Genomic DNA, 144,179 nt, shown 5'->3' with positions numbered 1-144,179 from the left:
CAATCACCCCCCGTGCTCCGATCCAACCCCCCGTGCATCATCCACCCCCCGTGCTCCGATCCACCCCCCCGTGCTCCGTTCCACCAAACCGTGCTCCGTTCCACCCCCGCGCTCCGATCCCTCCCCCCATGCTCCGATCCCCCCCCCGTGCTCCCGCCCACCCCATCATACTTACCGATCCTGCTGGGGTCCGTCCGTCTTCTCCCTGGGCGCCGCCATCTTCCAAAATGGCGGGCGCATGCGCAGTGCGCCCGCCGAATCTGCCGGCCGGCAGATTCGTTCCAAAGTGCATTTTGATCACTGAGATATAATCTATCACAGTGATCAAAATAAAAAAAATAATAAATAACCCCCCCTTTGTCACCCCCATAGGTAGGGACAATAAAAAAATAAAGAATTTTTTTTTCTCACTAAGGTTAGAATAGATTTAGGGTTAGGGCTAGGGCTAGGGTTAGGGTTAGGGATAGGGCTAGGGTTAGGGTTAGGGTTAGGGCTAGGGCTAGGGTTAGGGTTAGGGTTAGGGCTAGGGTTAGGGTTAGGGCTAGGGCTAGGGTTAGGGCTAGGGCTAGGGTATGTGCACACGTATTCTGTTCCTCTGCGGATTTTTCCGCTGCGGATTTGATAAATCCACAGTGCTAAACCGTTGCGGATTTATGGCGGATTTACAGCGGTTTTTCTGCGCATTTCACTGCGGTTTTACAACTGCGATTTTCTATTGGAGCAGTTGTAAAACCGCTGCGGAATCCGCAGAAACAAGTGACATGCTGCAGAATCTAAACCGCTGCGTTTCCGTACAGTTTTTCTGCAGCATGTGTACAGCGATTTTTGTTTCCCATAGGTTTACATTGAACTGTAAACTCATGGGAAACTGCTGCGGATCCGCAGTGTTTTCCGCAGTGTGTGCACATACCTTTAGAATTAGGCTATGTGCACACGGTGTGGATTTGGCTGCCGATCCGCAGCGGATTGGCCGCTGCAGATTCGCAGCAGTGTTCCATCAGGTTTACAGTACCATGTAAACATATGGAAAACCAAATCCGCTGTGCCCATGGTGCAGAAAATACCGCGCGGAAACGCTGCATTGTATTTTCCGCAGCATGTCAATTCTTTGTGCGGATTCCGCAGCGTTTTACACCTGTTCCTCAATAGGAATCCACAGGTGAAATCCGCACAAAAAACACTGGAAATCTGTGGTAAATCCGCAGGTAAAACGCAGTGCCTTTTACCCGCGGATTTTTCAAAAATGATGCTGAAAAATCTCACACGAATCCGCAACGTGGGCACATAGCCTTAGGGTTCGAGTTGGAATTAGGGTTGTGGTTAGGGTTGTGATTAGGGTTATGGCTACAGTTCGGATTAGGCTTAGGGGTGTTGGGGGGCATAGTGTTGGAGGTAGAATTGAGGGGTTTCCACTGTTTAGGCACATCAGGGGTCTCCAAACGCAACATGGCGCCACCATTGATTCCAGCCAATCTTGTATTCAAAAAGTCAAATTGTGCTCCCTCACTTCCGAGCCCCGACGTGCGCCCAAACAGTGGTTTACCCCCTCATATGGGGTACCAGCGTACGCAGGACAAACTGCACAACAAATACTGCGGTCAAATTTCTCCTGTTACCCCTGTGAAAATAAAAAAATGCTTGCTAAAACATCATTTTTGAGGAAAGAAAAATGATTTTTTATTTTCACGGCTCTGCGTTGTAAACGTCTGTGAAGCACTTGGGGGTTCAAAGTGCTCACCACACATCTAGATAAGTTCCTTTTGGGGTCTAGTTTCCAAAATGGGGTCACTTGTGGGGGGTTTCTACTGTTTAGCCACATCAGGAGCTCTGCAAACGCAACGTAACGCCCGCAGAGCATTCCATCAAAGTCTGCATTTCAAAACGTCACTACTTCACTTCCGAGCCCCGGAATGTGCCCAAACAGTGGTTTACCCCCACATATGGGGTATTAGCGTACTCAGGAGAAACTGGACAACAACTTTTGCGGTCCAATTTCTCCTGTAACCCTTGGGAAAATAAAAAATTCTGGGCTAAATAATTATTTTTGAGGAAAGAAAACGTATTTATTATTTTCACGGCTCTGCATTATAAACTTCTGTGAAGCACTTGGGGGTTCAAAGTGCTCACCACACATCTAGATAAGTTCCTTTTGGGGTCTAGTTTCCAAAATGGGGTCACTTGTGGGGGGTTTCTACTGTTTAGCCACATCAGGGGCTCTGCAAACGCAACGTAACGCCCGCAGAGCATTCCATCAAAGTCTGCATTTCAAAACGTCACTACTTCACTTCCGAGCCCCGGCATGTGCCCAAACAGTGGTTTACCCCCACATATGGGGTATTAGCGTACTCAGGAGAAACTGGACAACAACTTTTGGGGTCAAATTTCTCCTGTTACCCTTGGGAAAATAAAAATTTGCAGGCTAAAAGATCATTTTTGAGAAAATAATTTTTTATTTTTATTTTCATAGCTCTGCGTTATAAACTTCTGTGAAGCACTTGGGGGTTCAAAGTCCTCACCACACATCTAGATTAGTTCCTTTGGGGGTCTAGTTTCCAAAATTGGGTCATTTGTGGGGGATCTCCAATGTTTAGGCACACAGGGGCTCTCCAAACGTGACTTGGTGTCCGCTAATGATTGGAGCTAATTTTCCATTTAAAAAGCCAAATGGCGTGCCTTCCCTTCCGAGCCCTGCCGTGCGCCCAAACAGTGGTTTACCCCCACATATGGGGTATCAGCGTACTCAGGACAAACTGGACAACAACATTTGGGGTCTAATTTCTCCTATTACCCTTGGCAAAATAGGAAATTCCAGGCTAAAAAATAATTTTTGAGGAAAGAAAAATTATTTTTTATTTTCATGGCTCTGCGTTATAAACTTCTGTGAAGCACCTGGGGTTTTAAAGTGCTCAATATGCATCTAGATAAGTTCCTTGGGGGGTCTAGTTTCCAAAATGGGGTCACTTGTGGGGGAGCTCCAATGTTAAGGCACACAGGGGCTCTCCAAACGCGACATGGTGTCCGCTAACAATTGGAGCTAATTTTCCATTCAAAAAGTCAAATGGCGCGCCTTCCCTTCCGAGCCCTGCCGTGTGCCCAAACAGTGGTTTACCCCCACATATGAGGTATTGGCGTACTCGGGAGAAATTGCCCAACAAATTTTAGGATCCATTTTATCCTATTGCCCATGTAAAAATGAAAAAATTGAGGCAAAAAGAATTTTTTTGTGAAAAAAAAGTACTTTTTCATTTTTACAGATCAATTTGTGAAGCACCTGAGGGTTTAAAGTGCTCACTATGCATCTAGATAAGTTCCTTGGGGGGTCTAGTTTCCAAAATGGGGTCACTTGTGGGGGAGCTCCAATGCTTAGGCACACAGGGGCTCTCCAAACGCGACATGGTGTCCGCTAACGATGGAGATAATTTTTCATTCAAAAAGTCAAATGGCGCTCCTTCCCTTCCGAGCCTTACCATGTGCCCAAACAGTGGTTTACCCCCACATGTGAGGTATTGGTATACTCAGGAGAAATTGCCCAAAAAATTTTAGGATCCATTTTATCCTGTTGCCCATGTGAAAATGAAAAAATTGAGGCTAAAATAATTTTTTTGTGAAAAAAAAGTACTTTTTCATTGTTATGGATCAATTTGTGAAGCACCTGGGGGTTCAAAGTGCTCATTATGCATCTAGATAAGTTCCTTGGGGCGTCTAGTTTCCAAAATGGGGTCACTTGTGGGGGAGCTCCAATTTTTAGGCACACGGGGGCTCTCCAAACGTGACATGGTGTCCGCTAAAGAGTGGAGACAATTTTTCATTCAAAAAGTCAAATGGCGCTCCTTCCCTTCCAAGCCCTGCCGTGCGCCCAAACAGTGGTTTACCCCCACATATGAGGTATCAGCGTACTCAGGACAAATTGGACAACAACTTTCGTGGTTCAGTTTCTCCTTTTACCATGTTGCTTCTGCTGCTGTGAAGTACCTGAAGGGTTATTAAACTTCTTGAATGTGGTTTTGAGTACCTTGAGGGGTGCATTTTTTAGAATGGTGTCACTTTTGGGTATTTTCAGCCATATAGACCCCTCAAACTGACTTCAAATGTGAGGTGGTCCCTAAAAAAAATGGTTTCGTAAATTTCGTTGTAAAAATGAGAAATCGCTGGTCAAATTTTAACCCTTATAACTTCCTAGCAAAAAAAAAATTTGTTTCCAAAATTGTGCTGATGTAAAGTATACATGTGGGAAATGTTATTTATTAACTATTTTGTGTCACATAACTCTCTGGTTTAACAGAATAAAAATTCAAAATGTGAAAATTGCGAAATTTTCAAAATTTTCGCCAAATTTCTGTTTTTATCACAAATAAACGCAGAATTTATTGACCTAAATTTACCACTAACATGAAGCCCAATATGTCACGAAAAAATAATCTCAGAACCGCTAGGATCCGTTGAAGCGTTCCTGAGTTATTACCTCATAAAGGGACACTGGTCAGAATTGCAAAAAACGGCAAGGTCTTTAAGGTCAAAATAGGCTGGGTCATGAAGGGGTTAATTTAATACTCTGTTCACACAACTATTTCTCTTCTCAAAACAGCCAGCACCACAGCAGAACATAGCAGTCCCACACTGCAAGTCAACAGAGTCCACTGGATGTCATTGGTATCCATCTGTTCATAATGGAAGTTATGACATTATAAACAGAAGCCATAGCCTTATATCTTTCTTCTTATTATGAGTTTTGGAAAGTTCCTTGTACAAAAAACAAACACCAAAACAACAAACAACATTTTTCATACTGCTTTGCTTCTGTTCACCACCTTACTAACTGGTTTTTTTCATCAGACTTTCACCTGATATGTTGAATTTGCACCAAGGACATTCAGTGACCAGAAGTTTATCAGACCTCCATATTATTTTACTGTCACTGAATTATCGTATAAGTAGGCATTACGGCATGTATTGGTGCACACTGATTATTATGGGGGACACTATATGTATTGTACGCTGATTTAATGTATCCATAAGTATTATGTTATTTTACAGATATAATAATTGTCTGTTAGTCATGAATATGGATACAAAGTACTAGTCTGTGCTGTAAAATGCACAGGACAACTACAAGTCCTAGCAGAGCCCTCCTGAATATAGGGAGCTGGCAGCCATTTTGAGAAAGAGAGCTAGCAGCCATTTTGAAACATGGAACGGGCAGCCATTTTGATACAAGGAACAAGCTGCCATTTTGATACAGGGAGCTAGCAGCCATTTCCCGAGAGAAAGCTACTCTGTAGATACTTTAGGGCTCATAGTTAAGAACCAGTGGACATAGTAACAGTGGAGTTGTCAATGACAGCCAATCAGAAAGCAAATCACCTCAGGCTGACTTGAAAGCACATTGTTGATTGGCTGACATCACCAACACCACAATTTTTCCTTCATGAGCCCTATTGCTCAATGGGGCAGATATATTAATATATTCTGATCTTATTTTTCTGTCAGAAAACACCACATTCGGTCAAAGCGCCATATTTGTAACGTCTCTGCACCAAATATGGTTAGCGCTTCAAGTTTATGCCAAACAGCACTCATGTATGAAAGCTTTATACATCACCCCTACAGATACAAGATGGCTGCCGTTACCTCCTGTTGTTTACAATGAATATAAATGATGGAAGCCACGACGTGCTACACAACAGCCATGTTTAACCCCTTAGTGACAGAGCCAATTTGGTACTTAATGACCGAGCCAATTTTTACAATTCTGACCACTGTCACTTTATGAGGTTATAACTCTGGAACGCTTTAACAGATTCCGCTGATTCAGAGATTGTTTTTTCGTGACTTATTGTACTTCATGTTAGTGGTAACATTTCTTCAATATTACTTGCGATTATTTATTAAAAAAACGGAAATATGATGAAAATTTTTATAATTTAGCGATTTTGAAACTTTTTATTTTTATGCCTTTAAATCAGAGAGATATGTCCCCAAAAATAGTTAATAAATAACATTTGCCACATATCTACTTTACATCAGCACAATTTTGGAAACAAAATTTTTTTGTTGGGGAGTTATAAGGGTTAAAAGTTGACCAGCAATTTCTCATTTTTACAACATTATTTTTTAGGGACCACATCACATTTGAAGTCATTTTGATGGGTCTATATGATAGAAAATAACCAAGTGTGACACCATTCTAAAAACTGCACCCCTCAAGGTGCTCAAAACCACATTCAAGAAGTTTATTAACCCTTTACATGCTTCACAGGAACTGAAACAATGTGGAAGGAAAAAATTAACATTTTACTTTTTTTGCAAGCATTTTACTTCAGAACCATTCTTTTTATTTGCACAAGTGTAAAAACAGAAATTTTACAATAAATTTTGTAGTGCAATTTCTCCTGAATACACCGATACCCCATATGTGGGGGTAAACCACTGTTTGGGCGCACCGCAGAGCTTGGAAGAGAAGGAGCGCCGTTTGACTTTTTCAATGCAGAATTGGCTGTAATTGAGATCGGATGCCATGTCACGTTTAGAAAGCCCCTGATGTGCCTAAACAGTGGAAACGCTCCACAAGTGACACCATTTTGGAAACTAGACCACTTAAGGAACTTATCTAGATGTGTGGCGAACACTTTAACCCCCAAGTGCTTCACAGAAGTTTATAACGTAGAGCCGTGAAATAAAAAATCGCATTTGTTTACACAAAAATGATTTTTCGCCCACAAATTCTTATTTTCACAAGGGTAACAGGAGAAATTAGACCACAAAAGTTGTTGTGCAATTTCTCCTGAGTACGTCGATACCCCATATGTGGGGGTAAACCACTGTTTTGGCGCATCGCAGAGCTTGGAAGAGAAGGAGTGCCATTTTACTTTATCAATGTAGAATTGACTGGAATTGAGATCGGACGCCATGTCGCGTTTGGAGAGCCCCTGATGTACCTAAACAGTGGAAACCCCTCACAAGTGACACCATTTTGGAAACTAGACCCCTTAAGGAACTTATCTAGATGTGTGGTGAGCACTTTAAACCCCCAAGTGCTTCACAGAAATTTTTAAAGTAGAGCCGTGAAAATAAAAAATCCTTTTTTTTTCCTCAAAAATTATTTTTTAGCCTGCAATTTTTTATTTTCTCAAGGGTAACAGGAGACATTGGACCGCAAAATCTGTTGAGCAGTTTGTCCTGAGTATGCTGATACCCCATATGTGGGGGGGGGCACTGTTTGGGCACCCATCGGGGCTCGGAAGGGAAGGAGCGCCGCTTGGAATGCAGACTTTGATGGGATGGTTTGCGGGCATCATGTTGCATTTGCAGAGGTCCTGATGTACCTAAACAGTAGAAACCCCCCCACAAGTGACCCCATTTTAGAAACAAGACCCTCCAAAGAGCTTATATAGATGTGTGGTGAGCACTATGAACCCCCAACTGCTTCACAGAAGTTTATAATGTAGAGCCATGAAAATAAAAAAAATAATATTTTTTCCACAAAAATGATATTTTCACCCCCAAATTTTTACTTTCACAAGGGTAACAGGAGAAATTGGACCCCAAAATTTATTGTGCAATTTATGCTGAGTAGGCTGATACCCCTTATTTGGGGGGACCACTAATTGGGCGCATGGCAGAGCTCGGAAGGGAAGGAGCGCCGTTTTGGAATGCAGAATTTGATAGAATGGTCTGCGGGCGTCATGTCACATTTGGAGATGTGCCTAACAAGGGAAACAGTGGAAACCCCTCACAAGTGACCACATTTTGGAAATTAGATCCCCCAAGGTATTTATCGAAATGTGTGGTGAATACCTTGAAGTCCCAGGTGCTTCACAGAAAATTATAATGTTTAGTTGCAAAAATATAAAAATTACATTTTTCTACAAAAATGATCATTTAGACACAAATGTTTTATTTTCATTAAGAGTAATGGCGCGCCCCCAGACGCAGGGCCACGGGGTACTCGATCCGGGGTGGTCACGGTGGCTAGACCCGGTCCGTGACCCTGCTAAGGGGCGTCCAATAAAAGGTGATAGTGCGTGGTGCGGAACGCGAGGAATAACGAGGACACAGGGTTGCAGTCTCTTTACCTTTTACTGAAGGCTTCGGTATCCACAATCCAGAGCACTGCTAACAGGGCTGGCTGAGACCGGCCGGTCCGAAGGCACATCCAGAGTTCCCTTTGCAGGTAGAAATCAGTGTTTACCTTCTGGCGCCTGTGTGTTGTAGTCCTTCCCTGCTGAGCACCACGGGATAGTCCTCACAACTGTTGTATCTGTTCTTTCTCTCTCCATCCCCCAGTTTATCTGGCTAGGACGCACCCGTATGACAGGTGGGCCTGGAGTTATTCTGGGACCCTAGTGTTGCCCCTCTCCCACGATTGCCTCTGATGTCTGCTTAGGTGATTTTAGAGAGAAAGACAGCAAACCTGTAATCAACTGTCCTGCCGCTGTTTGAAGTAATGCGTAGAGTCTGTTACTTCCTCGGTGCTCCGGCCACCGGCTACACGCCTCAGAAGGATGTTGCCATGGTCTTAGGGGAACGACTCCTTCTGGTTCTATCTCCTTCTCACTCCTCCACAATATACTTCGCTTCGTGTCCTTTCTTTGGATACCGCCGCAAGGTAGTGCAAACGCGGCTCCACAACGATCTGTCCTTTCTGCTAGGCCCCCGTCAGGAACCCACTTCTGACAGGTCCTCCCTGGAGCTCTCCCAGGCTGCTTTCTGTTCTAACTTCCTATCCAACCCCCAGTTTTACCAGAGTGTGAGGAGTGGCCTAATACATAGTGCCTGTTGTGAATTCTGCTTTTGGGTTCCCTCCAGTGGTTGTAGGTGGGAATGCAGTTGTCTCTGAGTCGCAGTTCTGGCCAGGTGTATCTGCTGATTGCAGTTCTGACTGGGATATTTAGGTGTGCAGGATTCATTAGTCCTTGCCAGTTGTCAATGTTTCTTGTGAAGTGTTGGATCTCTGTCTGGCTTCTCCTGCTTAGCTGCCAATTCAGCAAAGATAAGTGTCTGTTTCTTTTTCTGTGGCACACATGCGGTGTGCTTATATTCTATGCTATTCATTTGTTTCCTCTTGTCCAGCTTAGACTGTGTCAGTGTTTTCTCAGTCTTGTTGGATTCTCTGGAGTTGCAGATATACGCTCCACATCTTTAGTTAGATGGTGGAGTTTTTGTATTTTCTGCTGTGGATATTTTTGGAAGGATTTTAATACTGACCGCTTAGTATCCTGTCCTATCCTTTCCTATTTTAGCTAGTGTGGCCTCTTTTGCTAAATCCTGTTTCCTGACTGCGTGTGTCTTTTCCTCTACTACTCACAGTCATTATTTGTGGGGGGCTGCCTATTCTTTGGGGTTCTGCTCTGAGGCAAGGTAGAATTTCTATTTTCATCTATAGGGGTATTTAGTCCTTCGGCTGTGTCGAGGTGTCTAGGTTTTGTTAGGCACACCCCACGGCTACTTCTAGTTGCGGTGTTAAGATCAGGGTTTGCGGTCAGTATAGTTACCACCTACTCCAGTGAAAGTTTTCATGCTGCTCCATGGTCACCTGATCATAACAAGTGCCTTTTGCTCCCCCTGGTGGCTGGAGTGTGAAGTGTAATGTGTGACTGTGATACCTGGTCAGGTGAACTCCTTTAGTGCAATCAGACATAACATTACTCCCCTTAGTGCCAGAGCGACATTACTGCAACCACCAGACTCTGGGGCGCTGCAGTAACAGGAGAAAATGAACCCTTAAATCTGTTGTGCAATTTCTCCTGAGTGTGCTGATGCCCCATATGTGGAGGAAAACCACTGTTTGGGAGCACGGCAGGGCTCATAAGGGAAGGAGTGACATTTTGGAATGCAGACATTAGAGACAGCCCCTGATGTGCCTAAGCAGTGGAAACCCCAACTAGAAATCCCCACCATGTATTGGAACTGATTGAGTATTTTCCTGGTATGTGAATATTGTGGTGCCATACATGAGTTATGTAGTGCACGGAGGGACGGTTATAGGCAAAGTGGGGCCTTGGGCAAAAATGTTTTAAGTAGGGCTCCATATGCTCACATATTGCCACATCACACAGAAACATTTTGGTTGTATTTTTATGCACTGAGTTTATGCCATTAAATGAGTGTGATTGACAATATTGAAGTAGTTTGATGCTTGTGTCCTGGCCTCTTTACACCGGCTGAGGAACAATGATTTGGCAGAACGATTACATATCTGCAGTTTTCACCAGGCGATGTGCTGCCGAGAACAAGGATCTCTATTCCGGCACAAGCAATCCAATCACTTGATGAATAGGCAGTATTTTGCATGTTTAGTATAATACAGCCCATAGTCCTCCACATAGCCTAATGCACCCCATAGGCCTCCACATAGCATTATGCAGCCCACAGTCCTCCATAAAGTATAATGTGCACCACAGTCCTCCATATTGTATAATGCACACCTCATAGTCTTCCATATAATATAATGTGCCCCATAGTCCTCCATATAGTATAATACACTCTCCATAGTCCTGAATATAGTATAATACACTCCCCATAGTCCTCAATATAGTATAATACACTCCCCATAGTCCTCCATATAGTATAATGTGCCCCATAGTCCTCCATATAGTATAATACACTCCCCATAGTCCTCAATATAGTATAATACACTCCCCATAGTCCTCAATATAGTATAATACACTCCTCATAGTCCTCCATATAGTATAATGCACCTCGATAGTGGCTTTTCATGCGGCCAGCGGGAAGGTCCCTGGAGTCCTTAATGTCCAGGCGGCAGCCACATCCTGCCAGCGCTTTAACTCCAAGTGCATGGCCCCGGTATGCTCTCCCATCCTTCTGTCCCGGAAGAGCAGCTGCTGCCAGCCAGAGAGTCGAGAGCAATTTCTGTGCTGGCATCTCTGTGTCTGCAGGTGATCTGTGTCCCTCAGCTATGTGCCCCCTGTGATCTCTTTGCCTCTCTGCTATGTGCCCCAGTATGCTGGCACCCCATGTGTGGGGGGACCACTGTTTGGGCGCACGGCAGAGCTCGGAAGGGAAGGAGCGCCGTTTTGGAATGCAGCCCTTGATAGAATCGTCTGTGGGTGTTATGTTGCGTTTGCAGAGCCCTGATGTACCGTAACAGTAGAAACCCCCACAAGTGACCCCATTTTGGAAACTAGACCCCCCATGGAACTTATCTAGATGTGTGGTGAGAACTTTGAATGCCCAAGTGCTTCACAGAAGTTTATAATGCAGAGTCATGAAAATAAAAAATATTTTTTTTTCCACAAAAAAGATTTTTTAGCCCCCAAGTTTTTATTTTCACAAGGGTAACAGGAGAAATTGGACCCCAAAAGTTGTTGTCTAATTTATTCCAAGTACGCTGATGCCCCATATGTGGGGGTAAACCACTGTTTGAGCGCACGGCAGAGCTCAGAAGGGAGGGAGCACCATTTGACTTTTTGAGCGCAAAATTGGCTGTCGTGTTTGGAGACCCCCTGATGTACCTAAACAGTGGAAACCCCCCAATTCTAACTCCAACCCTAACCCCAACACACCCCTAACCCTAATCCCAACCCGATCCATAATCCTAATCACAACCCTAACGATAATCACAACCCTAACCCCAAAACAACCCTAATCTCAACCCTAACCATAACCCTAATCAAAACCCTAAATCCAACACACCCCTAATCCTAACCTCAACCCTAACCTCAGACCTAACCCTAATCCCAATACACCCCTAACCCTAATCCCAACCCTAACCTTAACCCTAATCCCAAACCTAACCCTAATCCCAAGCGTAACCCTAATGCCAACCCTAACCCTAATACCAACCCTAATCCAAACCCTAACCCTAATCTCAACTCTAACCCTAACTTTAGCCGCAATCCTAGCCCCAACCCTAACCCTAGCCCTAACCCTAGCCCCAACCCTAGCCCTAACTTTAGCCCCAACCCTAACCCAAGCCCTAACCCTAGCCCAACCCTAACCCTAGCCCTAACTTTAGCTCTAACCCTAAGGCTACTTTCACACTTGCGTCGTGTGGCATCCGTTGCAATCCGTCGTTTTGGACAAAAAACGGATCCTGCAAATGTGCCCGCAGGATGCGTTTTTTGCCCATAAACTTGTATTGCCGATGGATCGCGACGTATGGCCACACATCGCTTCCATCGTGCACTGGATCCGTTGTGTTTTGGCGGACCGTTCAATGTAACTTTTTTTTGTACGTCGCGTCCACCATTTCCGACCGCGCATGCGTGGCCGTAACTCTGCCCCCTCCTCCCCAGGACATAGACCGGGCAGCAGATGCGTTGAAAAAGTGCATCCGCTGCCCACGTTGTGCACAATTTTCACAACGTGCATCGGTACGTTGGGCCGACACATTGCGACAGCCCCGTACTGACGCAAGTGTGAAAGAAGCCTAACCCTAACCCTAACTCTAGCCCTAACCCTAAATTTAGCCCCAACCCTAACCCTAAATTTAGCCCCAACCCTAACCCTAAATTTAGCCCCAACTACTCTAGCTGCCGGCCGGCAGATCATGGCAGGCGCATTGTGCATGCGCCCGCCATTTTCTTACTGGATGAAGAAGCCGGCGGGCAGGAGGGGATGGAGGAGGACCCAGGGACACCGGTAAGTATAACAGGGTCCCCGAATCCCCCGATTTCAGAGGACAGAGAATGACACATAGCTTTTTTTTTTTGCGGCCGCCGGTAAACAGTTAATTACCGGCGATCGCAAAAAAGGGGTCGGTAAAACCGACCACTATCATGTTCTTTGGGGTCTCGGCTACCCCTGGCAGCCGAGACCCCAAAGATCTTCCCGCTGCCGGCCGACGGGCACACTGCGCATGCGCCCGACATTTTTTCCCCGGAACAAGATGGCGGCGCCCATCGGGAGCCACGAGGAGCACCGGGGAGACAGGTAGGTATCAGGGGGCTATCGGGGACCCCATTTCTCTGTCCTCTGATGGGCGATCACATCGGAGGACAGAGAAATTAAATGTGAAATCGCGTTTTTTGGGGTTTTTTTGCCACCGTAAACTGTTAATTACCGGCGATCGCAACCCAGGGGTTGGTAAAAAAAAACCCTGAATCATGTTCTCTGGGGTCTCGGCTACCCCCGGCAACCAAGACCCAAGAGAAAATCCAACTCTGGGGGGCGCTATTCACTTTTTCCACAGTGCCATTAATCAACGGCGCTGTGGTTTAAGTACCCTTTAAGGTACCGTCACACTAGACGATATCGCTAGCGATCCGTGACGTTGCAGCGTCCTCGCTAGCGATATCGTCCAGTGTGACAGGCAGCAGCGATCAGGCCCCTGCTGTGCTGTCGCTGGTCGGGGAAGAAAGTCCAAAACTTTATTTGGTCGCTGGACTCCCCGCAGACATCGCTGAATCGGCGTGTGTGACACCGATTCAGCGATGTCTTCACTGGTAACCAGGGTAAACATCGGGTAACTAAGCGCAGGGCCGCGCTTAGTAACCCGATGTTTACCCTGGTTACCATCCTAAAAGTAAAAAAAAACAAACACTACATACTTACCTAACGCTGTCTGTCCTCCAGCGCTGTGCTCTGCACTCCTCCTGTACTGGCTGTGAACGTCGGTCAGCCGGAAAGCAGAGCGGTGACGTCACCGCTCTGCTTTCCGGCCGCTGTGGTCACACAGACAGTACAGGAGGAGTGCAGAGCACAGCGCTGGAGGACAGACAGCGTTAGGTAAGTATGTAGTGTTTGTTTTTTTTACTTTTAGGATGGTAACCAGGGTAAACATCGGGTTACTAAGCGCGGCCCTGCGCTTAGTTACTCGATGTTTACCCTGGTTACCGGCATTGTTGGTCGCTGGAGAGCTGTCTGTGTGACAGCTCTCCAGCGACCAAACAGCGACGCTGCAGCGATCCGGATCGTTGTCGGTATCGCTGCAGCGTCGCTAAGTGTGATGGTACCTTAACTGAAAGGACTAAGGTGGCGGCCATGGTGGCCTTGAACAGGATCCTGGCTGCTATGCTAACCCATCAGCTATCTTCAGTCATGTTGCGGGGAACACAGAGAGCTTGTAGGAGCACACATCACCAAAGATGTTAAGGGGTTAAGATGTATTAACCCTTTGAAGACCGAGCGATTTTTATTTTTTTGCACTTTTTTTTCCTGTTTTTTTCCTCCCCTTCTCTTTAGGCCCATAACAATTTTATTTTTCCACCACATTTTTTTTTTCCAGTCCATGTGATTATGTGAGGAGGTGTTTTTTGCATACTGAGCTGACGTTCTTATTGATACCATTGTGTGGTAAATACATTTGGATCGCTTATTGCATTTTTTTCGGTGATAATACATTGACATAATAGCAATTTTTTAATTTTCTTTTTGGCAATTATTTTGCAGTTTCAATAATTTAACATTTTGATAAGATCGGACTCTTATGAACACAATGATACCAAATATATTTATATGAGGGGCAGGGCCAGGGCTGTAGTCATGGCTGAGAATATCTGATATCTGACTTTACACGTGCTGTGCCGATTCTTTGGAATGCACTACCTAGGTTAATACGATTAATCCCCAATCCCCACAGTTTTAAGCGTGCCCTAAAAACTCATTTGTTCAGACTGGCCTACCGCCTCAATGCATTAACCTAACGATCCCTGTGTAGCCTATTTATAATAAAAAAAAAAAAAAAGGTTCCTCGCATCATGTTCTCATACACTTTATGCAGTATTAGCCCTCTGTGTCTGTACTGCTACATACTTAGGCAGGTAACTGGTTCATGCAGCTTTACATGAACACCTGAGCCTTACACTATAGCTGGTCCGAATAACTAAAGCAATTGTTACCATCCACCTCTCGGGTCTCCCCTTTTCCCCATAGTTTGTAAGCTTGCGAGCAGGGCCCTCACTCCTCCTGGTATCTGTTTTGAACTGTATTTCTGTTATGCTGTAATGTCTATTGTCTGTACAAGTCCCCTCTATAATTTGTAAAGCGCTGCGGAATATGTTGGCGCTATATAAATAAAATTATTATTATCTGATTAAGCACGCCCTGGCCTCCCGCCACATGTAAACAATGTCCCTTTTCTTGCATACCTTCTGCTGCACCCTCAGCACCGTCAGGGTCCCATTGGGGCTGCTGAAGCTTGGCTGCTGATGTTGTTGAGCACAAAGAGACAGAGTCCATTTCAACTTTAAACAAAGAACTTTACTTGGTTCCAATTGTAGCACATCCACATCAGTTACAGCATCAGCACAGAGTATGACATAGTTCACATCCTTTTCTTTCCCTGTATCTTCACTTATTCCTCCCAGAGTATCCTGGGACATACCGACCCGTTCGGTACTGCAGCGTCCTCCCTGTTCAGCATGACTACTCCTAGGATTCCCTCGTCTGTTTAGACCCAGACAGAAGGGCATCTACCCACGTAGAAAGCTGCCACATTTACGAGCGACCTGCATCTATATCCTGCTGCAATTCTTTAGCTGTAACTTGCTGACCCACTGGCACTGGATGGCTGGGCCCTTTTCTTCAAATGTTACGGAGCTGCTGCGCTGTCCAGGGCTCTTAAGCCCTTCAGGATGCCTGGGGCTCCCTGGCCCCCTCTGAGCTGTACCAGCTCCCTGTCTTCACTGAACTCTAACAAAGAAGTCCTCCTATCTTATCCCATAGTGGCCCCTCCTATGAGTTAACTATATACATTATTGTTCCCAATCTAGTGTCCCAACTGAGGTACTACACTTTCGCTATAGTAAAGTAATATACACTGCTAAAAAAAAGGGAACACTTAAACAACAGAATATAAATCCAAGTAAATCAAACTTCTGTGAAACCAAACTGTCCACTTAGGAAGCAACACTGTTTGACTATCAATTTCACATGCTGTTGTGCAAATGGAATTGACAACAGATGGAAATTATTGGCAATTATCAAGACACACTCAATAAAGAAGTGGTTTTGCAGGTGTGGACCACAGACCACATCTCAGTACCAATGCTTTCTGGCTGATGTTTTGGTCAATTTTGAATGTTGGTTGTGCTTTCACACTCGTGGTAGCATGAGATGGACTCTACAACCCACACAAGTGGCTCAGGTAGTGCAGCTCATCCAGAATGGCACATCAATGCGAGATTTGGCAAGAAGGTTTGCTGTGTCTGTCAGCGTAGTGTCCAGAGGCTGGAGGTGCTACCAGGAGACAGGCCAGTACACCAGCAGGAGATGTGGAGGGGGCCGTAGGAGGGCAACAATCCAGCAGCAGAACCGCTACCTCAGCCTTTGTGCAAGGAAGAACAGGAGGAGCTCTGCCAGAGCCCTGCAAAATGACCTCCAGCAGGCCACAAATTTGCATGTGTCTGCACAAATGGTTAGAAACCAACTCCATGAGGATGGTCTGAGTGCCCGACGTCCACAGATGGGGGTTGTGCTCACAGCCTAACAACATGCAGGATGCTTGGCATTTGCCACAGAACACCAGAATTGGCAAATTTGCCACTGGCACCCTGTGCTCTTCACAGATGAAAGCAGGTTCACACTGTGCACATATGACAAAGTCTGGAGACGCCATGGAGAGCGATCTGCTGCCTGCAACATCCTTCAGCATGACCAGTTTGGCAGTGGGTCATTAATGGTGTGGGGTGGCATTTCTTTGGAGGGCTGCACAGCCCTCCATGTGCTCGCCAGAGGTAGCCTCATTGCCATTAGGTACCAAGATGAGATCCTCAGACCCCTTGTGAGACCATATGCTGGTGAGGTTGGCCCAGGGTTCCTCCTAATGCAGGACGATGCCAGACCTCATGTTGCGGGAGTGTGTCAGCGGTTCCTGCAAGATGAAAGCATTGAAACTATGGACTGGCCCATCTGTTCCCCAGACCTGAATCCGATTGAACACATCTGGGACATCATGTCTCACACCATCCACCAACATCATGTTGCACCACAGACTGTCCAGGAGTAGGTGGATGCTTTAGTCCAGGTCTGGGAGGAGATCCCGCAGGAGACCATCCGCCGCCTCATCATGAGCATGCCCAGGTGGTGTATGGAGGTCATACAGGCACGTGGAGGCCACACACACTACTGAGCATCATTTCCTTGTCTTGAGGCATTTCCACTGAAGTTGGATCAGCCTGTAACTTCATTTTCCACTTTGATATTGAGCATCATTCCAACTCCAGACCTCCGTGGGATATTAGTTGTGATTTACGTTGATAGGTTTTAGGTTTTATTGTTCTCAACACATTCCACTATGTAATGAATAAAGATTTACAACTGGAATATTTCATTCAGTCATATCTAGGATGTGGGATTTTAGTGTTCCCTTTATTTTTTTGAGCAGTGTACAGCAGCAGAACATGAACATATCTGCAATTACAATCATATAAAACACCCACATATTACAATTATGAACTTGGTCAGTTCTTAAAGGGGTAGGGGTGAGTACCAGTCCTTAGAGCCCCTTACATTTATGTTTTACTTTTTTTTTTTTAACAGGGAAAATGGGTGATTTAACTTGTTATAATATTTTTTTTAGATGTTTACTTCATTTATTTAATCTTCCTAGAGGACTTCAACCTACAATCATTTGACCACTCATACTATTTACTGCGATACTATGGTATTGTAGTGTACAGTCTAAAGGTACCGTCACACTAGACGATATCGCTAGCGATCCGTGACGTTGCAGCGTCCTCGCTAGCGATATCGTCCAGTGTGACAGGCAGCAGCGATCAGGCCCCTGCTGTGCTGTCGCTGGTCGGGGAAGAAAGTCCAGAACTTTGTTTGGTCGCTGGACTCCCCGCAGACATCGCTGAATCAGCGTGTGTGACACCGATTCAGCGATGTCTTCACTGGTAACCAGGGTAAACATCGGGTAACTAAGCGCAGGGCCGCGCTTAGTAACCCGATGTTTACCCTGGTTACCATCCTAAAAGTAAAAAAAAACAAACACTACATACTTACCTACAGCCGTCTGTCCTCCAGCGCTGTGCTCTGCACTCCTCCTGCTCTGGCTGTGAGCGTCGGTCAGCCGGAAAGCAGAGCGGTGACGTCACCGCTCTGCTTTCCGGCCGCTGTGCTCACAGCCAGTACAGGAGGAGTGCAGAGCACAGCGCTGGAGGACAGACGGCTGTAGGTAAGTATGTAGTGTTTGTTTTTTTTTACTTTTAGGATGGTAACCAGGGTAAACATCGGGTTACTAAGCGCGGCCCTGCGCTTAGTTACCCGATGTTTACCCTGGTTACCAGCATCGTTGGTCGCTGGAGAGCTGTCTGTGTGACAGCTCTCCAGCGACCAAACAGCGACGCTGCAGCGATCCGGATCGTTGTCGGTATCGCTGCAGCGTCGCTAAGTGTGACGGTACCTTAACTGAAAGGACTAAGGTGGCGGCCATGGTGGCCTTGAACAGGATCCTGGCTGCTATGCTAACCCATCAGCTATCTTCAGTCATGTTGCGGGGAACACAGAGAGCTTGTAGGAGCACACATCACCAAAGAAACCACTTAAAAGCTGCTGACAGTGATTGATAGCATCATTTGAAAAGTTAAACAGCATTGGAGCTAGGTTGCTGCTTTTACAGGCAGATGATGGCTGTGTAACATAATCAGTATCTCACATTATGGGGCAGTGTTAGCAATTAAGCTCACTCCTTAAACTCTGAAAAACGTGACCCAGAGGCACAGCTAAGGCTACTTTCACACTTCCGTTTATTTATATCCGTCACAATGCTTCGTTTTGGGAAAAAAACGCATCCTGCAAATTTGCCCGCAGGATGTGTTTTTCCCCTAGACTTGTATTGCCGACGGATCGCGACGTATGGCCACACATTGCGTCCGTCGTGCACTGGATGCGTCGGGTATTGGCGGCCTGTCGTCTCGGAAAAACGTTGAAGGGAGCGTTTTTCTGTACGTCGCATCCAGTTTTGCCGTCTGCGCATGCCCGGCAGAAAATGTCTCTCTCCTCTCTGACTCTTTCCTGCCCACCAACGCAGATGGAAATGTGAAAGCAAACACTTCCGTCGGTACGTCGCGCCGACGCTTTGTAACGGGCGACTACCGACAAAAGTGTGAAAGAAGACTAGGCCTCTTTCACACTTCCGTCCTTGAGCTCCCGTCAAAATCTGTTGATTTTTGAAAAAACAGGATCCAGCAATATTGTATTAGGGACAGATTGTGACGGATGGCCATCTATTTCATCTGTTGTGCACTGGATCTGTCGGAAAATCGCTGTCTGTCGGGCGAAGAAAACGTACAGAGGAACGTTTTATCTGCACGTCGGAAAATCGCTCAGCGACAGATCCTGAGCTGACCGTCGTTGGCTATAATGGAAGCCTATGGGTGCAGGATCAGTCACTGACTGTAAAAAGCAGGAATCCAGCGACAGGTTCTGTCTTTTGAAACTGAGCATGCGTCCAGTCAGGGAATATCTCTCTCGCTTGCTCTCTTTTTACTATTGATGCTGCCTATGCAGCATCAATAGTAACAAGATATAATGATTAAAAAAAAATAAATCACAATATTCTTACTCCATCTGCGCTAGCAGTGATGGACCCGGAAATGCTGCAGCCCGCGTCTCGGGTCCGTCACTCAAATGATGGCACATCGCTAGCGCACGCCCATTGTGGGCGTGTGCTAGCGATGCGTCCGACATTGCATTCAATGGCGGCGTTAACGGACTACGTTACACCGCGTTATGCCGCGGTGTAACGTAGTCCGTTTAACGGTGTCACTGAACGCAATGTGAACCCAGCCTAATAGTGGAGGAGAACCTCAGCAGATGACCGCACTGTTACTGAAGATAATCTCTATATAAAGACCAACATGGATATTACCGCCATATGGTCAGTGGCAGATACCAGCCCTACAGAACATATAAGAGATCACCGCACAGTTACAGATAATGAATTACCCTGACATTCTTTCTGACGGAATCATTCATTTTTCCCATCAGGACCAGACTGATATGACAACTTCCAGCCAGTACTCGTCTGCAGAGAATACAACAAAGACACGTTTCACTTCTCACATTCCAGCCATCACCATCTATTCCCAACCTGCACAAACTCCTCATCCTGCTGATATCCCAATACTGAGCCACTGCTGCCATATGTGTCCCTATTACTGCACCTGCTGTGTGGTTCTCTGTGCCTTCTAAATTCTAAAGCAACCCTCTATAATATAGTAATGCCGGGCGCAAGTGCCCTAGAAAACAGTGCCTATATTTTGCCCCCTAGAAAGTAATAATGCCCTGTGTGCCCCTTTGATAGTCACAGTAACCTGAGTTCCCCTATAACAATAAGTGCCCACTTTACATTGAATACTATCCCGAGTCTGCCCCCTGTACAGCTCCCCTATACACAGCATGATGCTCTCTATTACACAGTATAATGGCCCCTCAATGTATAGTACCACCCACACAGCATACTGACCCCTTAGTAGCCCCCAAACTGTTTGATGGCTCCAACACTGTATGATGGCCTCGTCTTCACTGTAATCCCCACACTGTATGATGGCCCCCTCACTGTAATCTCCACACTGTATGATGCCCCCTTAGATAGCCTCCATATAGTATAATGCACCAGATAGTCCTACATGTAGTATAATGCACTCCCCATAAGCCTCCATATAGTATAATGCACTCCCCATAAGCCTCCATATAGTATAATGCACTCCCCATCAGCCTCCATATAGTATAATGTACGCCCCATAGGAAAACTCTATATTGTATAATGCACTCCCCATAGGCAGACTCTATTGCACAAGGCAGCACCCATAGGCAGACTCTATAGCACAAGGCAGCACCCATAGGCAGACTGTGTTACGGCTGGCGGAACGCACCAAGTATACAGTTAGGTCCATATATATTTGGACAGAGACAACATTTTTCTAATTTTGGTTGTAGACATTACCACAATGAATTTTAAACAAAACAATTCAGATGCAGTTGAAGTTCAGACTTTCAGCTTTTATTAGAGGGTATCCACATTAAAATTGGATGAAGGGTTTAGGAGTTTAAGCTCCTTAACATGTGCCACCCTGTTTTTAAAGGGACCAAAAGTAATTGGACAATTGACTCCAAGGCTATTTCATGGACAGGTGTGGGCAATCCCTTCGTTATGTCATTCTCAATTAAGCAGGTCAAAGGCCTGGAGTTGATTTGAGGTGTGGTGCTTGCATTTGGAAGGTTTTGCTGTGAAGTAAACATGCGGTCAAAGGAGCTCATCCATACAAGCCATCCTTAAGCTGCGAAAACAGAAAAAACCCATCCGAGAAATTGCTACAATATTAGGAGTGGCAAAATCTACAGTTTGGTACATCCTGAGAAAGAAAGAAATCACTGGTGAACTCATCAATGCAAAAAGACCTGGGCGCCCATGGAAGACAACAGTGGTGGATGATCGGAGAATAATCTCCATGGTGAAGAGAAACCCCTTCACAACAGCCAACCAAGTGACCAACACTCTCCAGGAGGTCGGCGTATCAATATCCAAATCTACCATAAAGAGAAGACTGCATGAAAGTAAATACAGAGGGTTCACTGCACAGTGCAAGCCACTCATAAGCATCAAGAAGAAAAAGGCTAGACTGGACTTGGCTAAAAACATCTTAAAAAGCCAGCACAGTCCTGGAAGAACATTCTTTGGACAGATGAAACCAAGATCAACCTCTACCAGAATGATGGAAAGAGAAAAGTATGGGGAAGGCGTGGTCCAGCTCATGATACAAAGCATACCACATCATCTGTAAAACACGGCGGAGGCAGTGTGATGGCTTGGGCATGCATGGCTGCCAGTGGCACTGGGTCACTAGTGTTAATTTATGATGTGTCACAGGACAGAAGCAGCCGAATGAATTCTGAGGTATTCAGAGCCATACTGTGTGCTCAGATCCAGCCAAATGCAGCCAAACTGATTGGTCGTCGTTTCAAACTACAGATGGACAATGACCCAAAGCATAAAGCCAAAGCAACCCAGGAGTTTATTAAAGCAAAGAAGTGGAATATTCTTGAATGGCCAAGTCACCTGATCTCAACCCAATTGAGCAGCATTTCACTTGTTAAAGACTAAACTTCAGACAGAAAGGCCCACAAACAAACAGCAACTGAAAACCACCGCAGTGAAGGCCTGGCAGAGCATCAAAAAGGAGGAAACCCAGGGTCTGGTGATGTCCATGAGTTCAAGACTTCAGGAAGTCATTGTCAACAAAGTGTTTTCAACCAAGTACTAAAAATGAACATTTTATTTAAAATTATTGAATCTGTCCAATTACTTTTGGTCCCTTTAAAAACAGGGTGGCACATGTTAAGGAGCTGAAACGCCTAAACCCTTCATCCAATTTTAATGTGGATACCCTCAAATGAAAGCTGAAAGTCTGAACTTCAACTGCATCTGAATTGTTTTGTTTAAAATTCATTGTGGTAACGTCTATAACCAAAATTAGGAAAATGTTGTCTCTGTCCAAATATATATGGACCTAACTGTATATATATATGAGTTGTTATAGGTGCATTCGCAGCCCTGGGTCTACCGTGCAGGAGAAGAACCTGCTGCTAGTAGTTGGTGGCATTATATGGCAATATAAGCGAACTCTGTTACTTCACAGAGTCGCCGAGAAGGAAAACGCTGTGCCCTGTTAACCGAGGATCACAGCTAACTAACTGAGCAGGTAGCAGTCAGCGGTCATGCAGTCAGCATAGCACACAACAACTCCTCTCCGGTGGAGCCAGAAATCTAGTGGCTATACGCCAGCTCTGAATTCATACACACAACTCTTCACCGGAGGTGCCGGTATTCTAGGGGCTTATTTCAGCCAACCCTAACCACAAGCAAGCATGACCACAATACAGCAAAGCTCAGACATAGGTTGATACTAGCGCATGGCCGTGCGGCCATGCGAACCTTTTATAGCTGCAGCAGACAAGGACCTTCCTATTGGTCCAATAGGAGCTGCTACAGGACCTGAGCGTGTGACCCCAGACCTCCAATGAGAGGTCTTCCCTTGGCCATGCTGGGACCGACGTTTCTACTGAGCAGGCTCCACTGCGGCTGGAGAAGAATGGGAGACCGCAGCGGATGTGGTTCGAGATTCCCCCTGTGCAGCGGGAACTCGAGACCTAACACTCTGTTTCTACAGCACCCCATAGGCAGACCCTGTAGTATAAAGCAGTACCCCATAAGCAGACCCTGTAGTATAAGGCAGCACACCCATAGGCAGACCCTGTAGTATAAGGCAGCACCCCCATAGGCAGACCCTGTAGTATAAGGCAGCACCCCATAGGCAGACCCCATAGTATAAGGCAGCATCCCCATAGGCAGATCCTGTAGTATAAGGCAGCACCCCAAATGCAGGCCCTGTAGTATAAGTCAGCACCCCCATAGGCAGACCCTGTAGGATAAGGCAGCACCCCATAGGCAGACCATGTAGTATAAGACAGCACCCCCATAGGCAGACCCTGTAGTATAAGACAGCACCCCTATAGGCAGACCCTGTAGTATAAGACAGCACCCCCATAGGCACACCCTGTAATATAAGGAAGCACCCCACAGGCAGACCCTGTAGTATAAGCCAGCACCCCACAGGCAGACCCTGTAGTATAAGACAGCACCCCCATAGGCAGACCCTGTAGTATAAGGCAGCACCCCATAGGCAGACCCTGTAGTATAAGGCAGCACCCAACAGGCAGACCCTGTAGTATAAGACAGCACCCCCATAGGCAGACCCTATAGTATAAGGCAGCACCCCCATAGGCAGACCCTGTAGTGTAAGGCAGCACCCCACAGGCAGACCTTTTAGTAAAAGACAGCACCCCATAGGCAGACCCTGCAGTAAAAGGCAGCCCCATAAAAACTAAATACCTCTCTTCTTCCTGGTTCCTCCGCAGCTCTGAGCTCCTGCTCATCTCTTGACAGTGGGAGCCGGGCAGTGATGTCATAGTCCTCCATATAGTATAATGCACCCCATAGCTCTCCATATAGTATACTACTCTCCCCATAGTCCTCCAAATAGTATAATGTACTCCCCATACTGCTCCAAATAGTATAATGCACTCCCCATTGTCCTCCATACAGTATACTGCACTTCCCACTTCTACAGAGCTATTCACTTAAATGGGTCGTCTACTTTATTTTTTTTCATAAAAATGTATTGGGGTTATGATTTTGTGTCACTTACTAATATACAAGTATTAGGCTGTGTGCACACGTTGCGTTTTTTTGGCATTTTTTCCCGATAAAAACGCTATAAAACCGCAAAAAAACGCATACAATAAGCATCCCATCATTTAGAATGAATTCCGCATGTTTTGTGCACATGACGCATTTTTTTCCGTGAAAAAAAACGCATCGCGGTAAAAACCGCAGCATGTTAATTAATTTAGCGTTTTTTTTGTGGATTTCCCACTACAAAATGCATTGGGAAGTGTCCGGAAAAAAACGCGGAACAAACGCGTCACAACCGCGGCAAAAACGTGTCAAAAACGCGGCAAAATCGTGGAAAAAACGCATGCGGTTTTCTTGTGGATTTCTTGCAGAAAATGTCCGGTTTTTCTCAGGAATTTTCTACGAGAAATCCTGAACGTGTGCACATAGCCTTACAGATTCTCTTCCTTTGTCTTGTTAGTGACGCCATCTTTGCAGACTACACAGCTCTCTTGTCCACAAAATGGCTGCCGATAGAAGAGCTTGTGACCAGACCTGACCATTTGCCTCCTCCAATGGAAAAACATTTCCATGTGCAGAGCTATTCCATTGGAGGATGCTGATAGTAAGGTCCGGTCACATGTTCCTTCATCACCTGCCATTTTGAAGGTAGGAGAGCTGTGCAGTCTGTGTGGAAAGCTGCATTAAGTAGAGAAGGAAGGAAAATTTGAAATAATGATATATTAGTAGGTGTCATAAAATCATGTCCCCGACACATCTGCTGAGATAAGGATAAAATAGACGACCCCTTTTAAGATTGGCATTGGCCATTTCCAAGTTGATAGTCACACACCAGCCACTGAATGGGCCAAGAAATGTCAGTTTATGAGGTGTAGAGCAGTCGACAAAGAATTTATGGTCCATTTCAGCCATTAAAACAGACCTTTTAAAATTATTTTCTGCCTGATCCGGGTTACAAACTCAGCATCTGCAGTGGGCACTGATTATTTTGGAGTGTCAGATAACCGAATTGGAAGTAAGCTAAAAAAAAAATAAAAAAATATCCAAAGGATGTATAACGTGTCCTATCACCGAGTCCCTATGGATTTGGGGACTGTGCGACAGTAATTGAATAGTTCAGGTGTGATCGGCCTCTTACTGCAATTCTCATAGTGGACACTAGAGGGAGCACTTTCATTCCAACTTACTGAACCATCCCTGGTTTTTACTGCCAGCCATGTTTCCCGCCTTTTTCGTTACCTCAGAGGAATCAGCACCCAGTTTATCCTCCACATCTGTGTAAATATGAAGTAACAAAAAAAACTGGCAGCCTGCATAATACACACAGTGAAGAGATTATTGGTTATGATGAGGTCGATATGGCAATATTATGGGGCCACCATCTTTTTTTTTTTTTTTGGAGGGTGGGAACATCGAAAAGGGACATAATGAAATAACATATGCCCCCCCATATTGTTTATTGGCGTGTGCCACTTTTTATTTCCTCTTACAGACTGGCATACTGCACTCTGCTGCACCAGTCTTAAAGGGGTTGTCCCCATCTGACTTTGGGAGCAAAGAGATGTGACTACTGGCTGAGGGATATAGATGCCAATCTAATTAATGGTACCAGTGCACAATACTCCCTAGGCGTTGCTTGATTGCCTCGATAACTGTACTGACCAGTGTGCAGTTATGTTGGTCAACATGGCGTTCTTATTTGCTGGCCAGGTGAGTATATATTGGATATGTAGTACAGGAGTCCAGTGGCGGTCCTATCACCATCCTTTAAAATGGGGACTGCGTTTCCATTATTTTGGGTGCTCTATGGTCAGAACAGCACAGCTAGCCCTCTACAACTTGTGTTGTGAAACTACAAGTGATGGCATGTTCTGTTTATCTCAAGCATGCTGGGAACTGTAGTTCTGCTGTGTGTATTACAATTATAATTAAAACACACTAGATCTATAAGGGTATAGTATATATAAAATCTACCAAATAAAATCTACCAACTAAAAATTTTTTTATATAAAAAATATATATACTATATAAATAAATAAGATAGTATAAAATCAAACTACCATATACCAATATATACCATATACCAATGTGTCAAAAGTGTAGTATAACACTACTAGACACTAAAGAGAAAAACGTGCTTGTACAGCTATAGATATAAAATATATATATATATATATATATTTTATATATATGTGCAAAACCTGTATGTGCAAAAATATATAGCAATACGCTTATAAAGGGTGCACTAATTAAAGTGCTATAGTGAAAAAGGTGCTAGTGCAATAAGTGCAAAAAAAGCTAAAGATATATAAGGTGCTACTAGTTAGAATCAATACATCCAGTCACTTACTATAGCACTTTAATTAGTGCGCCCTTTATAAGCGTATTGCTATATATTTTTGCACATACAGGTCTTTTTTGCACATGTTTTTAGATATACCCCCCGCTTTTTTAGTACTATTTTTCCATATATTCAGTCTCTACAGCTATATATATTTTCTCTTTTGTGTGTATTACAAGACAAACTGGATGCATACATACAGTGTGTATATATATATATATATATATATATATATATATATATATATATATATACACACAAGCTATTGAACCCGTTCTACGCGCGGGTGGCGAGCATTTATATTGGTATATGGTCTCCATCCTGGTATGTGCTGCTCCATCCTGCGCCCTAATCTTGTCATGTGCTGCTCCCATCCTGTGTCCCCGTTCTGACATGTGCTGCTCCCATCCTGCACCCCCATTCTGACATGTGCTGCTCCCATCCTGCGCCCCCATTCTGACATGTGCTGCTCCCATCCTGCGTCCCCATCCTGTCATGTGCTGCTCCCATCCTGCGTCCCCATTCTGACATGTGCTGCTCCCATCCTGCGTCCCCATCCTGTCATGTGCTGCTCCCATCCTGCGCCCCCGTTCTGTCATGTGCTGCTCCCATCCTGTGCCCCCGTTCTGTCATGTGCTGCTCCCATCCTGCGCCACCGTTCTTTAATTTGCTTCTCCCATCCATATGCCCCATACGCTGCTCCATAAAGGTTTATGGCCCCCATATTATATATATATATATATATATATATATATTAGAAATAGGCCCGATGCTATTGCATCGGGAGTGAAATGAACATCTGTGTATCCTTAGTGGTGCTAACAGGAGCAGTGGACATGTGTCACACCTTCACATCAGCTGCTAGCAGCTGTTTGGTTGCCAGCCTTGGCGGGGGATTCAAATCCCACGCTGCAACACTCATTGGCTCAGCCGGCGGGGGATTTGAATGAGCTAATGTGCCGTGCCAAGGGCTTGTCTCACTTTCTATGTTCAGGGAGCACCATTCTTCAGGCCCCCCACCCCCTGGCTTCCTGAAGTTTGCCAGGTGGGCCCTGCTGCATGGCTTTGCTGTCAGTCTGAACTGTGCACTCTCGGGGGCTGTGAGCACAGACCCCTTTGCCTCTGTTTTTGTGAACGGAGAGTTTGAATAAAAAGTAGCTTTTTTTATTTTGGGCGGTTTTATCCACTTAATAAGACAAAATAACATCTATAATAAAAAGTTGGAGACCACTCCCTGGACACTTACTCCTCTCTGCCCACTGTCTGTCCGCAGCATCTTGCCTTGTGAGACCCCAAAAAATAGGGTGATAGTTGTATCTCTCAGGGTGACCGGGTAACAGGCTGACAACAGGGTGCTTCCTGTAACACCAGGTAAGATAGCACATCTGTTATTACGGAGCACAATGCATTTTATAACAAAGGTCTTCACCAATACATACGCTGGTAAATAGGCCGTAATAAAAACCTGGTAAAATATGACAAATTTGATGCGTTTTTGACTATTGGGTGGGTAAAAAAGATGCACATTATTACGCACAACTGGCGTGCACCAAATTTCATCTTTTTTATGGCAGCATTCTCTGGCGTTATGTCAATAATTGATTCCCACACAGTCTTTTTTGCATAACCCTTGTTTTGTTTGACATACCGGTTTGGAAATTCTGCTCTAAGTTTGAGAATTTAGACCAGTTATTTTGGTTCATTGATTAAGCTGCAAGACTTTTTCTTTTAAGCACATTGCTAAGGGACTTGTCTACAACATGGACAATTCTTTTATGAATCAGCAGATGATGTTATTTAATGCCCGAGTTACTCTGAGCAAGGTAAATGGTGATCCCAACCCTTATAGTAAGCATTAATCACCGGAGGTTTTCGAAGATACTTCATTGTTGCATTTACCCTTAAGCGCTGCAAACAAACACTGCAAATACTCTGACACATTTTATATGAATATGTATATGATTATATTTTATTTTTCAATTGAAACCATTTTTTTCTGTTGCCCATTGACCCTTTTCATATTTTTGCAGGTTTCTTGATGTAATTTAATGGTTCATTCTGTCCAAAATGAATGAAGTGGACTTCAGCGATTTTGACAAGTTTCTGTTAGAACTAGGTATGCGCTTTATGTGACACCTTTGCACATCTCAATTTTCTTCTGTTCTAATACCTGTCCTTAGTCTTTCAGAATGAGCAAGAATCTGAGAATAAGAGAACAACCAAGGAACTAATTCAACGTAAGTGTCAATAATTGCGAATAACTAGTACTAGCAACATTCATCTTGGTGCGATTTGCAAACTCACCTATCTATGTACGCCATTAGCTGTATTTGCTCCTTTACTACTACTGCAAAAAAATCAGAAAATGACCCGATTAATAAGAAATATAAATAAATGTCTCGGGAGACTATTGGAAGAATTATTCCTTGACACTATTTATATTTAGTAAAAGTTTGCCCAATCTTCCGGAAAATAATTAGCATTGTTAGGTTGGATTCATATTGACAGTTGGTGTATTCACCACTTAAATACCCACAGCTAAAAGTCTTGCTTGCAAATTTGCCACCAAATGCTACAGAATTAACAAGGATGAAATCCACTGCAATTCTGCAGCATTTCCATATCAAATCCACATGGACTTTCAATTTTGGTCCAGAAAAGTGGGACAAGTGTGATGTGTTTTTCATTCGAGTACATTCTTATTTTTAAAGGCCCCTTCACATTAAGCGACGCTGCAGCGATACCGACAACGATCCGGATCGCTGCAGCGTCGCTGTTTGGTCGCTGGAGAGCTGTCACACAGACCGCTCTCCAGCGACCAACGATGCCGGTAACCAGGGTAAACATCGGGTAACTAAGCGCAGGGCCGCGCTTAGTAACCCGATGTTTACCCTGGTTACCATCCTAAAAGTTAAAAAAACAAACAGTACATACTTACCTACCGCTGTCTGTCCCCGGCGCTCTGCTCTGCACTCCTCCTGTACTGTCTGTGTGAGCACAGCGGCCGGAAAGCAGAGCGGTGACGTCACCGCTCTGCTTTCTGGCTGACCGACGCTCACAGCCAGTGCAGGAGGAGAGCAGAGCTCAGCGCCGGGGACAGACAGCGGTAGGTAAGTATGTACTGTTTGTTTTTTTACTTTTAGGATGGTAACCAGGGTAAACATCGGGTTACTAAGCGCGGCCCTGCGCTTAGATACCCGATGTTTACCCTGGTTACCAGTGAAGACATCGCTGGATCGGTGTCACACACGCCGATCCAGCGATGTCCGCGGGAGATCCAGCGACGAAATAAAGTTCTGGACTTTGTTCAGCGACCAACGATCTCCCAGCAGGGGCCTGATCGTTGGTCGCTGTCACACATTTCATTAACGATATCGTTGCTACGGCACAAAATGCAACGATATCGTTAACAATATCGTTATGTGTGAAGGTACCTTAACACCTAGCATCAGATTTACACGTGACTGAGATCCGATTGCAATGCAATTTTTACATTAGCGTTTACATGGAGCAATTCTCTATGTCCCGTAATTTACACATAGTTTTCCAAGGAAATATTCTTCAAGATTATATATATATATATATTGAAGAATATTTCCTTGGAAAACTATGTGTAAATTACGGTACATAGAGAATTGCTCTATGTAAAAGCTAAAGTTAAAATTGCATATTTATAGAGAGATAGATAGATAGATAGGTAGATAGATAGATAGGTAGATAGATAGGTAGATACAGAAAGATAGCTATAAGTATATGAGTGAGATATATAATGAGTGCTTTGCACGTCTAGTTTACTGTTCATGTATTATCACCAAATAAATTATTTTCTGAAAAAAATGGTGTGGGGTCCCCCAACATTTAATTAACCAGCAGATGGAAAGTGGACAGCTGGAGGCAGATGTTTATCACCTGGGAAGGGGGTAATACCCATGGAGCTTCTCAGGCTATTAATATGAGCTCACAGCTGTATACTTAGTTTTTACTGGTTATTAAAATAGGGGACTCCCCCAAAAAAATTACATAGGGTGCCCCATTTCTAGGGTGGCTGAGAGCTGATGTTTTTAGTCTTGGGGGGGCACTATTCATGGCCCCTTCATAGGCTATTAATATCAGCCTGCAGCTGTCTGGCTAGCCTTTACTGGTTATTATAAGAGTACCCTACATCATTTTTTGGGGGGGTCCCACATTTTAATTACCAGGAAAACCTAAGTATACAGCTGTGAGCTGATATTAATAGCCTGTGAAGCTCCATGGGTATTACCCACTTCCCAGGATATAAACATCTGCCCCCAGCTGTCCACTTTCTCTCTGCTGGTTAATAAAATATCGGGGGAATCCCACATCATTTTTTTCAGAAAATAGTTTATTTATTAAAAAAAATACAAGTACAGTAAGCTTCACAAGCACTGTACTAATTATATGTGTGACTAACATCTTTATATTTATCTATCCTATGTGTATACAGTTTATCTATTCTATCTATTCTATTTTGTCGGGTCACACTGATTTTACTGTACATGGCTCCGGGTTTTCAAGGACATGGGTGGGTAAAAATCAGGCTGCACTCACATAGTCCAAGTGCCATGTGATTTTTTTTTTCTCACACTCATTGACATGCATTGATGAGTCTCATCCGAGATTCAAGGACAATCGCAGCATGCTGCAATTTTTTTCTCAGTCCTATATCAGCTGAGAAAAAAACAAAAATCACAGATGAGCAGAGAATCATAGATTTTTTAATTGGATTGCACTCGCCTGTTTTACTCGCAGATGATTATGAGCTCTCAAAGAGAATCTTTCACCGAGTTTTTGCTACACCTTCAGAGAGCAGCATGAGTTCAGGACAGAGACCCTGATTCCAGCAATGTAGATCTTGCTGGGCTGCTTGCTGCAGTTTTATCTGCTGCAGATCTAGCGGTTCTCCGAATGCTGAGCTCTGTATAACCCCGTCCACACCACTGATTGGCTACTGACTATGTACCCTGTGCATAGACTGAAAGCTGCCAATCATTGGTTGGTGTGGGGTTTACAGACCTCATGAATATGGAGGACTACATGGCAGCCAGTTTTCTAGTCCTCTAGTGATAATCTCCTGCTGATAAAACAGTGATTTTATCAAATTTACAGCAAGCAGCTCAGAAATTCATACATTACTGGGTCTGCAGGGTCTCTTGATAATAGGGGATAATATACTGATCGTTGGGGTCTGACTGCTGGGACCACAACTGATCCTCAGAATGGGGCTCCTTTCAGTAGAATGGTGTTTCAGCAGGCACACCGCCAGATCTTCCTGAGATAACTAAGCACTGCGCTTATCTTAGCAAAAGAATCTGTTCTCAACATTGGTGGGGATCCTAATAGTGAAAACCCCAGCAATCAATACATTTTCCCATATTCTATCGAGAGGGGATAACTTTGTCCCAATGGTCAGAGCCCCGTGATCAGTAAATTACACATTATCCTGTGACTAGTTGAAAACTTACCAGTTAGGTACAAAGTTAAAACCCTTTCATTATCAGTTAAACGCTTCTTAGTGTAGATGCTACATTTCCAAAATTCACCCTTATTACTGTATTTTTTTCTTACAGGATATAGAGCTAAAATTTTACATGAAAAAGAACAAGTTCTAGTCTTGAAAAAGGAAATAAGTTTAAGCGATGAAGTTATTTTGGATTTACAAAGATATGAAAGAAACAGTGACAGCCTTATGATGTAAGTACAGCAAAATATATTTCACTGCATAAAAAGGACTCTAACATACCCTCAGCTCGGTATATGGCTACTGTAGGGATTGTACTCACTTAGGTGCATCAGGAGAAAGACAGGAGGCAAGTTCCTTTCAAAGTCCATATGGGTTTATTTGCTTCATAACCCCGGAAGCACCAACAGAAAGGAAAACCAGCCTTTAGGGCAGGCAAAAACAAAGCATCAGTGTCCATAGCACAGTCCTCTAGCTCCTCCGAGAGCTATGTGGGAGTTCCTGCTCTCCCAAGACACCAACAGCCACTAACAACACACATGGTCAGGTCACATGATCCTGACCTCACACAGGTCCTGGCAGGATCCTGCTCCCTCATTCCTGTGAGCACACAGGCTGGGGTAATGTCCAGCACTCAGGCTAGGTCTGGAGCCACATACACAGAAAGACTTCTCCCTCTCTGCACACAGACCATTGAGGTCTCCACGCCTCCAGCCACAGCCCCTGTGCTAAACAGTCTCCAATACATAATAATAATAATCTTTATTTTTATATAGCGCTAACATATTCCGCAGCGCTTTACAGTTTGCACACATTATCATCACTGTCCCTGATGGGGCTCACAATCTAGAATCCCTATCAGTATGTCTTTGGAATGTGGGAGGAAACCGGAGTGCCCGGAGGAAACCCACGCAAACACGGAGAGAACATACAAACTCTTTGCAGATGTTGTCCTGGGTGGGATTAGAACCCAGGACCCCAGCGCTGCAAGGCTGCAGTGCTAACTACTGCGCCACCGTGCTGTAACCACACCCAAAGAGGAATTATATGGGTAGCCAGAACGGCCCATCTGTCATAGCTACCCGCAACCTGGACCTAGGTGCACTAAACGACATTTTAGTGCTCTTGTGCACTAAAACAAAATACTGAGGGTTGCATCGCAGGGAGCAGCCATCTCTGCGACACATACCTCCCATCGATTATACGGCCATTAGCCTCCTTAAACTACCCATACCACTGGGTTTCCATCATTACGTCTTCACTGGTCGCATCTCTGTGTTGTAGGTTTTGTCCCCCACAATCTGGGTTATCCTCCTTAATGTGCGCTACCTTCACTGAGGTTACATTGCACACACTATTAGAAGGGTTTCTTGATAATAAGCCGTTTACAAAATGCATCCCTTCTGGGACCTGAGCAAGACAGAACAGGTCCTCCAAAGCAAGAAATGTTTTTGGTTACCTGTCTTCATACAAGCCAAGAGATGAGGATCTTAAATAGAGAATTTCCCATAACCCCTTTAATTAGTGATGAGCAAACTGTTTTACACTACCCAGGTTCTGTGTCCAGAACTCCATGAGAGTCTGCTCAGGGCACTGTAAACTCCCATATCCGGCCCTCATGATGTCATGATGTCACAGGGGCTTTATAAATGCAAGAGACACATAGGATGTCGGCATTGGAGTGCCAGCCGAGGTAGTTCGCTCTGCTCTGGTCCAAATGCCATGGAAGACTGAAGTGAACATTGGATCAGTGTAATGAGAATCTTTTTGTTCATCTCTAATTTTAAAACATCAATATTTTTTTTTCCGCATGTTGCAGGAAATAAGAGAAAACCCTTCAAACAATAGAAGAGCATACAAACTGCATCTGCAGATGAATTCTTAGATTGGATATAGACCAAAGAACCCAATTCTGCAAAACAACAGTGCTAATTTAAAATCGTTAAAAATTTAAATTCTGCTTTTTGTCTTATTGTCTCAGATGCACATCAACATCTGCAATGCTTAAACGAGAGGAAGAATGTCTGAAAATCCAGTTGGAAAATGCTTTAAAAATATCTGAAAATGATAAGTATGGAGATTCAATGTATAATCTTATTGTACATTCACATCACATTTATTCGTAGAATATGAATGGCAGGTCAAGGTCCATCTACTGTATGCTTCACATGCCTTTTTTCATACACACGCATGTGACAGAGATCTTGGGATTTTTTTCTCTTGCACATCCATGCGGTCCCACAAATTGCTATATTAAAGGGGTTGTCTAGGACTATGCACATCCTACTTTGTATGGACTTCCTGCTCAGTCTGGAATGAGCAGTCACTGCTGCTGCTAGTACTTGGCTGCAATGATCGCTCATCTGTCACTGTCAGCATGCAACAGAAAGTATAGAACCAGTCACTGTGCTTCCTGCTGGATACTGAAGGACATGTGATAATTGCAACCAATCACATATTGGAAGTACAGAGAAACCCAGGCAACACTGGAATGGGAGCAGAAGGGGGTCGGTATTTTAATACTTTTCAAGATTTTGAAAAGTTTTTTTTTATATTTTGTAAAAACTGGAAACTGGAAAGAAAGGAGTTTTTTGGTCTTTTTTTACATTGAAGTTAATATAGCGGATATAAAGGGAATGTCTTACATTAGCATCTATTATCTATTCTGTTTAAAGGAAATGGACACCTTTGTGGACAATATTTTTTTAAATCTAAATCGCATATAATTGGAGCTAAAAATAATTTCTGCATTTGGATTTCGTTAAAAAATTTGCACCGCTGGCTTTTAAAAGCCCTTTATTTCCTTGCTCGTAGCTGTCTGCAGAAAGAATTCACTCAGAGTCTCACAGTTAGCTCATTTTGTCATGAGAGTATGTCTTTTTTTTAGCTCCTCTTTGCTAATTTATGATCACATTAAAGGGAATCTGTCACCCCAAAACTCGTATATGAGCTAAGGCCACCGGCATCAGAGGCTTATGGAGCGCCCACAAGGGCTAGGGGGCACTCGGTACCGGGCCCTTCGGTTCTCAGGTTGATGTCACGGTGGCTGACCCGGTCCGTGGCCCTTGGGACGTCCATTGTAAAAAGGGAAAGGTCTTTTAAGGTATATGTTCATGACGCCACCTGTGGTATTCGGTCAGGGTGACCGACGCTGCTTTAAGGGGTCCGCTGGGGTGATGTTATGGCAGCTAGATGGTGTACCTTCCCACAGGTGAAGTATGTCCCCAGGGCTTCCCAGTGTGTAGATGGTGGATGGTGAGAGGCGCAGTGAAGAACGAGAACACAAGGTTGCAGTCTCTTTACCTTTAACTGAAGACTTCAGCATCCACAGTCCAGGGCACCAGATCACAGGGCAGGCAGAGTCCGGCCGGTTTGGAGGCAAATCCAGAGTCCCCTTGTCCAGGTAGAAATCAGTAGCCTTCCTCTAGCGCCGTGGTGTTGTAGTACCTTACTGCTAAGCTTCTCATAAGGTCCTCAGAACTGTTGAAGATGTTACAGATGTTATGTCTCTCTCTCTCTCTCTGTCCCCCGGATAGGATAGGACAAACCCGTATGGCCGGTGGCTTGAGGCTTTTTACAGGGACTCTATCATGCCCCGGCCTCTAAGCGGTGCCACCTTGCCTCCTGGGTGTAGGGGTGGACAGGTAACGTGAAATTAGCTGTCCTGCCGGTCAATGGAGCCAGGCATAAAGGTCTGTTGCTCCCTCGGTGTTCCAGCTACCGGGATCTTGCGCATTAGAAGGAGGCAGCCTGTGCAGGGCAGAACTCCTCTGATATCCACTCCTTTGCTACGACTTCTTCACCCTCTCTACAATACAGTTCTCTTTCCGTGTCTCGTTCTAGGAAGCTGCCGCACTTAGGGCAGGCACAGCTCCTTTTTCTTCTGTCTCAGCCTCTGGCAGGATCCCACCCCTGTCAGGGACCAACAAACTGAGCGAAGCTCAGCCAGCAACTGCCTAACTTCCTCCCCAGGCAACCACTTTTACCTAAGTGTGAAGAGTGCCCTAATAAATAGGAGCATAGCTCCCCCTGGTTGCCCGGAGTGCTAAATGTGTTGTATGTTTGTGTTACCTGGATTCGGTTGTCCTTCTTTGCCTCCAAATGCAACATCACTCCCCCCTAGAGGAGAACGATATTACTGCAACGACCAGGACCCTGAGGCACTGCACTTATCTTACAGCATTCTGTAATGCTGTAGATAAGCCCCCGATGTAACCTGAAAGAGAAGAAAAACAAGTTAGATTATACTCCCCCAGGGGCAGTCCGCTGCGGTCCGGTCCGATGGGCATCGCGGTCTAGGTCCGGCTCCTCCTATCTTCATACGATGACATCCTCTTCTTGTCTTTCTGCCGCGGCTCCGGCGCAGGCGTACTTTTGAGGGCAGAGCAAACTACTGCAGTGTGCAGGCGCCGGGCCTCTCTGACCTTTACCGGCGCCTGCGCACTGCAGTACTTTGCTCTGCCCTCAATAGGGCAGATAAAGTACACCTGCGCAGGAGCCGTGGCAAGAAGAGAAGAAGAGGATGTCATCGTATGAAGATAGGAGGCGCTAGACCCGGACCGCAATGCCCATCGGACCCGAATCAAACTAGGACCGCCCCTGGGTGAGTATAATATAACCTGTTTTTCTTACCTTTTAGGTTACACCAGGGCTTTTCTGCAGCATTACAGAATGCTGTAGATAAGCCCCTGTGTTATGATCCGGTGACCTTGGAGCTGCATGAGAACTTTCACTGGAGAAAGTGGCCACTATACTGACCGCAACCCTGAACTTAACACCGCAGCTAGAAGTAGCCGTGGAGTGTACCTAACACACCTAGACACCTCGTCACAGCCTGAGGACTAAATACCCCTAAAGATGGAAATCGGAATACTATCTTGCCTCAAAGAAAATCCCCAAAGGATAGACAGCCCCCCACAAATATTGGTGGTGAGTCGGAGAGGAAAAAACATACACAGGCAGAAAAAACAGGATTTAGCACAGGAGGCCACTCTAGCTAGATAGGACAGAATAGGACAGAGTTCTGTGCGGTCAGTATTAAAACCCTTCAAAAAATCCACAGCAGAATATACAAAAAACTTCCTACATCCAACTAAAGATGTAGGAGCGTATATCTGCAACTCCAGTGAAACCAACCAGACTGAGAAAACACAGACAAAGTCTAATCTGGACAAGAGAAAAACAAACGAACAGTACTGAAAATAAGCACACTGCATGTGTGCCACAGGAAAAGAAACAGACACTTATCTTTGCTGACCTGGCAGATAAGTAGGAGAGGCCAGGCAGAGATCCAACACTTCCAAAGAAACATTGACAACTGGCAAGGGCTAAAGGATTCAGTACACCTAAATATCCCAGTCAGAATTGTAATTATCCGATACACCTGGCCAGGACTGCGAGTCAGAGACAACTGCATTCCCACCAACAACCACTGGAGGGAACCCAAGAGCAGAATTCACAACACCCCTGATGCCGGTGGCCTTAGCTCATATACGATTTTTGGGGTGACAGATCCCCTTCAAAGTTCATAAAATCTATCATTAGGTCTATGGACATAAATCAGCACAGGAGAACTTAAGGAAAAGAGTTAGGTCAGTTTCACATATTCGACTGTCAAGTTCAATGTATGGATCACAATGTAAGGTCCTGGCCGCAAGTCTCGTGACTCAAACACCCCAGCCTAAAGGAAAGGTCACACGGATGTATACAGGGGTGGATTAAGGGTAGCCAGGGCCCCGGGCTGTTCAGACACTGTGGGCCCCCCGGTCATGTGACCGGGTCATGTGACGGGGTCATGTGATGGGGTCATGACGGGGTCATCATATACCTGAACCAGATTATTCCAGATAAATAGTTGCTGTGTGAAACTATAACATGTCAAACATCCATTGATCTAGTCAATTTACCCTTCAGTTCAGTATATAGTATACAGTGTATAGTGTCAGTGTATAGGTAACACTAACTCACCAGTGACATCTCTAGGTGAAGTCCTTCATCTTTCATCCAGCACAGACCGCCATCACTTCATCCAGCCAGGACTCGTCTCTGCAGGAAATAACAGTTATCTCGAGCTCCGCTTGTAGAATACATTACTTAATTTTTCCCAACTTCTACGTGACACCACATGAAGAAAAAGAGGCGAAATAGTGTCACTCTACACAGTAAAAGGACCAGCCCCCATTTAAAACAGTTTCCTCAAAAAATAAAATAAATACATCACTGCAGTAATAATATCCCTTAATTAGCCCCTATGGAAATAATAATATCCCCCATCCTGGCCCCATGTATCTCATTCCTGGCTCCAGCCATATGTTCTCCCATCCTGCCCTCATGAGTATCCATCCTGCTCCATATTATCTCCCCATCCTGCCCCATCAGTCTCCATCGTATCCATCCGGCTCCATGATCCTGCATGATCTGTCTCCAATCCTGCCCCATGTCTTTCATTCTGCCCCGTGTCTCCAATCATGCCCCGTATCTACATTCTGCCAATGTCTCCAGTCCTGCCCCCAGTGTGTCCAGCATCTCTGCCCCCAGTGTCCAGCATCTCTGCCCCCAGTGTCCAACATCTCTGCCCCCAGTGTCCAGCATCTCTGCCCCAATGTGTCCAGCATCCTGCCCCCCGATGTGTTTAGCATCCTGCCCCCAATGTGTCCAGCATCCTGCCCCCAATGTGTCCAGCATCCTTCCCCCAGTGTGTCCAGCATCCTGCCCCCAGTGTGTCCAGCATTTTTCCCCCAAAATGTCCAGCATGTTGCCCCCAGTGTCTCCAGCATATTGCCCCAGTGTCTCCAGCTTATTGCCCCCAGTGTGTCCAGCATTCTGCCCCAGTATGTCCAGCATATTGCCCCCAGTCTGTCCAGCAATCTGGCCCAATGTGTCCAGCATTTTGCCCCCAAAATGTCCAGCATGTTGCCCCCAGTGTCTCCAGCATATTGCCCCAGTGTCTCCAGCTTATTGCCCCCAGTGTGTCCAGCATTCTGCCCCAGTGTGTCCAGCATATTTCCCCCAGTGTGTCCAGCAATCTAGCCCAGTGTGTCCAGCAATCTGCCCTAGTGTGTCCAGCACATTGCCCTAGTGTGTCCAGCAATCTGCCCCAGTATCTGACTCCAGCATATTGCCCCCAGTGTGTCCAGCAATCTTCCCCAGTGTCTCCAGCATTGCCCCCAGTGTGTCCAGCATTCTGCCCCAGTGTCTCCAATATTGCCCCAGTGTGTCCAGCAACCTGCCCCAGTGTCTCCAGCATTGCCCCCAGTGTGTCCAGCAATCTGCCCCAGTGTCTCCAATATTGCCCCAGTGTGCCCAGCAATGTGCCCCGGTGTGTCCAGCTTTGCACCCAGTGTGTCCAGCAATCTGCCCCACTGTCTCCAGCATTTCCCCCAGTGTGTCCAGCAATCTGCCCCAGTGTCTCCAACATTGCCTCCAGTGTGTCCAGCAATCTGCCCCAGTGTGTCCAGGCTCATATTTCCCCGGGCCCCCCGGATTGCCATTCGCAAAAAAAACAAAAAAAAAACGAGTTCTCCTCACCTGACCGCCGCTCCAGCGGTGAGCTCCCTCCAGCACCGCGGACTCGCCGGCGACTGACAATGACGGCAGACGCCGGTGACCTGTGCGCTGCGCCTGCGGCCGACTTCAGCTGCCAGCCCCCAATTGGCTGGCGGCTGTTGTTAACTATTGACGTGCGGGCACGCGCCCGCACATCAATAGGTGAAACTGCCGCAGCGCCGGTAGGGGCCCGGTGAGCAGATGAGACGGGGCCTGATGTGGGCCCCCTCTGCCCACCGGGCCAATACGCCAGTCAGGGCAGTAATGCCCTGATGGCGGCGGGCAGTCTGAGCGGTAGCCCAGGGCCCCCCCACACCACTGGACCCTGGGCTACCGCCCAAATTGACCCTATTATAATCCGCCCCTGGATGTATAACTCGGACAAGGATCGCCACGCAATGCTCAGACTGGCCGTTGGCTCAACTGACCCAAGCATGGTAGCATGTATATCTATGCAGTTTTCATGCTCGGGTCGGTAAAGCCAATAGCAAGGCCATGCATGGACCATAAAAATAAAATGTGTGAAATCCCCCCTACAAACTTACCATCTTAATGAGCTGACTGACATATTCTACAGTCAGTATTGTGCAGTGAGACCTGTAAAAGCTAATTGGTGTAATATTTTTAATTAAATCAGTTTGTAAAAAACATTTTCAGCCCCAAATATATGGATTTAAGTTAAAAAAAAATTGCCCCGAAGGTGTCCATATATTTTAATGTATCGATGTTAACTACTGTGCACTTAATTAAATGGATCTATTAAGACCAGAAAGGAATTTCTGATGTTAACATAGACTAATGGATAATTATGATTGTTAGTTTGGAAATATTTGTGACATGAACATACACAATTTGACATATATATGCGCTGATGAGCAAGAGGATATATATTTCCCTAAAAATCAATTTTTATTTTAATGAAAACTGTAAAAAAAACAAAACTATTCCCAGTTGTATGTAACATACAATAGTATAAAAAGGAGGGTCATCACCTAAGGAACAATTGTGTCCTTATACAAGTTGGGAAAGACCACTCAAATAGATAATATATCAAAGAAATAGGAATTAGTGGATGGTTTCCGCGCGGCTGAAAGTATTGAGATGAATATCCCGGTAAAAGTTGAAAAGGTGGTGGTTTATTCGACACGTATCAAAGTACAGAGTTACTTCTTCCTCAGGAATGACCGCATCCTCGATACATGTGGTCATTCGTGAGGTAGAAATAACTCTGTACTTTGAAACACGTCGAATAAACAACCACCATTTCAACTTTTAAAGGGATAAACGTCTCAATACTTTCAGCAGCGCGCAAACCGTCCACTAATTTTTTTTTTCTTTCATTGTCTAATGGTCACTTGCTGACCTGTACAGTAGATATGCTGCAGCTGACGTCTAACATTACATGACTTCCTAGCGGATTAATAAGGTTAGTTTAATCTGAGCTAAAGCTTATTGTATCTCTCCGATAAGACCCTATTTTTGTGCTGATTTCTCCTGCATCACGTTTAAAAAGATGATATAGACAGATATCATACTTAGCTTACCAATCTAGATAAGAATTAGTCCTAGTACTCCCTAACTTATAACCTAATGTAGTAATACCTGACAGCGGAGGCACACGTTTCAGATTTGTCTGCAGAATTTTCTGCACAGAATCTGCATCACTTGGCAGAAAATGCAGATAAAAATCTGCAAATTTTTGATGCGTTTTTGGTGCGTGTTTGTAATGCGGATTTTCATGCGGATTTGTATGCGTTTTTTGTTGGCCAAATTTAAAATCTAATATTTAACAAAAAAAAAATATTGTGATGTCATTTCTTGTCCAACCTCTTCATTTACATACTTCATTGAAGAATAATGTTTACATACACACACACACACAGCTAGATAGATGATAGATAGATAGATGATAGATACAGTAGATCTATAGATAGATCGACAGATCTATCTATAGATAGATCTATCTATCATCTATCTATTATCTATCTATCTATAGATCTATCAATCTATCTATAGATCTACAGTACAGACTAAAAGTTTGGACACACCTGTAAAAGAACCTAGAATATAAGACATAATTTCAGTTGTTTCACACTTTTTTGTTAAGTATATAATTCCACATGTGTTAATTCATAGTTTTGATGCCTTCAGTGTGAATGTACAATTTTCATAGTCATGAAAATATAGAAAAATCTTTAAATGAGAAAGTGTGTCCAAACTTTAAGCCTGTACTGTATCTATAGATAGATATATCTATAGATAGATGGATAGATATATCTAGAGATAGATAATAGCAAGACCGATGCTTAGTAATAAAATTAAATAAATAAGGCAGCACACTGCAGCGCTAGAACATACAAACTTGAAATATGAAATTTGAACTGCATTACTGCACTAGAAATATGAAAAATGAGAGCGTTTAGCGCATAAAAATGGCCAATTTTATGTGTACCTGGTAGCCACTTTACGGCATCTCTCTTATACCAGGTCCTACGCTTGCCTTACCTCGCTGAGAATAAACGTCTCCATCTGAATGGGTACATGTGAAACCTCTTCCTAGACTAAAATTCTCTCTCTCTATGGAGGGGTATTGGACCTGCTGTAATTAAAACTACTGTGGCTAGAAGGCGGAGTGCACGATCAGAAGGCTAGAGAATACATTTCAAAAACCTGACCTGCACATCCAAACATAGACTAAGTGTGAACAGGTGCTGAACCTAGAGTCGCCAACTCGTATATAATTAAATAAATAAGGCAGCACACTGCAGCGCTAGAACATACAAACTTGAAATATGAAATTTGAACTGCATTACTGCACTAGAAATATGAAAAATGAGAGCGTTTAGCGCATAAAAATGGCCAATTTTATGTGTACCTGGTAGCCACTTTACGGCATCTCTCTTATACCAGGTCCTACGCTTGCCTTACCTCGCTGAGAATAAACGTCTCCATCTGAATGGGTACATGTGAAACCTCTTCCTAGACTAAAATTCTCTCTCTCTATGGAGGGGTATTGGACCTGCTGTAATTAAAACTACTGTGGCTAGAAGGCGGAGTGCACGATCAGAAGGCTAGAGAATACATTTCAAAAACCTGACCTGCACATCCAAACATAGACTAAGTGTGAACAGGTGCTGAACCTAGAGTCGCCAACTCGTATATAATTAAATAAATAAGGCAGCACACTGCAGCGCTAGAACATACAAACTTGAAATATGAAATTTGAACTGCATTACTGCACTAGAAATATGAAAAATGAGAGCGTTTAGCGCATAAAAATGGCCAATTTTATGTGTACCTGGTAGTCACTTTACGGCATCTCTCTTATACCAGGTCCTACGCTTGCCTTACCTCGCTGAGAATAAACGTCTCCATCTGAATGGGTACATGTGAAACCTCTTCCTAGACTAAAATTAATAATAATAATAATAATTTTTATTTATATAGCGCCAACATATTCCGCAGCGCTTTACAAATTATAGAGGGGACTTGTACATACAATAGACATTACAGCATAACAGAAATACAGTTCAAAACAGATACCAAGAGGAGTGAGGGCCCTGCTCGTAAGCTTACAAACTATGAGGAAAAGGGGAGACACGAGAGGTGGATGGTAACAATTGCTATAGTTATTCGGACCAGCCATAGTGTAAGGCTTGGGTGTTCAAAATTCTCTCTCTCTATGGAGGGGTATTGGACCTGCTGTAATTAAAACACCTGTGGCTAGAAGGCGGAGTGCACGATCAGAAGGCTAGAGAATACATTTCAAAAACCTGACCTGCACATCCAAACATAGACTAAGTGTGAACAGGTGCTGAACCTAGAGTCGCCAACTCGTATATAATTAAATAAATAAGGCAGCACACTGCAGCGCTAGAACATACAAACTTGAAATATGAAATTTGAACTGCATTACTGCACTAGAAATATGAAAAATGAGAGCGTTTAGCGCATAAAAATGGCCAATTTTATGTGTACCTGGTAGCCACTTTACGGCATCTCTCTTATACCAGGTCCTACGCTTGCCTTACCTCGCTGAGAATAAACGTCTCCATCTGAATGGGTACATGTGAAACCTCTTCCTAGACTAAAATTCTCTCTCTCTATGGAGGGGTATTGGACCTGCTGTAATTAAAACACCTGTGGCTAGAAGGCGGAGTGCACGATCAGAAGGCTAGAGAATACATTTCAAAAACCTGACCTGCACATCCAAACATAGACTAAGTGTGAACAGGTGCTGAACCTAGAGTCGCCAACTCGTATATAATTAAATAAATAAGGCAGCACACTGCAGCGCTAGAACATACAAACTTGAAATACGAAATTTGAACTGCATTACTGCACTAGAAATATGAAAAATGAGAGCGTTTAGCGCATAAAAATGGCCAATTTTATGTGTACCTGATAGCCACTTTACGGCATCTCTCTTATACCAGGTCCTACGCTTGCCTTACCTCGCTGAGAATAAACGTCTCCATCTGAATGGGTACATGTGAAACCTCTTCCTAGACTAAAATTCTCTCTCTCTATGGAGGGGTATTGGACCTGCTGTAATTAAAACTACTGTGGCTAGAAGGCGGAGTGCACGATCAGAAGGCTAGAGAATACATTTCAAAAACCTGACCTGCACATCCAAACATAGACTAAGTGTGAACAGGTGCTGAACCTAGAGTCGCCAACTCGTATATAATTAAATAAATAAGGCAGCACACTGCAGCGCTAGAACATACAAACTTGAAATACGAAATTTGAACTGCATTACTGCACTAGAAATATGAAAAATGAGAGCGTTTAGCGCATAAAAATGGCCAATTTTATGTGTACCTGGTAGTCACTTTACGGCATCTCTCTTATACCAGGTCCTACGCTTGCCTTACCTCGCTGAGAATAAACGTCTCCATCTGAATGGGTACATGTGAAACCTCTTCCTAGACTAAAATTCTCTCTCTCTATGGAGGGGTATTGGACCTGCTGTAATTAAAACTACTGTGGCTAGAAGGCGGAGTGCACGATCAGAAGGCTAGAGAATACATTTCAAAAACCTGACCTGCACATCCAAACATAGACTAAGTGTGAACAGGTGCTGAACCTAGAGTCGCCAACTCGTATATAATTAAATAAATAAGGCAGCACACTGCAGCGCTAGAACATACAAACTTGAAATACGAAATTTGAACTGCATTACTGCACTAGAAATATGAAAAATGAGAGCGTTTAGCGCATAAAAATGGCCAATTTTATGTGTACCTGGTAGCCACTTTACGGCATCTCTCTTATACCAGGTCCTACGCTTGCCTTACCTCGCTGAGAATAAACGTCTCCATCTGAATGGGTACATGTGAAACCTCTTCCTAGACTAAAATTCTCTCTCTCTATGGAGGGGTATTGGACCTGCTGTAATTAAAACACCTGTGGCTAGAAGGCGGAGTGCACGATCAGAAGGCTAGAGAATACATTTCAAAAACCTGACCTGCACATCCAAACATAGACTAAGTGTGAACAGGTGCTGAACCTAGAGTCGCCAACTCGTATATAATTAAATAAATAAGGCAGCACACTGCAGCGCTAGAACATACAAACTTGAAATACGAAATTTGAACTGCATTACTGCATTAGAAATATGAAAAATGAGAGCGTTTAGCGCATAAAAATGGCCAATTTTATGTGTACCTGGTAGCCACTTTACGGCATCTCTCTTATACCAGGTCCTACGCTTGCCTTACCTCGCTGAGAATAAACGTCTCCATCTGAATGGGTACATGTGAAACCTCTTCCTAGACTAAAATTCTGCAGGTCCAATACCCCTCCATAGAGAGAGAGAATTTTAGTCTAGGAAGAGGTTTCACATGTACCCATTCAGATGGAGATGTTTATTCTCAGCGAGGTAAGGCAAGCGTAGGACCTGGTATAAGAGAGATGCCGTAAAGTGGCTACCAGGTACACATAAAATTGGCCATTTTTATGCGCTAAACGCTCTCATTTTTCATATTTCTAGTGCAGTAATGCAGTTCAAATTTCGTATTTCAAGTTTGTATGTTCTAGCGCTGCAGTGTGCTGCCTTATTTATTTAATTATATACGAGTTGGCGACTCTAGGTTCAGCACCTGTTCACACTTAGTCTATGTTTGGATGTGCAGGTCAGGTTTTTGAAATGTTTGCGATGTTTAGTAATAAACATAATAAAATGTACTAAAGAGTTAAATAAAGACACACACACAAAATCTGCGTTAGGCCGGGGTCACACTTGGGAGAAACTCCACGAATCTCGCACCTCAGACCGGAGCTTTCAGCTACATAGAAATACATACAACCACATGCTCCGGTCCTGAGTGCTGGCGGCAGTGCCCGGTATTGATGCGAGATGGATATTGGCCCCCCTGGCTACAAACACCAGCTCACAGCTGCCCCTGAAATGGAGTATCTGTAAAAGATGTGCCAATTCCGGCACTTAGCCTCTCTCTTCCCACTGCCCTGTAGCAGTGGCATATGGGGTAATAAGAGGTTAATATCACCTTTGATTGTAAGGTGACATTAAGTCTGGTTAGCAATGGAGAAGTGTCAATAAGTCACCTATCCATTACTAATCCTATACCTATCCATTACTAATCCTATAGTAGTGAAAGGGTTAAATATAGACACAGTCAGAAAAAAAGTATTTTAATATTATTAATTTCACCATACTTACAACCACAGCTAATTTCCTGAAGCCATCGATCACCTGCAAAAAATAAAAAATAATAAACCAACACAAATACTCCCTTGGTCCGACACAGTCCATTTAATAACAAGTGTCCCACGACGATCTCCCCTATAGAGATGTCACATCAGGAGATGTGACAGGTCTATAGGCCTCCAATGACCCACTGACAGGGGACAATGGCTCCTGCAGTGTTATCACTGAGAGTTCAATGGCCTCTCACTTTGTGGCACAGCTGCGTGAGAATTTTCCCACGCAACGGTGACGCAAGTGACAGTATGAACTATACTGTACTCCCAGCGTCGGAGGGATACAGTGCAGAAGGATACCTTCTGTCATTGTATCCTGGAGCCCCTGGAGAGCGGTCGCATTTGCCGATGTGACAGCTCTCCACGGGAGATCGTCGTGGGACACTCGTTATTACATGGATTACATCGGATCATGGAGTATACTGTTGGTTTATTATTTTTATTTTTTTACAGGGGATCAAGGGCTTCGGGGATTAGCTGTATGGTGAGTATATACTGTATGTTGTATGTACTGTATGTCTATATTTGTGTATGTGTTTTTCTTTTTTTACACTTGAACACAGTAGCCGGATAATGGGACTACTATTGTCCCATCATCCGGTTACCTGTCACTGTAGCAGGCATAGCCGGATGGGACAGGTAGACCTATCTGATGATGCCTGACACACACCCACGCACACACACACACCCCTGCACACACACACATACAGCCCCGCACACCCACACAGATACACACAGACATACACAAACATCCGCACACAGCCCCGCACATCTTCTCCGCACACACACAGTATTCCGCCCACACACACAGTCTCTGCCCACACTCTGCCCACACACTCTTCCCCCTCCCAATCTGCAGTATTTCTTGCAGGCACATCCGCAGCAAAATCGCAAACCTTTTTCGAACCTGCGGCTTTGCTGCGGATTTCCCTGACACAATGGAAGACAGTGGGTGCAGAAACGCTGCAGATCTGCAAAAAGAATTGACATGCTGCGGGAAAAAAATTCTGCGATTCTGCGCGTTTTTTTCCACAACATGTGCACACCAAATGTCAATTTCACATAGACTAACATTGCTTGTGCACTACACTGCGGATGTAATGCAGTTCCGCGCATCCAAAAAACGCTGCGGATCTGCATCAAAATCTTCAACTTGTGCACATACCCTAAGAGATACGAGACTGGCACCCCTGCTTAACGACAGCTCTACCTCTCCCTACAAGGTCCAAATGTGGCTTAAGGGCAGGTGGGAGTATAGGTGAAGTGAAAGATTAAAAAATAATGATATTCATATAATTCAGCATGTTTTATAAAATATATATATATATAAATAAGAAAAACTGGTACCGGGACCAGTAGATACAAAAAACTGACCCCAATTATGGTAATACATACATTACTGGATTAGTAATAAAGATGTAAATAGTGTAGACAGTATGGGTTTATGAAAAAGTTTTAACCTCTTCCGGACATTTGCAGTACATGTACGTCATGATCGGAAAGGACTTCCCGACTGATGCAGTACATGTACGTCATGTCAATTGTGACCACCGCAACTAATCGCACGGTGATCACTTGATTGTCCCTGCAGTTTTTCACAGCAGGGAACATGGCGCCTTCATTCCTGGGGGGATGGTGATGACCCCCTGCAACTACGATCGCTATGATAGGCTATTAAATCCTGAACAGAGCAGCCAATCACAGCGTTTCACAGCAATCAGATTGCCTGAAACACGGATGTCCAGCCTAGGATTGGTACTGAAAGAGCACAGATCATAGGTTGGTGCCTGTCAACTATGGCAGGGGTGTCAAACTGCATTCCTTGAGGGCTGCAAACAGGTCATGTTTTCAGGATTTCCTTGCATTGCAAAGGTGATAATTTAATCACCTGCAGAGAATGATTCCAGCACCTTGTGCAATGCTAAGGAAATCTTGAAAATACGCATGGTTTGAGGCCCTCGAGGAATGCAGTTTGACACCCCTGAACTATGGCGTCATCAGGGCCAGCTCTGATTGGTGCTGTGATCTACAAAGTGACCGCCCTGTACATCCTCAGCCTAGCTCCGGATTTGCATTGTGCAGTCACACTGTCTGTCTGTGCGCCATGCTGGGCCTTGTGGTGCCATGAAAGTCTGTGCCATCACTGAGATTGCTGCTGCTTGCCTGTGCCCCTGGTGATCCTGCTGAGAGAGAAAAAAGAAAGAAGAGTCCATTCCTTCCTCCTTTGCACCACCTCCGTGCGTGCATCCTGCAGCTTCCGAGAGTGAAGCTTCCGAGAGTTGATCATTGACGCAAATCAATGATCCTCACTCGTGTTCTATATTTTCCAGAACTTTTTTTTTCACTAACTATTTGCCCCCTCTCAGTCTCTACCCCATTCAACACTCCGTGTCTGCGTCCTATAGCTGCTCAGCCACTAATCAGACTTGCACCAATGATTAGCATCCGTGCTCATTTTTGCAAAGACTTTTTTTTCCCTCTCTATTTTTTGTATCACCTTTTGCACCACATGTGGTCTACAGCCATCGAGTGCTGGTTGGTGACAAACATCCCTGACCCGACCTCCGGTTGTTGGCATGGACACACTTTGAGGCCATCTGTCACAGGGTCCTTCTCCGATACCACACAATCAACAGAGCAAGAGAACAATTCCAAAAGCTTTATTTAGGCAAAAACACGAAAGGTCCATATACGATCCACCACACAAAGGATAAGATAGTCCAGAAGCTGAATGCAGTTCAGTAACCGGGTAAATGTCCAAGGCGATGAGAGTCCAATAATCCAGCAGACAGAGGATAAAAAATGGTCCATATGCTTCCCCTTCTCTCTGACATGCTGTGTTCACATCATCATTCCACACAAGACTGATCTGTGTCTCACCTCCCTGATATTTACAAGTCCCCCTCCTCTTCACAGGTCAGGAGGGGGAAGGTCTCAGGGGCTCATTGTTTCAACAAGCTAGGTCAACATGTCATTAGCATATTAGCAAACAGTACTGTGGGGGCTGATATCAGATGGCAGCAACAGCCATTCATCAATTAGCAAATAACTCCTTCTACAAGAGAACACCATGAAAATAAAGAAAATAGAAATATACACACAAATGATACCCACAGAGCATATCACACCATCACAACCTCTCCCCCCTAATAATAAGTGAGCATGCTATGAGGTCTACACAGACCTCTGGCCTGCTCAATTTAGTCCACATTGCTCAATAGTTTATAGTTCCTTGTACAGTGGCAGGGGTTGTAATAATCATGAGCACTTGTCCATAAATTCCCGAGTCGTGGCTTTATGGTCATACCAGGCTTTTTGACTGGACTGGGCCATTCGCTGATGTTCATTAGCCAGTGGCTGAACTCTAGAACGTAGGGAATGATTGGCATTCCAGTATCTGCAATATCTCCCTCCAATTGTTCTTTCAGAAGAGTGAGAGGCCCATGGACCTTCTGCTCCCACAAAATGACTTTGTAACTCACCAATGTCATTTCCAAGGAGGATATCTGCAGGAGGTCCTCTCATATCTCAAATCCAACACAGTTTTTCTCCAAAACCATAATCCAAACGTACCAAAGCTTGCTGTATATATTTGCGGACACCCCACGCCAGGACAATGGGAATTCACGGGCCCTGGTGAATTGCCTCGGGTCGAACCACACGGGGGTCAGCGATAGTCAGGAATGCCCTCTTGTCTCTAAATCCTGACACTTTGTATCCATCAATTAAGACATCCAGCAGGTGGCAATGCCGTGGCAATGCCGTTGCTCTGTATTTCTGATGGACAAAGGCCGGAGTCCGTACACTCCAGGAGGGGTATCTATGGTGCCGTGGTCGGTGGTCCACTCTGGTGAGGGTGGTGGTAGCTCTTCCTCAGGTGGGATGGAGTGCACAAGATGTACTGGTCGAGGTGGGGCTGCATGGGGTTCCCTCCGAATCCTTGAGGGACAGCCAGACTGCAAATGTCCAGGTTGCCCACACCCATAATATATCCTCTTTGTGATACCCCCAGGTCATGGTCACAACTGTTGGGGCCCAGGATTGTGAGGTGTGATTGTCATCGGCTTGCGACTAGGTGGAAGGACAGATATAATCGTAGGGGGGCAGGGTGCAGGAGAAGGCCGTGGTTCATTGTCCAGAAGCCTCATCCATTGCGGTCAGATGGTAAGGGCTTTATCGGCCAGGGCTGCAGCTCTATCCACAGTACACCACGTGCGCTCCCAGACCCATTCCCGTACCTCTGCGGGGAACTTAGCAAGAAATTGTTTTATAAGGAACACCTGTATAACATCTTCCACAGTAAAGGCGTTTTCTGCTTCCAGCCATCTCCGACATACTTTGGACATCTTATGTGTATACATCCTAAACGATCCCCCCGTGGTGCATGGAAGGTCTCGGAACTTGGCCCTATAGGAGTCTGGGGTGATAGCATGGTAATCCAGGATAGTCCGCTTTACAATGTTATAATCCCGGTTCCGCTGACAGTCAATGGTTCGGTAAGCCTCTGCCATGCTACCGTTCAGGAGTCCCACTAACAAACGCATCCAGCCAGAGTGGGGCACCTCCATCACAGCACACTGCTGCTCAACGTACTTGAAGAAGCCCTCCACATCTCCGGAAACCTCATCAAATGGCTTAAAGTGTGTCAAGGTGATCCATACAGGCTCCCGGATCGTGGGGTTTACACTGCACATTGCATTACTCCCTATTTCGATCTCCATTGCTTCTTGTCTCCGCTGCGCCCAGCGGGCAGCCTCCTCCTTGTACTCCTGAGAGACGCCTGGGCCCAGAACCGCCATCTCTTCTTCGTACCACACCACCCACTGGCTTTTTGGGATGGGGATCCCTGTCTCCTGCGCTTGTCCTTCAGACATATGGGAGGAGGTGGTCTGGTTAGCACCCACCACAAGATCAATTAAGGCTTCTTTAGTCAGTCCCTGGTAGTTCAGGCCCAGGTCTCCGGCTCTCTCATGTAAACTGCATACAGTCCAATTTCTGTACTCACTCTGTGTGTGGTTCTCCATTAGGTTACACTCAGTTGATCCCTCTGCTTGCCACCAGTTGTCACAGGGTCCTTCTCCGATACCACACAATCAACAGAGCAAGAGAATAGTGAACAATTCCAAAAGCTTTATTTAGGCAAAAACACAAAAGGTCCATATACAATCCACCACACAAAGGATAAGATAATCCAGAAGCCGAATGCAGTTCAGTAACTGGATAAATGTCCAAGGAGATGAGAGTCCAGCAGACAGAGGATAAAAAATGGTCCATATGCTTCCCCTTCTCTCTGACTTGCTGTGCTCACATCATCATTCCACACAAGACTGATCTGTTTCTCACCTCCCTGATATTTACAAGTCCCCCTCCTCTTCACAGGTCAGGAGGGGGAAGGTCTCAGGGGCTCATTGTTTCAACAAGCTAGGTCAACATGTCATTAGCATATTAGCAAACAGTACTGTGGGGGCTGATATCAGATGGCAGCAACAGCCATTCATCAATTAGCAAATAACTCCTTCTACAAGAGAACACCATGAAAATAAGTAAAATAGAAATATACACAAAAATGTTAGGGTACCATCACACAGTGCCATTTCGATCGCTACGACGGTACAATTCGTGACGTTCCAGCGATATCATTACGATATCGCTGTGTCTGACACGCAGCAGCGATCAGGGATCCTGCTGAGAATCGTACGTCGTAGCAGATCGTTTGGAACTTTCTTTCGTCGCTGGATCTCCCACTGTCATCGCTAGATCGGTGTGTGTGACACCGATCTAGCGATGCGATCTAGCGATGCGTTCGCTTGTAACCAGGGTAAACATCGGGTTACTAAGCGTGGTCCTGCGCTTAGTAACCCGATATTTACCCTGGTTACCCGGGGACCTCGGCATCGTTGGTCGCTGGAGAGCTGTCTGTGTGACAGCTCCCCAGCGACCACACTACGATTTACCTACGATCACGGCCAGGTCATATCGCTGGTCGTGATCGTAGGTAAATCGTATAGTGTGACGGTACCCTTACCCACATAGCATATCACACCATCACACCATCTACAAATTCTTGAATTACAGTGATAATGCGCAATGTCCTCCCTGAGATGACTCCCACTTTGGCAGACTTTTCTAAGTTTAGCCGGTCATTATTATTTATTATTATTATTATTATTTATTTATTTATATAGCACCATTAATTTCATGGTGCTGTAAATGAGAAAGGGGTTACATACAGGGCTATAGATATCGTTTACAGTAAACAGGTTTACAGTGACAGACTGGTACAGAGGGGAGAAGACCCTGTCCTTGCAGACTTACATTCTATGGGATATTAGGGAAGAGACAAAAGGTAGGGGTGAGGCGGCGGCTCTGGCGGAGGTGAGGCGGCGGCTCTGGCAGCGGTGAGGCGGCAGCTCTGGCGACGGCTCTGGTGGGGGTGAGGCGGCGGCTCTAGCGGCAGTGAGGCTCTGGCGGCGGTCATTGAGCACTTCAGCAACAAGTTTGCTGAAGTGTACAACCCCAAAGGGACATCTGTGTGGATGAGTCCCTAATCCATTTCCATTTCAAGGGGGTGCTCACATTCTGGCAATACCTACCAAGTAAGAGGGCCAGGTATGGAATTAAGCTGTGCAAACTGTGCGAGAGTACATCACGGTACACCCATAAGTTTAAGGTTCATGAAAGGAAGGACACCCGGATTCAAATCCTTGAATGCGTCCCTGTCCTGGGAGTGAATGGGAAAATTGTGTGGAATTTGGTGCACCCACTGCTGGATCAAGGTTTTTACCTCTATGTAGATAACTTATACCAACATCCCAATGTTCAAGTCCCTCTCTGCGCGAGCTACCGCAGCCTGCGGTACGGTCCATAAAAATCAGAGTCCTCCCTAGGATGCATATTGGGCAGCTGCTGAGAAAGGACGAGAGCAGAGCCAAATGTAGCAAAAACATACTGGTGGACAAGTACAAGAACAAGAGGAATGTCCTTTTCTTGACCACAAAACATGGTGATGGAAGCACCCCCAGCACTATACGAGGTACCTCTACACAGGTCCACAAACCACATTGTGTACTGGGGTACAACAATAAAATGGGGTGAGTTGATCTCTTTGATCAAGTCCTCCAGCCATACAGTACCATGAGAAAAGCCAAGGTTTGGTACAAGAAGCTGACCATGCCAGACATGGATTTTCCTTCAATTCCAGGAACTACTGATCAAGACCCTAATATTTGGCAGTCAAGAAGAAGTGAGCCACAGTACTTCCGGAACTGAAAGCGCCCGTGTCATACCAGGCCAACATTTTCCCGGTGAGGTCCCTCAAACTGCAAAGAGAGGAAGGATGCAAAAAAGGTGCAAACTGTGTTACAGCAGGGGAATATGAAAGGACACCACTTATCAGTGTGACACCAGCCCTGACAAGTCTGGTATGTGTACTAAAGACAGTTTCAGAGACTACTCATCCACAGACTAATAAATCTATTTCTGATTTTCACAACTCACATATGCCAACCTGACGTAAACCACACCACTCATATGTCAATTTGATGCACTCTACACTACTCACACATGCCAACCTGATGTACATTCAGGGCTGGCATTAGGGGCAGCCAGACTAGGCAGCTGCCTAGGGCCCCCACTCACCCAAGGGCCCCCAGCTAGTGGAGTGCCACTAATAGCGGCACACCATGCGGCTTCTTTTAGGCCTGTGAATCGGGGGTTAGGTGCCAGCGCCGCCCCCACACGCTCTGCATTCAACTGTATTGGCATCATAAATGCCAATACATTTGAAAGCAATAATGGAGGAGATAGCATCAGATGATACTCCCTCCTCATCATTGCCCTCTTGCGTCTGACACGGCTGGAGCACAATGATGTCACTTCATCGCGCACCCGCTGTGTGCCAGGCAGCTGCTGAGACCAGAGCGAAGCTGGGATCAGCGGGGGAACGAGAATAGGTGAATATTGTGTATATATATATATATATATATATATATATATATATATATATACATGGTATATATCGGTGAGTGATTGTGGAGCGCCCCCAGGCACAGGGCCACGAGTTCTCGGTACCGGGCCTTTCTGGTTCGGTTCTGAGGCTGTCACGGTGGCTATACCCGGTCCGTGACCCTGCTAAGGGGCGTCCAATAAAGGTGGTGCAGTCTGTCAGGGGTTCGTGACGCCACCTGTGGTGTTCGGTCAGGGTGACCGACGCTGCTGTGGGATCCGCTGGGGTGATGGAATGGCAGCTGGATGGTATACCTTCCCACAGGTGAAGTATGTCCCCAGGGCTTCCCAGTAAGGTGGATGGTGATGGTGTGAGGTGCAGTCAATAACAAGGACACAAGGTTGCAGTCTCTTTACCTCTTTACTGAAGACTTCAGGATCCTCAATCCAGAGCACGTTTAACAGGGCTATCTGAGACCGGCTGGTCCGATGGGCACTTCCAGAGTTTCTTTCGCAGATGGAAATCGTTGCCTACCACTAGCACCTGTGTGTTGTAGTCCTACCCTGCTGAGCATTCGGAATAGTCTTCACAACTGCTGTTCTCGTTCGTCGTTCTCTACAGCTCTCTCTCTCTTTAGTTCCAGATGTTGCTAGTTTCTCGTCCCCCAGATATGTTATGGCTAGGACGCACCCGTATGACGGGAAGGCTTGGAGGTCTTCCGGGACCCTAGAGACGCCCCTCTCCCACTGTTGCCCCCTATGTCTTCATAGGAAATTTAATGTAGACAGCCAACCTATAATTAACTGTCCTGCGGAATTCAAAGTAAGGCCTAGAGTCAGTTACTCCCGCGGTGTTCCGGCCACCGGCTACGCGCCTCAATAGGATGTTGCCTCGGTCTCACGGCACGACTCCTACTGGTACTCCTTTGTGCTTGATCTCGTTTACACTGTTCCACAATATCCTTCCCTTCGTGTCTCTTTCTTAGGATACCGCCGCAAGGTAGTGCAGGCGCGGTTCCGTTACGTTCTGTTCTGTTCGCTAGGCACCTGCCAGGTTCCCACACCTGACAGGGACCCCCCTGTGTCTTCTCCCTGCAACACCCCCTGCCATGGGATGTTGCCTGAATCCAACCCAGTCAGCTTCTGACTAATTTCCTCCCCAACCCCTAGTTTTACCAGTGTGAGGAGTGGCCCAATAAATAAAGCCTTTTTCTCCCCCTAGTGGCCGGAGTGTGAAGTGTAAAGTGTTCTGGTGATACCTGGTCAGGAGAACTCCTTTAGTGCCATCAGACGTACCATCACTCCCCTTAGTGGCAGAGCGTCATACTGCAACGACCAGGTCTCTGGGGCGCTGCAATTGAGTATGTGGTAGCCATAATACTGTAGGACTGTGGGCTGGATTATAATCTATGGGGGGCTACATTATAATCTATGGTGGAGGCTGCATTATACCCTATGAGGGGGCTAAATTATACTCTCCCTTTGGGGGCTGCATTATACACTATGAGGGGGCTTCATTACATTCTATGGGGGCTGTATTATATTCTATGGTGTGGCTGTATTATACCCTATGAGAGGGCTACATTCAGCATTGGACTGGAGCACCTTGGGTCCACCAGAGAAAATCGTTCCTGGGGCCTACTATGTAGCTGCATAGAAATAAATTCAAGACCATCAATTCTGTGGTAAAACATGCTAATATCAGGGTATAATATAAGGTAGTATACATCTTAATTATGTAGTAGTCCAGAAAGATGAAGGCAGCACTCCAGTAGAAAAAATAAGAGTATTTTATTGGCCCATGTGCACATGGGCCAATAAAATACTCTTATTTTTTCTACTGGAGTGCTGCCTTCATCTTTCTGGACAATAGCATGAGGTTTGGTATATACCTGGAAGGATTTTTTGCACCCTCTGTCTTCTTTTGGTGCTGCTTTTTGTTTTCTTTTTCTTTAATTATGTAGTAGGGATTGGGGAAGACTAGCTCCCTCATGGAATATAAAGTAGCCCCCTCATAGAATATAATGTAGCCTCCCTCATGAAATATACAGCCCCTATCATAGGGTATAATACAGCACCCCACAAAATATAATGCAACCCCCTCATAAGGTATAATGCAGCCCCCCATAGAATATAATGTAGCACCCCATAAGGAAGTTGGGGGTGGCGGTGGCATGTGGTGTGGGGTTAGAACAATTAATAATTTAAGAAAGAATAGACGTACAGAGAGATACATAAAGTGCATGTATACTAATGCCAGAAGCCTCGCCTACAAAATGGCCGAATTAGAATTAATGTTGTTGGAGCATAATTATGACATGGTGGGGATATCTGAAACATGGCTGGAAGAGAGCCATGACTGGGCTGTTAACTTACAGGGCTATAGTCTGTTCAGAAATGACCAAATAGATAAGCGAGGGGGAGGTGTGTGTCTATATGTAAAATCATCCTTAAAACCCATCCTGCGTGATAGTATAGGTGAATCTAATGAAAATGTAGAGTCCCTGTGGGTGGAGATAAGGGGTGGGGAAAAAATAGTAAATTACTGATAGGGGTTTGCTATAAGTCTCCAAAGATAATGTAAGCAACGGAGAATATCCTCATAAAGCAAATAGATAAAGCTGCGACTCAAGGAGAAGTCATTATTATGGGGGACTTCAACTACCCTGAAATAGATTGGGGGACAGAAACCTACAGTTCCAGCAAAGGTAATCGGTTTTTGACAACTATGAGAGACAATTACCTTTCACAACTGGTTCAGGACCCAACAAGAAGGGGGGCACTGGGGGGCGTGGCCTAACTGCTGATGGAGTAGGTCACACAGAGTGGGAGCTCCGTGTCCAGGAATCCTAAAGCGGCTCTTATCTACCTCTCCGGCGCCCTTCTGCTCCTCCTCGATCTTGATTCCGGTCCCTGGTACGGTGGTGAGTGTATGGGGAAATCCAAAACGCGCTCCCGTGACCCCACCAGGAGAATTCCTGACTTCTTTGCGGCCTCCTCACAGCTACCGCCGGAGTCCAAGATGGCGCCGCCCTCCCCCAGATCTTCCCGCTCTTCACAACGCAACGCTCAGGCGTCGCAATCGAGCGCTGCAGCGTCGCATTCAAGCGGAGCAGCGTCGCATTTAGGCGGAGAGGCGTTGCATTCAAGTGGTACAGCGTCTGATTCGGCTGATGGCCCGGTGACTGCTTCTCTCCTCAAGGGTTTGCTGGGAGACCTTAGGACCTCCATCCAGGAAGATATACGCACTATGCTGGCTGAACTGAGAGGGGAGGTGGTTGAGCTGGGTAACCGCACTGACCGTTTGGAACGCAAAATGGCGGAGCTGGTCTCTTCTCATAATGAACTTTGGGACGCTCATGAGACCCTGCAAATCATGGCCACTAAAACCCATGCTAAAGCCTTGGACCTGGAAGATAGGTCCAGGAGAAACAACGTCAAACTGAGAGGCATTGAGGAATCTGTCCTGGCGGCAGATTTGAAGATATTTCTGCAGGAATTTATGGCCGCAGCTCTCCCGCAGTTGGCCCCAAAGGACATTATAATTGACCGCGTGCACAGGATCCCTAAACCGTCTGGCCTGGGGCCCTCCATCCCGAGAGATGTCCTGGCACGCATACACTTCTTCGAGATGAAGGAGGATTTTCTCCAGGCCCTAAGGAAGGGTCCAGCTCTTCCTGAAAAGATTTGCAAGCATCTCCGTCTTTCCAGATCTCTCCCCGGGCACGTTGGCTCTACGGAGGGCCTTTGCCCCCTACACTACCATCCTCAGAGAGAAAGGCATCCTGTACCGCTGGGGGTTTCCACCAAGCTCCTCATCTGTAAAGATGGATCAATCACCACCTGCCTGACTCCGGCACACGCAGCTACTGCTTTCACCAAATGGGGATTCTCAACTCCGGACTCTCCGACCGCCGTGACCCTTCCTAAGCGTGGAGCTGGTGGAGGTCTCAGGGCCCGCATCACACCGGACTGGGAGGTGGCCTGAGCCCACTGCAACTTTGGTTCCTGGCCATTTTCCCGCACGGATTCATTTGGTTTTCTTTTTTCTTTTTTTAAGCTGCGTTGGTTCCTCTCTCGAGAGTATCCGCAGCATTTGTTTGCCCCATAGGTGAATTGTTTTCCTGATTCTCACCTCTTGGACTCAGGGTATCCCTGATGGACCTCGGTCCACTGGTTGACTTGTTGTATGTCTTGTTTGCTCCCCTTTTTCCCCTTCTCTCCTTCTGGTCCCCCCTTACTTACTTTTTTGCCACAAGTACTAGACTTTTTTACACAGGTTATTGGTGTCCTGAAGTTGCAAAACTGTTTACATGTTCTCATTATGAGTATATCGCTGTATTCAATTAATGTTAATGGTCTCAATTCGCCGGGCAAGAGGTCTGTGGTATGGCGTCAGTTGGGTAAATCCCGTCACGACATTCTGTGTCTTCAGGAAACACACCTACTGGAATGTGATAATCTCAGAATGCAGTCAGGCTTATACCCGCATCAATTTTTTGCCAACGGCCCGTCAAAAAAGGCGGGAGTAGCCATTTTTTTCAGTAGGTCCAACGCCTTCCAGCTGGTTCGCTCCATAGCGGATCCGTTGGGTAGGTTTATTGTGGTCCTATGCCTCATTAATAACGCCCCCTATACCATCGCCTCGATCTACGCCCCCAATGTAGGGCAGCTTAGGTTCCTGGAGGGGGTCTTTGAAACTTTGCGTGATATCCAACATGGTCATAAACTGATTGCTGGTGATTTCAATGCTCCAATGTTTAGAGACTTGGACTGCTCTGCCTCTTCCCTGTCAAGATGCGAAGCAGGTCCTCTGACTAACTCTTTTAACCTGCATGATATCTGGAGATATTTGCATTGCGGCGAGAGAGACTACACGTTCCTGTCTCCCAGGCACGGTTCCTATAGCAGGATTGATTTTGTGCTGGTAAATGACGTGGCTCTCCCTCACTGCATTTCAGCAGATATAGGCAGTATCACATGGTCAGACCATGCCCCGGTGTCCCTTACACTGAGAGATCCCTTGGCTATTAGACCCCCCTTGCACTGGCGTCTCAACCCCCATCTCCTCGCTGACCATTCCAACTCTCGGTGTATTGAGGAGGCTTTGGGGGAATTTTTCACCTCCAATGATACTCCTGACATAGGCGACGACACCCTTTGGTTTGCCCACAAGGCGGTAATTAGGGGTCACTTTATTAAACTGGCGGCAAGGGCCAAAGGAAAGTATAATGCAGCTCTCCAGTCTTCCCTAGATGAATTAAGGCGCCTGGAGTCCGCGCACAAATTATCTCCTACCCCGGCGCTTCTCTCCGACCTCTCCAAAGCACGCATGCATGTTCGCAATTTGCTTCTCCATAAGGCTGAGAGGGCCCTGAGGAAAACTAGGGCTAAATTTTACACAATGGGCGATCGAGCGGGTGCTGTTCTGGCCAGACGTGTTAGGAAGAGAGAGGCTCAATCCAAGATTCCATTTTTGCTCAAGCCTGACGGCTCCCGGGTGTATAATCCGATTCATATCGCGGAGGAATTTGCATCTTATTACTCCTCGCTCTATGACCTCGGGTCTGACCTTGGGATTCCTCAGCCTTCGCGGGAGTCAATTTTGGCGTTCTTGGAGAAGGCTAATCTCCCCTCGGTCACCCAGGAACAGCTCTCCTTCCTAAACTCTCCCATTGTTGAGTCTGAACTCTCGCAGATTGTCAGAGAGGCCAACAAGGGTTCTTCCCCGGGGCCTGATGGTTTTTCTTTTCTCTACTATGCTCAGTTCTTCCCTGCCCTCTCCCCCTACCTCTTGCGCCTTTTTAATAATTGGCTGTCGACGGGCAGTATTAGGGCTGAGGGGTTGGAGGCATCCATAGCGACTCTCCCCAAACAGGGGAAACCCCCAACATCCCCGGGGAACTTTCGTCCGATAGCACTTTTAAACTGCGACGTTAAGATTTATGCAAAAATATGGGCCAACAGACTGTTCTCGGTTCTCCCTGGTCTCTTCCACCCCGACCAAGTTGGGTTTGTTCCTGGCAGACAGACCAGGGATGGCACCAGGCGCCTGATAGATCTTTTAGATGTGGTCGAGAGGGGGAGCCTTCCCAGTGTATTTCTCTCGCTTGATGCCGAAAAGGCGTTCGACAGGGTACACTGGAGTTATATTGAACTCACGCTGGAAAAATTTGGGCTCACCGGGCAAATTAGTAGAGCGGTTATGGCATTATACTCCAATCCCTGCGCGTCGGTTCGTTCGGCAGGATTTAGATCTCTGACATTTTCTATTCGGAATGGCACTCGTCAGGGCTGCCCCCTCTCGCCTATCATTTTTGCTCTGGTCATGGAGCCTTTGGCTTCCATGGTCAGACAGAGTGCGGACATTGAGGGAATCCGGGTGGGGGGAATCGAACCCAAAATTGGCCTCTATGCCGACGACGTGGTCCTGACTTGTGCCTCACCGTTAGCATCGTTGAACGCGATTACCTCTATTTTAACTGAGTTTTCGGCGGTTTCGTATTATAAACTTAATCTGACCAAATCCACAATTTTCCCCCTTTTTCTCCCGGCCCCCCTTCAAATCCAAATTCAATCCCAATACGAGTTCATTTGGGCTCCCCTGGGCTTTACGTACTTAGGCATCAGGATAACTAGGCTGGATAATATAGTTCGTGTAAATTGTGAGGAAACTCTTGCGGAAGTCAGGAAGAGCATGGATCATCTGTCGGGTGCACTGCTCTCCTGGATGGCCCGCATACAAACGGCGAAAATGCTATTCCTACCCAAAATAATGTATCTCTTCCGATGCCTCCCCCTTTTTATCCCTTCGAAGTTTATTTCAGCTTTTCAATCTCTTATAGATCGGTTTATTTGGAATGGGAAACCTCACAGGATTAAGCGTCGGATTATGTCCCTACCGTATTCTATGGGTGGGTTGGGCGCACCTGCAGTGCTTTCATACTATAGGGCGGCGATCCTTGAGCCCCTTAAAATATGGTGGGAGGGGAACTCATGTTTACCCTGGTTTCTGATTGAATCGCATTTTGCCCCCAAAAACTCGCTTAGATTGCTCTTGGAGTTTCAGCTGCTTAAGGTACCTCTAGTTGGCCCTTGTCTCCGTTCTATTAGGAATGCTTCTAAATTGTGGGCGCTACTCAGCACTTCCCATCTAATATTTATGCTTGACTATGTTTCTTTGCAGGCTTTGGAGTATGCTATCGGGCACATTTCTCTTTCCTCCTGGACGGACCGCGGGGTGCTCCGGGTGGCAGACCTTTTCGGCTCAAATGGCCTTCTGTCGTTTGAGGACCTCTCAGGGAGATTCTCCCTTACTGGGTCTGACTTCTATCAATACCTGCAGCTCCGTAGCTTTCTCAGGTCACGTCGGTCATTCGGAGTGCCCCCGCCTCTGACAGAGGACCCGGCTCATAGATATTTCAGACCGGCCACCATATTGCCCCATGGCATCTCCATAATCTATAAAGCTCTCACCTCCTATGGTTCTGCTGACAAGCTCCCTTTCATGACCGCCTGGGAGTCCTCGCTGGGTTTTCGAGGCCTCCCTGGAGGACTGGCAATTTGCTATGGTGCACCCTTCCAGGTTCTCCACATGTCTTGGCCACTTGGAGCAGGTGAAAAAAATTCAACTGCATTGGTACTTTACCCCTGTCCGCCTGGCGAAGGTTTTCCCGTCTTCCTCCCCTCTGTGTTGGAAGAAGTGCGGCGCCTTGGGGTCCTCCTCTCATGTATGGTGGTCGTGCCCGCAGATCCGGGTTTTCTGGCGTTAGGTGGAGGCTTTGATTGTCGATCTGACACGTCTCCCCCTTGCGCTGAGTGGTCAACTAGCTGTCCTGGGTATTTCCCTCATGGGTCTCCCTTCCCCTCTCTGGCCCATAATTTCAAATATCCTAGTTGCCGCTAGACAATGTATAGCGAAACATTGGAAATCCTCGAGTCTTCCCTCCAGAGCCGAACTGATCGCCAGAATTGACTTACACTTCTGCTATGAGGCTATCATGGCACAGGATCTATCGAGGAGAACTAGGGTCCTCTCGTGGTGGGATCCCTGGGTGTCCTCGGCACATATATCTCAGTCTGCTCTTGCCCTCATTTAAATCGTTTGCTTCTCAAGTTTTGACACTGTATCTGTGTGTATTATACTGTTCATATTGTGGTCTTTAACTTGGGCGCTGGTCCTTTTTTTCCCACATCCCCCTTCCCCCCCCCCTGTTTACCCTTGTCTCCCTCCCCCTCTGAAGTTTACTGATGTGTTGTTTAATATGCAAAATTTCAATAAATATCTATTGGTTAAAAAGAAGGGGGGCACTGCTAGACCTAATATTAACCAACAGGCCAGACCGCATAGCAAATATAAGGGTTGGGGGTCACTTGGGGAATAGTGATCACAAAAAAATAATTTTTAATGTATCCTTTAATAAGCTGTGTAGTAGAGGGGTTACAAGGACACTAAACTTCAGGAGGGCAAATTTCCAACGGATGAGAGATGATCTTGGTGCAATTAACTGGGACGATATCCTGAGACATAAAAATACACAAAGAAAATGGGAGACGTTTATTAGCATCCTGGATAGGACCGGTGCACAGTATATACCGTATGGGAATAAACATACTAGAAATAGGAGGAAACCACTATGGCTAAATAGAGCTGTAATAAGTGACAAAAAGGAAGCATTTAGAGGATTAAAGGAAGTAGGTAGTGATGAGGCATTAAATAAATACAGAAAATGAAATCAATTCTGTAAAAAGCAAATCAAGGCAGCAAAGATTGAGACAGAGAGACTCATTGCCAGAGAGAGTAAAAATAATCCCAAAATATTCTTTAAAGGGACACTGTCACCTGAATTTGGAGGGAACAATCTTCAGCCATGGAGGCGGGGTTTTTGGGTGTTTGATTCACCCTTTCCTTACCCGCTGGCTGCATGCTGGCTGCAATATTGGATTGAAGTTCATTCTCTGTCCTCCATAGGACATGCCTGTGCAAGGCAAGATTGCCTTGTGCAGGCATGTACTACGGAGGACAGAGAATGAACTTCAATCCAATATTGCAGCCAGCATGCAGCCAGCGGGTAAGGAAAGGGTGAATCAAACACCCAAAAACCCCGCCTCCATGGCTGAAGATTGTTCCCTCCAAATTCAGGTGACAGTGTCCCTTTAACTACGTAAACAGTAAGAAGCTAAAAAATGATAGTGTTGGCCCCCTTAAAAATAGTCTAGGTGAAATGGTGGATGAGGATGAGGAAAAAGCTAAATGACTTTTTTTTCATCAGTATTTACACAAGAAAATTCCATGGCAGACAATATGATCAGTGATAACAAAAATTCCCCATTAAATGTCACCTGCTTAACCCAGCAGGAAGTACGGCGGCGTCTAAAAATCACTAAAATTGACAAATCTCCGGGCCCGGATGGAATCCACTCCCGAGTACTGCAGGAATTAAGTACATTCATTGATAGACCATTATTTTTAATCTTTAAAGACTCCATAATAACAGGGTCTGTACCACAAGGACTGGCGTATAGCAAATGTGGTGCCAATATTTAAAAAAGGGGACAAAAACTGAACTCGGAAATTATAGGCCAGTAAGCTTAACCTCTACTGTGGGTAAAATCCTGGAGGGTATTCTAAGAGATGCTATGCTGGAGTATCTGAAGAGGAATAACCTCGTGACCCAATATCAACATGGGTTTACTAGGAACCGTTCCTGTCAGACAAATCTGATCAATTTCTATGAAGAGGTAAGTTCCGGACTGGACCAAGGGAACCCAGTGGACGTACTGTATATGGACTTTTCAAAAGCTTTTGATATGGTGCCACACAAAAAGTTGATACATAAAATGAGAATAATGGAGGTAGAGGAAAACATGTGTGAGTGGGTTAAGAGCTGGCTCAGGAATAGGAAACAAAAGATGGTCATTAGTGGAGCACACTCGGACTGGGTCACGGTTAGCAGTGGGATACCACAGGGGTCAGTATTGGGCCCTCTTCTTTTTAACATATTAATGACCTTGTAGGGGACATACAGAGCAGAATTTCAATATTTGCAGATTACACTAAACTCTGCAGGGTAATCAATACAGAGGAGGACAATTTTATATTACAGGATGATTTATGTAAACTAGAAGCTTGGGCTGATAAATGGCAAATGAGGTTTAATGGGGATAAATGTAAGGTCATGCACTTGGGTAGAAGTAATAAGATGTATAACTATGTGCTTAATGCTAAACCTCTGGGCAAAACCGTCAATGAAAAAGACCTGGGAGTATGGGTGGATGACAAACTCACATTTAGTGACCAGTGTCAGGCAGCTGCCACAAAGGCAAATAAAATAATGAGATGCATTAAAAGAGGCATAGATGCTCATGAGGAGAACATCATTTTACCTCTATACAAGTCACTAGTTTGACCACACTTAGAATACTGTGCACAGTTCTGGTCTCCGGTGTATAAGAAAGACATAGCTGAACTAGAGCGGGTGCAAAGAAGAGTGACCAAGGTTATTAGAGGACTGGGGGGGGGGGGGGGGTCTGCAATACCAAGATAGATTATTACACTTGGGGCTATTTAGTTTGGTAAAACGAAGGCTAAGGAGTGATCTTATTTTAATGTATAAATATATGAGGGGACAGTACAAAAACCTTTCTGGTGATCTTTTTAATCATAGACCTGAGACAGGGACAAGGGGGCATCCTCTACGTCTGGAGGATAGAAGGTTTAAGCATAATCACAGATGCGGATTCTTTACTGTAAGAGCAGTGAGACTATGGAACTCTCTGTGAGTGGAGCTGCTGCTTCTGAGGTTCCTTACACAGGTGACGTGGTTTATCCTTTGGTTGGCTTCCCTATTTAACTCCACTCAGATCATTTCTCCATGCCAGCTGTCAATGTTTTAGCATTGGTTCAGTTCGCTCCTGGATCTGTCTGGTGTCCTGTCTTCTCCTGCAGAAGCTAAGTTCCTGATTGTTATTATTGTTCTTGTTTCTTGTCCAGCTGGTTATCTTGATTTTGTCTTGCTAGCTGGAAGCTCTGGGATGCAGGGTGGCACCCCCGCACCGTGAGTCGGTGCGGAGGACCCTTTTGCACACTCTGCGTGGTCTTTTGTAGGTTTTTGTGCTGACCGCAAAGATTCCTTTCCTATCCTCTGTCTATTTAGTAAGTCGTGCCTCCCTTTGCTGAAACCTATCTCATTTCTGCGTTTGTGACTTTCATCTTTACTCACAGTCATTACATGTGGGGGGCTGCCTATTCCTTTGGGGAATTTCTCTGAGGCAAGGTAGGCTTTATTTTCTTCTCTAGGGCTAGCTAGCTCTTAGGCTGTGACGAGGCGCATAGGGAGCGTCAGGAGCGCTCCACGGCTATTTCTAGTGTGTGCGATAGGATTAGGGCTTGCGGTCAGCAGAGCTCCCACATCCCAGAGCTCGTCCTGTATGAGTTTAACTATCAGGTCTGGTGCTCCTAACCACCAGGTCATAACAGTACAGCTGGCCCAAAGTATTAATGCATCTCAATAGAGGGATAAGAGAAGTTCTGAGACCATTTTTTTTTCTTTGCACTGTGTTTTGTCTTTCTTTTCCCTTAGACCTTTGGGTGGTTCAGGACACAGGTGTAGAGATGGACATTCAAGGTCTGTCCTCTTGTGTGGATCATCTCACTGCAAGGGTACAAAACATTCAAGATTTTGTGGTTCAGAATCCGATGTTAGAGCCTAGAATTCCTACTCCTGATTTATTTTCTGGAAATAGATCTAAGTTTCTGAATTTCAAAAATAATTGTAAACTGTTTCTAGCTTTGAAACCACGCTCCTCTGGTGACCCCGCTCAACAAGTAAAAATCATTTTTTCTTTATTACGTGGTGACCCTCAAGACTGGGCATTTTCCCTTGCGCCAGGAGATCCTGCATTGCGTGATGTTGATGCGTTTTTTCTGGCGCTAGGATTGCTTTATGATGAACCAAATTCCGTGGATCAGGCAGAGAAAATCTTGCTGGCTTTGTGTCAGGGTCAGGATGAGGCGGAGGTGTACTGTCAGAAGTTTAGAAAGTGGTCTGTGCTTACTCAGTGGAATGAATGTGCCCTGGCGGCAATTTTCAGAAAGGGTCTTTCTGAAGCCCTTAAGGATGTCATGGTGGGATTTCCCACGCCTGCTGGTCTGAGTGAGTCTATGTCATTGGCCATTCAGATCGATCGGCGCTTGCGTGAGCGCAAAGCTGTGCACCATTTGGCGGTGTTCTCTGAGAATAGGCCTGAGCCTATGCAGTGTGATAGAACTTTGACCAGAGCTGAACGGCAAGAACACAGACGTCGGAATGGACTGTGTTTTTACTGTGGTGACTCCACTCATGCTATCTCCGATTGTCCTAAGCGCACTAAGCGGTTCACTAGGTCTGCCACCATTGGTACGGTACAGTCAAAAATTCTTTTGTCCGTTACTCTGATTTGCTCTCTGTCGTCATATTCTGTTATGGCATTTGTGGATTCAGGTGCTGCCCTGAATTTGATGGACTTGGAGTTTGCCAGGCGCTGTGGTTTTTCCTTGGAGCCCTTGCAGAATCCTATTCCATTGAGAGGAATTGATGCTACGCCAAGAATAAACCTCAATACTGGACGCAATTGACCATGTGCATGGCTCCTGCACATCAGGAGGATATTCGCTTTTTGGTGTTGCATAATCTGCATGATGTGGTCGTTTTGGGGTTGCCATGGCTACAGGTCCATAATCCAGTGTTGGATTGGAAATCTATGTCTGTGTCCAGCTGGGGTTGTCAAGGGGTACATGGTGATGTTCCATTGTTGTCAATTTCGCCTTCCACTCCTTCTGAAGTCCCTGAGTTTTTATCAGATTACTGGGATGTATTTGAGGAGCCCAAATCCGGTGCCCTACCTCCTCATAGGGATTGCGATTGTGCTATTAATTTGATTCCTGGTAGTAAGTTTCCTAAGGGCCGTCTGTTTAATTTATCTGTGCCAGAGCACGCTGCTATGCGGAGTTATATAAAGGAATCCCTGGAGAAGGGTCATATTTGCCCGTCGTCGTCACCATTGGGAGCAGGGTTCTTTTTTGTGGCCAAGAAGGATGGATCTCTAAGACCTTGTATTGATTACCGCCTTCTTAATAAGATCACAGTCAAATTTCAGTATCCTTTGCCGCTGATGTCTGATCTGTTTGCTCGAATTAAGGGGGCTAGTTGGTTCACCAAGATAGATCTTCGAGGGGCGTATAATCTGGTGCGAATTAAACAGGGCGATGAATGGAAAACAGCATTTAATACGCCCGAGGGCCATTTTGAGTACCTGGTTATGCCATTCGGGCTTTCTAATGCTCCATCTGTGTTTCAGTCCTTGATGCATGACATCTTCCGAGAGTACCTGGATAGATTCATGATTGTATATTTGGATGACATTTTGGTCTTTTCGGATGATTGGGAGTCTCATGTGAAGCAGGTCAGAATGGTGTTCCAGGTTCTTCGTGCTAATTCCTTGTTTGTGAAGGAGTCTAAGTGTCTCTTTGGAGTTCAGAAGGTTTCATTTTTGGGTTTCATTTTTTCCCCTTCTACTATCGAGATGGACCCTGTTAAGGTCCAGGCCATTTATGATTGGACTCAGCCGACATCTGTAAAGAGTCTACAGAAGTTCCTGGGCTTTGCTAATTTTTACCGTCGCTTCATCGCTAATTTTTCTAGTGTTGCTAAACCGTTGACTGATTTGACCAAGAAAGGTGCTGATGTGGTCAATTGGTCCTCTGCGGCTGTAGAGGCTTTTCAGGAGTTGAAGCGTCGTTTTTCTTCTGCACCTGTGCTGTGCCAGCCAGATGTATCGCTTCCGTTTCAGGTCGAGGTTGATGCTTCTGAGATTGGAGCAGGGGCTGTTTTGTCGCAAAGAAGTTCTGATGGCTCGGTGATGAAACCATGTGCCTTCTTTTCTAGAAAATTCTCGCCTGCTGAGCGCAATTATGATGTTGGCAATCGGGATTTGTTGGCCATGAAATGGGCATTCGAGGAGTGGCGACATTGGCTTGAAGGAGCTAAACATCCCGTGGTGGTCTTGACGGATCACAAGAATTTGACTTATCTCGAGTCTGCCAAGCGGTTGAATCCTAGACAGGCTCGATGGTCGCTCTTTTTCTCCCGTTTTGATTTTGTGATTTCATACCTTCCGGGATCTAAGAATATGAAGGCTGATGCCCTGTCAAGGAGTTTTGTGCCTGACTCTCCGGGTGTTCCGGAGCCGGCGGGTATTCTTAAGGAGGGGGTAATTTTGTTTGCCATCTCCCCTGATTTACGGCGCGTGCTGCAGAGGTTTCAGGCTGATAGACCTGACCGTTGTCCTACGGAGAAACTGTTTGTCCCTGATAGATGGACTAGTAGAGTTATCTCTGAGGTTCATTGTTCGGTGTTGGCTGGTCATCCTGGAATCTTTGGTACCAGAGATTTGGTGGCTAGCTCCTTTTGGTGGCCTTCTTTGTCACGGGATGTGCGTTCTTTTGTGCAGTCCTGTGGGACTTGTGCTCGGGCTAAGCCCTGCTGTTCTCGTGCCAGAGGGTTGCTTTTGCCCTTGCCGGTCCCGAAGAGGCCCTGGACGCATATTTCCATGGATTTTATTTCTGATCTCCCTGTTTCTCAAAGGATGTCGGTCATTTGGGTGGTTTGTGATCGCTTCTCTAAGATGGTCCATTTGGTACCCTTGTCTAAATTGCCTTCCTCCTCTGATTTGGTGCCATTGTTTTTCCAGCATGTGGTTCGTTTGCATGGTATTCCGGAGAACATCGTCTCGGACAGGGGTTCCCAGTTTGTTTCAAGGTTTTGGCGGTCCTTTTGTGCTAAGATGGGCATTGATTTGTCTTTTTCTTCGGCTTTCCATCCTCAGACTAATGGCCAAACCGAACGAACTAATCAGACTTTGGAGACATATCTGAGATGCTTTGTTTCTGCTGATCAGGATGATTGGGTGTCCTTTTTGCCTTTGGCTGAGTTCGCCCTTAATAATCGGGCCAGCTCGGCTACTTTGGTTTCTCCTTTTTTCTGCAATTCTGGTTTCCATCCTCATTTCTCTTCAGGGCAGGTTGAGCCTTCGTACTGTCCTGGTGTGGATACTGTGATGGACAGGTTGCAGCAGATTTGGACTCATGTGGTGGACAATTTGACATTGCCCCAGGAGAAGGCTCAACGTTTCGCTAACCGCCGGCGCTGTGTTGGTCCCCGACTTCGGGTTGGGGATTAGGTTTGGTTGTCATCTCGTCATGTTCCTATGAAGGTTTCCTCTCCTAAGTTTAAGCCTCGTTTCATTGGGCCATATAAGATTTCTGAAATTCTTAATCCTGTGTCATTTCGTTTGAACCTTCCAGCTTCTTTTGCCATCCATAATGTGTTCCATAGGTCGTTGTTGCGGAGATACGTGGCGCCTATGGTTCCCTCCGTTGATCCTCCTGCCCCAGTGTTGGTCGAGGGGGAGTTGGAGTATGTGGTGGAAAAGATCTTGGATTCTCGTGTTTCGAGACGGAAACTCCAGTACCTGGTCAAGTGGAAGGGTTATGGTCAGGAGGATAATTCCTGGGTTTTTGCCTCTGATGTTCATGCTGCCGATCTAGTTCGTGCCTTTCATTTGGCTCATCCTGATCGGCCTGGGGGCTCTGGTGAGGGTTCGGTGACCCCTCCTCAAGGGGGGGGTACTGTTGTGAATTCTGTTGTCGAGGTTCCTCCTGTGGTCATGAATGGTACTTCGGTGAGTTCGGTCCGTAGGTTCCCTCTGGTGGCTGTGAGTGGAGCTGCTGCTTCTGAGGTTCCTTACACAGGTGACGTGGTTTATCCTTTGGTTGGCTTCCCTATTTAACTCCACTCAGATCGTTTCTCCATGCCAGCTGTCAATGTTTTAGCATTGGTTCAGTTCGCTCCTGGATCTGTCTGGTGTCCTGTCTTCTCCTGCAGAAGCTAAGTTCCTGATTGTTATTATTGTTCTTGTTTCTTGTCCAGCTGGTTATCTTGATTTTGTCTTGCTAGCTGGAAGCTCTGGGATGCAGGGTGGCACCCCCGCACCATGAGTCGGTGCGGAGGACCCTTTTGCACACTCTGCATGGTCTTTTGTAGGTTTTTGTGCTGACCGCAAAGATTCCTTTCCTATCCTCTGTCTATTTAGTAAGTTGTGCCTCCCTTTGCTGAAACCTATCTCATTTCTGCGTTTGTGACTTTCATCTTTACTCACAGTCATTACATGTGGGGGGCTGCCTATTCCTTTGGGGAATTTCTCTGAGGCAAGGTAGGCTTTATTTTCTTCTCTAGGGCTAGCTAGCTCTTAGGCTGTGACGAGGTGCATAGGGAGCGTCAGGAGCGCTCCACGGCTATTTCTAGTGTGTGCGATAGGATTAGGGCTTGCGGTCAGCAGAGCTCCCACATCCCAGAGCTCATCCTGTATGAGTTTAACTATCAGGTCGGGTGCTCCTAACCACCAGGTCATAACACAATAGTCTCGGGAAATGATTCCATTATGCAGAAGTGTGGCATTTACATTGATAAAGTGCTCAGGGAGTTCGTGACAGCCCTACCTTCGTACATACGAGACACCTCTGATCTTTTGTTAAAAATAGAGGACATCATAGTCGGAGAGGACACTTTTTTAGCGTCAATAGATGTGGAGGCGTTGTACAGCAGTATCCCTCATGATGTGGGTTTACGGGCTATTGAATTTTTTCTGAAATCCAGAGGGGTCCAGTTTGCCAGGCACAATAATTTTATAGGTCGTCTCCTTCGGTTCATTCTTACCCACAATTATTTCCTCTTTGACGGTAAGTTCTACCACCAACTCAGGGGCACGGCTATGGGTAGCCCCTGTGCGCCCACCTACGCCAATCTGCTCCTGGGTTGGTGGGAGGACACCGTGGTATTTGGTGAGGAGAGGCCGTCTTGGTGGTGTCCCCAGATTTTATTCTGGGGACGATATATTGATGACGTCCTGATTCTGTGGACAGGTGATGTTGGTTCTTTCAACACCTTCATTCAAGATCTAAATAAAAATGACATTGGACTTAGATTCACATCAGAGATCGACACAAGAACAATTAACTTCTTGGACGTCACAATTAGTAAAGACAATGAGGGGCGTCTAGGGACTACTATATACAGAAAGCCCACCTCGACAAGCAATTTGCTAAAGTGGAGCAGTCATCATCCCTATGGGCTCAGGAGGGGAATGCCCAAAGGACAATATCTGAGGGCAAGGAGGAATTGCTCTTCAGAATCGTCATTCTATACTGAGGCACGTGATTTGAGACACAGGTTTTTGGAGAGAGGGTATCCGAACAATGTCCTCCAGGACACTTTTAAGTATGTTGAATCAATACCAAGAGTTAGTCTCCTACAACCTAAATCCAAAGAGATACAGGATCCCCTTGTGAGGCTCATCGGGAATTCCCTTTAGCCATATCGCCACAGGGAACCGCTTTGCTAGTGCGAGTACGGGTCAAATATTTCTGAGTAGGCACTTCGCAAACTGTAAGACAAGTGGTCTGGTATATCTGTTTACGTGTACCTGCCCCATGAATTATGTGGGGAAGACTAGAATGGAACTGAGGAGAAGGATAGGGGATCACCTGGGGGACATCAGGCATGCCAGGGATACCCCTATATCGAGGCATGTTCGTGGGGTCCACCATGGAGACCTCAGTTCCTTCTCTTTCTGCGCAATTGAAGTGGTGGCTCCGTCAATTCGAGGTGGAAACCTGGATAAGAGAATTTTGCAGAAGGAACTCAAATGGATCCATAGACTGGACACTGTCTCTCCAAGAGGGCTAAATGAGCAGATGAATTTTGGTTGTTACCTATGATGTCTCTGTTGATGAAGTTGGCAATAAGTAAACCTGCGATATTGACCGAAATGGGTCACACGAATGTTAATATGGTTCCTTATAAAAGGGTTTTATATATCTTGAAATATCTGTCAAAATTATCTGTTGACAGTAATTAGGTCCTGCACACATATATATCCCGTTATTTGATGTATTATATATAGTTTTTGATATTATTGTTGTTCGTCTAAATCTTTAGGTCATAATAATTGTATAGTATTAGTATGCAGACACTATCTTCTTTATAATTTTTCTATATTAGCAATCTAGTTGGCATCAGCATAATTTACTCATGCTGGGTTTAATGCAAAATCAAGTAGGCGTGGGTTGCATCTTCGGACGGCAATATAGGCGCAATTAAGGAGAAATAAATGTGTATTTGCGCTAGCGTATTGTATCGCATAAGCACAGCAGATAAACCTTGCTAAATTAACTATGTGCGCATAGGCGCAGTGATGATGCGATTCATGGAGAATCGGTGACCTCCGTGTATAGCGCAGGCGCAGTGGCTGACATGCATAGGTGGAACGCAGGAGATACTGCGCAGGCGCAGCCGTTCACGTATGCGCGTGATGGTCATTCGATTTATGGCGTCTTTTAAATCTAAGGACTTGATGGAGTGTTAGCGCATGCGTACAAGGAATGTAGGCGGGGCTCATGGGTCTGCGTAATCCCTTGGCGCGACACTTGTGTAATGGCTGAGGCGCAGGGATTACACACAGTGAGCTGGCGCTTGCGCTGTCGTCCTCATGTGCGCCCTTGGAGCGGCGTGTGGAACGCAATATGGAAGCCGGTGATGGCGCTGACACGCACGCCGATGAAACAGGTGTTCTGATTGTGTTCATGATGATCGGGATATATAAGGTGTGTAGGTGGGCACTTACTCCAAGGCATTGTATCAATAGGGTATCCACCCTGTGGTGCTGAGGATTATATCATGAAACCGGCCATCTATGAATAAGATAAGTAGTCCTGTGGCACGTATGTTTGTTACTCCTGATGAACCTCATATACTTTCAGAGGGGAAACGCGTCGAGTTAGTTGTGTAAAGGACATGCCTATCAGTGATATTTGTGAAAGGGGTATTCAGAGTGTGTCTTAGGGTTATTATTGCGAGAACACATGCAGTTGCTAAAAACATTGATATCATCTATTTTGAGTAGTGTTGTTTGCTATATGGTCCATGATTCAACTGGTACTTTGTTCCTGTCGTATAGATGATTTATGAATGACTGGTATACGAAGGTAACCCACTTATATATATATGTACAGGACACCCTGATATTCCTTTCTGTAAGCACTTTAAAGCACTTATGCACCTTGCCTAAGGATCTCTCTGCCTTTTTCTGCCTATCTAGGGATACAAGAGGTTATCAGCCGCCGAGGAGTGGGGGCGCCAATCACGCATGATTAGGGTGCCAACCCCCGCTGATAGGCATGGACAGATAAGGGACAGCCCCATAGTGTCAGGATGTCCTAAAATAATCTCTGAATAACTAAGAGATAGCACGTTGAGTGTGTATGAGCAAATATTCATCCCACCCTGAGAGGGCCTGATAGGGGTAGCAGGGTGAGCCGACATGGAGCGGGGGCGCCATTTGCGCAGGCGGTAGGGTGCCAACCTCCGCTGGTAGGCAGGGCGCATATAGCATAAGTGCAGGGTTAGGCACCACCTGGGCCTTTCCTATTGATTGTTGTTGTGTTGGTGATGGTTTTTTTGTAGTGCACTATTTGGGGTTATTCCTTTTAAAAAAGAAGTTTATTAAAAGTCAAGTTTTAATCAATTAAAAAATTGGGTCTTTTTCTTGAACAGTTTGCTTAATATATTCCCAAGCCTATATCTTCTTTTTCTGTGAATATTATACTAGATGTACTACAGTATATGGGACCTGCATTATACTGTATTGAGGACTATAGGGAATACATTATACTATATGAAGAGCTATGGGGAGCATTATACTATTAGGAGTGCATTGTACTACACGGAGGACTGTGGGGTTCATTATACTATATGGAGGACTATATGGAGTGTATTGGGGGTCTGCATTATACTCTGAGGGGGCTACATTATATTCTATGGGTGCTGCATTATACCCTATGAGAGGACTGCATTATGCTCTATTAGGGGCTACATTATATTCTTTTGGGGACTGCATTATACTCTAGGAGGGTGCTACATTATATTCTATGGTGGGGCTTCATTATACTCTATGGGGCTACATTGTACCCTATGTAGGGGTTGCATTATACTCTATGTGGGGCTACATTATGTTCTATGGAGGGGCTGCATTATACTCTATGAGGGGGCTACATTATATTATTTGGGAGGCTGCATTATATTCTATGAGGGGGCTGCATTATACTATATGAGGGGGCTGCATTATATTCCATGAGAGGAATACATTATATTCTATAGAGGACTGCATTATATCCTATGGGAGGGCTACATTATATGGGGGTACATTATACTCTATGGGGTGGCTGTATTATGCTCTATAGGGTGGCTGTATTATGCTCTATGGGGTGGCTGAATTATGCTTTATGGAAGGCTGAATTATACTGAGATGGGCTGCATTATACTCTATCGGAATATGCCTAGTGCATTATACTATATGTACTATATGGGACCTGCATTATACTGTATTGAGGACTATGGGGAATACATTATACTATATGAAGAACTATGGGATGCATTATACTATGGGGAGTGCATTGTACTACATGGAGAACTATGGGGGTGCATTATACTTTATGGAGGACTATGTGGAGTGTATTGGGGTCTACATTATACTGTGAGGGGGCTACATTATATTCTATTTGGGGATGCATTATACCCTATGACGAGGCTGCATTAGACTCTATTAGGGGGCTATATTATACTCTAGGAGGGGGCTACATTATATTCTATGGAGGGGCTACATTATACTCTATGTGAGGGCTACATTGTACCCTATATAGGGGCTGCATTATACTCTATGGTGGGGTTACATTATATTCGATGGAGGGGCTGCATTATACTCTATGAGGGGGCTACATTATATTATTTTGGAGGCTGCATTATATTCTATGAAGGGGCTGCATTATACTATATGAGGGGGCTGCATTATTTTCTATGAGAGGAATACATTATATTCTATGGAGGACTGTATTATGTTCTATGGGAGGGTTACATTATAGGGGGGTAAATTATACTCTATAGGGTGGCTGCATTATGCTCTATGGGGTGGCTGCATTATGCTCTATGGGGTGGTGTCAGTATTCCAGGTTTTTCAAATCACCTTGTGAATGAACTTGCCCTTTGTTAAGATGGAGTTTGCTGTTTTTGTCTGCCCTACTTTCTGTTCGTTTATCTAAAACCCGATTCAGGTGTCAGCTTCCTTGCTGGAGTATTCTGCTTCTGTTCCCCTTCAGCACAGCTGCTTGTTCTGAGTGTGCCTCTACCCCTGGCTCTGGACTTTCTCTGCATATGTAAGCTACACTCTCTATGTTATCATTAGTCTGTTGACTTTGGAACTTAACCCTTGGTTCACTCTTCCTGGTAAGAACTGTGTTTTTTAAATTATGTTTCTGGACTGTGTTTCTGGACTGATTGTTGCTACTTAATCCTTCATTTACTCCCCTGGTGGGAGCTGTTGGAAACAACACCAGTATAATACTTTAATGTGAACCTGTTTCTGGACTTACCCGTGTTTATGCCACATCTGGAATCAACTTGTGAACTAGTTTCTGGACTTACCCGTGTTCATGCCATACCTGGGATTAACCTGTGGACTTGTTCTGGACTTCCCTGTGTTTACTTCATACCTGGATTTGACCCTTTCTGCACCGACAGTGTTTTGGATCTGCACCACGTCCCTCTCACCTTTTGATCCCCTTGCTGAGGACTCTGTCTTAAGAACTCTGCCGTTTTGCTGTATATGGTTCAAGGACTTGTTTCATTGCAGGTCACTGTGGGTTATTAGTATATTGCTTTGGGTGTTATTGCTGCTGTACAAATACACTATTTGCACTGAAGAAACCCGTCTCTGTCTGTTCATTGCTCCACGCTATCAGAATCCTCGAGTTCCTACAATAGTATTACAGGTGTTTGTATTATGCTCTATGGGGTGGCTGAATTATGCTTTATGAAAGGCTGAATTATACTGAGATGGGCTGCATTCTACTCTATCGGACTATGGGTAGTGCATTATACTATATGTACTATATGGGACCTGCATTGTGCTGTATTGAGGACTATGGGGAATACATTATACTATATGAAGAACTATGGGATGCATTATACTATGGGGAGTGCATTGTACTACATGGAGGACTATGGGGGTGTATTATACTATATGGAGGACTATGTGGAGTGTATTGGGGTCTGCATTATACTCTGAGGAGGCTGCATTATACTCTAGGTGGGGGCTACATTATATACTATGGGGGGCTTCATTATACTCTATGTGAGGGCTACATTGTACCTTATATAGTGGCTGCATTATACTCTATGATGGGGCTACATTATATTCTATAGAGTGGCTGCATTATACTCTATGAGGGGGCTATATTGTATTCTTTGGGAGGCTGCATTATACTATATGAGGGGGCTGCATTATACTCTATGAGGGGGATACATTATATTTTAAAGGGGACTGCATTATGCTCTATGGGGTGGCTGCCTTATACTCTATGGGGTAGCTACATTATGCCCTATGGCAGTGTTCCCCAACTACAGTCCTCAAGAGCCACCAAGAGGTCTTGTTTTCAGGATTTCCTTAGTATTGCGCAGGTAATGGATTTGTTGCCTTTGCAGGTTCTGCAATTATCACCTGAGCAATATTAAGGAAATCCTGAAAACCTGACCTGTTGGTGGTTCTTGAGGACTGGAGTTAGGGAACACTGCTCTACGGGATGGCTGCATTATACTCTATGGCAGGGGTGGGGAACCTTTTTCCAGCCGAGGGCCATTTGGAAATTTCAACCATCTTCCGGGGGGCCACATAAAAATGATCCCAATATATTTAGTCAATATAAATAACAAAGCAGGCGGGCACCATCGCCAGGGATCACCTAAAGCATGCTACAAGACAACATGGCATATAAACAGAGAAAGAGAAAAGCGTAGCATGCAAAAAAAGGGATCACCACCGAGAATATATATCAAAAAGGTATGAATTTTTATTAAACCACACAAAAAACACTACACAAAATGGTTAAAAGCACTTAAAATTTGCACAAAACATAGCAAAGAAACAATGAAAAAACAGACCTGTAATAAGGTCAAACCACAGTGCCACCCATATAGCTATCCCAGAGTACAAAATAACAATTCCCCTAGTGGCCCTAGAGTAGCCAGAATATAGGGCATCCTATGCTACCTGCCAGAAATATATTAGGTTTCCAAGATAGCATCCCACAGAAGCGGTAAGGGCAATCAGAGATAGTGAGATAGATGGGTGGCACCGGGCACAGGTGCCCAACGCGTGTCGCCAGAGAACTGGCTTCTTCAGGGGCAGTAGTGGTAGTGTCTAGATGCGGTGGTTAAATACCTTATGGGTGATAGAAAGAGTAGACTCAGCTGGAGACAGGAGGTGTGCGGGCTATGGTTGGGTATTAGGCATACAGCCCGGGACCGGAAGTATCTGAAAAATGCCCACGGCTGCGCAGTAAAGAGAAAGTGCAACATACCTGCTCCCTGTTGTCCACCCACACAAAGACGTGTGGACGGCGCACGCTCACTACGCAAAGAGTGGGTGGCTATGAGTGAGACCCACAAGATAGCGCTTGCGTAGTGGAGCGCCTGAAGTCCCCGTCCCCCATACCAAAGGTGTCCGCCCCCGATCCACCGCTCACGCGCGGATCCGCGCACATGCAATGGGCCGGGAATGGACCACCCCCCCAAAAAGCAAGCGCGCAGGCACCAAAACGGCGCACGCGCACCGCACAAGGGGCGGGCAGATACAGGCGGAGGACATCTGTATTAGGGACCCACAGTCAGGCGCCTGCGCACTAGAGCACCTGAAGTCTAATACACCGATCCCAAGATGTCCACCCCGGGTCCACCGCGCACGCGCGGAGCCGCGCACGCGCAGTGGGCTGAGAGCGGACACCAAGAAGACAGGAGCAGACATCATTGCAGGCGAGGAGGTGTACACTGATTAGAGGGCAAACGTGCCCAATACATGCAACAGAAACTGCAAATGAGAACATGTGTCCAGGTACCATAAGACCCCCCATTATTTTCTCATAGTGACCATCCCCGACCCAGAGCGCAAGCGCACGAACAACGCATACGCAGTGGGCAGAGAGGGGCACCAGAGATACACTGGACAAGAGGAATCACCACAGGATAAGGCAAGGGGCAACAACAAGGGAAAAGCCCGCATATATCAAAAAGGGGTCTATGAATAGACCAAGATAGAAAATAGCATAAAGCTTATTCAGAGACATTCAAAAGGTATAATGATACAACCTATGCATGTTGTGATATGTTACGTCCCAGACCAAAGTATCTGATGCCAGTGACGACATTAGGACTCATAATATAACAAAAATTGCTAATATATGAAAAAAGTAGCAGAAAACCATGGTTTTCAACGGATAGAAACTAGTTCATCCGTAAAAAATAGCCCAAACGAGTAAGGTGCATAGTAGAAGAATATTAAGACCTGAGGAGAATAATAAAGTTAAGTACACATAGCACACCTCCATACTTTGTTGTTATTTACCTAGACATAATGCAATTATTACAATTGTTTATAGTAGCCAGTAAAAAGCAACTCCTCGTTCAGTCCATGTGGTGCAAGAGTGTTCAAATTGTGGATCCATTTCGATTCACATCTTAGCAATTTCCGGACAACGTCACCGCCTCGAATATTACGTGGGATATCCTCAAGTCCCATAACCTTCAATCCCCTGGTCCGTCCCCCATGAAAGTCCAAGAAGTGTGCAGCAACAGATGTAATACTCTTGCCCCTTTCACGATCCCTAGCCGCTGTAGAGATGTTGGATAGATGTTGCTGAGTTCTTCTTCGCAATTCTTGCGTGGTCTGTCCCACGTAGATTTTCGAACAATCGCAGATCAAGGCATACACGAGATAGCGTGTCTTGCAATTGAAGAACGTCCTTTTTGGAGTGATCTGAAAGCGAGAAGAAGTAAGTAGAAGGCCATCCTGAGCCACCATATATTGACAAACGTTACAGCTACCACATGGGAAGGTTCCAAAGGTCCTAGTCCCCCTGTTTAAACTCGATGTGGGGCGTGTAAAATGACTGTGGCAAAGCATATCTTTCAAATTCCTTGCCCGTCCGGCTATCAACTTGGGGGTGGGCGAGATGTATGGTGTTAACCTGGGCTCACACAACAAAGTGCCGCAACTCCGGTTAAGTATCCTGTAGATATCCTGCCACTGATTATTAAAAGTAGTCACAATGCCAAGTGGTGTATCCAACTCACATGTTTTTCTCTGGAGTAAATCTATACGTGGGCTCATCCGAGCCCTCTGAAACGCAGTAGAGATGACCTTCTTGGGATAGCCCCGATGTTTGAAACGGGCCGTAAGGGACTTTGCTTCATTCCGGAAATCCAAAGGTAGGCTACAATTTCTCTTCAAACGCAGAAATTGACCGGTTGGAATGCCATCCTTGAGGTGCCTAGGGTGGAAACTAGAGTAGTGTAACAAACTATTTGTCGCCGTTGGCTTACGATACAAGGTAGTAACAACATTGGAGTCTACCAGGCTTACTTTTAAATCCAAAAATTCCACCGTGGTATGCGAAATATGTGACGTAAGCCTGATGTTGAGGGAATTTTCATTCAAATCAGCAATGAACTGGTTACAGTCCTCTTCGGTACCTGTCCAGAACAACAAAATGTCATCGACGTATCTAAGCCATTTGAGGCACTTCCCCCTAAATGCCTCATGTTTGTACACTACTAACTCCTCCCACCATCCTAAGAAAAGATTCGCGTATGAAGGTGCACACCGTGCCCCCATAGCGGTCCCCTTAACTTGCCTATAAAAGTTTCTGTCGAAGACAAAATAATTTTTGTCAAGGACAAAAAGCAAGAGGTCAAGGAGGAATTGATCATGTTCCCTGTCCCCCGTGGTGTTAGAGTCCAAGAAAAAGGAGACCGCTTCCAGACCAACATCATGCTTGATGTTGGTATAAAGGGACTCGACATCTAAAGTGATCAAAATCGTGCCAGATGGTGAATTAAGATTTTGAAGAAGTTGGATAAGATGTGTCGAGTCCCTTAGGTAAGATCTAAGTTTCATGGCCAATGGTTGCAAGAAGAAGTCTAAATATGTACACGGCTTCTCAAATAGACTGATAATGCCAGACACTATTGGCCTACCTGGGGGATTTTCCAACGATTTGTGCACCTTCGGGAGAAGGTACAAGGTCGGCACGACAGGGACATCTGTTGTGAGGAAATCCACCTCTTTTTTATTCAGGATGCCGCGACCCGCTGCTTGTCCAATAAGTTGGTCCAGTTTTCCTTTAAAGAAATCCGTAGGGTCCGATGGAAGGCGTGAGTAGCAAGTGGGGTCCCCCAGTTGACGTCCAACCTCCTGTAAATAGAGGGGATAAGTCCAGAGAACAATATTGCCCCAATTGTCCGCTTTACGGACAAGAAACTCGCTACTGCCCTGCAAACCCCTAAGTGCCCTACGTTCAGACAGATTTAGGTTATTGTTCCTATTACCATCAGTGTGCAGGGCCTGGATCTCTCTGCACGTTTGGTTAAAGAAGATCTGGACCTCCGGGAAGAGGGAAAGAGAAGGAGTAGCCTGCGAGGGTAGTCTCCCACCAAAGCGTTTCCTCATGGGTGCCGTTTCATTTTCATGCAGGAGGTCCATAAGGTCTCTAAGAACCTGTCGCTCGTCATTCGGAAGTTGATCTAATGAGGAAGGATGATGGTACAGAAGCTTAAACGTTAATTGGCGGCAAAATAAATAGACATCTTTGACCAAAGTGAACTTATCCAAGACATTCATAGGGGCAAAAGAAAGACCCTTCCCCAAGATATGTTTTTCAAATTGAGTCAATACATGTGTGGATAAATTGATGATCTGTAAATTACCCGAGTCATCATGCGGATTTGATTGCTCCAGAGATGTTCGGGAAGTCAGGTCTAACGCTTCCTGTAGTTGTATCTCGTTTCCCGTTTGTATGCTGGGGACAGGTTCTTGAACCCCCTGGTACGTTTCTTTGTTGTTATGCCCCCTGGCCTTACGTCTGCCCTGCCTACAGCTCCTTCTAGATCGCTTAGGTCTGACGATAAAAAATCGCTGGAAGAAACTTCCAGTCTAGTGTGGGCGCTGGTTTGAGTATTAGTCTCGGAGGGTACAATTCTTTTATTGCCCCGATGGCCCCACTTATAGGCCCGACCACTTGTATAATCAACTTTATCCCTATAGAATTTGCGTCGTTTACCCTCAGTAATTTCTTTTTCAAACTTATCAATGATGTTTTTAAGTTGTTGTTTGAATGCAGCCACTGAGGATGCTTCAAAAGTGGCAAGTAAGGCCTCCCTATCCTTAATATCCTCCTTAAGTTTATTCAGGAGGGCCTGATCATGGGCTATGAGCATATCCATTAATATGGAGGAACATTTCATTAAACCAGCCTCCCAAGTGTTTTGGAATGGAGTATCCACCTCCCAAGCAGGGAAGATCTGCACCCTCAGACCACGGGGGACAAAACCCGTGACCTTATACTCTTCCAGACTTCTTATATTCCACCACACCTTCGTCAGGGTTTTATGCAGGTTAGTCAATTCATTAGAGACTTTGGAAAAGCCACCATCATTACTTGCAGAGTCCGTAACACAGCTGCTACCACTATCAAAAAGCCCTTGAGCCCTCTGGCTCCAAGCAGTCTCTCTAGTCTGGAGATCCATGTGAATATACGGATCAAAAAATATATAATTATATACAACAAAAATTTGCAATTTGAACACAGTGTGCCACACGCCTAGAAACGAGGGACCACAAGGCCCTCAAAACAAGCCGATATAAATAACAAAGCAGGCGGGTACCACCGCCAGGGATCACCTAAAGCATGCTACAAGACAACATGGCATATAAACAGAGAAAAAGGAAAGCGTAGCATGCAAAAAAAGGGATCACCACCGAGAATATATATCAAAAAGGTATGAATTTTTATTAAACCACACAAAAAACACTACACAGAATGGTTAAAAGCACTTAAAATTTGCACAAAACATAGCAAAGAAACAATGAAAAAACAGACCTGTAATAAGGTCAAACCACAGTGCCACCCATAAAGCTATCCCAGAGTACAAAATAACAATTCCCCTAGTGGCCCTAGAGTAGCCAGAATATAGGGCATCCTATACTACCTGCCAGAAATATATCAGGTTTCCAAGATAGCATCCCACAGAAGCGGTAAGGGCAATCAGAGATAGTGAGATAGATGGGTGGCACCTGGCAGAGGTGCCCAACACGTGTCGCCAGAGAACTGGCTTCTTCAGGGGCAGTAGTGGTAGTGTCTAGATGCGGTGGTTAAATACCTTATGGGTAATAGAAAGAGTAGACTCAGCTGGAGACAGGAGGTGTGCGGGCTATGGTTGGGTATTAGGCATACAGCCCGGGACCGGAAGTATCTGAAAAATGCCCACGGCTGCTCAGTAAAGAGAAAGTGCAACATACCTGCTCCCTGTTGTCCGCCCACACAAAGACGTGTGGACGGCGCACGCGCACTACGCAAAGAGCGGGTGGCTATAAGTGAGACCCACAAGATAGCGCTTACGTAGTGGAGCGCCTGAAGTCCCCGTCCCCCATACCAAAGGTGTCCGCCCCCGATCCACCGCGCACGCGCAATGGGCCGGGAACGGACCCCCCCCCAAAAAGCAAGTGCGCAGGCGCCGCGCGCACCACACAAGGGGCAGGCAGATACAGGTGGAGGACATCTGTATTAGGGATGTCCTCCGCCTGTATCTGCCCACCCCTTGTGCGGTGCGTGTGCGCCGTTTTGGCGCCTGCGCGCTTGCTTTTTGGGGGGGGTGGTCCGTTCCCGGCCCATTGCGCGTGCGCGGTTCCGCGCGTGCACGGTGGATCGGGGGCGGACACCTTTGGTATGGGGGACGGGGACTTCAGGCACTCCACTACGCAAGCGCTATCTTGTAGGTCTCACTTATAGCCACCCGCTCTTTGCGTAGTGCGCGTGCGCCGTCCACACGTCTTTGTGTGGGCGGACAACAGGGAGCAGGTATGTTGCACTTTCTCTTTACCGCGCAGCCCTGGGCATTTTTCAGATACTTCCGGTCCCGGGCTGTATGCCTAATACACAACCATAGCCCGCACACCTCCTGTCTCCAGCTGAGTCTACTCTTTCTATCACCCATAAGGTATTTAACCACCGCATCTAGACACTACCACTACTGCCCCTGAAGAAGCCAGTTCTCTGGCGACACGCGTTGGGCACCTGTGCCCGGTGCCACCCATCTATCTCACTATCTCTGATTGCCCTTACCGCTTCTGTGGGATGCTATCTTGGAAACCTGATATATTTCTGGCAGGTAGTATAGGATGCCCTATATTCTGGCTACTCTAGGGCCACTAGGGGAATTGTTATTTTGTACTCTGGGATAGCTTTATGGGTGGCACTGTGGTTTGACCTTATTACAGGTCTGTTTTTTCATTGTTTCTTTGCTATGTTTTGTGCAAATTTTAAGTGCTTTTAACCATTCTGTGTAGTGTTTTTTGTGTGGTTTAATAAAAATTCATACCTTTTTGATATATATTCTCGGTGGTGATTCCTTTTTTTGCATGCTACGCTTTCCTCTTTCTCTGTTTATATAATATATTTAGTCAAACAATTACGGTAGCTCACTCTTAGGCCGGCTTCACACTCAGCGTATGAAAATACGGTCCGTATATTACCGCCGTAATACGCTGAAATGTCCCGAAAATAGTGGTCCGTAGCTCCTCCGTAGGCAGGGTGTGTCAGCGTTTTTTGCGCATGGCATCCTCCGTATGTAATCCGTATGGCATCCGTACTGCGTGGTTTTCTCGCAGGCTTGCAAAACCAACATACCGCTATAGAAGTGATCCATGTGTCCCAAAAAGAAAAAAAAAAATATATATATACTGTATATATATATATATATATATATATATATATGTCAGTAGACACATATATGTATATATATTAATATTTTTTCCAGCGCTATACAGCTTGAAAGCCGGTAATTCAATTACCGGCTTTTTCCTTCTCCTTCCTAAAACCCGACATGATTTGAGACATGGTTTACATACAGTAAACCATGTCTTCTCTCCATTTTTTTTGCAGATTCCACACTACTAATGTCAGTAGAGTGTATCTGCAAAATTTGGCCGTTCTAGCTCTTAAAATAAAGGGTTAAATGGCGGAAAAAATTGGCGTGGGCTCCCGCGCAATTTTCTCCGCCAGAGTAGTAAAGCCAGTGACTGAGGGCAGATATTAATAGCCTGGAGAGGGTCCATGGTTATTGGCCCCCCTCCTGGCTAAAAACATCTGCCCCCAGCCACCCCAGAAAAGGCACATCTGGAAGATGCGCCTATTCTGGCACTTGGCCACTCTCTTCCCATTCCCGTGTAGCGGTGGGATATGGGGTAATGAAGGGTTAATGCCACCTTGCTATTGTAAGGTGACATTAAGCCTAATTAATAATGGAGAGGCCTCAATTATGACACCTATCCATTATTAATCCAATTGTCGTAAAGGGTTAAATAAAACACAAACACATTATTTAAAATTATTTTAATGAAATAAAAACAATGGTTGTTTGAGTATTTTATTCTACGCCCAATCCAGTCACTGAAGACCCTCGTTCTGTGAAAGAAATAACATAATAAACCAACAATATACTTACCCTCCGCAGATCTGTAACGTCCAACGATGTAAATCCTTCTGAAGGGGTTAAAACATTTTGCAGCAAGGAGCTTTGCTAATGCAATGCTACTCCTCGCTGCAAAACCCCGGGGAATGAGTCTAAATATAGATCAATGAGCTATATTTAGCTTCATTTGCGGTGAGGCGCCCTCTGCTGGCTGTTCATAGATCGTGGGAACTTTCCTAGAAAGCCTGGGAGCTTTCTAGGTAATTTCCCACGATCTATGAACATCCAGCAGAGGGCACCTCACCGCAAATGAAGCTAAATATAGCTCATTGATCTATATTTAGACTCATTCCCCGGGGTTTTGCAGCGAGGAGTAGCATTGCATTAGCAAAGCTCCTTGCTGCAAAATGTTTTAACCCCTTCAGAAGGATTTACATCGTTAGACGTTACAGATCTGCGGAGGGTAAGTATATTGTTGGTTTATTATGTTATTTCTTTCACAGAACGAGGGTCTTCAGTGACTGGATTGGGCGTAGAATAAAATACTCAAACAACCATTGTTTTTATTTCATTAAAATAATTTTAAATAATGTGTTTGTGTTTTATTTAACCCTTTACGACAATTGGATTAATAATGGATAGGTGTCATAATTGACGCCTCTCCATTATTAATTAGGCTTAATGTCACCTTACAATAGCAAGGTGGCATTAACCCTTCATTACCCCATATCCCACCGCTACACGGGAATGGGAAGAGAGTGGCCAAGTGCCAGAATAGGCGCATCTTCCAGATGTGCCTTTTCTGGGGTGGCTGGGGGCAGATGTTTTTAGCCAGGGGGGGGCCAATAACCATGGACCCTCTCCAGGCTATTAATATCTGCCCTCAGTCACTGGCTTTACTACTCTGGCGGAGAAAATTGCGCGGGAGCCCACGCCAATTTTTTCCGCCATTTAACCCTTTATTTTAAGAGCTAGAACGGCCAAACTTTGCAGATACACTCTACTGACATTAGTAGTGTGGAATCTGCAAAAAAAATGGAGAGAAGACATGGTTTACTGTATGTAAACCATGTCTCAAATCATGTCGGGTTTTAGGAAGGAGAAGGAAAAAGCCGGTAATTGAATTACTGGCTTTCAAGCTGTATAGCGCTGGAATAAATATTAATATATATACATATATGTGTCTCACTGACATATATATATATATATATATATATATACCTATTCTATGTGTACACATTTATTCTACCTATTCTACTGTAAGCTGTCAGTGTGATTTTACTGTACACCGCACTGAATTGCCGGCTTTTATCTCTAACAGCGCTGCGTATTTCTCGCAAGTCACACTGCTTGTCCGTGTGTAATCTGTATTTTTCACGCTTCCATAGACTTTCATTGGCGTATTTCTTGCGCAATACGGTGACAAACGCAGCATGCTGCGATTTTGTACGGCCGTAGAAAGCCGTATAATACTGATCAGTAAAATACGGCAGATAGGAGCAGAGGCATAGAGAATAATTGTGCCGTATTTTTTGCGAGTTTTACGGACGTAGTTTCTGCGCTCTTACGTCCGTAAAACTCGCAAGTGTGAAGCCGGCCTTAATGTGACAGCTGGAGCTGCTTCTATTTGGTGTAGTTGTGATGTTAGGTGATGCTAATCAGGTTGCTTCTCACAGCTGCTTTTCCAGGGGTGGCACAAAGTTGACAGGGGGGTACAGAAATCACAGGGGGGCACAAAGATCAAAGGAGGGCTCATAGCTGGGGGCACAGAGATCACGGAGTGGCACATAGCTGGAGGGGTCAGAGATAACGGGGCGCAAATCACATGGGAGCACAAATAGCACAGGGGGTGTATAGCAGGGGGCAAAGGGATAACGGGGGCACAAAGCTGGGTGCCACCGAGATCACCGGTTGCACATAGCTGGGGGCACAGAGATCATAGGGGGATATAGCTGGAGAGCACAGAAATGACAGGGGGGCACAAAGATCAAAGGAGGGCACCTAGCTGGGGGGCACAGAGATCACAGAGGCACACATACAGTAGCTGGGGGCACATAGCTGGAGGGGACAGAGGTGACATGGGGCACAGATCACATGGGAGCACAAATATCACAGGGGGTGTATAGCAGGGGGCAAAGGGATAACGGGGGCACAAAGCTGGGTGCCACCGAGATCACCGGTTGCACATAGCTGGGGGCACAGAGATCATAGGGGGATATAGCTGGAGAGCACAGAAATGACAGGGGGGCACAAAGATCAAAGGAGGGCACCTAGCTGGGGGCACAGAGATCACAGAGGCGCACATACAGTAGCTGGGGGCACATAGCTGGAGGGGACAGAGGTGACATGGGGCACAGATCACATGGGAGCACAAATATTGCAGGGGGGTACATTTCAGGGGGCACAGGGATCACGGGGGGCATATATCACAGGGGGTACAAAGCTGGAAGCCACAGAGATCATAGGGATGCACATCGCCGGGGGGCACAGATTACAGGGGGCAATAGGCGGAGGGCACAGAAATCATAGATGGAACAGAGATCACAGGGGGTACATAGCTGGGGACACAGAGATCACAGGGGGCATATAGCTGGAGGGGCAAAGAGATCTCATGGGGAACAGAGATCACAGGGGGCACATAGTGGGGGGCACAGAGATCACAGGGGCATATAGCTGGAGGGCACAGAAATCACAGGGGCATATAGCTGCAGGGGGCAGAGAGATCACAGGGGAAACAGAGATCACTGGGGTGCACAGAAATCACAGGGGGGCGGGGGCACATAGCTGGGGCACAGGGATCACAGAGATGACATGGGGGCACATAGCTGGGAGGCACAGAGATCAGAAGGGGTTATAGTTGGGGGAGCAAAGAGATCATATTGGGGCACATAGCTGAGGGGCACGGGGATCACAGGATGGGCACAGAGATTACATGGGGACACATAGCTGAGAGGCACAGAGATCACAGGGGAGCATATAGCTGCAGGGCACATAAATCATACAGGGTACATAGCTGAGGGGCACAGAGATCACAGGGGGCATATAGCTGGGGGCACAGAGATCAAAGGGTGGGATATAGCTGGAGGGCACAAAGCACAGGGGGAACAGAGATCACAGGGGGTACATAGCTGGGAAGCAGAGAGACCATAGGGGGTGTATAGTTGGAGCAAAGAGATCATATTGGGGCACATAGCGGGGGCACAGATCACAGGGGGCACATAGCTGAGGGGCCCCGGGGTCACGGGAGGGGCACAGAGATGACATGGGCCACATAGCTGGGAGGCACAGAGATCACAGGGGGCATATAGTTGGGGGAGCAAAGAGATCATATTGGGGCACATAGCGGGGGGCCACAGATCACAGGAGCACATAGCTGAGGGACCCCGGGGTCACAGGAGGGGCACAGAGATGACATGGGGCACATAGCTGGGAGGCACAGAGATCAGAGGGGGCATATAGTTGGGGGAGCAAAGAGATCATATTGGGACACATAGCAGGGGGCACAGATCACAGGGAGCACATAGCTGAGGGGCCCCGGGATCACAGGAGGGGCACATAGATGACATGGGGCACATAGCTGGGAGGCAAAGAGATCACAGGGGGCACATAGTTGAGGGACACAGATCACCTGCAGACAGAGAGCTGCCAGCACTGAAATTGCTCTCGACTCTCTGGCTGGCAGCAGCTGCTCTTCCGGGACAGGAGGATGGGAGAGCATACCGGGGCCATGCACTTGGAGTTAAAGAGCTGGCAGGATGTGGCTGCCGCCCAGACATTAACCCCTTCATGACCGGGGGATTTTTCGTTTTTCCGTGTTCGTTTTTCGCTCCCCTCCTTCCCAGAGCCATAACTTTTTTATTTTTCTGTCAATTTGGCCATGTCAGGGCTTATTTTTTGCGGGACGAGTTGTACTTTTGAACGACATCATTGGTTTTAGCATGTCGTGTACTAGAAAACGGGAAAAAAATTCCAAGTGCGGTGAAATTGCAAAAAAAGTGCAGTTCCACACTTGTTTTTTGTTTGGCTTTTTTGCTAGGTTCACTAAATGCTAAAACTGACCTGCCATTATGATTCTCCAGGTCATTACGAGTTCATAGACACCAAACATGACTAGGTTATTTTTTATCTAAGTGGTGAAAAAAAATTTCAAACTTTGCTATAAAAAAAAAATAAAAAATTGCGCCATTTTCCGATACTCGTAGCGTCTCCATTTTTCATGATCTGGGGTCGGTTGAGGGCTTATTTTTTGCGTGCCGAGATGACGTTTTTAATGATAGCATTTCGGTGCAGATACGTTCTTTTGATCGCCCGTTATTGCATTTTAATGCAATGTCGCGGCGACCAAAAAAACGTAATTCTGGCGTTTCGCTGTTTAGCGATCAGGTTAATACTTTTTTTTAATTGATAGATCGGGCTATTCTGAGCGCGGCGATACCAAATATGCGTAGATTTGATATTTTTTTTATTGATTTATTTTGATTGGGGCGAAAGGGGGGTGATTTAAACTTTTATGTTTTTTTTATTTTTTTCACATTTTTTTAAACTTTTTTTTTTAACTTTTGCCATGCTTCAATAGCCTCCATGAGAGGCTAGAAGCAGGCATAGCACGATCGGCTCTGCTACATAGCAGCGATCTGCTGATCGCTGCTATGTAGCAGAATTGCACGTGTGCTGTGAGCGCCGACCACAGGGTGGCGCTCACAGCGACGGGCAATCAGTAACCATAGAGGTCTCAAGGACCTCTATGGTTACCATTCACAAGTATCGCCGACCCCCGATCATGTGACGGGGGTCGGCGATGACGTCATTTCCGGCCGCCCAGCCGGAAGCGGTAGTTAAATGCCGCTGTCTGCGTTTGACAGCGGCATTAACTAGTTAATAGGTGCGGGCAGATCGCGATTCTGCCCGCGCCTATTACGGGCACATGTCAGCTGTTCAAAACAGCTGACATGTCCCGGCTTTGGTGCGGGCTCACCGCGGAGCCCTGCATCAAAGCAGGGGAGCCGGCATCGGACGGTATAGTACGTCCGATGCCGGTAAGGGGTTAAGGACTCCAGGGATCTTCCCGCTGGCCGCATAAAAAGCCACTATGGGGGTGCATTATACTTTATGGAGGACTATGAGGAGTGTATTATACTATATGGAGGACTCTATAGGGAGTGTATTATACTAGATTGAGGACTGTGGGGAGTGAATTATACTATATAGAGGACTATGGGGAGTGTATTATACTTTATGGAGGACTATGGGGCACATTATATTATATGGAGGACTAAGGGGCACATTATATTATATGGAAGACTATGAGGTGTGCATTATACAATATGGAGGACTGTGGTGTACATTATACTCTATCGAGGACTGTGGGCTGCATAATGCTATGTGGAGGACTATGGGGTGCATTAAGCTATGTGAAGGACTATGGGCTGTATTATACTAAACAAGCAAAATACTGCCTATTCATCAAGTGATTGGATTGCTTGTGCCGGAACAGAGATCCTTGTTCTCGGCAGCACATCGCCTGGTGAAAACTGCAGATATGTAATCGTTCTGCCAAATCATTGTTCCTCAGCCGGTGTAAAGAGGCCGGGACACAAGCATCAAACGACTTCAATATTGTCAATCACACTCATTTAATGGCATAAACTCAGTGCATAAAAATACAACCAAAATGTTTCTGTGTGATGTGGCAATATGTGAGCATATGGATCCTTACTTAAAACATTTTTGCCCAAGGCCCCATTTTGCCTATAACCATCCACTACATAACTCATGTATGCCACCACAATATTCACATACCAGGAAAATACTCAATCACTTCCAATACAGGGTGGGGATTTCTAGTTGGGGTTTCCACTGTTTAGGCACATCAGGTGCTCTCTCTCTAATGTCTGCATTCCAAAATGTCACTCCTTCCCTTCCGAGCCCTGCCATGCTCTCAAACAGTGGTTTTCCTCCACAGATGGGGGATCAGCATACTCAGGAGAATTTGTGTCTAAATTATAATTTTTGTGGAAAAATGTAATTTTTGTACTTTTGCAACTAAACATTATAATTTTCTGTGAAGCACCTAGGGTTTTAAGGTTTTCACCACACATTTCGATAAATACCTTGGGGGACCTAATTTCCAAAATGTGGTCACTTGTGAGGGGTTTCCACTGTTTCCCTTGTTTAGGCACATCTCCAAACGTGACATGACGCCCGCAGGCTATTCCATCAAAGTCTGCATTCCAAAATGTCACTCCTTTCCTGCCGTGCGCCCCAAACAGTGGTTTTCCCCTACATATGGGGTATTAGTGTACTCAGGAGAAATTGTGCAACAACTTTTGGGGTCCAATTTCTCCTGTTACCCTTGTGAAAAAAAATATTTGGTGCTAAAAGATAATTTTTGTGGAAAACATTGTTTTTCTTTTTACGGCTCTACATTGTAAACTTCTGTGAAGCACTTGGGGGTTCAAGGTGCTTACCACACACCTAGATACATTCCTTGGGAGGTCTAGTTACCACTAGGTCATTTGTGGGGGTACCACTGTTTAGACACATCAGGGTCTCTCCAAGCGCAACATGGCGTCCGCTAATTATTCAAGCAAATTTTGCATTCAAAATGTCAAATGACGCTTCTTCCCTTCTGAGCCCTGCCGTGCTCCCAAACAGTAGTTTTCCCCCACATATGGGGCATTGGCATGCTCAGGAGTAATTGCACAACAACTTTTGGGGTCCATTTTTTCCTGTTACCCTTGTGAATATGTAAAAAAAAATGGTTCTTAGTGAAAAAAAGTTAAACGTTAATTTTTTCCTTCCACGTTCCATTAATTCCAATTAAGCATCTAAAGTGTTAATAAACCTCTTGAATGTGATTTTGAACACTTTGAAACACCTTGAGGGGTGCAGTGCTTAGAATGATGTCACTTTTGGGTATTTTCTGTCTTTTAGACCCCTCAAAGTCACTTCAAATGTGATGTGGTCCCCCAAAGAAATTGTTCGTAAATTTTGTTGGAAAAATGTGAAATCGCTGGTCAACTTTTAACTCTTATACCTTCCTAATAGAAAAACATTTTCCAAAATTGTGCTGATGTAAAATAGATATATGGGAAATGCTATTTATTAACTATTTTGTGTGACATAACTCTGATTTAATTGGGTTGAGGTCTGGTGACTATGATGGCCAGTCCAACACAGCTACTCCATTTTCATTAAACCATTTCTCCGCTAATCTTAAAATATGTTTTGGGTCATTGTCCTGCTGGTACACTATGTCATCGTTTTCATACCTGTTGTTGTCGATTTGAAGTAATTTGTCTTGTAGGATACTCACATATAGCACAGCATTGAGACCACTGTCAATCCTGGTCAAGTATCCAAAGCCTTTGGCTGTGAAACAACCTCATATCATCAGGTTTCCTTTACCAAACATGACAGTTCCTTCAATTTCTTAATCCATCAGTCACTTTTTCCCTTGTTTCTTCCAGATCTGTTTGCATCCATCAGAGTCTAGTCTAGTGACTTTCTTCTCATTGCGCCAAATCACTCGTTTCCAATCTTCAGCTGTCCACTTTTCATACTCGAGCCAATGTTACATATGAAGATATTGAAGGCGAGGTTTCTTCACCTTTTTCGGGCCACCATTCCAGACATGTGTAATACGCATCACATTGTGCTAGCATGAATGTCTGTGATCTCACTATTACGAATCATACGAGCCACCTCCACTGCTGTGTTTGTCGTGCGAGAACTGATAGACCTTGGGATGAGCCAACTTGTTGACGCCGATATTTTGCCTGTACGTTCAACTCTTGGATTTTGAATGGATGGACTTCATTTCGTATTCTTCCATCTGTCATGGCACTCACATGATGCAGTTTAGTCATTTTCTTGGTCGAGACTGCTATCGATGAGCTGGATGATGATGTTTCTCTTTTCTTGGGAAATCTTCTTCATGGCTGCTCCTCGATTTGAACCAGTGACCTTTCACTTGGGAATCAACCTACTGTGCTATTAGGGAAATTGATTGTCTATAAAATGATTGTAGTTTCACATTCAAAGCTGAAGTGGATGTGAGATATGAAGCCTGAAAGTCAAAAGTTCAAATCCATGTTACCATTTTGCTCATCACTGTATATATATATATATATATATATATATATATCTATATATCTTGCTGGATAACTTCTGAAATTATTGTTGTAAAATACAGTACATATTTCAAACTATTAAACAAATGTTTTTCATCAATTTCAGATATCCACCGTTGCACTCTATATTATGTATAATACCAAGCAATTTAAAACTAGCTTTTTTGGTTTGGGCCGGACGAGTCTCAGGAGGTTGATTGTGGTAGAGGAATTGATGAAAACCACTTAGGAAACTCTTCAGTATGGTACATACCTTTTCAAGTGAAAGGGAAATTGAATCCCAAGAGAGGCTGGATTTATTATTGAAAATGTATTTTTTTTCTTTGAGTGGGCTACAACATTATTGAACTCAACATTGGCAATCAACTTTGGCAAAACAGCGATTGATCCTAAAAATAATAACTGCGCAGTGCGCAACGATTGTGTACTAGGCTTGCTGTCATTTGTTCAAATAAGTAAAAAACTGACTTGGTTACAATTTTTCAAAACTTTTCTAAAGTTTGGATTGAAATGTTAGTATAAGGTCATTCAATGAATACACTATTGTTTTGGAGTGATGTAGTATTTCAACCCTGCTTTAGGCTCAGGCACAATAGGCCTGACAGGCACAGTTCACACATTTTTGTTTCCCACTCCTCTTCACAGCAGCAGGGAATCCCATCCCATCACAGTACCTTCCTATCTTTAGATGCTGCTTGAAACACCCCCATTTCAGTTTTACCACTGTCCTTGCAAAACGCACCTGCGACCTCCATTGCCTCTCAGGCTCATTGAGCCTGAAGGTTCTCACTTTTGACGGTTTGTACTTTCTGGGTTTTTTCCACACAAGAAAGATGTATATCTTTATACTGTGTTAGCCAGTAGATAGAAAAATATTTAGGCGTGAGAGTCCTCAGTGGTTGATAAATTTTAATGGCTAACTGAAAAGATGGTATCAAATTGCAATCTTTTGAGACTATGCAGGTCCCTTCATCAGGCAAAGACTAATTCAAATTCTGAAGAATCACATACTTATACACAACACAGCTAGAAAGAAGGCAATAGATAAGACAAGTGATGTGAAGCAGAATTATCATTATGTGAGAGGGATAGACATAGATATTGGAACAGTTCATAGATAAGAAAGTCTTAATGTTTTATGGTCCTCTGAATGGGTCTGGTTCTATGTTATGATGACCCCAGAAGGTCTGAAGAACAAATTCCTTAATTAATAATAATAATAATAATCTTTATTTTTATATAGCGCTAACATATTCCGCAGCGCTTTACAGTTTTGCACACATTATCATCGCCGTCCCCGATGGGGCTCACAATCTAAATTCCCTATCAGTATGTCTTTAGAATGTGGGAGGAAACCGGAGTGCCCGGAGGAAACCCATGCAAACACGGAGAGAACATACAAACTCTTTGCAGATGTTGTTCTGGGTGGGATTAGAACCCAGGACTCCAGCGCTGCAAGGCTGCTGTGCTAACCACTGCGCCACCGTGCTGCATATGAAAAGACATAAATCCATGCAAAACATTCATTCCTGTACTGAGTGTGTTAAAGGTCCTCATGAGTTTATACTCACAGATTCTTCTGTCTTTCTGAGATTTTAAATTACCTTTTAAAACAAATAATTTCATGTCCATGATGCTATGACCGGGAATACAAAAATGTTTTGCTACCGGTAGGTCCATTCTTTTTTCTCTTATTGTGTGGCGATGAGAATTCATCCTTGTTCTAAGTTTTTGCCCTGTCTCCCCACATACAGACCCCCAGTTAGACATTTAGTACAAATAATTAAATATACCACATTAGATGTGATGCAGCTGAAAGTACCTTGGATCTTGTAGTCCTGATGTGAGTTGGGGATCTTTATCTTGTCCGTGGTCATTATAAATGGACAAGTTTTATGTTTTTTTCTGGTTGCACGGAAGGGTTCCTGCAGGTGTTTGAGAGGACAGGGAGCTTCTGACAATGATGCTTATTAAATTTGGGGGCTGCCTAAAACACAGTAGTGGGGGGTCTGGAAAAACGGATTGTAATCGAGCATCTTTTTGTAGTAAAGGTTGTAATTTCCGTGTAGCTCCCCTTAGCACCTCCAGACTTGGATTGTAAGTGACTACTAGAGGCACCCGATTATTTTCTTCCTTAGCTTTGTAATGTAGCAGGTGATTCCTTGATATTCTGGTGGCTCTTGTAATTTTGTTTTCAATTGTTCTTGGATGGTAGCCCTGATTCAAAAAACTCTTTTTGAGGCGACCAAGGTGTTTGTGTCTATCCATGGGGTTGGAACATATACGATTGTATCTGATGGGTTGGCTGTAGACAATAGCGTTTATGTGTTTTGGATGGAAACTGTGCCATTTAAGTATGTTGGACAGCCGATTGGCTTCTGATTTCATTGTTCGTTAGCTTAATGATGGTGTCCAAAAAGTTAATCTCAGTGCTGGAGTAGTTGAGTGTTAAGTTGATGGTGGGATGAAATTGATTAAACTGTTCTTGGAACGTCTTTAGCTGTGGCTCAGACTCCGTCTAGATAATTAAAATATCATCAATGTAGTGGTAGTAGGCCAGAGGCCTGATGGGACATGAGGACAAAAATTCACTTTTAAGCTTGGCCATGAAAAGATTTGCATACTGTGGAGCCATTTTACTTCCCATAGCTGTACCAGTCTCCTGTAGATAAATCTTGTTGTCAAATTCAAAGTATTTGTGGGTTAGGATGAAATTTTGTGAGTTTCACCAAAGAATCAGCATCATTTCATGTGTTTTCCAAGAAGAATTTGCAGGCATTTAATCCATCCTGGTGTGGGATATTGGAGTACAAAGATTCCACATCCATGGTGGCCTGGATGGTTCCTTCTGGTAGAGGACCTATTGCTGATAGTTTATTCAATAGGTCAGTTGTTCTCTGAATGTAGCTGGTTGTATCCTTTACTAGGGGTTTAAGAATACCCTCTACCTATCCAGATACCTGCTCAGTAAGGGTGCTCACACATGAGATAATTGGCCTCCCTTGATTTCCAGATTTGTGGATTTTGGGAAGCATGTAGAATGACCCTATTCTTGGACTCTCTGGTATCAGGTCTTCAGCTCTTATGGATTCGTCAAGCAGACAAGATACCAACTTGTTTAGTTCCTTGTAATAGTCCTGTGTAGGATCCAACTCCAATTTTTTGTAGTAGTGTGTGTCCATAAGTTGTCTGTTTGCTTCTTTCATATAGTCTGATGTGTTCATCATGACTTTTGCACTATTGCACTATTGTTTTTTTCCATCACTATTGTTTATTTTGCTTGCTTTATGAATGAATAACACAAATTTTGTGGATATTTCATAGAAATAAGTAGGGTTTTCAAACAAATAAGAGGGGTTTGGCGATAGTTGTGAAACTTAGGTACTTTTTGTTTTATTACATTTATAGTTATTAAATGGGTTTTTTTGCATCTGATTTTTTGTACTCTCCTTTAATACATCACTATGAAGGTCACTGATTACTTTTAGAGCCCAGAAATTTAGATGATTAGATATTATAGGCGTTTTTTTCACTTGTGTCTGTCAGGCGCACTGTACCTGAACTCGGGAGCCAGGGTTAAGAAGTATAAATATTTTTTTACTATTAATAATTTTCATGTTTTTGGTGCATTATGGATTCATGTACATGTTATTATGGTAGCCATAGACCCTGTATGTTGAATTCCATATAAATCCCAAATAATGGCATGCTCCACCAGACACCTTAAAGGGAATTGGTCAGCAGAATTTCACTATGTAATCTGAGAGCAGCATGATGGTAGGGCAGAGTACTTGATTCCAACGATGTGTCACTTACTGGGATGTGTGTTGCTAAATCAATAAATTCAGTGTTTTATCAGCAGGAGATTATCACTACAGGACTAGTTGTCTCATACCTCATGGTCTTGCCAAGCTCCCACCACGGATTTGCTGTATACATCTATACAGGAAGCTGCCCATCAGGGGTGTGTGGGGGGGAGGGGGTGCGGGATACAGGGCTCAGCATTAGAGCTCTGCTAGATCTGCAGCAGAGAAAACAGTGATTGTATCAAAATGACAGCAAGCAGCCCAGCAAGTGCCCATCATTGTAATCAGGGTAAAAACCTTCTGACCCATTCCCTTTAACACTAAACTATCTTCCCCAAGAAGTATAGCACTGTAAGGCTTATGTGAACACCCCTCTGTACCAGTCTGTCACTGTAAACCTGTTTACTGTAAATGATATCTATAACCCTGTATGTAGCCCCTTCTCATGTACAGCACCATGAAATTAATCGTGCTATATAAATAGATAATAATAATAATAACACATCTTTAATACAACATTTTGCTATTCTTTCTTTCACAAAGCTGCTGAAGCAGCTACAGCGGGAGTTTCGCGGTCGTCTTTGGAGCATCTTCGTCCTACATCTTGTATTATAGAGAGTGGTCAACTTCTATACAAAACCACCCAAAGAATGAAGATGTTACTTCTTTTAATTGCTTCACAGCTTTACGTCCTTTCATTGCTGCGGTTTTGCTGCACTTTTTCAGGCGGATTCTGGGCAGCATCCTCCTGAAAACAACGTCACGTGCACATACCCCATGGTCATATTTTGTTGGCATTTCTACCTGTGTTTTTTTTTTATTTAACGTAAAAAATCTGCCCAGCAACTGTTATTTTAACTCATTTGTTTTTTCCTCACACCCCCCCCCCCCCCCCCTTTCTTCCAAGATCCATCATTTTGTTTTCTGTCAACTTAGGTATTAATGGGTTTATTTTTTGAGAGATTAGTTGCACTTTACTAGACAATGTATTGGAAAAAAAAATTCCAAGTGCGATAAAATTTCGCATTTTTTTTCCCAAGCAAAAACTATCAAGAATCTGTGAACAAATGTAAAGATACATTAAAGCAACATGAAGATAAATATAGGGAATTCACATTTGCAAAGGAATACCATGCAATGAAAGAAGAGCTCGATAATGTGCTGAACGTCATCCAAAAATACGATGAGCAGCGAGAAAAGAAGGCCAGGATCCTTCAAGATATTTTGGGTACGTGATTTAATCTTTTTTTTTTTTTCACCGCATTTAATTTACAAAATTATATTTTGACTTTTATGAATTCTAATGACATTTGATTTTTTCCTTTTTTCTTTTGTTAGAGCCTGCTTCATTTGGATCCTATATTGACTGGAGTTTGAGGCTGTATCCATTTTGCTGCTTCAAATACTTAGTGACTGAACTGACAAGAGGCATATAAGTTTAAAGGGGTTGTCCAGGCATATTATATTCATAGCCTATGATTTGGATAATTCATCAATATCAGATCTGTGGGAGTCGGACAAATGGCACCCACACTGATCAACTGTTATAAGCTGCTGGAAGAAACACTGAAGACTACAGCTCTGTTCAACGTGTAGCAGCCGCTGTCGAGAACTACACATCAGCTCTAATTTAAGAAAGCAGGAGATAATCTGCAGCACTCGGCAGTGGCTCCCTATTTATGAGAATACGAGCTGATCTGTAGTTCTCAGGAGCAGATGCTCCACATTGAACAGACACCCACCAATCTGATATTGTGGACTTATCCAAAGGATAGGCCACCTATATTATGTGCCCAGACAACGCTTTTAAGTGAGAGACAGAATTTAAAAGTTATCCTGGAATTTAACTTCATGGTCTTTCCTTAGAAAAGGCCATCAGTATATGATCACATGGATCCGATCCCCAAAAAGGGGCTAAGATGTAGAACTAGGCACAGCCAAATAAAGCTGCAGGAGCTGGGGGATTCTGAGCTTCACATGTGTGAAAGAAATAAGCAATATATATTATACAAAGGATTGTTAGAGCAGGGGGTGACTAGATGGGTTTAGGTTAATGAGTTTCCATTAAAAAAAACTTATTATATTGAACGAGGGTACTGGAGTAATTTCTGAATCCCTTAACTTGGCCAACAAATTAGTTTTTGCCACTACTGCCCTATATTGGTTTGTTTTCTCTGTAGCATAAAATTATACAGTGGTTTCTTTCTAATACCATTGATTGTAGTAATTTCAGCAACACTGTAAAAAAAAAAACACAAAACGTCACACTGTTTTCCAAGACCCGTAACTTTTTATCTTCTTGTTCATGGAGCTGTTTGATGGCTTATGTTTTTGCTTGCGGAGCTGGCTTTTTTATTCATTTTAAGGGTACATATGATATTTTGGTAAAAAAAAAAATTACTATATTGTTTGGGGGGAGCAGTGACTGAATAGCAGCTATTCTGGAGTTTCAATTTTTCTTTCTTGTTGCTGTTTTAACGTATGGTTCAATAACTTAATATGTTGATTGGACGTTTTCTTGACAATACCAAATATGTCATACAAGGGTATTGTAGTATAGAATAATATCGTCGTTCTCCCATGAAGCTCAGCCTGTGGCTGGGCTTCACAGTAGGACCAAGATGGTAGTAATAGGAGCCTTCAGAAGGCTCCCAGCTGCCATGTTATCCCAGTGGTTCTCCACTATGTGGGGAGCCGGTGACGTTATTTCGATGCTGCTGTCAGAGATTGACAGCAAGATTTTATTGGTTAAACTGTGGCAATCAGAGCTGCAGTTAAAGGCATAGATTTAACACAGTCGGCATCTTCCATGTGTAAAGCAGACTGAACTCCTGAGCTTCTTACATTCCTTATAGACCTGTGACAAAGATATAGATAGTTAATGGGTTAAGTTTATAAAATCGATGTGTATTGTATTGCATAGAAGGAAATGAGAAGGTTGAGTTCCCTAGTAATCGCCGCACAGTTTGATTTATGTAATGACAAAATACAAGTTATTCTTTTACTTACCTTGTAAGTGCAACCCTAAGAAAAAACACCAATGAAACCATCCATCTTATTTCTCAAACTTCACATACAACATCCGAAATGATGCAGAAAATCGATCAACTTGAAGAGAAGATAAAATATATTAATGAGGTAAATTTAAATATAAAAAGAAAAGTACATATCTTTACTTGAAACTTTGTGCTGTGTCACTCTGCCCAATGCAAGGAACCTATACGACAGCACATTTCAGCCACAAGGCCCCTTCAGATGGCCATGAACATTTGATGGCTGTTGTCAATTCTTTGGCCAATCATTCAGCTCACAACCATCTTGGCCAACTCTCCCATACACAGCAATACTTGTCCGCTCCGCCGATGTTCTCTATGAGAAAGCTGTCCGCTGTCATGTCGGCCAGCGGCTAACTCAGGGAGAACAATGTGATGAGCCGTCCAAAATCGGACATGACTGATCAACATTTTCCTCAACAATCAGTCGGCCTGTGCATCCATACACATTAGACCACCTACCAAAGCTGGTGATATCTATCTTTCTGTATGTGGGCCTTAAAGGGGTATTCCCATCTCCAAGATCCTATCCCAATATGTACTAGGTGTAATATTAATGATATTAGCAAATACCTCCAATTAGAAATGTAGTATAGGTTTTCTGATTCACTAGTTTCTGAGGCACTTTCCCCATGTGCAGGCATTGCAGGATCTTAGGTATCCATGATTAACGACCCCTGATATAGTAACAGTTAGTTAGCTAGTTGTTCGATCCTCACAAGATCTCCTTCTCTACTCCCCTCTTATCTCTTCTTCCCACAATCACATCCAAGACTTCTCCCGTGCTTCCTCCCTACTCTGGAACTCTCTACCCCAATACATCAGACTCTCGCCTACCATGGAAACCTTCAAAAGGAACCTGAAGACTCGCCTCTTTTGACAAGCCTACAACCTGCAGTGATCCTCAACCTACTGAACCACTGCACAACCAGCTCTACCCTCTCCTAGTGTATCCTCACCCATCCCCTGCAGACTGTGAGCCCTCGCAGGCAGGGTCCTCCCTCCTTCTGTACCTGTTAGTGCCTTGTTTTTGCTCATGTTTATTGTATTTGACTATATTTGCCCCCTTTTTCACATGTAAAGCGCTATGGAATAAATGGCGCTATAAAAATGTATAATAATAATAATACATAGTAACATAGTAACATAGTTAGTAAGGCCGAAAAAAGACATTTGTCCATCCAGTTCAGCCTATATTCCATCATAATAAATCCCCAGATCTACGTCCTTCTACAGAACCTAATTGTATGATACAATATTGTTCTGCTCCAGGAAGACATCCAGGCCTCTCTTGAACCCCTCGACTGAGTTCGCCATCACCACCTCCTCAGGCAAGCAATTCCAGATTCTCACTGCCCTAACAGTAAAGAATCCTCTTCTATGTTGGTGGAAAAACCTTCTCTCCTCCAGACGCAAAGAATGCCCCCTTGTGCCCGTCACCTTCCTTGGTATAAACAGATCCTCAGCGAGATATTTGTATTGTCCCCTTATATACTTATACATGGTTATTAGATCGCCCCTCAGTCGTCTTTTTTCTAGACTAAATAATCCTAATTTCGCTAATCTATCTGGGTATTGTAGTTCTCCCATCCCCTTTATTAATTTTGTTGCCCTCCTTTGTACTCTCTCTAGTTCCATTATATCCTTCCTGAGCACCGGTGCCCAAAACTGGACACAGTACTCCATGTGCGGTCTAACTAGGGATTTGTACAGAGGCAGTATAATGCTCTCATCATGTGTATCCAGACCTCTTTTAATGCACCCCATGATCCTGTTTGCCTTGGCAGCTGCTGCCTGGCACTGGCTGCTCCAGGTAAGTTTATCATTAACTAGGATCCCCATGGATACCTAAGGTCTCGCAATGCCTGCATATGAGGAAAGAGACATAGCGAATTAGAAAAACTATACTACATTTCTAATTGGAGTTATTTGCTAATATTATTTATACTATACCTGCTACATACTGGAATAGGATCATTTTGATGTGAACACCACTTTCAGTCCTGTAGAAAGCAGGTGTACACATTTAAGTTGGTATCAAAATCATATTTAATAAGGATAAACTTTTTTCTTTCTCCAGCATAACAAAGATATATCTGACAAGGAAAATGAAACTAGAAGAAAAGAAACTAACACAAATAACACGACTGAAGTGTGAGGTTTCCAATTAACTAATTACCGTGCATAACTTTGTAGATTATTTCTAAAGTTTTATAACTGTTTTTGTGTGTTTCCATCATCTATTTTTGCTGCATTTTAGGAAGAAACAGTGAAACAAATAGATAAGTTATCATCTCTTGAAGTTGTCCACCTCTGGGGATATTGTTTGTATTTTTTGTCTATTTAAATGCATGTATTCGTGGCTAAAAACTATTATTGCAATTTGGTATAATTAAACATGTAGCTTTTTCAGGCCCTTTGTTGCCTGTGCATTCAAATTTCAAATGGTCTGTGGTCATAAATCAGCTGAGAGGAGCTAAAAAAGACACAAGAGTTACAAACTTACCCATTGGACCATCAGAACAAGCCCACTGATGGATTCTCAGTTAACTCATTCTTCAGCCACCAATAGACCGGGCAACACAGAGGCAACAGATGGAAAAAATGGTGCAAAATTTTTAATGAATCTCAGTGATGAATATTATTATTAGGCAAAAATACATCCATTTACGTAAGAAGAAAAATGTCCCGAAGGTGAACAACTCCTTTAATCTCAATAAATTGAAGGTAGCTAAGCATCTAAACCTTTTTTTAAGAAAGCAGCTAAAATTCCATCTGGCATTGCATATCCTTTGGTTATGCTATAAATATTTGATAGGCGGGGGAGCTGCTCATCATCCCCACTAATCAGTTCTGTCAGTGGTGTATAAGGAAATCATGAGTCCCCATAGCGAAACTCCAAAATGAGCACCTTTGCGTAGGAGCAGCGAGACCATCTGAGGAGTCATGGCAGGGTCATGTCCAGGGGCAAAAAATCCATTGGTGCAACCTGTGCATCCCAGAGACCCAAGAGGTAAGGGAGACACTACCACCTCTAAAGCAGTAAGCAACTTTTGTCACAGACTCATTGAGGGGCCATCTTCTCTCTGTGTCCACCACTGGTCATGGCATAGGGCATAGTCAAAGAAGGTTGGCCAGAAATGTCAGAAGACTTGGCTGACCATCAGCAAGCAAAGCATCTCTCTGCGGAATCTGTTGACATGTCTGTCCACAGGGCATGCCGAGTCCCTGGGAATTGGGAACAGACTTAAGGTACCTTCACACATAACGATTTTGTTAACGATATCGTTGCAACGTCACACTTTTTGTGACGTAGCAACAATCCCGCTAACGATCTCGTTATGTGTGACAGCGACCAACGATCAGGCCCCTGCTGGGAGATCGTTGGTCGTTGGGGAATGATCAGGACCTTTTTTTGGTCGCTGATCACCTGCTGTCATCGCTGGATCGGCGTGTGTGACGCCGATCCAGCGATGTGCTCACTTGTAACCAGGGTAAATATCGGGTTACTAAGCGCAGGGCCGCGCTTAGTAACCCGATATTTACCCTGGTTACCATTGTAAAAGTAAAAAAAAACCAGTACATACTCACATTCCGATGTCTGTCACGTCCCCCGCCGTCAGCTTCCCTGCACTGACTGTCAGCGCCGGCCGTAAAGCAGAGGACAGCGTTGACGTCACCGCTGTGCTCTGCTTTACGGCCGGTGCTGACACAGTCAGTGCGGGAAGCTGACGGCGGGGGACAAGACAGACATCGGAATGTGAGTATGTACTTTTTTTTTTTTTAACTTTTACAATGGTAACCAGGGTAAATATCGGGCTACTAAGCGCGGCCCTGCACTTAGTAACCCAATGTTTACCCTGGTTACCCGGGGACTTCGGCATCGTTGGTCGCTGGAGAGCTGTCTGTGTGACAGCTCCCCAGCGACCACACAACGACTTACCAACGATCACGGCCAGGTCGTATCGCTGGTCATGATCGTTGGTAAGTCGTTTAGTGTAACCGTACCTTTAGAGAAGTGAGCGGACTCCAAGCAGGGGGTGAGTCCCTCCCCCAAACTCACAGACCCCAGAGCAACTGCGCAGTCTGCCTCTATTGGAGATATGCCAATGAGTCCCTTTCCTTGGCAGAGACATGGGTGAGCATTCCTGGTCAAACTTTATTGCAATGAATGGACCTTCCCCAAAGCATTGTCTCAGTCATTTCCATGTGTCCCATTACTGATTATGGAGAATGGCCACATAAGGAGTCACCTATCCTCCTCTCCACCAAAAAAGGGCCAAAGAAACATTCTCCAGATCAATAAAGAAATCTAATGAATACAGCATAAACATCTGTAATGAACCAAACCCTTTTAAAAATAATATTCAAATATCTTGTTAAAGGGAACCTGTCACCCCCAAAATCGATGGTGAGGTAAGCTCACCGTCATCAGGGGCTTATCTACAGCATTCTGTAATGCTGTAGATAAGCTGCCGATGTATCCTGAAAGAAGAGAAAAAGACGTTAGATTATACTCACTCAGGGGTGGTCCTGCTCTGATGGGTGTCTCAGGTCCGGAACACCACCTCCCATCTTCATTCCATGACATCCTTTTCTGTTCTTTACGCCGCGGCTCCGGAGCAGGCGTACTTTGTCTGTCCTGTTGAGGGCAGAGCCAAGTACTGCAGTGCGCAGGCGCCGGAAAGGTCAGAGAGGCCCGGCGCCTGTACACTGCAGTATTTTGCTCTGCCCTCAACAGAGCAGACAAAGTACGCCTGCGCCGGAGCCACGGCATGAAGACCAGGAGAGGACGTCATGGAATGAAGATAGGAGGCGCCAGAGCGGACCTGAGACACCCATCTGACCGGACCGCAGCGGGACCGCCCCTGGGTGAGTTGTTGTGAATTCTGTGGCAGAGCTCCCTCCTGTGGTCACAAGTGGTACTTCGGCTGATTCTCTCTGTGAGCTTCTGTTGGTGGAGGGAAGTGGTACTGCGGCTTCTGAGTTTCCTCCCTCAGGTGATCTGGTGAGGTCGTTAGGTGCTTCTCTACTTAACTCCACCTAATGCTTTGATCCTGGCTTCCTGTCAATGTTCCAGTGTTGGACTTGCTTTTCCCTGGATCATTCCTGTGGCCTGCTGCTCTGCATAGCTAAGTTCTTCTTTGCTATTTGTTTGCTATTTTTTCTGTCCAGCTTGTCTAATTTGTTGCTGGAAGCTCTGGGACGCAAAGGGTGTACCTCCGTGCCGTTAGTTCGGTACGGAGGGTCTTTTTGCCCCCTTTGCGTGGTTTTCTTTAGGGTTTTGTGTAGACCGCAAAGTTACCTTTTCTATCCTCGATCTGTTAAGAAAGTCGGGCCTCACTTTGCTGAATCTATTTAATCTCTACGTTTGTCTTTTCATCTTAACTCACAGTCATTATATGTGGGGGGCTGCCTTTTCCTTTGGGGTATTTCTCTGAGGCAAGGTAGGCTTATTTTCTATCTTCAGGCTAGTTAGTTTCTCAGGCTGTGCTGAGTTGCATAGGCAGAGTTAGGCGCAATCCACGGCTGCCTCTAGTGTTGTTTGGAGAGGATTAGGGATTGCAGTCTGCAGAGTTCCCACGTCTCAGAGCTCGTTCTATGATTTTGGGTTATTGTCAGATCACTGTATGTGCTCTGACCGCTATGTCCATTGTGGTACTGAATTGCCTTTCATAACAGTACAGGAAGCCAAAAGTACTAATGATTCTCAATAGAGGGAAAGGAGAAGTTCTGAGACCATTTTTTTTTCTTTGCACTGTGTTTTGCCTTTTTTTTCCCCTAGACATTTGGGTGGTTCAGTACACAGGTGTAGCGATGGACATTAGAAGTCTGTCTTCATTTGTGGATCAGCTCTCGGCAAGAGTACAAAAGATTCAAGACACTATTGATCAGAAATCTATGTTAGAACCAAGAATTCCTATTCCTGATTTGTTTTTTGGAGATAGAACTAAGTTTCTGAGTTTCAAAAATAATTGTAAATTATTTCTGGCCTTGAAACCTCGCTCCTCTGGTGATCCAGTTCAACAGGTTTTGATTGTTATTTCTTTTTTGCGCGGCGACCCTCAGGACTGGGCATTTTCTCTTGCGCCAGGAGATCCTGCATTGAGTAATATCGATGTGTTTTTCCTGGCGCTCGGATTGCTGTACGATGAACCTAATTCAGTGGATCAGGCAGAGAAAAATTTGCTGGCTCTTTGTCAGGGTCAGGATGAGATAGAGGTATATTGTCAGAAATTTAGAAAGTGGTCCGTGCTCACTCAATGGAATGAATCTGCGCTGGCAGCTATGTTCAGAAAGGGTCTCTCTGAAGCCCTTAAGGATGTCATGGTGGGATTTCCTATGCCTGCTGGTTTGAATGAGTCTATGTCTTTGGCCATTCAGATCGGTCGACGCTTGCGTGAGCGTAAATCTGTGCACCATTTGGCGGTATTACCTGAGCTTAAACCTGAGCCTATGCAGTGCGATAGGACTTTTACCAGAGTTGAACGGCAAGAACACAGACGTCTGAATGGGCTGTGTTTCTACTGTGGTGATTCCACTCATGCTATTTCTGATTGTCCTAAGCGCACTAAGCGGTTCGCTAGGTCTGCCACCATTGGTACGGTACAGTCAAAATTTCTTCTGTCCGTTACCTTGATCTGTTCTTTGTCATCGTATTCTGTCATGGCATTTGTGGATTCAGGCGCTGCCCTGAATTTGATGGACTTGGAGTATGCTAAGTGTTGTGGGTTTCTCTTAGAGCCCTTGCAGTGTCCTATTCCATTGAGAGGAATTGATGCCACACCTTTGGCCAAGAATAAGCCTCAATACTGGACCCAGCTGACCATGTGCATGGCTCCTGCACATCAGGAGGTTATTCGCTTTCTGGTGTTGCATAATCTGCATGATGTGGTCGTGTTGGGGTTGCCATGGCTACAAGCCCATAATCCAGTATTAGATTGGAAATCCATGTCGGTGTCCAGCTGGGGTTGTCAGGGGGTACATGGTGATGTTCCATTTCTGTCAATTTCGTCATCCACCCCTTCTGAGATTCCAGAGTTCTTGTCTGATTACTGGGATGTATTTGATGAGCCCAAGTCCGATGCCCTACCTCCGCATAGGGATTGTGATTGTGCTATCAATTTGATTCCTGGTAGTAAATTCCCAAAAGGTCGACTGTTTAATTTATCCGTGCCTGAGCACGCCGCTATGCGCAGTTATGTGAAGGAATCCCTGGAGAAGGGGCATATTCGCCCGTCATCGTCACCATTAGGAGCAGGGTTCTTTTTTGTAGCCAAGAAGGATGGTTCGCTAAGACCTTGTATAGATTACCGCCTTCTAAATAAGATCACGGTTAAATTTCAGTACCCCTTGCCATTGTTATCTGATTTGTTTGCTCGGATTAAGGGGGCTAGTTGGATCACCAAGATAGATCTTCGTGGTGCGTATAATCTGGTGCGAATCAGGCGAGGAGATGAATGGAAAACTGCATTTAATACGCCCGAGGGTCATTTTGAGTATCTAGTGATGCCATTCGGACTTGCCAATGCTCCATCAGTGTTTCAGTCCTTTATGCATGACATCTTCCGAGAGTACCTGGATAAATTCCTGATTGTGTACTTGGATGACATTTTGATCTTCTCGGATGATTGGGAGTTTCATGTGAAGCAGGTCAGAACAGTTTTTCAGGTCCTGCGTGCTAATTCTTTGTTTGGTGAAGGGATCAAAGTGTCTCTTTGGTGTGCAGAAGGTTTCATTTTTGGGGTTCATCTTTTCCCCTTCTACTATCGAGATGGATCCTGTTAAGGTCCAAGCCATCCATGATTGGACTCAGCCGACATCTCTGAAAAGTCTGCAAAAGTTCCTGGGCTTTGCTAATTTTTATCGTCGCTTCATCTGCAATTTTTCTAGTATTGCCAAACCATTGACCGATTTGACCAAGAAGGGTGCTGATTTGGTCAATTGGTCTTCTGCTGCTGTGGAAGCTTTTCAGGAGTTGAAGCGTCGTTTTTCTTCTGCCCCTGTGTTGTGTCAACCAGATGTTTCTCTTCCGTTCCAGGTCGAGGTTGATGCTTCTGAGATTGGAGCAGGGGCTGTTTTGTCGCAGAGAGGTTCTGATTGCTCAGTGATGAAACCATGCGCTTTTTTTTCCAGGAAGTTTTCGCCTGCTGAGCGAAATTATGATGTGGGCAACCGAGAGTTGCTGGCCATGAAGTGGGCATTCGAGGAGTGGCGTCATTGGCTTGAAGGAGCTAAGCATCGCGTGGTGGTATTGACTGATCATAAGAACTTGACTTATCTTGAGTCTGCTAAGCGGTTGAATCCTAGACAGGCTCGTTGGTCGCTGTTTTTTGCCCGTTTTGACTTTGTGATTTCGTACCTTCCGGGCTCTAAAAATGTGAAGGCGGATGCTCTGTCTAGGAGTTTTGTGCCCGACTCTCCGGGTTTGTCTGAGCCGGCGGGTATCCTTAAGGAAGGAGTAATTGTGTCTGCCATCTCCCCTGATTTGCGGCGGGTGCTGCAAAAATTTCAGGCTAATAAACCTGATCGTTGTCCAGCGGAGAGACTGTTTGTCCCTGATAGGTGGACCAATAAAGTTATCTCTGAGGTTCATTGTTCGGTGTTGGCTGGTCATCCTGGAATCTTTGGTACCAGAGAGTTAGTGGCTAGATCCTTTTGGTGGCCGTCTCTGTCGCGGGATGTGTATGCTTTTGTGCAGTCCTGTGGGATTTGTGCTCGGGCTAAGCCCTGCTGTTCTCGTGCCAGTGGGTTGCTTTTGCCCTTGCCGGTCCCGAAGAGGCCTTGGACACATATCTCTATGGATTTTATTTCTGATCTTCCCGTTTCTCAAAAGATGTCAGTCATTTGGGTGGTCTGTGATCGCTTTTCTAAGATGGTCCATCTGGTACCCTTGTCTAAATTGCCTTCCTCCTCTGATTTGGTGCCATTGTTCTTCCAGCATGTGGTTCGTTTACATGGCATTCCAGAGAATATCGTTTCTGACAGAGGTTCCCAGTTTGTTTCAAGGTTTTGGCGAGCCTTTTGTGGTAGGATGGGCATTGACTTGTCTTTTTCCTCGGCTTTCCATCCTCAGACTAATGGCCAGACCGAACGAACCAATCAGACCTTGGAAACATATCTGAGATGCTTTGTTTCTGCCGATCAGGATGACTGGGTGTCCTTTTTGCCTTTGGCTGAGTTCGCCCTTAATAATCGGGCCAGCTCGGCTACCTTGGTTTCGCCATTTTTCTGCAATTCTGGGTTCCATCCTCGTTTCTCTTCAGGACAGGTTGAGTCTTCGGACTGTCCTGGTGTGGATACTGTGGTGGACAGGTTGCAGCAGATTTGGACTCATGTAGTGGACAATTTGACCTTGTCCCAGGAGAAGGCTCAACGTTTCGCTAATCGCAGACGCCGTGTGGGTCCCCGACTTCGTGTTGGGGATCTGGTTTGGTTATCTTCTCGTCATATTCCTATGAAGGTTTCCTCTCCTAAGTTTAAACCTCGTTTCATTGGTCCGTATAGGATTTCTGAGGTTCTTAATCCTGTGTCTTTTCGTCTGACCCTTCCTGATTCTTTTTCCATACATAACGTATTCCATAGGTCATTGTTGCGGAGATACGTGGCACCTATGGTTCCATCTGTTGATCCTCCTGCCCCGGTTTTGGTGGAGGGGGAATTGGAGTATATTGTGGAGAAGATTTTGGATTCTCGTGTTTCTAGACGGAAACTCCAGTATCTGGTTAAATGGAAGGGTTATGCTCAGGAAGATAATTCCTGGGTTTTTGCCTCTGATGTCCATGCTCCCGATCTTGTTCGTGCCTTTCATGTGGCTCATCCTGGTCGGCCTGGGGGCTCTGGTGAGGGTTCGGTGACCCCTCCTCAAGGGGGGGGTACCGTTGTGAATTCTGTGGCAGAGCTCCCTCCTGTGGTCACAAGTGGTACTTCGGCTGATTCTCTCTGTGAGCTTCTGTTGGTGGAGGGAAGTGGTACTGCGGCTTCTGAGGTTCCTCCCTCAGGTGATCTGGTGAGGTCGTTAGGTGCTTCTCTACTTAACTCCACCTAATGCTTTGATCCTGGCTTCCTGTCAATGTTCCAGTGTTGGACTTGCTTTTCCCTGGATCATTCCTGTGGCCTGCTGCTCTGCATAGCTAAGTTCTTCTTTGCTATTTGTTTGCTATTTTTTCTGTCCAGCTTGTCTAATTTGTTGCTGGAAGCTCTGGGACGCAAAGGGTGTACCTCCGTGCCGTTAGTTCGGTACGGAGGGTCTTTTTGCCCCCTTTGCGTGGTTTTCTTTAGGGTTTTGTGTAGACCGCAAAGTTACCTTTTCTATCCTCGATCTGTTAAGAAAGTCGGGCCTCACTTTGCTGAATCTATTTAATCTCTACGTTTGTCTTTTCATCTTAACTCACAGTCATTATATGTGGGGGGCTGCCTTTTCCTTTGGGGTATTTCTCTGAGGCAAGGTAGGCTTATTTTCTATCTTCAGGCTAGTTAGTTTCTCAGGCTGTGCCGAGTTGCATAGGCAGAGTTAGGCGCAATCCACGGCTGCCTCTAGTGTTGTTTGGAGAGGATTAGGGATTGCGGTCTGCAGAGTTCCCACGTCTCAGAGCTCGTTCTATGATTTTGGGTTATTGTCAGATCACTGTATGTGCTCTGACCGCTATGTCCATTGTGGTACTGAATTGCCTGTCATAACTGTGAGTATAATCTAACCTCTTTTTCTCCTCTTTCAGGATACATTGGGGGCTTATCTACAGCATTACAGAATGCTGTAGATAATCCCCTGATGACGGTGAGCTTACCTCACCATCGATTTTGGGGGTGACAGGTTCCCTTTAACCCCTTTACCCCCAAGGGTGGTTTGCACGTTATGGACCGGGCCAATTTTTACAATTCTGACCACTGTCCCTTTATGAGGTTATAACTCTGGAACGCTTCAACGAATCCCGGTGATTCTGACATTGTTTTCTCGTGACATATTGTACTTCATGATAGTGGTAAAATTTCTTTGATATTACCTGCGTTTATTTGTGAAAAAAACGGAAACATGGCGAAAATTTTGAAAATTTTGCAATTTTCCAACTTTGAATTTTTATGCAATTAAATCACAGAGATATGTCACACAAAATACTTAATAAATAACATTTCCCACATGTCTACTTTACATCAGCACAATTTTGGAACCAAAATTTTTTTTTGTTAGGGAGTTATAAGGGTTAAAAGTTGACCAGCAATTTCTCATTTTTACAACACCATTTTATTTTAGGAACCACATCTCATTTGAAGTCATTTTGAGGGGTCTATATGATAGAAAATACCCAAGTGTGACACCATTCTAAAAGCTGCACCCCTCAAGGTTCTCAAAACCACATTCAAGAAGTTTATTAACCCTTCAGGTGTTTCACAGGAATTTTTGGAATGTTTAAATAAAAATTAACATTTAACTTTTTTTCACAAAAAAATTACTTCAGCTCCAATTTGTTTTATTTTGCCAAGAGTTACAGGAGAAAATGGACCCCAAACCTTGTTGTACAATTTGTCCTGAGTACGCCGATACCCCATAAGTGGAGGTAAACCACTGTTTGGGCGCATGACAGAGCTTGGAAGCAAAGGAGCGCTATTTGACTTTTTAATGTAAAATTGACTGGAATTGAGATGGGACGCCATGTTGCGTTTGGAGAGCCACTGATGTGCCTAAACATTGAAACCCCCCACAAGTGACACCATTTTGGAAAGTAGACCCCCTACGGAACTTATCTAGAGGTGTGGTGAGCACTTTGACCCACCAAGTGCTTCACAGAAGTTTATAATGCAGAACCGTAAAAATAAAAAAAAATTTTTTTTTCACAAAAATTATCTTTTCGCCCCCAATTTTTTATTTTCCCAATGGTAAGAGAAGAAATTGGAACCAAAAAGTTGTTGCACAATTTGTCCTGAGTACTCTGATACCCCATATGTGGGGGTAAACCACTGTTTGGGCGCATGGGAGACCTCGGAAGGGAAGGAGCGCCGTTTGACCTTTCAATGCAAAATTGATAGGAATTGAGATGGGACGCCATATTGCGTTTGAAGAGCCACTGATGTGCCTAAACATTGAAACCCCCCCACAAGTGACACCATTTTGGAAAGTAGACCCCCTAAGGAACTTATCTAGAGGTGTGGTGGGCACTTTGACCCACCAAGTGCTTCACAGAAGTTTATAATGCAGAACCGTAAAAATAAAAAATAATTTTTGTGAAAAAAAATGATCTTTTCGCCCCCGATTTTTTTATTTTCCCAATGGTAAGAGAAGAAATTGGAACAAAAAAGTTGTTGCACAATTTGTCCTGAGTACGCTGATACCCAATATGTGGGGGTAAACCACTGTTTGGGCGCATGGGAGAGCTTGGAAGGGAAGGAGCGCCGTTTGACTTTTCAATGCAAAATTCACAGGAATTGAGATGAGATGCCATGTTGCTTTTGGAGAGCCACTGATGTGCCTAAATATTGAAACCCCCCATAAGTGACACCATTTTGGAAAGTAGACCCCCTAAGGAACTTATCTAGATGTGTGGTGAGCACTTTGACCCACCAAGAGCTTCACAGAAGTTTATAATGCAGAGCCGTAAAAATAAAACAAAATTTTTTTCCCACAAATATTATTTTTTAGCCCCCAGTTTTGTATTTTCCCAAGGGTAACAGGAGAAATTGGACCCCAAAATTTGTTGTCCAATTTGTCCTGAGTGCGCTGATACCCCATATGTGGGGGGGAACCACCGTTTGGGCGCATGGGAAGGCTCGGAAGGGAAGGAGCGCCATTTGAAATACAGACTTAGATGGAATGGTCTGCAGGCGTCAAATTGCATTTGCAGAGCCCCTAATGTACCTAAACAGTAGAAACCCCCCACAAGTGACCCCATATTGGAAACTAGACCCCCAAAGGAACTTATCTAGATGTGTTGTGAGAACTTTGATCCACCAAGTGTTTCACTACAGTTTCTAACGCTGAGCCGTAAAAAAAAAAAAAAAAACCCCCCAAAATTATTTTTTAGCCCCCAGTTTTGTATTTTCTCGAGGGTAACAGGAGAAATTGGACCCCAAAATTTGTTGTGCAATTTGTCCTGAGTGCGCTGATACCCCATATGTGGGGCGGGAACCACCATTTGGGCGCATGGGAAGGCTCGGAAGGGAAGGAGCGCCATTTGAAATACAGACTTAGATGGAATGGTCTGCAGGCGTCACATTGCGTTTGCAGAGCCCCTAATGTACCTAAACAGTAGAAACCCCCCACATGTGACCCCATATTGGAAACTAGACCCCCAAAGGAACTTATCTAGATGTGTTGTGAGAACTTTGAGCCCCCAAGTGTTTCGCTACAGTTTATAACGCAGAGCCGTGAAAATTAAAAAATCTTTTTTTTCCCACAAAACTTATTTTTTAGCCCCCAGTTTTGTATTTTCCCAAGGGTAACAGGAGATATTGGACCCCAAAAGTTGTTGTCCAATTTGTCCTGAGTACGCTGATACCCCATATGTTGGGGTAAACTCCTGTTTGGGCACACGGGAGAGCTCGGAAGGGAAGGAGCACTGTTTTACTTTTTCAACGCAGAATTGGCTGGAATTGAGATCGGACGCCATGTCGCGTTTGGAGAGCCCCTGATGTGTCTAAACAGTGGAAACCCCCCAATTATAACTGAAACCCTAATCCAAACACACCCCTAACCCTAATTCCAACGGTAACCCTAACCACACCTCTAACCCAGACACTGTCATGATCCCAATGGAAGGGAAACACAAAAGGACAAGCACAAAAAACAAAACAAGCTCTAGGGTGATGGAAACTGAGCTGACCGCGATCCTGAACCTAAACACACAACTAGCTGTAGCCGGGGAACGTGCCTACGATGATTCCTAGACGTCTCGCGCCAGCCGAAGGACTAACTTCCCCTATTAGAAGAAACACAGACCTCTCTTGCCTCCAGAGAAACACCCCACAGAAATAGCAGCCCCCCACATGTAATGACGGTGAAATGAGAGGAAAGCACATACGTAGTTATGAAAACAGATTCAGCAAAAAAAGGCCCGCTAAAGCTAGATAGCAGAGGATACAAAAGTGAACTGCGCGGTCAGCGAAAAACCCTACAAAAAACCATCCTGAAATTACTTGAACTCATGTGCCAACTCATGGAACATGAGGAGTAATATCAGCCCACTAGAGCAACCAGCAAAAAGGAATCACACATCAGCAAGCTGGACTAAGACAAAAATTAAGCAAAACGTGGAACAGGAAAATCAAAAACTTAGCTTGTCCTGAAGATTACAGAAGCGGGAAGCAGAGGTAACAAGACACACTGATTACATTGATAGCCGGCGAGGAAATGACAAGAAAGCCAGGTTAAATAGGAAACTCCCATGTCCTGATAGAACAGGTGGACACCAGAGACCGCAGAGAACACAAGTCACCCAGTACCATCTGTAACCACCAGAGGGAGCCCAAAAACAGAATCCACAACAGTACCCCCCCCTTGAGGAGGGGTCACCGAACCCTCACAAGAACCACCAGGGCGACCAGGATGAGCCCTATGAAATGCACGGACCAAATCAGCAGCATGAACATCAGAGGCAACCACCCCAAGTCCCCAACACGAAGTCGAGGACCCACGCGGCGACGGCGATTAGCAAACTGCTGAGCCCTCTCCTGGGACAACTTCAAATTGTCCACCACATGACTCCAAATCTGATGCAACCTATCCACCACCATGTCCACTCCAGGACAATCAGAAGGCTCCACCTGACCAGAGGAAAAACGAGGATGAAACCCCGAATTACAAAAGAAAGGAGAAACCAAGGTAGCAGAACTAGCCCGATTATTAAGGGCAAATTCGGCAAGCGGCAAAAAGGTAACCCAGTCATCTTGATCAGCAGAAACAAAACACCTTAAATAAGTTTCCAAGGTCTGATTAGTTCGTTCCGTCTGGCCATTCGTCTGAGGATGGAATGCAGACGAAAAGGACAAATCAATGCCCATCTTAGCACAGAACGTCCGCCAAAATCTAGACACAAACTGGGATCCCCTGTCAGAAACGATGTTCTCCGGAATCCCATGCAAACGAACCACGTTCTGAAAAAACAGAGGGACCAACTCAGAGGAGGAAGGTAACTTAGGCAAGGGTACCAGATGAACCATCTTAGAAAAGCGGTCACACACAACCCAGATGACGGACATTTTTTGAGAGACAGGGAGATCCGAAATAAAGTCCATGGAAATGTGCGTCCAAGGCCTCTTCGGGATAGGCAAAGGTGACAACAATCCACTGGCCCGAGAACAGCAAGGCTTAGCCCGAGCGCAAACTTCACAAGACTGCACAAAAGAACACACATCCCTCGACAAGGAAGGCCACCAAAAAGACCTGGCCACCAAGTCTCTAGTACCAAATATTCCAGGATGACCTGCCAACGCAGAAGAATGGACCTCGGAGATGACTCTACTGGTCCAATTATCCGGAACAAACAGTCTTTCAGGCGGACAACGATCAGGTTTATCCGCCTGAAACTCTTGCAAAGCACGTCGCAAGTCTGGGGAGACAGCCGACAAAATCACCCCATCCCTAAGGATACCAGTGGGCTCAGAATTTCCAGGGGAGTCAGGCACAAAACTCCTAGAAAGAGCATCCGCCTTCACATTCTTTGAACCTGGCAGGTATGAAACCACAAAATCGAAACGGGAGAAAAACAGTGACCAACGAGCCTGTATAGGATTCAGACGCTTGGCAGACTCAAGGTAAATCAGATTTTTGTGATCAGTCAAGACCACCACACGATGTCTAGCACCCTCAAGCCAATGACGCCACTCCTCAAATGTCCATTTCATGGCCAAAAGCTCCCGATTACCAACATCATAATTCCGCTCAGTGGGCGAAAACTTTCTAGAAAAGAACGCACATGGCTTCATCACTGAGCAATCGGAGCTTCTCTGTGACAAAACCGCCCCCGCTCCAATCTCGGAAGCATCAACCTCAACCTGAAAAGGAAGCGAAACATCTGGCTGACGCAACACAGGAGCAGAAGAAAACCGGCGCTTAAGTTCCTGAAAGGACTCCACAGCCGCAGGAGACCAATCAGCAACATCAGCACCCTTCTTAGTCAAATCCGTCAAAGGCTTAACAACACTAGAAAAATTAGTTATGAAACGACGATAAAAATTAGCAAAGCCCAAGAACTTCTGTAGACTCTTAAGAGATGTAGGCTGCGTCCAGTCACAAATAGCCTGAACCTTGACGGGATCCATCTCAATAGTAGAAGGGGAAAAAATATACCCCAAAAAAGAAATCTTCTGGACTCCAAAGAGACACTTTGAACCTTTTACAAACAAAGAATTGGCCCGCAGGACCTGAAACACCTTCCTGATGAACGGGAGTCATACGCATGGTCACTTGTGTCCAGTACTGAGGTTTATTCATAGCCAAAGGTGTAGAGTCAATTCCTTTCAAAGGAATAGGGACTTCCAGAGGCTCCAGACTAAACCCACAGCGGTTGGCAAATGACCAATCCATAAGACTCAGGGCAGCGCCTGAATCCACATAGGCATCGACGGAAATGGCTGATAATGAACAAATCAGAGTCACAGACAGAATGAACTTAGACTGTAAAGTACTAATGGCAACAGACTTATCAACCTTTTTTGTGCGTTTAGAGCATGCTGATATAACATGAGCTGAATCACCACAATAAAAACACAACCCATTTTTCCGCCTATAGTTTTGCCGTTCACTTCTGGACTGAATTCTATCACATTGCATTGTCTCAGGTGCCTGTTCAGAAGACACCAGCAAATGGTGCACAGGTTTGCTCTCCCGTAAACGCCGATCAATCTGAATAGCCATAGTCATAGACTTATTCAGACCTGTAGGCGCAGGGAACCCCACCATAACATCTTTAATGGCCTCAGAAAGGCCATCTCTGAATCTTGCAGCCAGGGCGCACTCATTCCACTGAGTAAGCACCGACCATTTCCGAAATTTCTGACAATATATTTCTGCTTCATCTTGCCCCTGAGAGAGAGCCAATAAAGCTTTTTCAGCCTGAATCTCTAGGTTAGGTTCCTCATAGAGCAAACCCAATGCCAGAAAAAACGCATCCACATTGAGCAACGCAGGATCCCCTGGTGCCAATGCAAATGCCCAATTCTGAGGGTCACCACGCAGGAAAGATATAACAATCTTGACTTGCTGAGCAGGGTCTCCAGAGGAGCGAGATTTCAAAGAAAGAAACAACTTGCAATTGTTCCTAAAATTCAGAAAACTAGATCTATCTCCAGAAAAAAACTCTGGGATAGGAATTCTAGGTTCAGACATAGGAGCATGTACAACAAAATCTTGTATATTTTGAACCTTAGCAGCAAGATTATTCAGGCTGGAAGCCAAACTCTGGACGTCCATGATAAACAGCTGAGGTCAGAGCCATTCAAGGATAAAGAGGAGGTAAGACGCAGCCAGGCTGCAATTAAGGCTAGGCAGCAAACTCTGAGGGGAAAAAAAAAAAAAAAAAACTTCCTCAGACTACTTTTCCTCCTACTTCAGCCAATACGATTACCACTTTTGGGCCGGCTATACTGTCATGATCCCAATGGCAGGGAATCACAAAAGGACAAGCACAAAAAACAAAACAAGCTCTAGGGTGATGGAAACTGAGCTGACCGTGATCCTGAACCTAAACACACAACTAGCTGTAGCCGGGGAACGTGCCTACGATGATTCCTAGACGTCTCGCGCCAGCCGAAGGACTAACTTCCCCTATTAGAAGAAACACAGACCTCTCTTGCCTCCAGAGAAACACCCCACAGAAATAGCAGCCCCCCACATGTAATGACGGTGAAATGAGAGGAAAGCACATACGTAGTTATGAAAACAGATTCAGCAAAAAAAGGCCCGCTAAAGCTAGATAGCAGAGGATACAAAAGTGAACTGCGCGGTCAGCGAAAAACCCTACAAAAAACCATCCTGAAATTACTTGAACTCATGTGCCAACTCATGGAACATGAGGAGTAATATCAGCCCACTAGAGCAACCAGCAAAAAGGAATCACACATCAGCAAGCTGGACTAAGACAAAAATTAAGCAAAACGTGGAACAGGAAAATCAAAAACTTAGCTTGTCCTGAAGATTACAGAAGCGGGAAGCAGAGGTAACAAGACACACTGATTACATTGATAGCCGGCGAGGAAATGACAAGAAAGCCAGGTTAAATAGGAAACTCCCATATCCTGATAGAACAGGTGGACACCAGAGACCGCAGAGAACACAAGTCACCCAGTACCATCTGTAACCACCAGAGGGAGCCCAAAAACAGAATCCACAACAGACACACCCCTAACCCTAATCCCAACCCTATTCCCAACCGCAAATGTAATCCAAACCCTAACCCTAACTGTAGCCCCAACCCTAGCTGTAGCCTTAACCCTAACTGTAGCCTTAACCCTAACTGTAGCCTTAACCCTAACTGTAGCCTTTACCCTAACTGTAGCCTTAACCCTAGCCCTAACCCTAGCCCTAACCATAACCCTAGCCCTAACCCTATCCCTAATCCTAGCCCTAACCCTAGCCCTAGTCCTAACCCTAACCCTAACCCAAGCCCTAACCCTAGCCCTAACCCTAACCCTAGCCCTAACCCTAACCCTAATGGGAAAATGGAAATAAATACATTTTTAAAAATTTTTTTATTTTTCCCTAACTAAGGGGGTAATGAAGGGGGTTTGATTTACTTTTATAGCGGCATTTTTAGCGGATTTTTATGATTGGCAGCCGTCACTCACTGAAAGACGCTTTTTATTGCAAAAAATATTTTTTGCGTTACCACATTTTGAGAGCTATAATTTTTCCATATTTGAGTCCACGGAGTCATGTGAAGTCTTGTTTTTTGCGGGACGAGTTGACGTTTTTATTGGTAACACTTTCGGGCACGTGACATTTTTTGATCGCTTTTTATTCCGATTTTTGTGAGGCAGAATTAGCAAAAACCAGCTATTCATTAATTTCTTTTGGGGGAGGCGTTTATACCGTTCCGCGTTTGGTAAAATTGATAAAGCAGTTTTATTCTTCGGGTCAGTACGATTACAGCGACACCTCATTTATATCATTTTTTTATGTTTTGGCGCTTTTATACGATAAAAACTATTTTATAGAAAAAATAATTATTTTTGCATCGCTTTATTATGAAAACTATAACTTTTTTATTTTTTTGCTGATGTTGCTGTATGGTGGCTCGTTTTTTTGCGGGACAAGATGACGCTTTCAGCGGTACCATGGTTATTTATATCTGTCTTTTTGATCGCGTGTTATTCCACTTTTTTTTCGGCGGTATGATAATAAAGCGTTGTTTTTTGCCTCGTTTTTTTTTTTTTTTTCTTACGGTGTTTACTGAAGGGGTTAACTAGTGGGCCAGTTTTATAGGTCGGGTCGTTACGGACGCGGCGATACTAAATATGTGTGCTTTTATTGTTTTGTTTTTTTAATTTAATTAAAGAAATGTATTTATGGGAATAATATATTTTATTTTTTTTTCATTATTTAGGATTTTTTTTTTATTATTTTTTTTACACACTTGTAAAAACTTTTTTTAACTTTTTTACTTTGTCCCAGGGGGGGACAATACAGATCGGTGATCTGCCAGTTTGCACAGCACTCTGACAGATCACCGATCTGTCAAACAGCGCTGCAGCGTTACCAAGTGCCTGCTCTGAGCAGGCACTTGGTAAGCCACCTCCCTCCCTACAGGACCCGGATCCGTGGCCATCTTGGATCCGGGACTTGCTGCAAGGAGGAAGGTAGGAGACCCCTGGAGCAACGCGATCACATCGCGTTGCTGCGGGGGTCTCAGGGAAGCACGCAGGGAGCCCCCTCCCTGCGCAATGCTTCCCTGCACCGCCGGCACATCGCGATCATGTTTGATCGCGGTGTGCCGGGGGTTAATGTGCCGGGGGCGGTCCGTGACCGCTCCTGGCACATAGTGCCGGATGTCAGCTGCGATAAGCAGCTGACACCCGGCCGCAATCGGCCGCTCTCCCCCCGTGAGCGCGGCCGATCGCCTATGACGTACTATTCCGTCCTTGGGAAGTAAAGCCCACCCCACATGGACGGAATAGTACGTCTAACGGCAGAAAGGGGTTAAATCAGAAAATATATGACGATCAATACAAATTTAGGAAAATCAATATTGTATTGACAGACAACTACAAAGTGTGCACATTGAATACATATAATAGCTGGCATGTAAAAAGCAGTACAAAATATAAAAAATGAAATACATCAGCACAAAAATAGAAAAGTGTTAATAAATCATGTACGATCAGACATGCATCAGTTATCTTTTCCAATGTGATTTTTCTCCTAAGTCTAATGTCATAATAATAAATATGGTATAAATTGACTTTGCTCTCTGCATATCACTAACTTCTAGTTAATCACACTGCAGTATGCAGTAGGGTGGATTGCAGAAATGTCATTCATCTGACACAGAAGAAAATAATGGTTTGCTTTGTATTAGATCACTTCAGCAGTCCTAGCCTTATTAGATCCTGTTGAGTGCTTTTTGTGCTTTCTATATCTGGAGAATACTTAGGGATACGACTTCAGATATTTTGTGCTAGAAAGAATTACTACAAGTTCATCTTGTCCAAGCAATGTATAAATTCACTTTATATCAAGAACTGAAACCCCACATTATACCGGGCAGAATGTTCTGTGCCTGCACATCCAACGTGAAAAGGTCAGGTGTAGCAGAAGAGTAGAACATTGTGTATGTTTTAGATACAGGTTGTCACTTGTGATATGATAGAACAGTTAACATCTTGCTATATTGCTACAGCCTTTCTATGCTTCTATAATGTAGTTGGTTGTAAGGCTTATGTAGTTGCACATTCATTGCTTTTTTTTTTAACTTTTTCCACCTTGAGATCGCTGGGTTTTTAAAGTGAAAAAGCTGTTATACATTTTATTCATTATTAGCCCCTTTAAGATGCAGTCCTTTTTCGTTTGAGTTTTCGTTTTTCGCTCCCCTCCTTCCCAGAGCCATAACTTTTTTATTTTTCAGTCAATATGGTCATGTGAGGCTTATTTTTGCGGGATGAGTTGTACTTTTGAACGACACCATTGGTTTTACCATGTCTTGTACTAGAAAACGGGAAAAAAATTCCAAGTGCGGTGAAATTGCAAAAAAAGTGCAATCCCACACTGTTTTTTTGTTTGGCTTTTTTTGTAGCTTCACTAAATGTTAAAACTGGCCTGATATTATGCTTCTCCAGGTAATTATGAGTTCATAGACACCAAACATGTCTAGGTTATTTTTTATCTAAGTGGTGAAACAAAATTCAAAACTTTGCTTAAAAAAAAAAAAAAAGCGCCATTTTCCGATGCCCGTAGCGTCTCCATTTTTCGTGATCTGGGGTTGGGTGAAGGCTTATTTTTTGCATGCTGAGCTGACGTTTTTAATAATACCACTTTTGTGCAGATATGTTCTTTTGATCGCCCGTTATTGCATTTTAATGCAATATCGCGGCGACCAAAAAAACGTTTCTGGCGTTTCAATTTTTTTTTCGCTACGCTGTTTAGCGATCAGGTTAATGCTTTTTTTTTATTGATAGATCGGGCGATTCTGAAGCGGCGATACCAAATATGTGAAGGTTTGATTTTTTTTTATTGTTTTATTTAGGATGGGGCGAAAGGGGGGTGATTTAAACTTTTATATATATATTTTTTTTCATATTTTTAAAAACATTTTTTTTTACTTGCGCCACGCTTCAATAGCCTCCATGGGAGGCTAAAAGCTGGCACAACTCGATCGGCTCAACAGAGACCCTAATCAGAGGACAGTAAAACAATCCTTATTTAAGAACTGGCCCAATATTTATGGACATAACTGTTTATCACTCATGGTAATTCTGCTTCATGTCACCTGTCTTATCCATGGTTTTTCCTTTTTTTTTCTTCTGTGCTATATTGTGCATAAATATGTGATTCTCCAGATTTTCTTTTAGTCTTTGCCTGAGGCCGGTTTCACACGTCAGTGGCACCGTTTGTGAGGTGACAGTTTCCTCACGTACAGGAGACACTGACTCACGTAGACACATTAAAATCAATGTGTCTCTGCACATGTCAGCATGTTTTCACAGACTGTGTGTCCGTTTGAAAAACACAGAGACAAGTCAGTGTTTGTGGGAGCGCACGTATCACACGGACCCATTAAAGTCAATGGGTCCGTGTAAACACGTACCGCACACGGATGCTGTCCGTGTGCTGACTGGGTACCACACACACTGTGCAGGAGACAGCGCTAGAGTTAAGCGCTGTCCCCTGCTTTGGGTGCTGAATCCAGAATTCATTCCTTCTTCCCACAGGGGTGGAGCCACATATTCATCACTGTAATGTGCGGCACCACGTGACCGCTCATACAGGACAAGCAGCGACACTGAGAGGAAGCATCGAGGGAGCTGGGTAAGTATTTTAATGCCAGCGGGCGGGCGCACAGGGAGAGGGAGGCGGGAGCTGACCGGGAAATTTATTTTAAACACACACACAAAAAACCCCTTATTTTTCATTCCTTCTCTGCAGCGAACGCTGCTGGGAAGAAGGAATGAATTCTGGATTCAGCACCCAAAGCAGGGGACAGCGCTTAACTCTAGCGCTGTCTCCTGCACGGTGTGTGTGGTACCCAGTCGGCACACGGACGGCACACAGCTGCCGCACATGTGCCACGTGAGCACACGGATAACTCCGGTACCGATTTTTCCGATACCGGAATTATCTGGACATGTGGGATAGGCCTTATGAAGAGACCTGTGTAGTCTCCAAAGCTTGCAATTTGTTACCATCTTTTCAGTTAGCCATTAAAAGGTATAAACTACTGAGGACTCTCAATTCTAAATATTTTTCTACAGGAAACACAAATCGACTGGCGCATGTGAGGAAGACAATTCACATAGCCAGCGCCATCTTGGTTGCTAGAATGCTCGCACTGAGAATCCTGGTATCATCAGAGTAAACAACAACCGATATATGGGTAATGGAGTATAGATTGTAATAGCGCCATCTAGTGGGCAATGGAGTAAAAAACCAAAGGAATCAAACACATCTTTAAAGGAGTATAAACACTCTCAATACAACAGTATGTGTATATTCCTATTGGATAACTCCCATGGAATAGGTTCAAGTCCCAACATTAAAGGAGATGGTTATAGTTAACCCAAAATGGTACGTACACCCCCCATTAGCTGGGGCTGGTTACACACCATGAAAGGATCCAAGGGAGACCAATGCCCTTTGACAGACACAATCGCAGCCTCGGTAACCACAGGGAAACACCAACCAGAGCTCCATCAAAATGTTGGAAGAGAGAACCACCATGAAAGCCCATTCAGATTCCATTTTTATTTATGTGCAAAGTCAGATAACAATTTAATAAAAGAAAAAAACACTTTAATGGAAAAAAGTATTCCAATAGTTGACTCCATGAATAGGGTAAGTCATGAATTATGATCTTCAGAAAGAATACTTTTCACATTTCACAATATATAAGAAACAAAAAAAAAGAAAATAATTTATAGTTAATACCATCAAATTGCTACATCCATAAGAGAGGCAAGATCCCAAGTTAAAATATAAGGGAATATATACTGCAACCTATCATAATGTCACTTGCAATTTAAAATCCACATTTAAACCATGTGGTTTTAATGTACGGTATTTAGTTTTCGAATCCACTTAAGTTCTCTAATCTTTAAAAGTTTAACCCTATCACTTCCCCATCTCAGTGGGGGTATATGATCAATAATCCTGAACTTCAAATTTTTTCTGTATGCCCATATTCCGTAAAATGTTTGGAAACTGGTAAGTCAATTTTTTTCTTTCGTATGGTATATCTGTGGTGATTTATACGGGTTTTAAAATCCCACGTAGTTTCACCCACGTACCATAATTTGCATGGGCATTCCAAGAGATAGATTACATAATCACTAGAGCATGTCAAAAAATGATTAATAAACATATTATTGCAATTGATACAACTAAGACAAGGATAACATCCTACTCGACTTTTTCAAGTAAGGGAAGGCTGAAATGAGGATCTTCTAGGACCCATATCTGAACGAACAAGTCTATCTTTTCTATTTTTGGATCGTTTGTAAGATATAAGTGGTGGATTTTTATATTCAGTAATCTCAGGAAGGCAACGACCTATCATTGGCCAATGTTTTTTAACAATACCCACTACTGCATTCCTCTCGTCACAATAAGTTGTGACTTAAGGAATTCTTTTCATATTTTTTTCTTTTTTTATCTCTGCATAAAAGGGTATCTCTATCCATATCCTTTACCTTATTCTCCCATTTTTTAGAACTCTATTGGGATAACCCCTTTGTCTAAATTTTTTAGTCATCATCTCAAGGGAATTTGCCAGATTTTTATCATCACTTACTATTTTCTTAACTCGTAAATATTGACTATAAGGTAATGCTTCTATTAATCTGCGAGGATGATGACTATCGTATTTTAATACACTATTTCTATCAGTCTATTGATCTAAAGCAACTATGCAAAAAATTATAAAACTGAACATGAGGTTCTTAGTTTAACATTCTGATCAGATTGTATGATGCCCACTTCCATGTCACAATGAACCTCCCATCCGCTCCCCACCACACGGCATCCTCTTCAGCGTACAAGTGGTGGGAGCGCATGATGTCATGTCATGAGCCCCCAGTCATGTGCACGCCAACTTCCGCTGCTGGCCTCTGAGTGGCCAGGTAGCGTGTATTGAGGCACACGGACTAGACGAGTCTCTGCTCCACAACACACTTCAGCTGAATGTGCGTCTGAGGACACACATCCAGCTGAAGTATTTGCTGGCATTACCAGGCCTCTGACCCGCTGTGCCCGGCCGTGGTGGCAACCATGGTAGTTATGCCCCTGTGAATGGTATATTCTGTGTTATCTACTGTATATAGAGGTGCTATCAGTCATTGTACAGTAGGAAGAGGTGAGTTGTGACATCACCAATTGTAAATGGTGGATCGTGTGTTATCTACTTTATATAGAGGTGTTACCAATAATGAAGCATCTGAAAATTCTTCTTTAAAGAACAGCACATATGAGTCTAAAATTGAAAGATTTGTATTTATTTTATAATAGAGATTGTGATGTGAAAAAAAGATTGTATACATTCATAACACATTCAATACAAAAACTTGATTTAAAAGCAATTTTGGGGGAAAGAAATTTACTACAAAGCTTGATTGGCAAGGAGGTGCAATATATTTGAGGCTGTAACTTCTTCAGATTGGTGGGGTTTGAGTAATGAGACCCCCTGACTAGTACAAGCTGGCTGTGCCCCTTTTCGTTCAAATATTGTTTCCCCATGAGATCCATGCAGAGCGACATAGGGGCTCATACAAAACTATCTAGCCAATACTTGTCTAACTCCATCTTTCTAAGGATACAGGCACTAAGAGCCATAGTGGACAAAGGGACATACGGTAGTAATCAGCAAAGCTGTTCTGCCTCTCAACCACTATGACATATAAGAGGAAAATTATCCTTAAAAAGGGTCTGTCATAGTGTCAGAGCCAGATAGTAAAATTAAAGGGGTATCCCCATCTCCAAGATCCTATACCAGTGATGGCGAACATTTTAGAGACCGAGTGCCCAATATGTAACCCCAAACCCTCTTTTTTTATTCCAAAGTGCCAACATGACAATTTAACCAGAATACTGAGGTTTTAGTTTAGAAAAAAATAACTCACACATAGAACAGGCAGGGGCAGCAGGAAGCAGGTGGGGAAAGCAGAGAGCAGGCAGGGAAAGCAGAGAGCAGGCAGAAGTATCAGAGCAGGTAGCAGAACAGAGAGCAACCAGAGAAAGGAGCATGGGTACCAGACTGCAGATAGAAAGAAATATGCTCCCTCTCCTGTTATATGCTCCCCCATCGTAGTATATGACCCTCATTTTGGTATATGCCACCCATACTTGTATATTCCCCTCATTCTTGTATATGCCCTGCATCTTTGTATATGCCCCCTATCCTGGTATATGCCCGCATCATGGTATATTCGCCCCCATCCTGACATTCATATGTTAATATGTTATCTCATCCTTGTATGTGCCCCCACATTTTTATATGTGCCCCCAATCCTGGTATATCCCCCATCCTGGTATATTCCCTTCATCCTTGTATATGCCCCCTATTCTAGTATATGCCCTTCATCCTTGTTTATGCCTGCCATCCTGATAAATGCCCTTCATCCTGGTATATGCCCCCCATCTTGGTATATGACCCCCATCCTTTTTATATGCCCCCCCATCCTAGTATATACCTCTCCATTCTGGTATATACAGTGCCTACAAGTAGTATTCAACCCCCTGCAGATTTAGCAGGTTTAATAAGATGCAAATAAGTTAGAGCCTTCAAACTTCAAACAAGAGCAGGATTTATTAACAGATGCATAAATCTTACAAACCAAAAAGTTTTGTTGCTCAGTTAAATTTTTATAAATTTTAAACATGAAAGTGAGGGTCAATTATTATTCAACCCCTAGGTTTAATATTTTGTGGAATAACCTTTGTTTGCAATTACAGCTAATAATCGTCTTTTATAAGACCTGATCAGGCCGGCACAGGTCTCTGGAGTTATCTTGGCCCACTCCTCCATGCAGATCTTCTCCAAGTTATCTAGGTTCTTTGGGTGTCTCATGTGGACTTTAATCTTGAGCTCCTTCCACAAGTTTTCAATTGGGTTAAGGTCAGGAGACTGACTAGGCCACTGCAACACCTTGATTTTTTGCCTCTTGAACCAGGCCTTGGTTTTCTTGGCTGTGTGCTTTGGGTCGTTGTCTTGTTGGAAGATGAAATGACGACGCATCTTAAGATCCTCGATGGAGGAGCGGAGGTTCTTGGCCAAAATCTCCAGGTAGGCCGTGCTATCCATCTTCCCATGGATGTGGACCAGATGGCCAGGCCCCTTGGCTGAGAAACAGCCCCACAGCATGATGCTGCCACCACCATGCTTGACTGTAGGGATGGTATTCTTGGGGTCGTATGCAGTGCCATCCAGTCTCCAAACGTCACATGTGTGGTTGGCACCAAAGATCTCGATCTTGGTCTCATCAGACCAGAGAACCTTGAACCAGTCAGTCTCAGAGTCCTCCAAGTGATCATGAGCAAACTGTAGACGAGCCTTGACATGACGCTTTGAAAGTAAAGGTACCTTACGGGCTCGTCTGGAACGGAGACCATTGCGGTGGAGTACGTTACTTATGGTATTGACTGAAACCAATGTCCCCACTGCCATGAGATCTTCCCGGAGCTCCTTCCTTGTTGTCCTTTGGTTAGCCTTGACTCTTCGGACAAGCCTGGCCTCGGCACGGGAGGAAACTTTCAAAGGCTGTCCAGGCCGTGGAAGGCTAACAGTAGTTCCATAAGCCTTCCACTTCCGGATGATGCTCCCAACAGTGGAGACAGGTAGGCCCAACTCCTTGGAAAGGGTTTTGTACCCCTTGCCAGCCTTGTGACCCTCCACGATCTTGTCTCTGATGGCCTTGGAATGCTCCTTTGTCTTTCCCATGTTGACAATGTATGAGTGCTGTTCACAAGTTTGGGGAGGGTCTTAAATAGTCAGAAAAGGCTGGAAAAAGAGATAATTAATCCAAACATGTGAAGCTCATTGTTCTTTGTGCCTGAACTACTTCTTAATACTTTAGGGGAACCAAACAGAATTCTGGTGGGTTGAGGGGTTGAATAATAAATGACCCTCTGAAAAGACTTTTCACAATTTAAAAAAAAAATAAACAAAGAAATAACATTCTTTTTTGCTGCAGTGCATTTCACACTTCCAGGCTGATCTACAGTCCAAATGTCACAATGCCAAGTTAATTCCAAATGTGTAAACCTGCTAAATCTGCAGGGGTTGAATACTACTTGTAGGCACTGTATGTCCCCATCGTCCCCATCCTGACATATATCTCCCATACTTGTATATGCCCCCATCCCTGTATGTGATGCCCCTATCCTTGAATATGATGCCCCCATCATGGTATATATTCCCCATCCTTGTATATGCCCTTCCATCCTTGTATATGCTATCCCATTCTTGTATATGCCCCCTCAATTCTTGCATATGTTCTCTAAAGAGATGTTTTTCCTTGGCTCCAGTACTCATTTCACAATCATTTATTTTAGATTTTGATGTGTCTGAGGTGGGGTTGGGGCCATTTTGTCACAGCGGCCATCTACTGGTAACTGGCGCCCCTGCACATTCTTCTAAAAAAAAAAAAAACTATCACTAGCTGAAAAAAACTATGGCATTGGTAATAGATTAATTTTGGCTAATAAGTTGGCCTTTGAAGAGTGGCGTCATTTTCTGGAGGAGGCAGCTCAAAAATTTGTTGTACTCAGAATCCACTAAACATCTCACTCTGAGGCAAGCCAGCTGGTCTTTATTTTGCACTAGGTTATTATTATTATTCATTTTTATAGCACCATTTATTCCATGGCACTTTACATGTGAAAAAAGAGCATACATAGACAAGTACAATCAACATGAGCAATACAATGCACACACAAGTACAGAAGGAGAGAGGACCCTGCCAGCTAGGGCTCACAGTCTACAGGGGCTGGATGAGGATACACTAGGAGAGGGTAGAACTGGTTGTGCGGCGGTTCAGTAGATTGAGGATCACAGCAGGTTGTAGGCTTGTCGGAAGAGGTGGGTCTTCAGGTTCCTTTTGAAAGTTTCCATGGTAGGCGAAAGTCTGATGTGTTGTGGTAGAGAGTTCCAGAGTATGGGGGAAGCACGGAAAAGTCTTGTATGCGGTTGTGGGAAGAAGAGATAAGAGGGGAGTAGAGAAGGAGATCTTGAGAGGATCGAAGGTTGCGTGTAGGTAAATACCAGACAACCATGTCACAGATGTATGGAGGAGACAGGTTGTGGATGGCTTTGTATGTCAAAGTTAGGGTTTTTGAACTGGAGCCTCTGAACAATAGGAAGCCAGTGAAGGGCTTAGCAGAGAGGAGAGGCTGGGGAATAACGAGGAGACAGGTGGATTAGTTGGGCAGCAGAGTTTAGGATAGATTGGAGTGGTGAAAGATTGCTAGAGGGGAGACCAGAGAGCAGGAGGTTGCAATAGTCAAGGCGGGAGATGATGAGGGCATGCACAAGCGTTTTTGCAGTTTCTTGGTCAAGGAATGTACGGATCTGAGAAAGGTTTTCGAATTGAAGTCGGCAGGAGGAGGCAAGGGCTTGGATATGTGGCTTGAAAGAGAGGGCAGAGTCGAGGATCACCCCGAGGCACTGAGCATGCAGCACTGGGGAAAGTGAGCAGCCATTGACATTGATGGATAGGTCTGGTGAAGGGGTAGAGTGAGATGGGGGAAAGATAATAAATTCAGTTTTGTCCATGTTCAGTTTTAGAAAGCGAGTAGAAAAGATGAAATAGCAGACAGACATTGTGGGATTTTGGTCAGTAAGGAGGTGATGTCAGGTCCAGATGGGTAGATCTGCGTGTCATCGGCGTAGAGATGATACTGCAGACTGTGGGATTCTATGAGCTGTCCCAGGTCTGTTAGATAAGACGAAATCCAGGATAGGGCCAAATTTGTGATGCCAACAGATGACAGGATCTCTAGCAAGAGGGAATGGTCCACAGTGTCAAAGGCAGAAGACAGGTCCAGGAGGAGGACAGAGTAGTGTCAATACTTTGGTTTAGTTTCTTTGTAAATTACCTTCCTGGAGTTAAAAATGTCAAGGCGGATGCCTTATCCAATAGTTTCCCTGGGGGAGTAGTACTGAGGACTCTGTTACTATTCTTTAACAAGAAGTGGCTATTCCTACTGTAGGCTCAAATCTTGAGGATGAGATATTGAGGGCTCAGGGGGGAACACTCCTGCTTCATCTTCTTCAGGGAAATTATTTGTGCCTTTACATTTGCATCTAAAAATTTTAGAACATTATCACTCGGTGCATGCAGGTCATCCAGGTAGTAAAGCCACTTTGGACCTCATTTCTCATCTTGTTTGATGGCCTAGTTATATCAGAAAGTTGTTGATTTTGTGTCTACCTGCAGTAATTGTGAGCCTTCCCAGACCCCGCATACTCGTCCGTCTGGGTCTCTCCTACCATTAGTTATTCCTGTAGACCGTGGACAAATCTGTCTATGGATTTTATTACTGATCTTCCTCCATCTACTGGAAAGACAGTGATCTTAGTGGTGGTGGATGTTAGGAGTCGAGTTTCCTCTGCTGCACAGGGGGAATCTCGATCCCTGTCTGCTGCGGTCTCCCATTCTGTACCGGCCGCAGTGGGGCCTGCTCAGCGGAGGTGTCGCTCCCAGCGTCTTGCTGGGACTGATTCTGTGCAAAGGGTTACTGTTGCCTTTTCTGGCTCTCCTGTTGTACCCTGCACTGATCTGCGGCGAGCGGGCTTCTCTGGGACTAAGTCCTTATTTGCACACACTGAGCATGCCCAGGGCAAGATCTCCCGTTGGAGATCGAGGGTCACATGCTCAGGTACTGCAGCACATTCCATTGGTCCTCCAGGAAGGTCCTGAAAGGGCAAAACTTCAGTAGCAGCTTCCTGTGCTGCAACTATATAAACTGCGCATGACCGCACGGCCATGCGCTAGTATTGTCTTGATAATATGTGTGTGTGTTGTGTGTGAAAGTCGCTCTTTAAAATACCCTCCCTATTGGATGACTGTTCGCAGAAGGTGTATGTTTGCTATCTAGTGCCCGACTTATCCAACAGCACGTTACACACATAACAGCGTCTAGTTGCTGTAACCGCCTGTACGCCGCCGTGCGCTTCCTCTGCGCTTTCCTTACCCAAGCCTGGGTGGTTAGTGGCGTTCGTCAGTGCGGCACTGCATGCACTCTCGTGCCTTTACATACTATTTTAATAGTTTCCTTACACATCCAGTTGCGGTGTTGTGCCAGCAAGTGGTCTAATCGGACTTCAATCCTGTGTTGGGGTTGTGTTCGCTGACTTCTTGTTCGCGCTCTATGTGCGGTACCGCGGTCCTGTGACTCAACAGGATCGCTTCCTTCACGCAGGGTGAAGTTAACCCGTGCGTGTATACTTTTAGTACCGCCATATAGTCCGTCTTACTAGCGGCAGGTTCTTCCTGCACGGTGGACCCCGGGCTGCGAACGCACCATTTATAATAAATATCTATTTCTACTCGGTGCGTTCCGCTAGCCCTAACATAATTCTAGCGCCAGGGTCTGGCTAGTAAATGGTGGACGGTCAGCGTCTACAGCGGTACATCCAGCAGTTGGAGGGTAGGTTGGCGGCTCTAGAGCGTGCAACCTCAGCTGTGGACGTTACTGCTGTCGCTGTTCAGGCTGCAAGTGCAGCTGCAGCCAGTTTGTCCGCTGCCACCCCTGCTCCGACCTTATCCCGTCTCCCGCTTCCAGACAAGTTTGCTGGTGACAGTAAGCTATGTCGGGGATTCGTGAGCCAGTGCTCCATACATCTCGAGCTGCTGGCTGCACATTTTCCTACGGAACGGGCGAAAGTGGGATTCATTTTATCTCTTTTGTCGGGCAGGGCGTTGGAGTGGGCAACGCCGCTTTGGGAACGTGGTGATCGTGTGGTACAGAGTGCTCCTATCTTCCTGGACGCTCTGAGGCAGGTCTTTTTGGGACCCCGTGTCACCCACGATACCGCGCTCCAATTGTTGGCAATTACTCAGGCTTCGTCCATGGTCAGCCAGTTCGCCATCCTATTCCGGACTCTAGCTTCTGAGCTGGAATGGCCGGATAAAGTCCTTATTCCGGTGTTCTGGAAAGGACTGGCAGATCATGTAAAGGACGCCTTGGCCACCAGGGAGATTCCAGCCACACTGGAGGAGCTTATTACTATAGCTACCCGCATCGATCTCCGTTTTAGCGAGCGGAGGTTGGAGCGGACCCAGTGTAGGCAGAGGTTTCAGCTGGCTCCCACCTTTGCCAAACCGCTAGAATCTCCTGTTATGGCGTCCGACTCCCATGAGGCCATGGAGGTTTCTCGAGCGGGACCTAGGTCTCAGACCGCTCGAGTACCTGTGGTGTGTAAAAATTGCCAGCAACCGGGACATTACGCTAATAAATGTCCACGGCGGTCGGGAAAACGATCGCGTCTAGTGACCATTGGAGGAGGTTCACTGGACACAGCGGCATTTTCCTCCAAATTGTCCTTTAAAGGGACAATCCTGTTAGGCACATCCACTCTTACAGTTGAGCTTTGTGTGGATTCAGGAGCAGAGGGAAATTTTATGTCTTCTGCTTTTGCTCTGCGCCACGCAATACCTCTGGTTATGCTTGCCAAACCAGTCACCGTTAGAGTGGTGAATGGGTCGACACTTCCGTTACAGATCACACATCAGACTGTCCCTTTCACGTTAGCCATGTCCCCATCCCACCAGGAGATTATTTCCCTTCTTGTCCTTCCCGAGGGAATGGATGAGATTCTGCTGGGAATACCCTGGCTCCGTTTCCACTCCCCACATATTGAGTGGACCTCTGGGAGGATATTGGGTTGGAGTGAATCCTGCAAGGGCAGATGTGTGAAAGAGTGCGTTCAGGTTTCCACCACTCAGATACCCGCAGATCTCTCTACTCTCCCCAAATACTATTGGTCCTATGCAGACGTCTTCTCCAAAAAGGCCGCGGAGACCCTTCCGCCTCACCGTCCCTATGACTGTCCTATAGATCTCTTGCCTGGAGCAGAACCTCCTCGGGGACGTGTCTATCCCCTCTCTCTCCCGGAAACGGAGGCTATGTCCCAATACATCCAGGAGAATTTGGCAAGAGGGTATATTAGGAAGTCAGTGTCACCAGCAGGGGCAGGGTTCTTCTTCGTACAGAAGAAGAATGGAGAGTTGCATCCGTGCATAGACTACAGGGGTCTTAACGCCATCACCGTTAAGAATAAGTACCCGCTGCCCCTGATTTCTGAGCTTTTTGATAGGCTACGGGGAGCTAAGGTATTTACCAAATTAGATCTGCGGGGAGCTTATAACCTGATTCGCATCCGTGAGGGGGACGAATGGAAGACGGCGTTTAACACCAGAGATGGGCACTATGAGTATCTGGTGATGCCCTTCGGGCTCTGTAATGCTCCAGCCGTTTTCCAAGACTTTGTCAACGACATCTTCCGGGATATGCTTTCCACCTCGGTCGTAGTTTATCTGGATGATATTCTCATCTTCTCTCCAGATATTGACTCCCACCGGAGAGATGTTGGCAGAGTCTTCGACCTCTTACGGGCAAACTCTCTTTATGCAAAGTTGGAGAAGTGTGTGTTTGAGCAGGAGTCTTTACCTTTCCTGGGCTATATCATCTCTGCCCAGGGATTGGCTATGGATCCTGCCAAACTACAGGCTGTGATAGACTGGCAAGGACCCCATTCACTTAAAGCAGTGCAGCGCTTTATGGGGTTCATTAATTATTACCGCCAGTTCATTCCCCATTTCTCAACTTTGGTAGCTCCCTTGGTAGCCCTCACCAAGAAGGGAGCAAATCCCAAAGTGTGGTCTGAAGAGGTCTCCAGGGCCTTTTCTTCTACTAAGTCTCATTTTGCTAGCGCTCCCATCCTACATCGTCCCGATGTCGACAAGCCGTTTATAATGGAGGTGGATGCCTCTTCCGTTGGTGCTTGAGCAGTCCTCTTCCAAAAGGATGCTCAAGGTCGGAAGCATCCGTGCTTCTTCTTCTCCAAGACCTTCACACCAACGGAGAGGAATTATTCCATCGGGGACAGGGAGTTTCTAGCGATGAAATTGGCTTTCTCAGAGTGGAGACATCTCTTGGAGGGGGCTCGTTTTCCCTTTCAAGTTTTTACAGACCACAAAAATTTGCTATATTTGCAAACAGCCCAGCGGCTAAATTCTCGCCAGGCCAGATGGTCCTTATTCTTCTCCCGATTCCACTTCACCCTCCATTATCTCGCTGGGGAGAAGAACATTCGAGCTGATGCTCTTTCACGCTCTGTTGTGTCATCTGAGGAGGAGGAAGGAGAGCCTCAGCTTATTGTTCCTTCTGAGAGCTTGAGAACCGTGGCTCCGGTGTCGCTTGAGTCTGTGCCTCCGGGCAAGACTTTTGTGCCCATATATTTGCGACCGGAGGTTCTCTCTTGGGCTCATTCCTCCAGGGTGGGTGGACACTTTGGGACAAAAAGGACATCTGAGCTGCTGGCGAGGCCGTACTGGTGGCCGCATATGCTCCGAGATGTCAGAGATTATGTTCTGGCGTGTGTCTCATGCGCCAAAAATAAGTCTCCTTGACAACGGCCGTCTGGGTTACTCTATCCCTTGCCGGTGGCAGACAGGCCCTGGGAGTTGGTCGGGATGGACTTTGTAGTGGGTTTGCCCAAGTCTCGCGGCTGTACCGTCATTTGGGTTATTACCGATCATTTCTCGAAAATGGTGCATTTGGTGCCGCTCCCACGGTTAGCTTCTGCACAGGCCTTGGCAGCGTTGTTCATAAGACACATCTTCCGCCTACATGGCATGCCAGACAAAATTGTCAGTGACCGGGGTCCCCAGTTTGCGTCTCGGTTCTGGAGAGAGCTTTGTTGTCTTCTCAGCATTGAGTTAAATCTCTCTTCCGCATATCATCCCGAGACGAATGGGTTGGTAGAGAGGGCCAATCAGACTCTGGTCACATATCTATGACATTTTGTTTCTGCCAGGCAGGATGACTGGGCATCTTTATTACCATGGGCAGAGTTCGCCCTTAATAGCGCTGTAGCCGACTCCACCGGTCAGACTCCTTTCCTCCTTAATTATGGCCAGCATCCGCGGGTTCCTGTGCCTATGCCCGTGTCCTCTGCTGACTCCAGGGTGGCAGACTGGGCAGTGGAGGCATGGGACATTTGGGACCGCACTCAGGATGCCATTCGGGCCTCTAAGGAGAGAATGAGGTCCTCCGCCGATGCTCATCGGCTCCCCGCTCCGACCTTTGCTCCTGGTGACTTGGTGTGGCTCTCCGCCCGTAACATCAGGCTGCGAGTTGAGTCCACTAAGTTTGCTCCTCGCTACCTGGGTCCCTTCAAAGTGCTCGAACAGGTTAATCCTGTGGTTTATCGCTTGGCTCTTCCGCCACGCCTGGGTATCACCGACACCTTTCATGTGTCCCTCCTGAAACCCGTGTACATGTCCCGGTTTTCCGAGTCATCTGCTGGGACATCGGGTTCGTCTTCGGACGATTATGAGGTGAATGCTATTTTGGGGTGCAAGGTGGTACGTGGCAAAAAAATTTTTTGGGTGGACTGGAAGGGTTATGGTCCTGAGGACAGGTCCTGGGAGCCTGCTGAGCACATTCGGGCTCCGCAGCTCATTGCTGCCTTCGAGCGTAGCGAGGCCCAAGGAGGGGGGGCCCTAGGAGGGGGGGTAATGTTAGGAGTCAAGTTTCCTCTGCTGCACAGGTGGAATCTCGATCCCTGTCTGCTGTGGTCTCCAATTCTGTACCGGCCGCAGTGGGGCCTGCTCAGCGGAGGCGTCGCTCCCAGCGTCTTGCTGGGACTGATTCTGTGCAAAGGGTTACTGTTGCCTTTTCTGGCTCTCCTGTTGTACCCTGCACTGATCTGCGGCGAGCGGGCCTCTCTGGGACTAAGTCCTTATTTGCACACACTGAGCATGCCCAGGGCAAGATCTCCCGTTGGAGATCGAGGGTCACATGCTCAGGTACTGCAGCACATTCCATTGGTCCTCCAGGAAGGTCCTGAAAGGGCAAAACTTCAGTAGCAGCTTCCTGTGCTGCATCTATATAAACTGCGCATGACCGCACGGCCATGCGCTAGTATTGTCTTGATAATATGTTTGTGTGTTGTGTGTGAAAGTCGCTCTTTAAAATACCCTCCCTATTGGATGACTGTTCGCGGAAGGTGTATGTTTGCTATCTAGCGCCCGACTTATCCAACAGCACGTTACACACATAACAGCGTCTAGTTGCTGTGACCGCCTGTACGGCGCCGTGCGCTTCCTCTGCGCTTTCCTTACCCAAGCCTGGGTGGTTAGTGGCGTTCGTCAGTGCAGCACTGCATGCACTCTCGTGCCTTTACATACTATTTTAATAGTTTCCTTAAGGTACCTTCACACATAACGATATTGTTAACGATATCGTTGCTATTTGTGACGTAGCAACGATATCGTTAATGAAATTGTTATGTGTGACAGCGACCAACGATCAGGCCCCTGCTGGGAGATCGTTGGTCGCTGAATAAAGTCCAGAACTTTATTTCGTCACTGGACTCCCTGGAGACATCGCTGGATCGGCGTGTGTGACACCGATCCAGCGATGTCTTCACTGGTAACCAGGGTAAACATCGGGTAACTAAGCACAGGGCCGCGCTTAGTAACCCGATGTTTACCCTGGTTACCATGCTAAAAGTAAAAAAACCAAACAGTACATACTTACCTACCGCTGTCTGTCCTCCAGCGCTGCGCTCTGCTCTCCTCCTGTACTGGCTGTGAGCCGGAAAGCAGAGCGGTGACGTCACCGCTCTGTTTTCCGGCTCCCAGACAGTACAGGAGGAGAGCAGAGAAGCAGAGCGCAGCGCTGGAGGACAGACGGCTGTAGGTAAGTATGTACTGTTTGTTTTTTTTACTTTTAGCATGGTAACCAGGGTAAACATCGGGTTACTAAGCGCGGCCCTGCGCTTAGTTACCCGATGTTTACCCTGGTTACCGGCATCGTTGGTCGCTGGAGAGCGGTCTGTGTGACAGCTCTCCAGCGACCAAACAGCGACGCTGCAGCGATTCGGATCGTTGTCGGTATCGCTGCAGCGTCGCTAAATGTGAAGGGGCCTTTACACACCCAGTTGCGGTGTTGTGCCAGCAAGTGGTCTAATTGGACTTCAATCCTGTGTTGGGGTTGTGTTCGCTGACTTCTTGTTCGCGCTCTATGTGCGGTACCGCGGTCCTGTGACTCAACAGGATCGCTTCCTTCACGCAGGGTGAAGTTAACCCGTGCGTGTATACTTTTAGTACCGCCATATAGTCCGTCTTACTAGCGGCAGGTTCTTCCTGCACGGTGGACCCCGGGCTGCGAACGCACCATTTATAATAAATATCTATTTCTACTCGGTGCGTTCCGCTAGCCCTAACAGTGGACAGGTTTAGCAAGATGCATGTATCATTCCTTTTCTGGCTCTCCCGAATGCTAACACTTTGGCCCTGGTGTTTATCAGTGAGATCATGAAGCTTGACGGGGCTCCCTCCATTGTGGTCTCAGATCGAGGGACCAAGTTTGTGTCTAAGTTTTGGGGGGCTTTTTGTTCCCGCCTGGGAGTACATCTATCTTTCTCCTCGGCTTGTCATCCTCAGGCGAACGGTCAGACCGATCGTATGAACCAAAGTCTAGAGACATACCTTAGGTGTTTAGTTTCTGAGAACAAGGAAGTTTGGTCATCATATTTACCTTTGGCTGAATTTGCGCTGAACAATTGTTGCCATCAGTCCACTGGTAAGTCACCTTTTTTGGTGCATACTGTTTCCATCCTCAGTTCAGTAGTTTTAGTAGGGAGAAGTCTTCGAGGGTTCCTGAGGAGGGGCATTTTTCTTTGTCGCTCTCTGTGTGGCAATGGGTTCAGAACAACTTGAAGGTGATGGGTGATAGATATAAATGTATGGCTGAAAAAAAACATATGCCAGGTCCAGATGTTTATGTGAACGACTTTGTATGGTTATCCACCAAAAACATTAAATTGAAAGTTCCTTCCTGGGAACTGGGTCCCAGGTTCATTGGTCTGTGTAAGTCAATAGCCATCATAAATCCTTTGGCTTTTCGCCAGGAGTTACCACAAGCTCTTAAGATTCATAATGTTTTTCATAAATGTTTGCTCAAAAATATTTTGCCTTGTTTGATCAGGCACCCTTACCACCGCCCCCAATCATTATGGATGGTAATTTAGAATTTCACGTTGCTAGAATTGTTGATTCTCATTTTGTCCACTGCTCCCTTCAATACCTGATGCATTGGAAAGGTTATGGTCTGGAGGAGAGATTTGTGGGTACCAGCGTTAAAAGTGAATGCTGGTAGATTAATTCATTCTTTCTATGTATTCCATCCAGATAAACTTGGTCCTGAGGCCCTTCTTAGAAGGAGGGGTACTGTCATAAATGTGCCACACTCTGCTGGGACCTTTGGTGCATCTGGGATTAGAAGATCACAGTGGTTAGCTGATAACAGGCCTCTTTGGTATCTGCGTAGCCATTCATAGTAACATAGTAACATAGTTAGTAAGGCCGAAAAAAGACATTTGTCCATCCAGTTCAGCCTATATTCCATCATAATAAATACCCAGATCTACGTCCTTCTACAGAACCTAATAATTGTATGATACAATATTGTTCTGCTCCAGGAAGACATCCAGGCCTCTCTTGAACCCCTCGACTGAGTTCGCCATCACCACCTCCTCAGGCAAGCAATTCCAGATTCTCACTGCCCTAACAGTAAAGAATCCTCTTCTATGTTGGTGGAAAAACCTTCTCTCCTCCAGACGCAAAGAATGCCCCCTTGTGCCCGTCACCTTCCTTGGTATAAACAGATCCTCAGCGAGATATTTGTATTGTCCCCTTATATACTTATACATGGTTATTAGATCGCCCCTCAGTCGTCTTTTTTCTCATTCATGAGTTTCTCATTCATGAGTTTAGGGTTTCTCTTGGTATGGAAAGGGTCAAGAATTCCTTGTTTAAACTCTGCTGTTTTCCATTGGCACCTTTGTGGCTTATTGGGATTACTCCTCTTTCATTGGCTTAGTGGTTAGCACTGCAGCCTTGCAGTCCTGGAGTCCTGGGTTCAAATCCCACCAAGGACAACATCTGCAAAGAGTTTGCATGTTCTCTCCGTGTTTGCGTGGGTTTCCTCCGGGCACTCCAAAGACATACTGATAGGGATGTTAGATTGTGGGCCCCATTGGGGACAGCGATAATAATGTCTGTAAAGCGCTGCGGAATATGTTAGCGCTATATAAAGATTATTATTATTATTATTATTTAAATCCTCTCTTAGATTCCTCCCATGTCAGTTATAGAGTTTCTATCCTGTGCCTTACTTACTGGAGAAATTGTTCCTGGAGAAGCTGCTGTGTTTCTTCTGAGACGTGTGAAGTTCCATTTGTGTTTTTACCCTGTCTGTTTCTTTCTCAGTGTGGTCTTATCATAGTAATAAAACTAGTGTCTTGCTGCCCTTCACACTATCCAAGACTAAGTCCAGGGTGAGCCAGGGCTTAGACAATTGAGAGCACTAATATGTAGGGCGATAGGTAGCACAGGGTTAGAATTAGGTTAGAGTTTAGGGGTCACCAATAGGGTTGAGCGAAACGGGTCGTTCATTTTCAAAAGTCGCCGACTTTTGGCAAAGTCGGATTTCATGAAACCCGATCCGACCCCTGTGCGGGGTCGGCCATGCGGTACGCGACTTTCGCGCCAAAGTCGCGTTTCAATGACGCGAAAAGCGCCATTTCTCAGCCAATGAAGGTGAACGCAGAGTGTGGGCAGCGTGATGACATAGGTACTGGTCCCCACCATCTTAGAGAAGGGCATTGCAGTGATTGGCTTGCTGTCTGCGGCGTCACAGGGGCTATAAAGGGGCGTTCCCGCCGACCGCCATGTTACTGCTGCTGATCTGAGCTTAGGGAGAGGTTGCTGCCGCTTCGTCAGAAGCAGGGATAGCGTTAGGCAGGGTCCATTAACCCCCAAACCGCTTGTGCTGTAGCGATTTCCACTGTCCAACACCACCTTCGGTGTGCAGGGATAGTGGAAGCTACATTTTTTTTCTCAGCGCTGTAGCTCATTGGGCTGCCCTAGAAGGCTCCCTGATAGCTGCATTGCTGTGTGTACGCCGCTGTGCAAACCAACTGCTTTTTTCAAAGCACAAATCCTCTTGTTCCTTCCTTTCTGCACAGCTATCTTTTTTGTTTGTCCACACTTTTTATTTAATTTGTGCATCAGTCCACTCCTTATTGCTGCCTGCCTACCTGGCTGAGATTACTGCAGGGAGATAGTAATTGTAGGACAGTCCCTGTTTTTTTTTTTTTTGTAGGAGATTAAGATTGGCATTTCTGCTAGAGTGCCATCCCTGTGTGTGCCATCTCTCACTCAGTGGGCCATAGAAAGCCTATTTATTTTTTTGCTTGATTTGGGTTCTAAATTCTACCTGAAAAAATCAATACATCAATCAGTGGGAGAAAAATATTGGCCTCTGGGCTTGTGTGCCACTCCTGACTCCTGTGTGTGCCATCTCTCACTCAGTGGGCCATAGAAAGCCTATTTATTTTTTTGCTTGATTTGGGTTCTAAATTCTACCTGAAAAAATCAATACATCAACCAGTGGGAGAAAAATATTGGCCTCTGGGCTTGTGTGCCACTCCTGACTCCTGTGTGTGCCATCTCTTACTCAGTGGGCCATAGAAAGCCTATTTATTTTTTTTATTTGGTTTCTAAATTCTCCCTGAAAAAAATCATTTTATTTTATTTGGTTTCTAAATTCTTCCTGAAAAAATCATTTTATTTTATTTTGTTTCTAAAGTCTCCCTGAAAAAAAAAAATCAGTGGGAGATTAATATTGCCCTTTCTGCTTGTGTGCCAGTCTTGACTCCTGGGTGTGCCATCTCTCTCTCTCTCAAATAGTGGGCCATAGAAAGCCTATTTATTTTTTTGCTTAATTTGGGTTCTAAATTCTACCTGAAAAAATCAATAAATCAATCAGTGGGAGAAAAATATTGGCCTCTGGGCTTGTGTGCCACTCCTGACTCCTGTGTGTGCCATCTCTCACTCAGTGGGCCATAGAAAGCCTATTTATTTTTTTTATTTGGTTTCTAAATTCTCCCTGAAAAAATCATTTTATTTTATTTGGTTTCTAAATTCTTCCTGAAAAAATCATTTTATTTTATTTTGTTTCTAAAGTCTCCCTGAAAAAAAAAAATAAAAAATCAGTGGGAGATTAATATTGCCCTTTCTGCTTGTGTGCCAGTCTTGACTCCTGGGTGTGCCATCTCTCTCTCTCTCTCTCTCAAATAGTGGGACATAGAAAGCCTATTTATTTTTTTGCTTGATTTGGGTTCTAAATTCTACCTGAAAAAATCAATAAATCAATCAGTGGGAGATAAATATTGGCCTCTGGGCTTGTGTGCCACTCCTGACTCCTGTGTGTGCCATCTCTCACTCAGTGGGCCATAGAAAGCCTATTTATTTTTTTTATTTGGTTTCTAAATTCTCCCTGAAAAAAATCATTTTATTTTATTTGGTTTCTAAATTCTTCCTGAAAAAATAATTTTATTTTATTTTGTTTCTAAAGTCTCCCTGAAAAAAAAAAAATCAGTGGGAGATTAATATTGCCCTTTCTGCTTGTGTGCCAGTCTTGACTTCTGGGTGTGCCATCTCTCTCTCTCTCTCAAATAGTGGGCCATAGAAAGCCTATTTATTTTTTTGCTTGATTTGGGTTCTAAATTCTACCTGAAAAAATCAATAAATCAATCAGTGGGAGATAAATATTGGCCTCTGGGCTTGTGTGCCACTCCTGACTCCTTTGTGTGCCATCTCTCACACAGTGGGCCATAGAAAGCCTATTTATTTTTTTTATTTGGTTTCTAAATTCTTCCTGAAAAAATCATTTTATTTTATTTTGTTTCTAAAGTCTACCTGAAAAAAAAAAATAAAAAAAAATGGGAGATTAATATTGACATTTGTGCTTGAGTGACAGTCCTGCGTGTGTGGCATCTCTGTGATTTGGTGCCACAGAAAACAGAGTGTGTAACATTGTGCCTGATTTTCCTTGCGGTCTCACCAACCTGTAAAGGGATATCGAAATCATACTGAAGTTATAGCTCACCTTGTAAGTTGTTTGACAGCAACAAATAAAGTTACTTTGGTTAAGTTTTTAAAACAATGAGGAAGTCTGGTGCAAGAGGTCGTGGCCGTGGGCGTTCATTGTCAGCTGGTAATGATGGTAGTGGTAGTGGAGCATCAGGTGGTCGTGGGAAAAAAAATATTCCACCTAAGTCTGGAGCTGTGGAGCCAGGTTCGTCGTCTGGCTACACAAGGCCTCGAACGCTCTCTTTTCTGGGAGTAGGAAAACCGCTTTTAAAGCCGGAGCAGCAACAGCAAGTTTTGGCTTACCTTGCAGACTCAGCCTCTAGCTCTTTTGCCTCCTCTTCTGAAACTGGTAAATGTAAAAGCAGCGCGTCGTTTGTGGATGTTCACGGTCAGGGACAAGTCGCTTCCTTGTCCTCTTCAGCAAAAACAACAACAAGAGAGAAGGATGCAGCAGGCGACACAACGGGTTACTCCATGGAGCTCTTTACACATACCGTCCCTGGCTTAGAAAGTGAAACAGTTAACAGGCCATGCCCATTACAAGTAGATTCTGACATGGATTGCACTGATGCACAGCCACAGCCAGACTACTATGCTGGTCCTTTGACTCAGACCACAACATTGCCCTCTCAGGGTACTGATCCACAATCAGACCCTGATGAGACTATGTTGCCCCATCACGAACGCTATACCACCGACCGACACGGTGACACAGACGAAGTTGCACACGAGCTAGAAGAGGAGGTAATAGATGACCCAGTTGTTGACCCCGATTGGCAGCCATTGGGGGAACAGGGTGCAGGCGGCAGTAGTTCTGAAGCGGGGGTGGAGGAGGGGCCGCAGCAGGCATCAACATCGCAACAGGTTCCATCTGCCGGGCCCGTATCTGGCCCAAAACGCGTGGCAAAGCGAAAACCTGTTGGAGGACAGCGTGGCCATCCGGTTAAAGCTCAGTCTGCAATCCCTGAAAAGGGATCCGATGCTAGGAAGAGTGCAGTCTGGCATTTTTTTAAACAACATCCAATTGATCAGCGCAAAGTCATCTGTCAAAAATGTTCAACTAGCTTAAGCAGAGGTCAGAATCTGAAAAGTCTCAATACAAGTTGCATGCATAGACATTTAACCACCATGCATTTTCAAGCCTGGACTAACTACCAAACGTCCCTTAAGGTTGTAGCACCCTCGGCCAATGAAGCTAGTCAGCAACGCAACATCCCTTCCGTCACTGTAAGGCCACCATTTTCCGCACCACCGGCAGTATCTGTGCAGGTTTCTTTGCCAGCCAAAAGCAGTCAGGGTCTGGGAATCACCAGTTTTGTAGGAGGAAATATTGCATCTAGGGCACCGGCGGAAACAATACCGTCTCCAACCGTCTCTCAGTCTGCCATGTCCACCGGCACACCCGCTAGTTCCACGATCTCCAGCTCTCCAGTCCAGCTCACCCTACATGAGACTCTGGTTAGAAAAAGGAAGTACTTATCCTCGCATCCGCGTACACAGGGTTTTAACGCCCACATAGCTAGACTAATCTTGTTAGAGATGATGCCCTACCGGTTAGTTGAAAGCGAAGCTTTCAAAGCCCTGATGGAGTACGCTGAACCACGCTACGAGCTACCCAGTCGACACTTTTTTTCCAGAAAAGCCATCCCAGCCCTGCACCAGCATGTTAAACAGTGCATCGTCCATGCACTCAGGCAATCTGTGAGTACAAAGGTGCACCTGACTACAGATGCATGGACCAGTAGGCATGGCCAGGGACGTTACGTGTCCATCACGGCACACTGGGTGAATGTGGTGGATGCAGGGTCCACAGGGGACATCAATTTCGGGACAGTTGTGCCTAGCCCACGGTCTAGGAAACAGTTGGCTGTAGGCGTTCGCACCCCCTCCTCGTCCTCCTGCAGAAGCGAGAGCTCTTCCACAGACCGCAGTCGGCCAACCACTCCATCGGCAGCTGACACTGTTGCACACCAGTTGTCCCATTATGGGCCAGCTACTGGCAAGCGTCAGCAGGCTGTATTGGCTATGAAGTGTTTGGGCGACAACAGACACACCGCGGAAGTTCTGTCCGAGTTCTTGCAGCAAGAAACGCAGTCGTGGCTGGGCACAGTAGATCTTGAGGCAGGCAAGGTAGTGAGTGATAACGGAAGGAATTTCATGGCTGCCATCTCCCTTTCCCAACTGAAACACATTCCTTGCCTGGCTCACACCTTAAACCTGGTGGTGCAGTGCTTATTGAAAACTTATCCTGGGTTCTCCGACCTGCTCCTCAAAGTGCGTGGACTTTGCTCACATATCCGCCGTTCGCCTGTACACTCCAGCCGTATGCAGACCTATCAGCGGTCTTTGAACCTTCCCCAGCATCGCCTAATCATAGACGTTGCAACAAGGTGGAACTCAACACTGCACATACTTCAGAGACTGTGCCAACAGAGGCGGGCTGTTATGTATTTGTGGGAGGATACACATACACGGGCAGGCAGTTGGATGGCAGACATGGAGTTGTCAGGTGTGCAGTGGTCGAAGGTACAAGAATTGTGTCAAGTCCTTCAGTGTTTTGAGGAATGCACACGGCTGGTTAGTGCA

At 45.1% G+C, this 144,179-nt stretch overlaps 1 protein-coding gene across 1 annotated transcript; it reads left to right on the top strand.

Moving 5' to 3' along the window:
* Positions 1-28,475: 28,475 nt before the first annotated feature.
* On the top strand, positions 28,476-98,816 carry C1H14orf39 (chromosome 1 C14orf39 homolog). Its single transcript, XM_069745632.1, has 6 exons — positions 28,476-28,557; positions 28,622-28,678; positions 32,030-32,153; positions 33,902-33,991; positions 97,782-97,969; positions 98,080-98,816. The coding sequence occupies exons 1-6, from the start codon at positions 28,509-28,511 to the stop codon at positions 98,175-98,177; spliced, it is 606 nt and encodes a 201-aa protein (XP_069601733.1). The 5' UTR covers positions 28,476-28,508; the 3' UTR covers positions 98,178-98,816.
* Positions 98,817-144,179: the final 45,363 nt, after the last annotated feature.

Source organism: Ranitomeya imitator, chromosome 1 (genome assembly GCF_032444005.1).
Source record: "Ranitomeya imitator isolate aRanImi1 chromosome 1, aRanImi1.pri, whole genome shotgun sequence".
NCBI lineage: Eukaryota > Metazoa > Chordata > Amphibia > Anura > Dendrobatidae > Ranitomeya > Ranitomeya imitator.
This window is presented reverse-complemented; position numbering and strand designations above follow the sequence as displayed.

What these genes read in the sequence shown, in the direction of transcription:
- C1H14orf39 (XM_069745632.1), top strand. Translation starts at nt 28,509, where the DNA reads ATGAATGAAGTGGACTTCAGCGATTTTGACAAGTTTCTGTTAGAACTA. An exon ending in CAAGTTTCTGTTAGAACTAG is followed by an intron (nt 28,558 to 28,621) that starts GTATGCGCTTTA and finishes ACCTGTCCTTAG; the next exon opens with TCTTTCAGAATGAGCAAGAA. An exon ending in AACCAAGGAACTAATTCAAC is followed by an intron (nt 28,679 to 32,029) that starts GTAAGTGTCAAT and finishes TTTTTCTTACAG; the next exon opens with GATATAGAGCTAAAATTTTA.